This window comes from Aptenodytes patagonicus, chromosome 1 (genome assembly GCF_965638725.1).
Source record: "Aptenodytes patagonicus chromosome 1, bAptPat1.pri.cur, whole genome shotgun sequence".
In the NCBI taxonomy this organism is placed as follows: Eukaryota; Metazoa; Chordata; class Aves; order Sphenisciformes; family Spheniscidae; genus Aptenodytes; species Aptenodytes patagonicus.
The window spans coordinates 203,408,606-203,535,596 of NC_134949.1; the positions used below are offsets into that span (position 1 = coordinate 203,408,606).

General features: G+C 43.1%; 1 protein-coding gene across 1 annotated transcript; it reads left to right on the forward strand.

The window, feature by feature from the left end:
* The first annotated feature begins 45,153 nt into the window (after positions 1-45,153).
* UBL3 (ubiquitin like 3) lies at positions 45,154-103,482 on the forward strand. The gene is made up of 5 exons (XM_076364309.1): positions 45,154-45,909; positions 92,808-92,916; positions 96,552-96,638; positions 101,224-101,301; positions 101,710-103,482. The coding sequence occupies exons 1-5, from the start codon at positions 45,883-45,885 to the stop codon at positions 101,760-101,762; spliced, it is 354 nt and encodes a 117-aa protein (XP_076220424.1). The 5' UTR covers positions 45,154-45,882; the 3' UTR covers positions 101,763-103,482.
* Positions 103,483-126,991: the final 23,509 nt, after the last annotated feature.

The following is a 126,991-nucleotide window of genomic DNA, read 5'->3' on the forward strand; positions in this document are numbered from 1 at the left end:
AGCAGTGAATGAGTGATAGAGCAAAAACATCTGTCCCTTGGAAGAAGGTCAGAAAAGGCTGATAGTCCTCTTCCAAATGGAGAAAAACCTCTCCAGACTGGGAAATAAAACTGCTCCTGTTGGACCTATGCCCCCCAGCCCTCGACAAGCCGGCCAGCAGATGCTCCGTCTGCTGCTGCTGCGGTTCAGGCATATGGCTGCATGTGGGCTACGGTGGTCGGGGGTTAGCACGAAGCTGGGGGGATGCTGTGCTGCTGCGAGAGTGGTCAGACTGCCCAGGACCCAGCCTTCTTGTGGTGTTACTGGTTTATTAAATCATCGGCTGGGCTGACAGCTCCCCAGAATCCTCGTGGCTTTGCCTGCAAAGCTGGCTTAATTCCTGGCCTTGAAACAGGCTGGGAGCATGGCATGTGAGGATGTGCAGTTCTCAGCACATTTACTGGGGAAAACCAGGCCTTTTCCATGAAAGTTTGGGCCATCACACAGCCTCCCCCATCATATTACGCCTGCGCTAGGGTTCATGCTCATCTGGGTTTCCTGATGTTCCATTAACACCAGCCTTTCGTGAAGCTTTCCCCAGTGCAGAGGCATCCCGCCTTACTCGGGGGCCTGTTTTTACTGAATTTGTACAAACCTGGTTAGCTGGGTCACCTTTGCCTTGCTGCCACATTTGGCTGAAATTAGTCTGTAAGGTCAAAAATTACTCCGGAGAGGAGCAGAGAGGGAGGGACAGATGCTCACGTGTGTGCACGCCCACAGGAAAGCAGGCTGGAAGCGCAGAGTGTGGTGCCAGGGTGCATCTGCCGGAGCAGGGGGGCACCAGGCCAGGGGGATCCAGCAGCAGCAGCCACCGAGGGCACGGGCAGAGAGCTCATCCCACCTGGTTTTGCACCCAGGACTGGGCAGCCAAATCAGGCGGGAAAAAATTGCCTCAGCAGATGCATTTGACAGCAAAATCTTTTTTTTTTTTCTCTGACAGGTTCCTCAGGCAAATCTGGAACAACCCAGAAAGGATGAGCTGGCCACAGTTTATGTTTAAAGTGGGCAGTCATCTCTCCGGTGATAGTGTCTTATTTCTCTCTGCGGGTACAGCTGCCAGGCAGAGCAATAAATCTTTCAGACGGAAGTACTTGGCGTGGACCTAAATTTACCTTCCTTTCTGCAACCCGCTCAGCTGCACAGCAGCAACTCCTAATGCTGCTCCCAGCCCAGTTATCCAAGTGCAGAGCCTTTTCAGGATGCTAAAACCCGGCTGCCTTGGGTCATTTTTACTCCTGCTAGTTTGGGATGAGGCAGAGATAAAGTGACTCTCCCTGTGGGAGGCTGCACAGGTTTATTTATTAGAGGAGGCCATTCTGCATGCCGTGGCGGCTGGGCCATGCTTGTCTCCACGAGGGATTTGTAGCGTGCGTTTGACCCACGGATACACGTGGAGCAGCCCCGGCACAGCCCCACTGCCATGGAGGACCGGAGCCATGCCCAGCGCTGCTCTGGAAAGGGTGTTGGAAAGCAATTCAGTGCTGGGAGCAGCACGTGCATGTTTATTCCAAAATAATCCACAGAGTGCCAGTTGTGGTGCTTTGAGCCCTTGGAGCTGGGGTTTGCTCAGCCGCCTCTTCTCCTGACCTCTGGGCTGCCAGGATAACGGCTTCTCCCCTCTTATCTCAGCTGATGCTATCACTTGTTCCTCCCATGCCCACAGACACATGTCATATGGTAAAAACTCCCTCCAGCGGAAGCCGCCTTCCCAGCCCCGGCGTGATCCTTCATCTCAGAGTGGGGAGGGAAGCGGTCAGAAATAGATGATTCTCTCTCTTTTAAAGCAACTTTGATCCAAAAAAAGCAAAGCCTGCACGGTATCCTGCCTTTTGATCTGTATATGAGAGCTGGCGAAGGAAGATTTCAGCTTAAACCCCTCCTAGTGCAAAGCACAATGCCGGACTCTGTAAGTCTGAATTGTTCCTGCCACTGGCTCCCGTGTGAGCCTGGGCAAGCCCCTCGCCCCAGCATCGCTTCGGGGTACGGGTACAAGAGCAGGTGTGGCCCTGCAAATAAGGGTTTGCCTTCTTCCCAGTGTCTGCCTTTTGCTGAGTGGGGAGAGACTGATTCTGTGAAAGCCACGTGCTCGGGAAACTGGTCTCTGGACCGGAGCTGGATACCCAGGTCATAGCCTGTTTTGCCGCAAAAACAAGTCCCTGATCGTTGTACACATGTGCCTGCGTGCACACAAACACACCCTCTCGTGTGCACTCCTCCTCTGGTGGCACTTAGGATTTTTCCTTACAGGCTGGTATTTTGCTGAGGTCAAATGGCCCTGGCAGAGGGAGCCTCAGCGGCATCGTACCCGAAGGGACCCAGAGCTGGCAGCTGGAGCTGAGGAGGGAGGAGCGGCGGCACAGCTTTCCGCCAGCCGATGGGATGAGTCATTTGGGCTTTTCCACTCTCTTTACCTTTTAAAATAAGGTGGTGAGTAAGCCTTGTAATACCCAGCTTAAAAGACAACTCCGCAGTTAAAAAAAATAGATGGCAGTTTTGCTCTATATACTTCTTATTGCTGTTTTCCTGTGTGCCATAGTCGCTTGGTGTATGTGTCTGAGATAAGCAGGTAAAAAATGGAAATATAACATTGGTTCCCTGAGCATACTATGTGCAAGGCAGGCGCGGGGGAGGGAAAAGGTGGGCAGATTCACTCCTCATTACCCGCCTAATGATCAATAAAGTCTCCTAAGATGCTGAGGCAATGCTCAAACATCCGAAGCAGATGGGCTGAGTGGCTTTTCTGTGAAGGATTTTGGAGAGCAGCCGGCCATCTGGGCTCAGTAGCCCTCCTGTAACACACAGGCGAGACCCAGGGCCGAGGGCTTGCTCCGACCTCTTGATTATAAAGGATGCAGCATCCCAGACGATTTGGGTGAAGGCCTGATGATGGCAGGGCTGAGCCTGGAGTGAAGGAACATCCCGTGCCTTGTGAAACCAACTCTCCTGGCCCTGCCCCAGCAGCCCGGCCAGGGGCTGTGCCAGCAGCCCAGGCTGTGGCTAGCGGGAGCAGGACCACCAGAGGTGGTTACCTTGTCCCAGGGGCTGCCAGCCACCTGTAGAGAAACCTCCTGGGGCTGGGTCTCTCTCTATATATATCTCATCTCCCATGCAATGCGTGGATCCCTCTTGGGTTTCTCCCCAGCACACCACTTTGGAGAGATGTGGGTTGCATTCCCTTGGTGCTGGCTTTGTTCTGGATTTTACAGGGGTAAAAACAGTAAAAAAGAAAGAAAGGGAACGTGTGGGAATGGTCTTCTTTTCCCAGCACATCCCCCTCAGCACAGAGGCTGGAGGCAAACCCCCGCTGGTCTGAAGAGCCCAGGACCAGGGGTCACCTCTGAGGTGACCCCTTTGCAATGAGATGCCAGCACAGAGGAGCTGCCAGGGCCTCGGAGCTGGAAGTGGCAGCGCCCTGCATGCCTCCCGCCCACCCGTGCCCAGCCAGGGCTGTTGGGTGAGGAGCAGAAACCCTTTGCTCCCCGCCCCACCATGACTCACCGGGTGCCCACTCTGCCCGAGCTGCTGCAACCATTTCAACACACGCTGTCATCTGACCCATTCCTCAGGCAGGTGTCCTCTTGGCAGGTCCCTGGTGCTCCAGCATCCCTTGCAGATTGCCCTGCTTGGCATGGGACACTGTCTCGCGGACCATGGCGATGCTCTTCATAACGCCCTGTGCCAGCCCCTGTCCCTGAGCTCCATGGGGACGGTCCATGACCAGCTATGGGAGCAGGCACCACCTGTATGGCACAGGAACAGGGCACAGGCATTGCAGAGATACCTCTCTAATTGCCCTTAAAACTACCCCTCCAAATTCATGATCATCCTCTGACCTGTCCAGACAATCACGATGCTATTTTTGCCTTATCTAGATCTGTGCTGCAGTACATCATATGAACATGGCTTGTCACTGTGATAGCTCTCTTCCTTCCTAATCTCTTGTCACTGTTGACGGTCACGCGCAAGAGAGTGACTCCTTTCCTGTGACGGAGAAGTGCCATACCTAAAGAATTAGTTTCAGGCAACTCACAGGAGATTCATCCTGGCAGCTCTGAGTTACCCTCTTTTACACTCTGGTCCTTAAACCCACTGTTTTGGCTCTCTGGTGTCACACAGAAGAGACTTCCAGGCTCCCTCTTAGCTTTCTCTGCTACCTTTCAGGAGGTTCAGTGCCCGAAATCACATGGGAGTCTGCAGGAGCTGAGCACTGCTTTGGAGAAGCAAGGGAAAGCTCCTGGCAGTGGAGACCAGCCAAAGGGAACCACCACGAGAGCTGTTCAGGCTTTTGCAGGAGCTGTAGGAGCCAAGAGGAGTGTATCTGAGTGTCCATGGCTTCAGCTGCTACCTCAGGCGGTCTCTGGGCTGTTTGGCCATGATCGCCATCCCAGAGACTCTGTGCAAAGCACCCGTGGCATGGGGCAGCCGAGCTCGCCACGCCATCTGCAATATTTGTAGAGATCCACGTTGTGGGATCTATTGGAAGGTGGCGCTGCGGTTCAGTCACCCCAGGCTCCTCACCACCTTAAACAGCTGATTACTCCCAGGCCTGCCTCGTTCACAAGGCAGTAACGAGCTGCAGGCATTCGCGCCATGCCTATGCCTACACCTTCGGTGTGGCTGCTGGGGCGCGTGGTGTTAGGAAAACCACCCATCAGTGGGACAGAAAGGACTCCCTGGTTTTGTGCTTGGCAGGAGGCTGAGTAGAGCTCTGGGACTTCTTTCAACACACCAGAAATGCCATAGCCCCCGATACAAAAAGCTTATCTAGAATGAACAAGCTCTGCTGGTGGAAACCTGCTTTTTGAAAGCTCGCGGGTTAACTCTTGTGTAACGTCAGGGACCGTTTGTCTCCCTGCAGCTGGTGCAACCCTGTGCCACCTCCTTGGCTAGTTTGACAGAAACACACCCACATATGTGTCCATGTCTAACCTGGGTCAGACGTGCCCAAATGGGTGATTTTGCTGAATTTAATGATGATGGAGCGGCAGGCTGGTATTGAGATGGCATATGCTCTGCTTGAGGAAACCCTTGGGTTTCCAAAGAGACGAGAGCAGCCATAAACACTACCTCCTGGAGAAATTAGGGGTCAATAACCTTTTGGGAGAGAGGGACACTTGATTCTGAGAGATTTCAAGAAAGAAAAGGAGTATAAAGGCTGCTGTGAGCGGAGTTTCCACCCTGCAAAGGCAGCTCGAGGACCTGGGGCATACAAAAGCACCAGGGGAGTTTGTAGCAAAGCAGCGGGAATAAAACAGCTTCTTTGCAGGGGGCAGCGCCCTCGGCTCGCTCGGCAAAAAGACCTCAGGGAGGGTGGGTGCCGGGCCTTTTATCTGCACGTACGTTTGTAGTGATAAGGATACGGTTTTTGAGAATACCCAAAATCAAGTGTGAAAATCAAAAGAAGGCCTTATTTCAATTCCAGGGCAGAAGCAAGTAAAATGACCACCCTGCCATAATGAGCAAGAATTATCAGCCTTAAACCAGGTAGCTCCAGCTCTCCGCTGCCACACAGCAAAGCAAAACCCGTGTTTGGTATGTGTGCAGCTAGGGGGGCAGAAGCGTCCTGTGTGAATTTGAAAATTCATAAGGGAAAAAAAAGGGAAAATCTTGTGTTAGGTTTAGAATAAACAATGTTTAGCTATATTTTGCAGTTTGAGTTATTCTCAGGCACAACCAGCAGCAGACTCATCAGACTGAATCATTTCAGAGCTGTGCTCAAGGCTGCTGCTTTATTTTTTATTGCCATCAGAATTTAAACAGAAACAACACATTTACTCTTCTTTTTACTTTTCTCATGACTTTTTATGTGAATAATGGAACTGCAGAGCCATAGAATAATTTCAGTGGGAAGGAACCCAAGGGCCAGCTCCTAAGCTAGCCCAGGTCCTCAGGCCTTCGGTTCTGAGTTTCTCCAGGGATGGAGATCCCACTTCCTCGCTGGGCAACCTGTGCCAGTGTTTGACCACTCTCATGGTGAAATACTTTCCTTATATTGAACCAGAATTTCCCTTGTTGCACCTTGTGACCATCTCCCTGGTCATTTCAATGTGCATCTCTGGGAAGAGCCTGCCTCTGTCTTCTCTATAATCCCCTCTAGGCAATGGACGACAGCACTAGGTCCCCCCCTGTAGACAGCATTAAGACCCCCCCTCAGACCTCCCCTCCCAGTATGTCCACGTCTCTGTCATACTGGGGAGCCCAAGACTGGACACAACACCCCAGATGCAGCTTCATGGGTACCGAGTAGAGGGGAATTATCATTTCCCTCAACGTGCTGGGTATGCTCTTGCTGATGTGGCCCCACGGGTGGCCAGCCCTCACCCCCCCCACTTAGCAGAGCTCTAACAAGCAATGATGTGTTAGTCACAGAGTTTGGAGGGAAAATGCCATCACTGATAGAGTTGATAAATATTTGACTTCTCAAGAAGCCTAAAATCTGTATTTGCTTAGAATAAGACTAAGAGGAGGACTTGAGAAATGAGAAAGAAGGAAGGGGACATAATCTAGTAAAGGTATTCAGCCTCAGTGAAAAGTATGGACAAATATTAATTGGAGGTATTAAACAAGTTTAGTTCCCATTCGAGTCAAGGATTTCCTAAGGCTTAAGTGGAAAAAACTAGTCCAGCCATCAGGACAGGCAGTGTTAGACCTGTATGTTTTGCTCCAAAGTCCAGGCTGCTGCCCTCCAGAGCACCAGAGGAGCCAGCCTGGAAGGTGGTGAAGCTCACGTGCCTACTGTTTCCCTCCTGCCCCTCAAAGCATTACCAACCCACAGAAAGCAGGGTCAGGCTCCCTTTCTGCAGGCTCTCCAAACCCCCAAACATCTCAGCACATGGAGGAAGCCTCCATCTGACTCCCGGGCTCTTGCATTCCCATCGCTGCCTACCAGCCCTTGTGGCACAAAGTCTTGGGCTGCATCGGTCTTCCCAACAACTCCTCCCTGCAAAAACATCTCTATTCCTTGTGCTGTCTCTTAGTTTTAATCTGTGCCCCAAACATATTTTACCAGCTAGACTTTCAGCCCACATGTGACACTGCGGCCAGCCGGTGGTGGTAGGTAAGGCTGCCACATAGACAGCGTTCATGGCACGCAGTGGAGTTGTCCTGGGACCCCCAGCATCCTGAGAGGGACAGCCATGGGAGGAGACGGGAGGAGATGTCTCCCCTGCCCAGGGAGACATGGTGCTGCTGGGAACAGTAGTCTCTTGGAGAGCTTCCCCCATACTTAACCCCTCATTTTGGGAGCTAAAAGCCCTGTCATGCAGAGCACCTTTGAAGCACTCCCTCCTCTTGCTTCAAATTATTCCATTGCCATCACCTGCTCTGACATTGCTAGAAACCTGGCTGGGCTAGAGTAGCCATGGCTTGTGCTGGCTGGCGGGGCACAGCCTTTGCAGGCAGGTGGTGGATATCCCCACCAGCCAGTTCACAAACGCACGCCCTTTTTGTCCTTTGCTTCTTCCTCAAGCTACAACAAACCCATGCCCGCTGACGTGGCTTCTTGCTGATGGCTGACCTCCCATGCACCCTCCTCTCCCATCACAGCTTGGATCAAAACTGCGGAGAGGGAGGGAAGGGAAGGTCAGGCACATTTTGATACCTGCTTGGTTACCTTAAAGCATGAGTACAGCAAAGCGTGCACTTCATATCACCACCTTCCCTTCCTCGCTGGATCCCTCACATCACCCCAAATCTGGTGCATGCTCCCCGGCACTGCTCCCTAAGTCACTTGAAAGCCTTCTGACAACATGTGCTCATTCACCTAATGTGGGGATGTGGCTGCCTTGCTGTCATGTGCTGTGCGCTGCACATCGTGACTCATGCCTGACTGCCCTCTAGTAAAGGCATCAAAATGCCCCTGGGGGGTTCTGTGCTGGCCCTCTAATTCCCGTGCCTCGCTCTCGAGGTGGCCGGACAGATTTCCAGCACTGTTTGCAGGCTGCTGGTTTGAGGTGGGTGCTATTAAGAGAGTGCCTGGATGTACCGGTGTCATTGCTGAACTGCGTACAGTTGCCATAGAAATCTAGGACACGTAAATCTGACTCATAATCGTCTTTTTCTCACCCTTTCTTTCTTTTTGCATTGAGTAAAGGAAACTGCACAGCTAGACCTGCTTTTCTGAGGAGCTGGACTAAGAAATCTTGGCTGTAAAGAGGTGGTTTCAGATGTTGATGTTGCGAGTAGCCATGTGTGTGCTGACAGATGAGGCTGTCAGGGAACAGACCTGCTCCAGAATGGGTGACGGACAGAAGCTGGAGAAGGCTTCTGCTCAGCTGGGACCTTATACTGCTGTTGGCGACACAAGGTGGAAGTGAGATTAGACCCCGGTTTTGCTGTGCGCCATCTCTCCACCCCCAAAATACGTGATCTCGTAACAGCAGAAATATTCTTTCCTAATTAATGATCCATCTTTGTGTCCACAAAGCTCTGCCAGATATTTCACAACAAATACTGTTCGCACTTTACAGCATGCTATGATATAATCTTTAAGTGCATAAATTTTATTTCCTTCTGTAGATCCTGGATAAAAGCAATATAAGGCTTCATTCACCTTCAGAAATACCAACTGCTTGGTTCATGGCACATGCCCCAGTGCCACTGATTTTTAAGCAATCATGCTAGTATTACTCTCGCTGCAGTTGTGTTTATAACATGCCCGCTCCTTTTGCTTGAAAGAGCAAGATCAGGGCACAAATAATTATACAGCAAAGAAATAACTGTTCAAACAGTTTACCAAAGACCATAACAGAAGCGTTTAAGAAAGTGTTGAAGTGTTTAAAGAAACAGGGCTTCCTGCCACAGCCAGAATTATCACCCCTTTGGTTGCATGATGTCCTCCCAAAATGGAGCCCTGACCAAACCTGGCGGTTGTTGCAATGTGAGCCGCAGCCAAAACATCCAAGACGAGGAAGCCCTTTGCCTTTCTGAAAACTTTGCTTTTTCTCACACAAGCCCAGAAGCCACCCTCTGCTCACTGACCCTAGCGAGTCCTCCCTCATGTGAGTGCTGCCATTAATGTCAGAAGAAACGAGTACATGCCCAGCAGCATGGGAAAGCCTTGCACAACCAGGCCTAAATATAAACTGGACATGAAAGATAAAGTCTCCAGTAAATATAACTGCAATAGCTGGGGGGCCCAGCCAGCTCGTGCTAATGTCAGGGGGCGTTGGTTCCCTGGCCATCTCCTGGCTTCCCCTCGAATCAAACAGCATCATCAAATTCAGCCCATGGCTGAAAACTAGTCTTTTTCTGAATTAAAAGCATTCTTAAGATAGCCCCCATTAATTGGTGTTTCAAAAGTGCCGTGGCGTAAGATGATGAGAAGCGTAGCTCCTCCTTGTACTCTGCAGCCAGGGCTGTCTTTCTCCCTGCATAGCGGTCAGGACTTTTATCGTGGCAGCCCGCTGCGCCGGCCAGCCTGATATCTGCCAGCTGGTGGGATGCTCGTGGGCACCAAAGCTTGTACCCGTCTCACGTACGCCCAGTGTGCTGGGCCCCATCAGAGGGCAGAAATTAGGGTAATTACCTCCCTGAGAGCCAGACTTCCAGAGCGTATAATTGAGCTCAAATTAAATTGCTCATCAAAAGGTAATCAGCTGGTCCACTTGATTTGCTAAGAGTCATAGCTGACGCTTTCCTGCGCCTGTGTTTTGTTCTTTGACATGTTCCAGAATTTAAGGTCAAGGTGGGGAGCAATGATCAGTCTGTCCTGCATGCCAAAGCCTGGCTTCAAACTGCAGCCTCATAATATCTTTAAATGGCTTTGGGTTGGAGGGTTCAAGTACACCCCATGGGTAAGATTGCTCTGGCATATCCTTTTTCTGACACTCCTCCAGTAGGAGACATTGCTTCCCAGACAGCTTTCTGGGCAACCCAGCTTCTGATCTGGCACAGTATGGTCATTTTTGCAATACACCAAAATGTCTGCAGTGATGATTCTTGAGCTTTCTTGCATGGCACTTGGAGGGTATAAAGCTACAGCAGCAACAAATGGATCTAATCCTGTGAGATGCTGTGGGCCCCTGAGGACATGCTGATGCTCTCACCAGCTGCTGTTGACTTGTGCTGGTTTTGGCTGGGATAGAGTTAACTTTCTTCACAGCAGCTAGTATGGGGCCATGTTTTGGATTTGTGATGAAAACAGTGCTGATAACACAGGGATGTTTTTGTTACTGCTGAGCAGTGCTTACACAGAGTCAAAGCCTTCTCTGCTCCTCACACCACCCCACCAGTGAGTAGGCTGGGGGTGCACAAGAAGTTGGGAGGGGACACAGCTGGGACAGCTGGCCCCAACTGACCAAAGGGATATCCCACACCATATGATGTCATGTTCAGCATATAAAGCTGGGGGAAGAAGAAGGAAGGGGGGGACATTCGGAGTGATGGCGTTTGTCTTCCCAAGTACCCATTACGCATGATGGAGCCCTGCTTTCCTGGAGATGGCTGAACACCTGCCTGCCGATGGGAAGCAGTGAATTAATTCCTTGGTTTGCTTTGCTTGCACGTGCAGCTTTTGTTTTACCTATTGAACTGTCTTTATCTCAACCCACGAGTTTTCTCACTTTTACCCTTCTGATTCTCTCCCCCATCCCACCAGGGGGGAGTGAGCGAGCGGCTGTGTGGTGCTTCGTTGCCGGCTGGAGTTAAATCACGACATGACTTCAGGAAATGCTTCACACCTTGTGAGATACAGGCAGCTGGCCAGGCTCTCTAAACAAAACCTGAACACTAAAACAACACATCAGTTTGTGGCCTGAGTTTCAGAGGGTTTATAGGACCTTTTGCACTGGTTTCAGCAAGAGAAATATCATCCCGCAGGGTGGTGGTTTGCAGGAAAAGCAGCGTGGCTTGCCTGCGCATCCAGGCAGAGTTTCAAAGGCAATGGAGATCAAAAGAAAAGGCTTCAGACAAAGCCACAGCACTGGGTGCTAGGCATGTTAATAATTCAGAAACAATCAAATGTAAGAACGGTCAAATGCAGGCACTGAAGGAGTCACAGGGCTTTCGAGGTGAGTACAGCCCAAGGCAGGAGATGGGCACTGGTGCAGGGCGAAGGCCTCTCGCTGCCTAGCTTTCCCTGCCTGCTCACCAAGGGAGCTGGCGGATGGTCCTCCCTCTCTGGAGGGCCCAGAAGCATGACGCGTATGGGTGAGCACATCTTTGGGAATAAAAACCTCTGATTTTTGCTGGGTGTGTATGCAGAGCCTTTGGAAAGTCGTGAGTGCATAGACTATGGCCCACTGCCATTCATTTTGTGCGCGTGTGTGACCCGACCCTGAGTATGCTGAGCATGTCCAGCTGATAAAAAGCATTTTTTGGGTGATGGTTAAAGATTGTTAATAAATATGATTAGGGGGATGAAATATTTCTTGGGAAATAAAGGATTTTTAATCAAGCTTTAATTATCATGTGTCACAGATCTTCCTTGAACTTAAAATAATGAATTTCAGTGTGAATTGTATTCTTAGGTGACTAATGAGATATTGGAAAACTCACGTGGTGATTTTTAGGGATGAGTGAGAGAGGGTGTAAACAAAGAGCCTGTCAGAAAAGCGCTTGTAATCATTCAGTGCTGGCTGCATGAAGAGATGAAAATGGGAATCTGAAATGGAGCTCCTTTATGAACCCATCTCACAATATTAAGGTATAAATTTTAGAGGCAGCCCACATAATGGCTTTAAGTTTCAAGTCACATGTATGATCCATTTTTAATGGTACTATTTTTGCTGTGGCACTTCTGAGAAACGTCAGTCTTGACAGTTCATAAAATTAGCAAAATTCCCCTAATAAAGCTAAAAGCAGGAGCCACTTTCCGAACCTGTAGGGGCCAGAGCAGCCCTGGGTGTGCGGCACTGCTCAGGCTCCCCAGTGCTGCAGGGACGGCTCTCCATGGCACAGGAGAGCCTCTCCAGGTCCTTGTGCCACAGCCCTTGCTCTTACAGGGTGTGTGCATCCACAGCTTCTCTGGGCAAACTGTCCCAGTGTTTCACCACCCTCATTATAAAGAATTTCTTCTTTATGTCCAATCTAAACCTACCCTCTTTCAGTTTAAAACCATTAACCCTCGTCCTGTCCCTGGCAAAAAGTCTCTCTCTGTCTTTCTTACAAGCCCCCTTTAAGTATTGAAAGGCCACAATAAGATCTCCCCAGAGCCTTCTCTTCTCTAGGCTGAACAACCCCAACTCTCTCAGCCTTCCTTCATAGGAGAGGGGTTCCATCCCCCTGATCATTTTTGTGGCCCTCTTCTGGACCCGCTCCAACAGGTCCGTGTCTTTCCTGTGCTGAGGGCTCCAGAGCTGGACGCAGTACTCCAGGTGGGGTCTCACCAGAGCAGAGGAGAGGGGCAGAATCCCCTCCCTCAACCTGCTGGCCACGCTTCTTTTGATGCAGCCCAGGATACGATTGGCTTTCTGGGCTGCGAGTGCACATTGCTGGGTCATGTCCAGCTTTTCATCCCCCAGTACCCCCAAGTCCTTCTCGGCAGGGCTGCTCTCAATCCCTTCATCCCCCAGCCTGTATTGATACCGGGGGTTGCCCCGACCCAGGTGCAGGACCTTGCACTTGGCCTTGTTGAACCTCATGAGGTTCACACAGGCTCACTCCTCAAGCCTGTCCAGGTCCCTCTGGATGGCATCCTGTCCCTCAGGTGTGTGAACTACACCACTCAGCTTGGTGTCGTCGGCAAACTTGCTGAGGGTGCACTTGATCCCACTGTCTATGTCACTGACGAAGATACTAAATAGTATTGGTCCCAGTACAGACCCTTGAGGGCCACCACTTGTTACTGGTTTCCATTTGGACATTCAACCATTGACTATAACTCGTTGGACACAGCCATCTAGCCAATTCCTCATCCACTGAACAGTCCATCCATCAAACCCATATCTCTCCAATTTAGCGGCAAGAATGTTGTGGGGGACCATATCAAAGGCTTTACAGAAGTTCCGGTAGACGACATCTGTAGCTCTTCCCTTGACCACTGGTGCAGTCACTCAATTGTAGAAGGCCACTGGATTAGTCAGGCACGATTTGCCCTTGGTGAAGCCACAGAGGGTGTCTGTGCCTACGGTGTACGGCTGGCACTTTTGAGGTGAGGGTTTCCCTTAGACTAGCTGCAGCAGGGCAGGATACACGATGCCTGGGGGTGAGGTGTTGAAGAGTCTTAGAGCTGGTGGATCGATGAGGTGGTGGACGTTGCAGCTTCCTGCTGCAACTGACTGCTCCAGGCCACACAGAGGTTCCTCGTGGCCTCCTTGGACCTGAACTGGGACTTGCTTTGCCCGTGCAGTCTTGTAACCACATAGTTGCTATTTTTTCCCTCAAGCACCAAGAGGACACTAGCGTCTCTGAAACAACCTGGTGGAGACCCTGCCCTAGCTGCAAGGCGTGCACAGTGGAAATGTACCATCAGTCCTGGGCTGAGCCCAGGGTGCCAGCAGCCTGCACAAGGCGCTGTGCATCGCCATGCCGGGCGCAGGATCAGCCCCCGGGGAGGAGGACCAGGCTGGGGGTGATGGATGGAAATGCTTACTCAGCACGGAATCTTGACGGGCCTTTTAGTTTAGGAGTTCCTTAAGGTACATGCCTACACCTACACATACTTATATATATACATACTTACATAGATCTCAAATCCAAAGTTGAAATGCAAAGGCTTTTAAAATCTTTAAAGGATTTAAAGATGCCTACTAGGAGCGATGCTGATGTGGGAAAAGAGAGAAAATAAAGGTTTGCCCTGACTGGAGTAGCAAGAATGCAAAAGGGTCATCATGGGGAAGCCCGGTATCAGCTTCTTGTCCTTTCCCAGACGTTTTGTCTGCGCACACCAATCGCTGTCAGTGTCTGTGAAATGGGGGCACTCAGCCTCTTCGCCACTATGGTCCCTAATGTCCTCTGCTCATGGGCTGCCCCTCGGTGCACAGCACAGCGGCAATCCTGCTGCCTCACGCTATTGCAATAAAAATAACATGAAATAACAGAAAATGAAGCTTGGGTCAATAGCTACTGATTGGAAGCGAATGGAAGGGGAGCAAGTTCAGAGATGGCTGGTATCAGATAATACAGCCAAGATCTGATGCTTCAGGAAGTATTCACCAGGGAATGTGGGTTTTTTCCTCTCTTCTTTTCTTTTTCTCTGCATCTTTTTTATTGATCTGTGAGAGGAGAGAGTTCTGTGGCTGCAATATCTAAGAGCTGATGATATCTTGCGCCTTTATCTGCAGCCCCTGTCTCCGTAATTGTTTCTGGCTTCCTCTGTACTGCATCTCGGGCTTTCTCTGGGAGGCCTTTCAGCTATCTGAAATTAAAGGTTCTTCATCAGCCCCTCGCCTGAGCTCCTTGCTTCCACTACTAACCAGCATTTTTCTCAGCATCCTGAATCGATTCATTATTTCCACTGGAGGTCACGCGTTTTATGTGTTTCAGCTGGAAAAAGCCATTCGTGGTGAGGCCGTCCACCTCTCCCTTCGGCCTCAGCCCTCCTCCTCCTCACCCAGCACATGGGAGACTGGTTCAATTCTCCCATGCCCTCCTCCAGCATGAGGAGCTGGAGCAATGCTGCAGCCCTGCATTTCCCTCATTTCAATGGTGGTTTAGAGCCAGGAAAACAGCTCAGACCCCCTTATATTTTCATTTTTCTGGGGAAGTGGGTGGGTGTTTCTGTCTCAATATCTGTGTGCTCAGAGCCAAAGGAGGGGAAAGTGTTACCCTGCTCCTTGCACCTTCTCCCCTCCTCTCTGACCCTCCGTGTCCAGCTGGTGTGGGCCCACGACAGATGGCTGCTCAGTTTGCATCAGCGTTCAAGCCCAGAGACACCGGCATTTCCCAGGCAGAGTGGTAACTGGACGCAGAGATTAGCTCTGGCATATCTCCATGTTTAAATGAACTTCCGCTAATTAGGGAAATTGCCTGCAATGACACTTCAGACAGATCCTCCCTGGAATTATATTCATAAACTTCTTGTGCACCGCATTACGAATTGAGCCAGAAGCTCAGTGTGAGGCGATGCTCGTCCCCGAGCCCCTGCCCGCTCCCACCTCTGCTGCAGTGGCCACGTCAGTGCCTGGGGTTTAGACCCTTTCGCCCCCTCTTTGCCCACCGGATGATGCTCACCTTTTTGGCTGGAGATGTGCAGGTTCCTCTTCCCCCACCTCTCAATGGTTACCCTAACACCACCAAAACCATGACCCCACACCTAAACTTTTATTATCCACCACCCCCTGCTCAAATCTCACTGAAATCTCTACCAGGCCAACTCATGATGAAACTTTCCCTACCTCTCTTTGCTAAACATGAATGATTTCTAGGAGGCCTTATGGAAGAACGACTTAAGGGTGTTGTGTGTTCACATATTGAATTGCCACATTTTTGCTGAAGAAAACAGACTCTTTTGGGATATGGTGAAATCTGTGTGCTCTGAGACAAATTAAGTCTGGGGAAAAAAGAAAGAAAACCAACCAAATTAAGCTTGTTAATTATTACAGTAGACTGCTGCAAGTCTGAGGCATGACATAAAAGCTGGGGTTTTCAAAGGACCCTGAGGGAAGCAGACCTAGGGCTGACACTGAATTTAATTTGCTCTGTGCTGAAGGAGGCAGCTTTGGAGAAATGCCCATATGTATACTGATCCTTCAAATAATAGATGTTTTACCAGGTTTAGGAAAAATGATGTGCTCCAGAGCAGCCATGAGTCTTCATGCTGGATGGAGAGCAGCATCCAGAGAAGGGGTTCCTCTACCCTGGTGCATGGTGGGGGCTCCATAAGCACCATGGCTTATCTTTTAATAGAGAGATTACTTTTTCTCGAGAGATATAATGGGAATTTTCTCAGTGTACACAGACAAGGGAAAACATTTTCAGAACAGAAAAAAAAAACCCAACCCTCAACAAATTGCAGATGAAATCTATGTAAGAACAGGAAACAAATTTTCTGTTAATAATCCTTAAGGTTAACAAACTCCTAAGAGCCAGAGGATGAGAACGCTGCCCAGCTCTGACATCTGCCCTCCAGAACGCTTTTTATTTTATGTCATTTTTTAATTGAATGGATTTCTCTTTTTCTGTTCTTTGAATTGCGGGTGATGCTTTGGATGGCATAAAGAGGCAGTGAGCCAAAACAAGCTGGAATTGAAAGAGACCTGAGGGAAAAGTGGAGCTTTCTTGGTTTGAGAATACTTCTTTTTAATGTGGGAAGAGGCAAAATGAACAGGCGGAGTTACCTCCAAAGGAAAAACCACCAAAACCTAATTCAAGTCCTGGCTTCAAAGCCTGGTTCCTTACCTAAGCGGCAGGATTTGTCATCACAAGTACAGTCACACAGAGGGTAATGGAATAATAAGAGTGAGAATGTATTTAGTGCTTTTAATACAATGTTGTCAATCTGAATTATTTCATCTTGAATTCCAGCATCTAGAGCTTTTGTTAAGGACCGAGACACTGTAGTCATGTAGCTTTAGCAGCATCACAACTTTTCATTCAAGCCTTTCCTTTCTCTCCTAGATGTGGGGGAAAAAAGCTTGAAACCCCAAGTTCTGAAGATCAGGCTCCAAAAAGCTTGTGAAAGAGGTCTAACTGCTGTGGTTTAAAAGCCTTAGTGTTTACAAGCAAGGTGAAGATTTTGGGGGCAACCAGGCGAGCATCTGGGACTGGCCAGCATGAGACATGAAGCAACATCCAGGGGAGGTGAAGCATCTTCATTCTCCCTTAGCATGGAGGAGGCGCAGAGTGGCCACGTGGCCATGCTGCAGGAGCTCGGACACCACAGTGCCATCCTCAGGGTGTGTGCTCTCCCTTACGGCCTTGCTGGCTCCGTCTGCATCTACTGCCCATTTTCTCTGCCTTTGAGAAGCAAAGCCACCACCATCCCTTCTCCAGGCTTCTCGCCCCAGGCTCCTGCCCAAATGTTGGGGCAGCATGGGGAGGACATGCACGCCACCTTGGAGGGATGCAGGGCTGGGGAGGGCTCTCAGACCACCTGCATCTAAAGAAATTTGGAGTTTTACATTGGCTCATTAGAAAAGCAGGTTGTCACAACATGTTGGAGCTCAGAAGGTCCCTGTGCCTCTCGGTGAGCCTGGGCTGGCTCTGAGTTTTGCTGTGCCTCCACACAGATCCCTTGCCCAGAGGCCAGCTGAGCATCTCAGTTTCACTCCAACTTTTGGCTTCATGGTTTCAGGAAAAGAGTGAGATCATGCACTGTAACCAAAAAGCAAAATAAAGAGAGTGCCAAGTACATGATTTTTTTCAAATAGCAGGATTTTGTGTCAACTTCATGATGGGAGGGAAATGGCCGGATATTGGTGGTTGGCAATCCTGCTTTTACCTAGATTTTTCCCCAAAGCAGGATGACATGAATGTGCTGGAGGGGATCCTTAGGCTGCAGGTAAGGTTTTGCCTCCATGCAGGAAGGGAGGGAGTAGGGTGTCTGTCCTGCCTCAGGCAGACCTTTGCGTCTCCACTGACATCCAAATGCTGTTTTGGGGTCTGCGTATCAATGATAGTGTCTCTCCTGGGTAGTGACGTCTCTCCACACACTGGCAGCAGGGGTTGCGAGCTGTCACACAAGGTCCTTGTCTCCCCCCCGAGTACTTTTGCCTGGGTTTGCTTTGTGATTGGATCTTTGATTGGTGGCAGAACTTAGTTTCATTCTAAATTTGCTTGGAAATTAATCCAGTTCCTCCGCGCACCTGCTATTTGCAAAGAAATAACGACATCGTGGGTTAGAGTAACTCTGGGGCCAGCGATTAGATCACCAACCCTCCCTCTTGCTTCACACGACACACAATGAACACAGCATTATAATGTCAATATACTCGGTATACTTTTCAAACCCACTGAATAAACACGCGCCGAGAGTGAGCTGCAGATAGGCTTGCTTGCCAAGGGCTGTTGCCTCTTTCCTTTGCTGTGTTTAGCGAGTACATCATTTTGTTTAAACAGGAAAACACATTAAGAGGCACTTCATCTTCGAGTGTTCCTTCCTACGCTGCCTGCATTCCTGGCTGGGGTGTTTAATATACATTAAGTGCAACGTGCTCGTGGGACCCTCTGATTAAAACACCGGCAGACCAACAGCACCATGCTGGACTAATTGGGGTGACTATTTAACTAAGAAAAGGCCAGTTATGTTCAGTTTTTCATCACGTTTCTTTTTCCTTAGGTTTCATGTCCATTGTCCCATAGTCCGTGTGCTTCCCATAGAGCCTCCGGTGGTCACAGCGATGGCATCTGAGCTAAAATCCACAGTCATGATTTTCAAGCGTGACTTCTGGGGTTGGGTTCCTTTAGCTTGCACCATGTGAAAGCTGACTTCAGCCTCAGCCGAACATCTGGGTTTCTCGTGCAGCCAGGATCAGTGTCTGGTCGGTGAGCCAACACTCTCTCCATGCCCACTTTTCTGTGCTGACCATGGACAGACAGGGGATGGCTTACAGAGGAGGGATGATGCTGCATGAGGTGAATCCCAGCTGAGGTTGCTCTATTTTCAGATGCTTAAGTTAAGAGGGGTCAAGGTGCCTGGCCTTTGCGGGATAGCTCAGCACCAAATCTGGTGCCCTTTAAGTGTGTTGAACTGAGCAAAGACACCCATCATCAGGCCAGGCCCTCATCCTGATTAAATTTATAGTGGAAATCTAGTTTTATTCTCTTCTGCTCAATGGGGTAATACAGATTTACAGCAGTGCAAGGCTTGCCCAAATGTGAAAATTTACAGATACAGCTATTCCAGAAGAATTACACCAAAACCAGTTCTTGACTATTACTCCAAAACCAAAAACACGTTCCTCCATGATGTCCTGAAACAGATACTTTGGCTGAATGTAAGAAGCTGTCTCCCCAAACATCAGATCCACAGCTCCACAAACATCTTGGTCTGCAAAGATGACAGCAGAGCTGCTTCCTCTGGCCTGCCGAGCATGTCCCGGGAAGGGTTTCTGCCTGCTCCACCTTCACCCCCAGAAGACCCCCTGCCCTGGGCCCAGTGATCACTGATGGCCCTGGACTCCCTTGGAACTAAGTGTAACCCTTCCAAGAGCTCCCACCGTGAAAGGTATGGAGAGGGTCTCGCACAATTCCCTCTGAGTTTATCTGCTGGGGATGAGACACAGATCTTATCTGTAAAAAAAAAAAAAGAAAACAGAAAGAAGAAAAGAAAACACAGCCACTGATTCTTTCTAACTTCCCTTTCCTCTGTTCTCATGAGCCTATTCTGGGATAATTCTCTCAAACAATCAGGTTTTCCCATCTCCATACGATGCACTTCCACTCAGCCCGAGACACTTCTCACCTGCAATCATGTTTTTTTCTAGTAATCAGAAAAATATCCTTGTAGTACAAAAGGGAGGTTATTTTGCCTCCTTCTCAGTAGACGAGATGTCGAAGTGGGTTTCCATTAGATGCGCCATACCCAGAGCTAAAGTTAACTGCTTTTGTTGGTCCTGTAGCTTCTTCCCAGCAGGCTGGGTTGCAGGTACCAGAGACCTCCTCCCTCAGTCCAAGGCTGCTCCGGTTCCTCATGGGACATCAGGGACACAGAGATTTCAGAGACTTGCCAGAACCTAAGTCGTGCCTCCACACTTTTTCCAAATGATCACAACATACAAGGCAGATTGAACTAAACTAGGGGGAGAAAAGGGCACCAGACCTGGAGATAAGCATGCCTGTATTTATAGCAAAATAAATACTTGGAATAACTTAACAGAGCTTATCCTGGAGAAGGTGTAGAACAATTTGCTGGGTACATTTCCAAGAGGAGACAGATCAGGCCAACAAAATCCATTTTCACATATTTTTAGAAGTGTAGGGAAAGACTTTGGAAATGAGGAAGGATCTATTTGTTTGTCCTGGAAAGATAAATATTTTAGGGTTAGTGGCTCTGGTTGTCAGCACCTCACCTGGAAGACTGCACAGAGGCCCATTTGCCAATAATAATTATCAGGTTACGGGATTACGAGTCCCTGCCCGTGAGAAAACCAAGCAAGGAAGGCGACACTGTACGGCAGCTCTCTGTATGCCTGCACAGATCCAGGCAGTGCTCTAGTACTACAGAAACACTGTTGTTAGTTACAAAAAAAAAGTGCCCCACAAAGAACCAGTACTGGGCGAACCAGTTGACCAAGGAAATGGAGACTGTTGTAAGGAGAAACTTGAAGTTTGTGGTGTACCCAAAGGAAAGCCAAGAGGAGCTGTCACTGCCCTCCGCAAATGCCTGAGAGAGGAGGAAAAGCTATTAAGGTAAACGTTGGCATCAGAAAAAAAATTACAACCTGTCTCCACAACGACTCAGGCTGCAGAGGGAAGATCTCTCACCATCAGAGTGTGATGTCCTGTGAAGTCCCTGAGCTCCCCAGGGCAGTCGTGGCAGCTGGGAACCCTTCGCTGAGCTTCAGCCTGGAGCTGCCAGTACGTGGCGGTCACTGCTGGGCAGGGGCTGGCGCGCTATCGCAGTGCTCCCTCCAATGAGGGAACTGTGGAGCAGAGCAACGTCTGCTTACAGCACCGAACAACCAGCCATTGTCCTGGGGTTGGCAGCCCGCAGGGATCCCCGAGATAAGCTGCTGGCTGAAACCAGATCCTGGACACTGATGATGCCTGCAATGTCCATCAGACAATAAAATCAACTGATCTCCTTATCATGGAGGGGAAAAAACCCAGAAGGATTAGGCCTGGGAATTGCACAGCCAAAACCATCACACGCGACGAGGAGTTACTTGACAGAAAAAGCTGTACAAAATAAAACATTTGGAGGAGAGTGAGGTTATACGGGGCTTGCTTTGCTCAGTCAGGGCTGATGGGCATTGCAAAAGACTTCACCACCAGTTTATTATTAGTGGGACTACAGCAGTCCTAGGCACCATTTCACATGCATGGGAATAGCCTGGGGGTTTTGAAATCTGAGCAGACCAACATGGAGCACAGAGGTGAAGGGACTTGCCCAGGGTCAGAGCACAGGTTAGAGGGGAGCTCGGGCAATGAGCTCAGATCCCCTTGGCACCACATGTTCCTGTTACGTGTACAGTTACGCAGGGCTGCCTTAGGGCGTTTACATACTGTGTACCTTTTTGGCCCGCTTACTGCAGACTTAAGCTTCGACTTTGTCTAGCAACGCCATGCTTCCCCCCGGTACCCAAGTGGGAGGTTCTTCCTTTCACTTCTTCTTTCCCCAGCTGCACACAGCCCTGGGGCAAATGGCCAAGAATGGCAAGTTCTTCTTTGCAGCTTCCTCAGCTGAGTTATGCAAGCGATTAAAAGGTTTATGGTCCCCCCCCCACCCACCCACATTTTCGATCTTGTGACTTTATGCAGGGTATCTTTCCATCAAAATTAACAGCCAGCTATATTGATAGTGGCCTCTGGAGCCAGTGACCTACCCTCCTAGCTCCAATGCTGCATATACTGTGCTGGGGCAGTCTGGCTGTCACCACTCTCCAGTCCCCAACCACAGCTCTTTGCAGAAGTCACAGCCAAGATGCCAGTGGAAGCTGGCTTCACGGGAAGCTGAAGCAGTTGCCTTCACCGAGTACCCAGGCCATGGTCTGGCTGTCCTGGAGGAAGCTGTCTCTGCCGGACACACTCCCTCTCACTCTTTTGAGCAGCTATTCCAGCTGCCGGGCAGGAGCCTGTTGTCATTTATCAAAGCCATACCCAAGAGAAAGGGCCGTAAGAAATAGTTCGAGGATATTTTAAACCAGAAACTATTTTTTATACTTCCTCTTGAGATCAGTCAGTCTCTGCCCAGGCACGAAGCATCTATTTTCTCTTCCCTTTCCCCTGTGCCACCCTGGTCCTAGGAGAGTGCTGGTAAGGGCAGAGCCAGGTGCTCAGCTCCCAGGCCTCAAGGAGTTCAGGATGCTCAGCTCTCCCAGCACCCTTGTGAAAAGTAGAAGGGTGGTGGGCAGGGGCACCCCTGTGAGGGTTCAGGCACCCGTCATGGCATGTGGGAGTCACTCAGTGGGCGCCTGCCCTCTGTCCTGTGCAGCCCTCTGTCCTGTGCAGCCCTCTGTCCTTGTGCTCCAGACCCCTGTCTTTACATGCAGGTGATTTACAGCCCCTTGGGAGAGCATGGTGGCACTGCAGACACTGGCTGCACGGGGCTGTCTCCTCCCCATGGCAGCCTGGCTCTGCCGGCCCTCTCCCTCCCTTCCTCCCACTCAGCTCTGCGGGGTTCAGCCCAAAGCACTTCTTCAAGGTGAAGATCACTTCCAAAAAGGCTGGAAGAATGAGCCAGGGTTTTTCCAGCATCCCCCATAGATGGAGCCCCCTCTGTAACCTGCTCAAGAGTCCCAGTCTTGCCAGAGGGCTGGCAGCTTTGTTACAGGAGATTTTCTGTATGCGTTTTACCATCTAATATTTCTTTCAGAACTGTTTGCTCTAAATAATAAGCTGCAACACATTTACTGTGCCGGAGTGTGCCTGACCCACCAGCTACAGCTCACAGTGCATGGCACAGTCTTTGGGAAGACTGCAGGTGCTAAGGTGCATTGCAAACAGAACAGGGTCAAACTTTCCCTAACTCTGGAATTACTGTATTTGCCTCCCCATGCCCACCTCTTCCACCTCTCCCCCCCATTTTTAGCAACTTCATCTGACCAAAGCATTTGGGAGAGAGGTGCAGCCAAGCCCTCCAAGGGCAAGATGAGGCAACAACCTCATCAAGATGAGGCAGTTGTGCGTTCAGTCCCAGCTCTGACCCTGACTCCATGTGTGGCTTTGGGCAAGTCATGCACAGGTAGATGCAGATGAAGTCCTAGGTGGCACTGACTGCCCCTGGCCAAAATGATCTAGTGGACAGAGGGTATGTCGTGTGGTTCCTGTGGTCTTTGGGAGTCTGAATGAGAAGATGCTCCCATCAAGCCTGTGAGACAGAAGGGGCTCTGGCACAGCTGCGCTTCCCACCTTCCCTTCCCACCACAACTGGTGCAGCTGCACTTGAGTAAGAGGGTTTACAGCTCTTGGGGGCATCTCAAACACGTCCCCCATCTGCTCGGACTTGTCCTGTAAGGTGTAAGTGAGCCTGGAAGGGACTGTGTGGCTGTTGAAGTTGCTCCCCTCTGTTAAGACAGCCAGACACAGGCGGGAGAAGAGGAGCCTGACCGCCCTGCTGAGAGGGCAGCAGACCCGGCAGGGCAGGAGGATCATGATTTCCAGTCCCTGCTTCTGGGCTTGTTTCTGAGTTTCTCTTCATATTATTCCTGGTGCTCTCCTGCATTACCAATGGGGAACTCAGCTGCTACTGACGTAAAGTCGTGTGTTAAGGGCACACAGAGAGCCTGTGGCAGAGGGAGAAACTGGAGGCGGGTCCCCACAGTGCCCGTGGAGCTGTCTGAGCACAGCCAGCCTCCTCCTGCCCAGCATTTCCCCCTTTCCTCCCCAAACCCAGCCATGCAGTATACCCTCTCACACCTTGTGACAGCATGTGTACGGACCTCCGCTTCCCAAGGGGTTAGTCATTCCCAGTGGGATGACCCGCCATGCAGCCGGCTGCGCTTCGGCTCCCACCCACGCTTCCCGTTCGCTCAGCGCGGCACCGGGACACCCACCCAGTGCCACGTCTGCGCACCCCGGTGTTAAAAATCGTAAAGGTGAAAGCAAAGGCTGTGCAGCACAAGGTGCGCTGGCGCGGAGGCAGACGCCGAGCCGGGCGCTGGGAGGGAGGCAGAGAGGGGACCGAGCTTTTTGTCGCCAGCAGGTGGCATCGCCATTCTCACCGCCCTGCCCTGGGAAATCAAGCAAAACCTCTTCTTTTCTATTTTTATTTATTTATTTTATTTTAATTTTTAAGTGCAGGTGAGCCCAGAGCTGCAAAGCGCTTAATGGGTAAATTTTTAAAATAAATTTATAAAATGTGATTTTCTCTGAAAGGTCTGTTCATGCAAAACCTAATGAAGGAATGTTGCCCCGTTTATTCCTGGAAAATAAAGGGCCGGGTGTGCAATATGCCAAGCATCCTTACACCTCCTAACCCGAGGAGCCGAGGGTACTCGGTGCCTTGGGTCAGGCCCCAAGAGGACCCAGCAACGCATCTCTTGTGCAGCATCTCCGAGTGCCTGTGAGGTGATGGAGGACCGCGCTGGATGCTGATCTCAGCCTGCTCGCCTGCCAGCTCCTGCATTTCACCCTGCGTCGCACAAGCCCTGCCCAGGGAAGATGGGCTGTGCCTCCAAAAGCAAAGTCAGTGAGTCAGCAAAATAAGGCTGACTAAGCATTTCCCTGTTAGATGCTGGACATCAAGAACAAAGCATCAATGACTTTGCGTTTATTAGGCAGAATTACTGAAGTGGCTACAAGCTGGCAGCCTTAAAGTACCCAATTACTCTCTTTCAAATGCAACATCCTTACTAAGCTCAGGTGATAAAGATTTCAATTCCTCCCTTCCCACAATGAGGCAGATTTGTCCGGGAGAAGCATAAGCCAATATATCCTGTCATCTCCACTTACATGCTTCTTCCACCACGTCAAAGGGTCAAGTATGTTATGTTTTGCACACACCATTAATAATTAACTGTTGTCTGTAGAGGAACTAGTTTTTCTCTTGGCTTTTAAAAAAAAAAAACCTTGAAGGATGAAATGGAAAACCAGCCTTAGGTTGGCTGCAGCAGGTATTTATGATTATGGCATTGATGGTACAGAAGATTAGAAGGCATTTGGAATCTCAGGCTTTTTTTTTTTTTTTGCTGATCTGTTCCTGGTAGGTTTGAAAATGGTTAGAAAAGCATGAGAGAAAAAAACAGCCTTGTGGTTGGGACACATAATTTCCTGGTCTGGTTGCCAACTCTGTGCGACCTTGAACAGGTCACTCGGAGAGGAAGGCGAGAAGGGAGTATCCATCACTTCTGTTTCTAGGCTTTTACAAGTTTAAGTCCAACTCCCAGCGACAGCAAACCCTGAGTCAGGGTCATCCCCTGAGCTCTGGGTCCAGGACCAACAAATACCACAGGCTTCACTGAAGGTGGTTGTGTAGGTTCTCCTTACAGCTGATGGAGGGTGAATCGTCCCACCTATTTTGGGATGGGATGAAGTGCTCTCTGGAAGAACCTACTAAAAAGAACATTTTAAAAGAGAGGTTCTTGCCTTGGCTTAGCTGCCTAATTTTGAGATGGCTGAAGATGGCTGAAGATGGCTAGGATGAGTCCTAGCCGTAACCTCCTCAGGACCTTGCCTTTGAATTGAGAATAACTATCCCTTCTGCTGTCTTATCCCTTTGTGTGTTAAGATAATCACAGAAAGGACCAAGTCCTACAGTACAGTATCAGAGACCTTGTTTCCAGCTAGATGCCAGATCAGGGAGGGCCAGCCTGACCCAGGGGAGCTGGTGGAGCTCCCGACACCTGTGCTCAGGGATCCCCCAGCACACTTGTGTGCACACACACACGCAGAGCTCTCCAGACATCCCTGGTAGCTCTTGGCTGTGTGAAGGCTTTGGTACGTACCCTGTGGGATTGCAAAGGTTTGGCCAGCCCTGCTCCAGGCACTGCACGAATGTGGGAATAGGTAGGTATATCGCTGGTAGGAGAGCAGCTACACTGGCTTATAGGCACATACCTCAGCTGGATGAGATCAGATAGCTTATCATTGACTCCCATCTTGGTGGCAAGGGTTGGGCAGCACGTACACTGGCAGCCCATGATCTCGCTGTGCCAAGGCTGAGGGTGCCTGTGCACAGCTGCGCACAGCTCTGCCGTGGACGTGGAAGCCCCCTCCCAATGGGCATCAAAAGGACCACAGTAATAACCACCTCCCAAGAGGTTCCACCTCTCCATAACTCAGCTTTCACGTAATAAGTATCCCCTGACGATAAAGGAAAATAAAACTAGTTATGACCAAATTATTCTTTCAAACACAGCCTCTGGTCATTGGGGGAGAGAAGGAAGCACGAATACAGAGTCACAGATCAGTCAGTTGCTGTGCACAGAGACTGTGTTGATGGACACGTTAAAAATATCCAGATGGCTGCAAGCCAGAAACCATTTTGTGTCTAAAACGGGATTTCATTTCCTTTTCCTTTCTTTTGTTTTTGTTCCACTTTTTCTGAAGGATCTTTTCCATGATTCACTACATCAGCGCTTTCCACTTCAGTTGTTGTGAGGCAGGGAGGGGCTTTTCTCTGCTAAGGTGCTTACGACAACGTTTGTAATGGTACGATATGGACAGAGTCGCAGGTACGGTTTCCGTTTGCTGCTGCAGAGAGAGCTGCACTGAGGAGCAGGAAACTCAGTGCATCGCCTCTTCCTCCAGCTCTGCAGGGAGCTGGTATGTCCTGGGGAAGAACAAAGAGTTAAAAATCATATCATTCTAGAAAAGGTCAGGTTGGAAGGAGCTTCTGGAGATTAGCTGGTGTGACTTTCCCTTGAAAGCAGGGCCTTACATTGGATTTTGCAACTCACTAAGCACTGTGGTAGCCATCCACTGCATCCTCTCCCATTTTCCAACGTGTATTTTGACCTGGGGGCACCAAAACTGGACCAGGCCCATGAACTGTGGAGAAGAGTGCAAAAGTCCCATCCTCTGATCTGCCGGCTATGCCCTCGCCAGTCCAGCCCAGGAGAGGGCTTGCTTTTGCTGCTGCAGGGGCACACTGCTAACTCAGATTTAGGAAGCTGCATTTCTGCTGCTCAGAAATGGTTTAGGAGGCTGATTTCAGGGACGGGTACATAGCAATACACATGGATCTATTTGGGAGCGAACATGTGCTGAATAATTGATATAGAATGGGTACTGCACTATGGTATAATCTATACTGGATGCAACAAGAGCGTTGCAAAGGAAGCAGAGGAATACAAGGGCCTTTTGCCCAGGAACTACACGTATTTAAAATCATCATCCCATAAGTTAAACCTTTCCTTCAAAGCAGCCAGTTGTATTTCAGCATATAAATACAGTGCATTCCTCAAAATGAATATAATAATCAGAAAGCTTTTACCAAAGGTCCCCAATTAGCTTTTGGATATAATTTCACATTGCAAAATTTCAAGACATTGTGTGCAGAGAGCAGGTAGATCTTCTCTGGCGTAATGGTGGTCCTTTGTGAGACGTGACAGCTAACTCCCTAATTAATCTTCGAAATGTCAGAGCCTGCTGGAAGTAATTGGGCCTGACAGTTCAAGGGCTAATTAACTTCAAACCCTGCATTTTCTCTTGCTTCCTCCACAATTCTAGGTCACTTATTTACTTTCTTTTTACATGATTTTTAATGTTCTGGAGTGTGTCTGTTCATACCTGCTTTTCTGGACATCAAGGTCAAGACTAAAGGTATTAAGCTGGGTGTGTTGCACCTTATGAATCCTCCTGGAGTATCTTGACTCCACAGGAGAAGAAAGCTGCTGTAAGCAGAGGGCTGGTCCCCAGGGAGCAGCTCGCTGTGGGAGACACTGGCTGCAGCCTCCTGGGGCCTCCTGTTTGCTGGGAGGTATCAGCAGTATCTGGGAGCAGGGAGCAGGCGGTGTTCCTGAGGCCTGGCATCCTGCAGAGTGGAGCCAGTGTCATTCATCATCATGACCATCCCAGCGAGGCAGCAGGGAGCAGTTTTACTGGCCCCATAGTGTTGTGGTTTCACTGCTCAACTTTATGTGAGCAGCATTAGGTGTTCTACGACCCGCTGCCTTGGCAAGCCTCCACTGGCCTCCTGCATCAGGTCTCCTGGGGCTGGTGTCCCATTTGTCTTTCTCTCTCTGCAGTCTTCAGACCCTTGGCTGAAAAAAGATGAAGGACTTTTGCAGCAGAGGCTCCAAATCCCATCCCCTGCTGCCTGTACCCATGTTGAATGACCTTGTGGCTATTACTGGAAATGCATGAAAAGCCTTTTCTCTGGTTGACAGGCTCAGTCTCTGCTCATGCACGGATATAGAGCACGTCTTTGTGAGAGCAGCGTGTGCGTAGACTCCTGAGCTGACCTCTGCATCTCTTTGGTTTCCACATGGCCAATTTACAAGGAGTGAGGCAAAGAGCTATTTGGGAGGCATTCCCTGTAGACGCACCTGCACCGGGAGCCAGGGAGCTGCCTTCAGGCTCTCCAGCAACAGGGGCCCGGTGGTGAGCGCAGGGTCCTGTGCCAGCCCCTGACCTCTGCCGGCACTGAATGGACCTCCGCCGAGGACGGGGCAGCAGCACCCCTCCGCTACCTCCCACTGCTGGCAAGATGCAGCAGGGATGGAAGTCACAAGTGCCAAATTATTTCAGTCTCTTTCTGCCTCAGGCATAGCTGTGCTGATTACATTTGCCTTCAGTGTAAGAAAGTATGAAGAATGGGAAGGAAAACTTATTAAATTGCAAAATATTTGGGGGGAAGAGAGGGTTTCAATCTGCCCAGGTCTGAGCAGAACAACGCTGTGATTCTGGGTAACTGAAGTTAAATCACAGCAGTGGCCATCTCCCATTCAGCCATTAGCTTCAGACACACACAGCTCATACCTGAGCAGAAGATTCATCTGCTCCAGAGAACAGGGGCTGGAAAAGCTGTATCTGATTTCCTCGCTCTTTTTTTTAATCCTCATTTCCTCTCAGCTAAGGCTTTCTTATAGCTGCCGCGTAACCCTCTCCAGACAATATCTAATCTGTCTGTCACAGACATATCAAGATGTCCCTTGAGTGTGGTACCTAGTGATGACTGACAACTGTCATTAAGCGCTACTCCTCAAACAACAAGGCTCATTTCGTTAACAGGATTGCATAGATTCAGCCTGCAATCTTGGAAGGGAAAAAAAATGCCATATGTTCACACAGGATTTATATAATGTCTCCTTTTACAATCCCTGTTATTTAGTAGCCCAACAAAATGAAGAACATATGATGATACTAGCCATATATTTCATATATATTTTTGTTGGTTTGCGTTTAAGTGTTCTGTCAAAGAAAAGCATGTTTGATCTTATTCAGGCTGTTTTCTTGAACTAAATGTTATCTAAGTCACTGCGAATTGTCTAAGCCAATGAAATAGAGGTGAAATGTCAATGGAAAGGAGGTTTCTGAAAAGTTACTATCTTACTGTAAAGGGGGTGTGGTGGTGGAAAGCAAATATAATGAACCAGAGAGCAAATGGCAGCATGAATCCTTTCCATACAGACATTGCAATATTTCCTCTGCAGTTATGGCTTTTTTTATTCACACTCTTCTAGGAAGACCATATGAAAGCACTATTAATTTCAGTTTTTCCTGGTCACCTTCCCATCCCGTGTTGAAGGATGCCGTGATGACAACAGTTCAACACCACTGACTGAAATCATCTCTGCTATGAATTAAACTACTTATTCAAGTTAGAAAAGTCAGGGGTTCATCAGACACAGGAATCCAATGTCAGAAGTAATAAGTCTTTTGTTCAGACTAGAAAGGTTCCAGAAGTGTAAGGAAATCACCTCTGCCAGCTTCTCTTCCTCAGCGTTGCAAGCAAGGCACACGATGACATGGCAGGAGCCAGCAATGCTGAAGGAGGGGGAATGGCTTTGAGCAAAGAGCTTGGAGTTTCTTGTTTGTGCTTGCATGGCTGAAGCTTACGTTTATCCTTGCTTCAGTCTGAACAACCTCCACCTCCTTGCTCTGGCTACCCTGCCCGGCTCTGGCAGCCAGGACAGCCTGGAGCCTCCTTCGTGTGGGTAATGGAGGAACCCCACATTGGGTGCTCTCATGCAGCACCTCAGCACCTTGACGTTTTTCTGCCTTGTGGGTGTATCCTTTGCCTCTGTGCACAAGCTGTACCACATGCAGAGATAAAAGTCAAGTGAGGGCCGTTTCCCTGTGAAGATGTTGGTATCGGGGCAGGATGCTCCTGGAGTAAAAAAGTAATTTGTTTTCCTTAGTGAGGTCCAGCTCTGACAAAGGCAGGGAGCCACTCCAAAACACATAGGTGCTTCCAGCAGCTGAGATTACTGCCCCAGGAATTTTGTAGGCCTTTAGGATCATTTTTTCCTGACTCTGTGCGAAATACTGCCCACATTAAACCAGGATTCTCCTTTGGGTTTAGCCCAATTCTTCTTCTGAAAGTAGTTGTTTCTCCCCTCCCTGTCACTGATGTATTGGGAGGAATTAGGGGAAAGATGAGGGTATCTGGGCTCCTGGCTGCAGGTGTGCAGCCTGGCACACCAATAAGTCCATCCAGATACAGATAACCATGCTTTGAGCTGGCTGTCAACAGATCAAACAAACCAGTGGCGTTTTCACACGAGAGAACTTCACATGCTCTGGAAATAATCAGGGAGGAGAGCAGCTACTTGTGGTCACGTCTCTAGAAAGCATTGTGCCTGCAGGGATCTGTATCTGGGTACTGCTACTTTCTTGTTCTTCACTCTCCATCAAACCCGTGACTTTTGTGGCATCCACCAGCAGGGCCAGACGATTTTCATTGTGCTTTTAAAGCTGGAGCAGAGCAGTAGCATGCAGCAGTGGCTGGGACTGGTAATATTTACTCTGACTGCTGCTGCCTTCTCTGTTTTATAGAGCATCCCTGAAGGAGCATAGGAACAGCAATGGACCTTCTGCTGCTGTCTCCAGAGAGAGGAATGGTTTTGCAGGCACTTACATTTTGGCAAATGGAAACCCCAGCATCACCTGTAGTGCTGTGCACTCACTTTCTAGTGAGGGGCTCAGGCACTGGGCTTTTTCCTGACGCCAACACAGCTTTGTCCTTTCCCTCTGCTCCTGCACTCCAAGGACAAGCCTGAAGGTAACCAGAGAAGGCTTCCTCCTCTCCAAGCCGGAAGGCATTCAGGGATGGTGCTGGGAGCCAAAGCCAACATGTGGCTTCTCTGCATGTGAAATGTGGAGTTCAAGACTGGGGAGAAAATCCTCATGGGTTCCTGTGCCTGGGTCTCATTACAAAATTAAGTGATTACATTTTCTGCTTTGTGTGTGTTTAGATTTTAAAAGGCATAAGCACTTTCTGGTTTCAAAGTGAGAAGCAGTAAATAGACTGGTACCAGAAGTGGCTTTTGAGTGTTTCTTATTGTCTTTATTTTTGAGCAGAGTATTTTAGCTCCCGTATAAGGAGACATTGCCAGCTTTCACTATAGGGCACATGCAAGCTACCCGGGGCTCTGTGCCATCGCCTTTCCCCTGACTTCGCTGTGTATAGATGAGACCATTATTTCCATAATGTACAAGTAAAAGCACACTGGTAGCACGGGCGTTTCCAGTGATTAATGCTGGAAAGGTTAGGCATGGATCCCTTGTTGAGATATCACTGTGCTCTAGCAAGGATCGCTTTGCTACTGTGCGCAAAGTGGTTTGTTGTTCTAAGAGCAGTAAAGTGCTTTGTTGTTCTATATTATGAAGGTTGTTTTATTCTGATGTACTGGCCAAAATCACTTGAGCACTCTTGTTCTCAGCCCGAGGCTCCTCACTGCTCAGCGTGCAGCTGGAGGGGGTATTTTTCTCTTTTTGCATATCAGCAGAGCAGGAATGCTCTGGCAGTGGGAATGCTACGGTACCACATCTCAGCTGAGAGGCAACCACTTTTTAAAATCAATCTGGCATGACATGAAGCACTTGTTTTTTTGGAAAAGGAACAGTAGACTCTGTTGGGGGGCCCAGAGCCACTCAGTTTGTTTTAAGATTAAAAATTTAAGGTTGGGATTCCTATCACCTAAATTTAGCTTTTCAGGAGTCAGGCATCTAATCTAAGGTAGCCATGTTGGCTGCCTGTCTGGTCAGAGGAGAGATGGGATGCCAAAATATGGTTCAACCCTCCGAAGACAGCTGCCAGCATAGATGGGATGACTTGCCCTCTGCTCTTGCCTTTCTTTGTAGTTCATTTGAATCTTAAGGTAAACACCAACCTTTCAGATAGCTTTGAGGGGAATCTACTTCTAAGTGTTCAAAGCTGCTTAGAAGACTTCTCTCTGAATTGGGGGACTGATATTTTCTCCATGAGATTATGTTGTTGGGGTGGGGTTTTTTGACCAGCGTGCTTGCAACAAATGCCAAACCTGTTAAGAAATTAACAGATGGGGGTTTCTTCTGGCTTGGTTTGTTGTTTTTTTTCAAATACATGTTGGTATTTTCCAAGGGAGGTGTTTGATCTGAGACAGGCTCGTATGTCAGAAAAGGTTTGTACTGACCCCTCAGAAAACAGAATTCTGGTCCCTCCTCAGGGAAGAGAGGGTGGTCACAGAGCTGAGAGCAGGAAGGTAAAAGAATAGGGCTCTTGGCATGTCCTCTCCCATTTGCTAATGAGACAAGCCTCCCCAATACTTTATTTGGTAGATTAACAAAAGAAGCTATCCCTGTGGAGTTGGAAACAAGCTTCATTATGCCATGTCTTTAAAATTGCCAACAAGTCTCTACAGGACCTAATTTAACACATTCATTTGCTCACAAAAGTGCTTGAAGAACAACAAACCCGTCCTGTAGAAGGACAAAGAAACTCTCTATTCCCGTACTTTGTCAAGCTGAACCAACCATAAAAGCAACTGTATCCTTCTCTGCTTTATTTTGCACATGTATATCTGATTCTGTACAATGAAGGAGAGTACCCATAAAACTTCCCTGGGGCTCCGGAGTGCTTTGGACTCTTAACTAAAACACCCCAAATGCCCTTCACCAGAAGACCCCACCAAACATGCCAATTACTTCTACAACAACCCAAAATGCCCAGAGGGCCAAGCACCAGGTAATAGCACTCACAGGCAGGGGATTTGGGGAAGAAGAAACAACCGGCTTTACTCATGTACACACATGAGTATATATATTTTATACATATATTTTATAAATATATATTTTGATATATATATTTTTCTATGTTCACCTATCTGATCAGTACTTTTCTTTGGCTTCTCCAAGAGCTGCTGTTCCCCAGTAGGAGGAAGTGGACGCCCGGAATCTTTCAGGAGGAATTAGCTGATCAATACGTGACAAGAGCATCCATCACACATTGCTCCACCTTACACAAATTCCCTGACAGTGAGCCAAGGTCACAACTGGGAAGGGACTGTCCCTATGGGACTTCTGACAGATCTGGTCACCTACTGTGTGAGAAAAGGTCAAGGAGTGGTTCAGAGTGCCTGTTCTTCACAGCTGCAAAGCCAGGACTCGGTCTGGAAATAGAGAGAAAAAACAGGGCTGCACCCACACCTGCCACACTACGGACCTTACAAGCAGAAACCATGCTGAAACATCTAAGATGGACTTAGGCCAACCACTTAGGCTTGGCATTTAGACCAGACCACCTGAATAGCTCACTGAGCACCTGAATTTAGTTGCCACAGCAGGTGCTTCAAGCCTGATCTTCAAGGTCATGGTGTGCATGACCTGAGGGCTGCCTCATGCCCACAGGGAGAGGATGTTTTCTCCCCACCCTTGGCCAGTGGAAGTCAGCCCCGTGCCACAGCGCACATGGTATAGGCTTTCCCAGGAGACAACAGATCCCCTCATAGTCTCAGCACAGGCCAATAAAGTACTGCAGGCTGTGCTTAGTTTCCACACATAAACAGCCCAGGATTAGTGATGTTCTTGGGATTAAGCATGTGCAAAAATACTTTGCCAGAAGAAGAAAAGAAAGAGTATGAGAATGGAGGCTGGTGACGAGAAGACAGATGCACACTCTGCTAACTGCTTAATGCACACAAAATATTCAGGACAAGATTAAATGCATGCTGCCCAAACTATTCAGCTACTTGTTCATAAACTTGTAAAACATCACATCAAATCCTGTTAAACTAACGTGAAAATATTTTTCAAATGGGAAAACCACTCTCACCTTTTTCATTTTTTCTAATAACTTCTAAGTCTATAGAGATCTTGTCTCTACCAACATTTTAAGTTCTTATTTATATTTGCTAGCATGTAAATCCACTTTAAGAAAACACCTGTCTTTGGATTAGAGGGTTGAATGAAAAGCTTAAATGCGGAAGAAACCAGCACATTCATTTATTTGTCAACATTCCCTGATACAGTGACCCTGCGATGCATCACTTGGATGTTCATTACCAAAAGGGAATGGCATTGCAGTCAGTGAAATGAAACTGAATCTAACAATTGCATGCCAGCAGCAGAAAAATTGCTTTGCAAAGGAACATATAAGCAAACTGTTTAAATTATTTGTTTCCTCAAACCAGTACAGTGTTCAGTGTTGCCCACCTTTCCTCCTTGTTACTCTTGATATAAGTTACTACAGGCTGTTGTTTATTTAAGGGTTCAACTGCAGAAAAGGAAAAACAAATGTGGGAAAGAAAAAAGCTTACCACTTCGCATATAAAAAAATCAAATTCTACAAAATATTGCCAATGGCTTAGAAAATACAGAAAATGCAATGGTCGCTCATGGGTTCTAGTGTAATTTCAGGAGGGCACACACTGCTGCCATGGCTCACCAGGCAGGGAAGTGACGGTTCGGTGCTGGTAAGACTACGGCAAACACACGATGCTCAACTCTGCACTAGTCTTTCAACTCCGTACCTGTATTAGCACCTGGGCAGTACATAAGGACTAAGCCAAAATCAGATGTAAGAATGGGCAGGGTAGTGTTGGTAAATGGCTGTGTTTTAATGAGAATGTACTGCCTTAGTCCCTGAGTTTATGAATTGCTTAGCTATGTGTTCCTCTTTATTGCTCTTCTCCATCCTACAGGCTGCGAGCTACTCTAACTTAATACTCTTGCATTTCCACACTCAGACTGTTTTTCTCATGTCTTTTTTAACGTGACTCATATTTGCAACATTCTAGGCTCGGATCTGATTAAGAGTCACCAGATGGTATTACTGGAGATGGTTTTGCTGATCTTATTTAAACTGACTTATTTAAGACCAATTCCTTCCTGAAGAAGCGTTTATGGCCAAGCATGATACATTGCCAGTCTCAGTTGTGGAGAGGCTGATGGGTAAAATCTATTTTGTCTAAATGAGTTTTTTTTCAAGACTGATGTGTGGATTCTTCCTGTTGGTTACATCTATGGAAGCAAGCAGCCAGGAGCCTTGTAAATCCAAATCAGTCTATGGAGAAGTTTGCCTATACTATTACATTTGCTGAGATCCTAGAAAGAATTGTAAAAGTCTGATACTCTTGGGAGCTGGAAAAGTCAAAGCAGCGTGAGAGCTCTGCTGGATCACTGACAGCCTACAGAAATGTGCTGCTTTGAAAGTCAGTTCTTTGTCAAAAGATTTGCGGGCATATATTGCCTGCGAAAGCTAAAATGGAAATGCATTTTTTGTTTCATCATGCTACACACAGTAATCAGGAATAGAACAATTCAGTCTGATGACAGTTTTCATTCCTTTTCTTTTAGGGGAAAAAAATACTGAATAGCTTTTTGTTTTTCAGTGCTCGCCTTGTTCCTCTACTCTAATGTACAGTTTTCGCCCGCCTTTTCAACTGCCACTTATACACTTTCTAAAGCACAGGCAAATTAGTTTTTCATACAAAAGGGAAGAGGTGTTTCATAAATAAGAAAAAGCGGGAGTTCACTTTTACTGCAGTCATTTGTCACAGAAAGGGCAGGGAAAGTGAACAAGATCTTTGTTTGGTGGCATTTTAATACTCTTGAAAATACTCTGTAATATTCCATGTAACCAGTCTCTGTTTAAGAACTACCTCTTGCTGCATCTACAAAGAAATCTGCAACAGTGAACTAGAAAGGATACATGTTACATGCCATATTAAAGCTATGAAGAGAAAGAGATCTAGACATGTTTTCTCCAAGCTTTAACGTCGTCTTCTTGTTCTCTTTCAACAAGCCTTTAATGATCAGCTCCCTCACTCTGTCCTCAGTGTCCTGTATAAGGATCCTTCCGGAAAAATGAAAGGTTTTCAGACCTGATGCAACTCTCACCTCGGCAGTGGGACTCTGCCCATATAGTTTAATAGCAGCCAGGCTGTGCCCCGAGGACTTGACGTCATAGACTCCAAAGCACACGCTGTGATCACTGAGCAGCCTCATTTAGCAGAACAGCCAGCCTATAACCTTCTCACCTCTCTCAGGAGAGCACTGAGATGTTTTAAGTGATGCCATGATTGTAACGCTTCCAAAGTTACTTCATCATTCGTGTTTGAAAACCGAGTTAATTAAGTGACAATAGCAAGTTTTGTGCTGCAAAGGAAACAAAAGGACATTTTCTTGCCTCGAGGAGATTATTATTTAAGCCTTGATCCTGCCAAAGTTTATGCACCTGCTTAAGTACGTAACTAGTTCTGCTTGCTGTTAAGTAAGCCTGTGCCCACTGACTCCAGCCACGGCGGTACCACTTTCATGCTGAAGATCCTGCATAAGTGTTTGCAGCATCCCTGGCGTCAGATCTCAGCACTCTGGAGCATGAACAATGCCAAGGTCTGGGTGGGTTGGTGCAGAACAGCCCTGAGCAACAAATCATGGTTAACTTTCCAGCTAAGCAGTGTGTGGAGCTGAAAACACCGTGTTGGCGGGGAGAAGTGGAAGAGAACGGAAAGAGATTCACCATGGTTATCTTCAGCTGTATAAAAATTAAGCATCTAGTCTAAACTAATTGCGCAGGCTTTTTGAGTAGTCAATAGAGTGAAGTTAAGCGTCTGATCTGAGAGGTCAAGGTGGTGGACGTACCTTGCTCCACTGATGACAGATGGAGGCTGGACAAGTAGCTTAGATAAGATATCTAATATTTTTAGAGGACTAAATTTAGGTGAGTTGCATCCCACCCTTAGCATCTGATAAAGGAAATCTGAAAATGTGGTGTAAGTTTTTGCACATGGACAAACATTGACACTATTGCTTCTCATTCGTTGTGCCCGCAGCTGACACCCGAGACACCAGCCCATCGCCAATGACAGACGCAACATAAGTGAGTAGTGAGACTGATGTCTGACAAATTCTCCTTTCATTTAACTTTTAACTAAAATTGTTTTAATAAATTAATAAAACTAAAATTAATAAAAACTAATAAAGCTCTTTAACAGCAACTACACATACATAGAACAAACTCAAAGGTGGTAAAACCTGTCCACTCAGTCTTTCAGACTCTGTTGCTGTCTTGCTGACAGTAAACCGATTAGATGATTTTTAGTGCTGGCTATTTTGGGAGCAGTCACCTATACTACACAAACACCTATTACGGTCCACATAGGCCTTGGGACTGGAATGAGAAAGGGAGGCTAGATTAAATCAGGCCCTCTTGGGTTTTATGGTCATGATGAGCGACAGTGAAAATAATAGAGAAAAAATCAATCCCAACACTGGCAGCATTCAGGGCCCAGGTGACTGTGAGCTTGGAAGTAACATGGAATTCAGGCTCCTATTAATTTGCCCAGTCCCTCTCTTGCCTTATTGTAAACCAGGAATCATTCAGATTACGTCAATGGAATCAAACTCATATAAAATTAATGTAAGATCTCAATGCAGCCCAAAGTCTCTTTTTTAAAAAAAAAATCCTATATGCAAGGCTCCATTCCCCAGAGCTATTTTTTCTGTATTTTCCCCTTTAAATCTGAAAGAAAGGGGACCATTCAGCAAAACAAAAAGCAGTTATTCAGTGTTTCATATACTGACAACATTCATCCTCAGGAAGTCTTTGTCGATTGTGTCTCACATGTATAGTAATAAAGTAAAAGAAACACAAAACTGTGGTGTCTCCATATCCTATAGATGACATGAGACTATTGTCCCGTTATGTTTAAACAATGCACCACTGCTCACGGAGAGTCTCCCCAACAACAGTAACCAGTTACCAGAGGTCAACCAATCTCTTTAGCCAATTAAAAATAGCATTTCTAGACACTGCTTCATTCAGATATTGTTTCTGGTTTGGAGACTAATGAATGATAGAAAATAAGGCAGATGAAATGTTATATTACATTGACATAATGTATGTAAACAACAATTATCTCCTCAGCACAAATTCTGAGATGGGTTTTTGTTTCAGTTCAAGTAGCATACAATCAGAATTGAGTGTAATGAGTGCTACAGTTAATTTTAAAAATGTTCAGAGAATATGCATATGTGCGTATAGATTTAGAGCCTATATAAACATGTTTATGTATATATACACATGCATATGCATATAAGTAACAGCCTTAAATTACATACATATGAAGATCCTTAAATTAAAAAACCTGAAGAGTTCTAACGTAGTGTAGATAACAGACACAAAAATCAAATGAGCAAGAATGATTTCTTACTTCGATTTAGTATTTTTAGTACTAATTTTATGAATAGTAAATATGAGCTATAATGGGAGCTCACTAATGTTTAGCTTCCCACTGGAGACCCTTACAGTAAAAAAAAATATATAAATGAACCTAGCTGCCTGATAATGTAAAAAATAACCTGCTGTAGTCAGCAGGACAGAGGGATGATGATAAAACGCAGTCAGTACTCCAGGGTCCTCACTGAGTTTGGCTCTGCGCAGCTAATATAGGCTACACTCAGCCTTGGGCTGCAGTGGCTCCTGCAAGGCATAAATAAAGGCTGGGATCCTGGTAGCACCAGCAAGCAATCTGAGCTTCAGCTCTCGCGTTTAACAGTTTTACAAAGCCATTTTCCTTCTACATCCTTGGTCAGACTGAGAGTGATTTCTGGTGCTCTTTTACTGTCCTCTCTTGAACATTAACTATGTATTTTTCTTTAATTATTTTCTAGACAATTTCTTTTGCAACATTGAGTTTTGCAACAGCCATTCCCCAAAGTCACAGATTCTTGTTCCTTTTTCTGCAGAGCTGTCATTTAATTTGATATGGCACTTTCGGGGATCTTCAACCTCCTCCCTCTCTGGCAAATTTTAATAATTTTTGCCACCGCAACCCTTATGACCAGTTGTATAGGACTTTTTAACTTCCACATATTTGATTTCCTGATATTAAAGAGCATTTTACTGCTATGTTTTGTAAATCCTTTGCTAAATTCAAGTTTCAAGTTCAGAGCTTCAGCATCATTTCAGTGTTCCCCTTAGTTCCTCCTTGTTGTCAGAAAGCTAATCCAGAATGGATGCTTCTCTGCTAAAACTTCTCCTTCCTGTTTCTTATCTATTATAAAATAAGGAGCTTCTTCCAATTGTTTTCAGGGTTATTTTTCTGTACAGACTGGACAGATGTATCTGTTAATTCCTAGATGTATGGATAGTTAAACCACCTCAAGAATGCTGGTGATTTGAGCACTCTCTAAAATAGGCCCAGGGATTTCTTCTTCTCATTCGTGTTAGTCTTTCCTTCTCCTTATTCCACCTTTGTACCCTCCTCTATTAATCTTCACCCTCGCTCTTAGGAGTTCTCTGACATAATTTATGACATCAGTAACTGTAACACCACTATGTCACATCTCTGCTACACCCATTAGATTGGCAGAGCATGGTTCCTGTCCGGTTCAGCTGCATCAGGAAGGTCAGGAATAACCTCTGGCACTCGGTATCACTTAGTTGTTTCCTATCGTCTTGTATTTGTACACAGGTACTGCAAACATGAGCGGGGGCGGGGGGGGGGGGGGAATAAATCCTTAAAGCATATTGGGGCATTCAGGGGCATGATGTGAGTTGTTTTAAATAGCTGTGCATTTTTGTTTTCCAGTAAGATCGGTCTGACGAGTAACTTAAAAAGTAAATATAAAACCCATGATTCTGGCTGGCGCTGTGTATTATAAACTCTCAGAGGTCCTTTTGTTGCATCCCTGCTGGCTCTCAGGCAGGTGAGGACGGCTAAACGCTATTCCCAGAACTCTGCTGGCATCGATGGAGGGGCTGGTAGGACCCACATGCTTGACACAGAAGCCGCAAACAGGCAAAAATCAACGTTCTTCCAAAGGGAAAGGAATCAGTTTAGTACAAAAAAAATCTGAAAACACAAAATCTGAGTTTACAGAGGCCAGCACTAGAAACTGACAGTGCACAGGAGCCGACAGTGGGCGGCAAGCATGCTGCAAGATCTGGCCCTCATTTCCAGCACAGCTTTTTGCCTGAACGCTCCCTTGTAAGGGGCCTGAATACAACAGGACCAAGTCACACGGAGCTCAGTGCAAACTTGGCTCTGTAAGAGCTAAAAAAAATGGCCACATGTTTCTACAAAGGTATTAAAAGTATCCTGTTGACTAGCCTGGTGTGTTCCTTGCTCAGTATCTTGCCTCTGTGGCTGCCAGAAAGGAAAAGAATCCTGATCTGTCCCACGGCCAAACCCCGGAGAATTAAACCCTTTGTCTCAGGAGCCTTTCACCTTCTCAGGCTGCTCTGAAAATCTGGAGAGAAATCAGAAGCAATGGATGTTCTTGCCTTAAAAAGAAATTTCATGGTGGTGTGTTCCTTCTCCTGAAGATGCTCCTGTTTGCAGCCTGCCTCAAAGGGAAAATGCTGGAGCACAGTACGGGGCTGAAAGCTTTTAATGTCCGTCTTGGAGCATAGGTTTGATGTGGTCTCCAACCCCAGCAATAACAACTGTCGGGAGAGAGAGCTGCTCTCTTGAAAAATGGCAGTTGGTCTTACATGTTATCGATGGGTTATTCTGCTATTAAGGCTATAACGGACATGAAGTTTTGTGCCTCAGGGCATAAACTAGCCTCTCTGGCAGCCTTGGCGGCAGTGGAAACTCAGCAAATAAGAAGATTATAACGTGATTGTCCATTGTGGGGGTTTGTGTGTCTTTCTCAGAAGCATTTGATGCTGGCCACTGCTGGAGACAGGATATCGCATTGGCTGGACTACTAATCTGATTTAGAATAACAGACCTTTTATTCCTATTAAGCACGTCTCAGTACAGAGTCAGGTTTCAACTAGTACTGATGGCCATGAAACACTAAAACTGCAGCCCAACCTACCCGTAGATACCTGGCACAATTCTTCTCAAAGAGAATACAGCATGGCAAAATTCTACTTATTTACTCATGCCATGTCATATTTTTCAAATGAGGAGCAAAATATTAGTTGTATACTTCATCATTTTCCCCCACAAACTGCCAAAGTAATGATGATGAATGAGTTTGTACCTGGACGGCTAAATTCACATGACAGTTCTGCAAGGGAGACTTAATGGAAATAAGATTTGTGTATCTGAGTACAGGATTAGGTCCCAAAAGCAGAATAGCCTTTTTAGCTCTCCATGTTGCTAGCACTTCTCTCAAACAGCACTTCCCTTTTTGCTTGATCCTTGGATGTGGGAAAGATTTGTTTTCAGATGTGTATGCCTGTAGCACTTGCTTGGGGTTTAGCTGCAAGCTGATCCCAGACGCAGCCTGCAGTTACGCTTTTGCAGAGTCCCCTGTTCCAGACGACTACTGCTGACCACAACTCCCGTTTCCTCTCTGTGCGAATGTGAAATGAATACTATCATAACAGCCTTCCTTAATACAAGCCAAAGATAAAAGATCTTTTTCTGTTTTATATTTGACCACGCAGCATTTCAAATACATAATCTCATCTCCATGAAACCGGTGGGATTTATCTCTTTTGTCATACGTAGTTCAACTTCTACAAGGATCATTGTGCAGCACCTCTTTTTATTCATTTGCCCAGCACACAATCATCCTAAAATGATCTGCAGCATGTGCCAGCTGTCCTGGATCCTGCATTTGTTTGTGTTGTGTCATCATAGCTGAGAGCCAGGGGAAAAAAATCACGCAAATGTGATATAAATGTCAACCATAGAGTAAACCTGGTACTATGAACCTTTCAGGACAGAAACTCTTGATATGTGCTGGTATGTGCTGTGCCTAAGACAGTGGATTTTGGCCTGCAGTCATAATTGTAGATTCAAATATATAATAAGAAGAATAAAAACCCTAATTCTTCATGCCATCTCTTGGACAGCACAGCTGCGTGTCAGAGACAAGCTGATCCTCATTTATACAACACTCTGCAGAAAAGCTGACCAACCCGAGTGTGTGCATGAAGTAGCAAGGACAGTCCCCTGACTCCTCCTGTACCTCACTGCTTCATCAACCCAAAATGCATGATCCTTCCTTTTAACAGACTGTTAAACCAGAGGCAAGAAAACAAAACCCATAGAATCATGCTGATTTAGGCTCTGTGTCTTCTGCATTCTGTCCTATGGTTATGGCCTATGGATGTGCTTATCTTTATGCACCACAGATGAGATCATCCATCTAAATAATTTAAAAGAGCCACCTCCAATACAGCAGATGTGCCCTGCTGCTACGTGCTTGCCTTGCTGACCCCTCATCCAGTTTGCCTCTGCTTGTTGGTGTCCTTACTTGCCTGACGTGCTTGAGTACATGGACTTCTTGATGCTCAATCGAAGGGTATTTCCATATATAACCTTTGGCAATTCACCACCACAATTATGAAGCCCTGCTGTCTGCCCTGCCTCCTCATAGCAGAGGAGGTGAGCATCTTCCCTTCAGCTGTCACAGCATGGCCAAGGACATCATTTTGAGTTGCCACCAATTTCAGTTTACATAAGCAGACAGCTGTGAGTTGCAGTGCCTGAAAAGCAGATGCTGTGCCTATTCTCCCACCCCTACTGTGACAGTGCTAGCGGGGAGGGCATGGGCAGGGCACCTCCTCAATTACCCTGAGATCACCTCGACGCACCTGTACAGGGCTGCTGTCTGCCTGGAGTGAAGGGCTGGTCTGCAGGATGGCCTTGGAGCAGATCTCAACAGCCTGTTTAAACTTAAGCTGTTGTATGTAAGGGTTTTTTAAATTTTTTTCAGGGAAAAGCCCACATTAATAATGTTCTAAGTATAAACTCTATTCAGCAAGATCTATTTATAATTCTTCAGTCTGTCACTGATTTAACCAGAAAGTCATATGTGCCCAGGAACGCGCATTATTTGGGATGGAGAGACATCCTTCAGGGCTCATCCCTTGGACCCTCATCCATGAGTATTATTATTTAGATGCTTTATAAAAAAAGAAAAAAGAATGAGGAACCCTTGTACTTTTTCTGTCTCTCAAAGTTACCTGATTGGGAAAAAAGCAAGCAATGCTTCAACAATATGCTAATACTCCCACAAACACAAGCCTTTTTATCCTGTTGGTGACTAGAAGACCTGCCTGAGATTGGGGATGACTGTACAAGGTACTATAAAACCATTTATCAGGGCAGAGTCACAGTCACAGCATCGTTCGTGTTGGAAAGGACCTCTGGAGGTCATCTACTCCAACCCCTGCTCAAGCAGGGTCAGCCGGAGCAGGTTGTCCATGACCATGTCCAGTTGGGTTTTGAGTATCTCCGCAGATGGAGGCTCCACAACCTCTTTGGGCAACCTGTGCTAGTGTTTGGTCACCCTCACAGTAAAAAGAAGTCTTTTCTTATGTTCAGATTGAATTTACTGTTTTTTATTGTCCCCATTGCTTCTTGTCCTATCAGTGGGAGCCATCCTGGATCCCTCTTCTTCATTCCCTCCCACCGGGCACTTACACTGATGAGATCCCCCCGAGCCCTCTCTTCCCTGGGCTGAACAGTCCCAGCTCTCAGCCTCTTCTCCTGTGAGAGATGTGCCAATCGCTGCCTCCTAAAAATGCACTCTCTAAGCAAACTAGGCTAGTAAGGGAGTGACGTGCCCAAAGTCACACAACGTGTGACAGCACAGGATCCTCACACAGGCCACGTGAGTGGGGCCACTACTGCTGGCCCCCAACCCTTCTCCTAGGCATCAGACGGGGCTGCTTGCCGTCAAATCTGTCTTCTGAAGTTGGTAGCTTCATGCTGTTTTGGAGCAGAGTATAAAGAAAAGAATTATAAACCCTGTAAGGGACGGTGTCTTGCCAGGGGTTGTCTTTGCTGCACAGAGTCATAGAGAAGGCAGGCAGCCTCAAACTTTTAGTATTAAAGGGAACAACTCTTGCCTTAATTTCCTGCAGTTTTATATGAGATCTGTCCCCAAAGGAACCAGGCTGCATCTGTCACAAGCTCCATCTACTTGATTTTCTTGATTTTTTTTTCCCCTTGGACAGTTTTACAGTACCGACATATGAATGTGTCTCTCCACACCCCTCTCAAAAGGCCTACTTATTTCTTCAATAGATCTGCACCTTGTGCATCATTTTTTTGTGTCTTCGAGATGGGATGCATTTTTTATCAGGCATGGCCTTTCTTTGTTGAATGCTGGTATCTGGGAGCAGCCTGGAATAAGGAGTAAAATACCGGTTACAGACACCATTTCAGATAATGTGGTGCCATAACAAACCAGGATGGCTTCTGAAGGGGACATTTTACATGCTAAGTGGCCTTTCTCCAGGTATTTTCAAGTTGGAAGTCATCATTTCCACTGTGAATCTTACAGGAGCTTTTTTTCAGTAATAGAATGACAGTTTGGAAAAGGGGAAAAAAAAAAAAAAGAACGAACCTGGATATTTCGGAATCTAAAAAATAATGTAAGAAATGAGAAATACAAAGAAATGCTGTGCAGGCTCAGACTTGCGGATCTGGGGTGCAAAAAAACCCCACCCCAAACCAATAAAATTTTTCTTTTTTTTTTTGGAAGCCGTCCAGGAGTACAGCGCACAGCCCGCACTTTGGGAGCGGGATGCATGGAGAAAGGTCTGCAAGGGGAGCCCCACACGCCCTGAGGAAGCTGCAGCCGCCCTTGGGAAAACAACGATTTATGTGGTATTTGCCCGGGTGGCGGGGGGTTGGGGTGTCTGCTGCCAGGGCGGGGAAGCGGCGCCGAGGCCCCGGCGGCGCCCCGGGGACCCCACGGTGCGCCTCCGCCCTCTGCCCGCCGCCACCGCAAGGCGAGAGCGGGGCGGGGGCGAGGGGCACCCCCGGCGGGGCGGGACGGGACGAGGGGCCCCGGGGCCCCGCGGAGGGAGGCCCCGCACCGCCGCTGGGCCGCTTCCCCGCCCTAGCAACGGTTGCTGAGGAGCGGGGGCGGGGCTGCGGCGCGGCGGGGCGGGGCCAGGCTGGCACCGCCCCGCTCCCCCCGGCAGCCTACAAGCCCCATGGTGCCGCGCGAGGCGGCGGCGCGTGACGCGACGGGAGTGGGGGAGGAGGAGGAGGAGAAGAAGGAGTGGGGGGGTCCGTCTCTACCCTGCCGTGTCCCCTTTCTCGGCTCGCAGACGCCATGTTGGTTTGAGCCGAAGATGACAGGGGGCGGCTGCGGGCGAGGATCGCTCTGAGGACCGGCACCTCCGGCTCGCAGCGGGGCGAGGCAGCGCGGCCAGCGCGGCTCGCGGGGGAGGGGGGGCGCCCCTGCCGCGCCGCCGACGGCGCCCGGAGCCGCCGGAGGACGAGGCGGGGGAGGGAGGACGAGGCGGGGAGGGAGGGCGGGCTGAGGAGGAGGCGGCGGCGATGCGAGCGGAGACCTGAGGCTGCGGGAGGCGGCCGCCGTTGAACGCCCCCCCGGCCCCCGCCGAGTGCTGTCGCCGCCGGAGCGCCGCGGGGGAGGGCTTTCCCCTCCGGCCGCCTCTCAGGCAGCCGTCCCCGGCCCGTCTGCCCGCCAGACCCTGTTGAATGTCGCACACCGCCTAGGGGGGACCGAAGCCCGGCGTCCTCCCCAGCGGTCCCGGGCCCACCCCGGCCCTCCCGCCTTCCTGCCCCGTCGCCGAGGGCAGGAGCGAGGTCCTGCCTGCGCGCCCGGGTCGCCTGCGCTGACTGAGGAGGTGACTTGGAGGCACCATTATCCTGTGAATCATCCCGTCGTCATTTGTCAAGGCTGGGAGAGAAGGAAGAGGGAGAGAGGGGGGAAAAAGCCCGCACGCAGCTGATGTGGCGGTGTAGTCCTGCCTGGTCTACCTGGCACCGCTGGTGCTGCTGCCGCCGCCGCCGCTGACAGGGATCTGCTGCCATCTCTGGTCTCCCGCTGGCTCCTCCGGTACAGCCCCGGCACTGTTTGCCCCTGGATATTTCTCCTCCTCAGCCGGCCGCCTTCCCCGCTGCGCATCGGGCACCTCTTTTTCGTAGGGGACGTGGAAGTTGCTGCCTCCGAAATTGACACCGGTTTTGCTTCTTGAAGATCTCCAGCGGGCTGTTCTTGGTGCTTTTTTTTTTAAGTTGATTTTAAGCCATTTAGGGTAACATCAAGATGTCCAGCAGCGTTCCAGCTGATATGGTAAGTCTTACACTCCTTATTTAATAGTAGTATTGTGGAATAACGTTTATTTCGGCCTGTTTTGGCAGAGAAGATGGAAGGAAGAGGGGCGTGGGAAGAAAAAAAAAAATCTCGGTTACATATTTAAGGAACAAAAAGTTCCCAGTTAATAACCCCCCCCGGCCCAGATGCTGGTTCTGCTTTGCCTTTTGGTAGCGGAGTGGGAAATCTGCAGCGTCGCCTTCTGTGTAGCAAGGCAAGGGAGGGATGTCTGCTTTCTCTTACCTATGGCAGTTAGTATCTGACTGCCCTTGCTTATTCCGTGTAGCGCTGCTGTTCAGCTCTGTCGAGCATTTTTTTGGGGGAAGATAAATATGAAGTAAAGCATTCGGAATTATTTACTCCAGACATTTCTCTTTTTTTCTTTCTAAACCAGCTGAAATTTAGTCTCAGCCTTCTTCCTTTTCTTCTCTCAAACTTCGCTTGTTTCTTACCGACGCTTTGTCTTCCGATGGTGATGGGAAGTTAATCTCTTCACTTGCCGCCGGGTCAAGAGCGAGAGAGAAATTCTCATGCACTTATTTACATGGCGAGGTTCTTTGTGCACTAGCTGCAATCTGGACGTTTTTCAAGGGCACTCCTAGTACTTCTTATGGCGGACTGTACTTCAGCCTGTGTTGGATACTCGGCTCGGTACATTTGAAATAGGAAGGTATAGCAGGGCAAGAGGAGGGAGGGCGAATCAGGTCTGCTAGGTAATCTTTCGTTTAGCAACACCTTCCCCATTTGTATATATTGCTATAAATCGCTTAATTGAAAAAAAGTTGTGGCTGCAATTTGATATGTTAGTTCTTTATTCTTACGGCAGAATATTTTCCACGTATCCCCCACGACTGTTCACATTTAACGGTACTTTTTTTCTAAAAGCAGCAGACTTGTCCATGCTTTTTTTTTCTTTCAGGATGAAGTTCTGTTTTGCGAGTAAAACCTGCCCCGGTAGTGATAACAGTAAAATCGAGTAGCCCTTGTTTCAGCCATTGATATACAATTAATGGTGCTTATGTATGACAAATGAGCTATTGAAATAATGGTATCCTTTAGTTGCTTACTTTCAGTGTTCCCTTCACAGCTTTTGTACTGCAGTCAAAATGAGTGAATTCTGCCAAAAAGGCAGAAACAGTAAGATACAGAGCATGATCAAACACGGGTTTAAGCTCACCTTTTTTTTTTTTTCTTCCCCCGCCTTTCTCAAATGCTATAAATAAATTTTGCCCCCTGGAAGAAAAGGGTGATGAGACTATTGCCTCTGACTTTAAATCCTTTCAACTATTAATTTTCATATATTTCTTTTTAGGGTCTCTCTGGCTGTTAGAGTGCTTTGAACCCCCTTCTCACTTGCACGTGTCTGCCTTGCATTATATCACAGAAATCCTCTCCTTAGCTGTGGAGAGTTAGATGCAAATCTCTTAGTGCTGCTTTTTAAGTTGCCTGGAGGAGTCCCTTGACGGTGACATGAAGCACTCCTCTTCCCTCTCACCCCGGGCTGAGCACACTGCCACCTCCACACTACTTCTAGGTCCTGCTTGCCTTGGAATCGTGATGCTGCCACTAGGCTTGTAATGTTTGACGTTTCACATCTTATACAAAATATACAAATTTTAAGATAGGTAAAATACTATTTTGTTTCTGTGAAAACCATTTCCTTCTGTTGTTATGATGTAATGAGAATACCACTGACAGGGATAGCTAGGCCTAGCAATGCTCTGTTTCTTCAAATCAGGAAGAAGCTTGTTACACATAGTGATGTTTAAATACTGAGTCATTACAAAAACATTTGAATGAAGATGTTACCAATGTCGGTAGAATTTAACTGAATAAATAGATGTATTCTGGTCTGTCTTAGGATTGTTTTGTTGAGTTTCAGCGTTATTAGCTGCAGCTTCTCTCTGAAAGTTTGAAGTGTGTTGTAGAAATTCAAGTTATTAAATACAGTTAATAAATATTACTTTCTAAAAAGAGCAGTTGAAAACTCATTTTGGGTCTCCTTTTGTCACCATCCTCCTTATTTCAAAGGAGCTTGTTCAGGAAAGAAAATGGGATTGTTATTTGATTGCTCTTTAAAGAGGAGCACTTACCAGGCTGTCACCTTGTTTATATATGTTTTTATTTAGTGTAGGATTTTGCAGTTTGCATTTCTCTTATCCACCCATTGTGTAATTTGCATTTACAAAAAAAATGATTTCTATAGGAGTTGGCATCAGTGTGATGGAGTGTCATATTATGAAGACTCCATCACACTTAGTAAATCTGCTATGAATTACTTAAGTATTATAATAATTATGTTTCAAACTGTTTATGTCAGATTCATGAACTAACCTTCTCATAATAATAATAAAACTATTATAATTGCTGCTTCTTAAAAATCTGTTAATTTGTCTTCCTGTCCCACCTTTGAGAAGGATCTGCTATACATAAATTTATAGTAGATTATCAAATCTTCAGTAAGCTTTGTACTTGTGTGTAGGCATAATTTGATGCAGCCTCCTTTTCTCTAACATTTGGTTGACTTCTTTCCAGAACTACTACAGATTTTACCACTAACAATTTCAACATCACTTCTTAATGGTAAAAGTTCTGTCTTAATTATTTTACATTCCACTAATAAATTGGATAGTGACACACCACATTCCGGGTATTGTAAGTTTGTGGTGCATTATTCCTTAGCGATGTGTGTTACTTATAGGTTAAAACTCCACTCCTGGAATGAAACCTGCTAATATGGACCTTTTTACTTGAGTAGTTTCATTAACTTAATTAGGACTAGACGTGTATGGGGCAGTGCTTGAAGACTATATTGCATATCTAGAGCCTAATTTTGTTTAATTTTTCACATAAGTACTGGTGATTGTGATAGCAACAGGGCGTCTCTGAATATGTTCAATAATTTCATCAGGTAATTTATCAGTTTTACCACTTGGTAGCAGCTAGAGTTTGACTGTGAATAACAATAGGGCTGTTTGCAAGTTGTATTTCTTCTGTAATAATAAAGAGACATGAGGTGGTTTATGGACTTGTGAAGTTAATCACACTGGTTTTTTTTTTTTTTTTTTTTTAGTTGACCACATGAAAATGGTTTGGTATTTGTTTAAACACTGTAGCTGATTATTGTAAAAACGAGCTACGAAAAACCTACACTTAGTCTAGAAGCTATTACTCAATTGAATAATCCCCTTTATTTCAGTGGAGTTATCACAAGAATCTGGGAAGCTGCGTCTCTATTCTGTGTGCCTATGATACTGCTCCTTACAGATATAATTCTTCAGGGATCTTAGAAGTTCACAGTAAGGGGCCTGTATGACTGAAAAGTATTACGGTGTCCGCCGCTTCCTATATCGGTGCATTTTATGTAGGTACGAAAAGGCTCTGCCAGCACTTTCTTCCTGGGCAGTTCTTTGCATGCCCTCTAGGATATCAAATTCTTTTTCTGTCTGAGTAGTAGCTGAGAGTGATGCTTTTGGCTCATGGTGGGTTTTTTGGATTTTTTTTTTTTGCATTTCATAAACAGCAGAAGACTGAAATCTATCACACAGTTAAAGGTTTTCAATTTTATGAAAAGTGGGTTTTCAATTTTATGTACAGCTATTGAATCCATATGCTGTACTTAAGAGATGTAGGCGGTATGGGAGAGATTATTTTTAATAAAACAATGTTTGGTGCGAGACACTTGCAGACATGCAAGAGGGTGGAATCTATGGTCTAAACCACTTATGTACGTGGATAATGTTAGAAGGGGGCAATAGGTGGAAGAAGAATAACAAATAGAAACCCTGCTCAGTTCAAGCCTTGTTATTGTTAGCGTCTTTAGTGGAAATGTGTATGTGCGTGTTCTTTTTTTAAGAAACTTGGTATAGAATGGTGATGAATAGCTTAACATATATAAGGACTTCCTTTTTAATACATATTAATGGAGGCTAACAGGGGAAAAGGATGGATGTGTAACTGATGCTACATCAGTAGGGGAATCTTGGCATCCAGGAACAAGGTTCAGACAGGAGGGACTCGAAGGAGTAGCTGGTTGTATGGCAGCTGAGTTTTGTTGTCTATCATTCAGTCTAAACAATTCTTTCATTTAAGAATAATAAGTGCAGTAACATTATAATATGCTTGGAACATAGAAAGAAAATACTTTGTTCACTCATAGCATTTTAATGTATTGGAACAAAATGCAAGAAGTCATGCATCTCTGGTCTTCTATTTTAACTGCTTTTCCTTTTGCCTTCAGTAGATCCTTTTTCCTGGTTTTGAAAATTACTGTATTCCTATTAGCCTTTGTGCATATAGTCATAAGTTAGTCCCTTAAGTTTTTTTTATAATAAAGGTCTAATTCTTTCTCTGTATTTTTGTACCCCCCATGTTGAAAGTTCTTATCCATTACATGCTAAGATAAAAATATCAGGTTTTTCTGTATGGATATTCTTTTCCTTCCCTTTTTTGATTTTTCACTATTGTTTGCTGATTGTAGCAGATAGGATACTCCTATCCTTTGTCATTCTCAGTATTTTGTTTTGGGTTTTTTGTCTCCTTTTGGAGAAGGAATTGGTGGGATCTGTGTTATAAAGAAGAGCTTGAAAAATCTCCTTCCTGATTCCTTATGTATTGAGCCAGCCTCAATATTGCAGCATTTCTTGTAACAAGATGAAGAACCTCCTTCTCTGTTATCTGCAGCAGTGGCCAGGGATAAATTTGTCAAAGCTGATGTTGAATGTATATATTTGGGTATACTTCAAAATTATTTGTATTCACCATTTCCCCCACCCACCCACCTTTTTTCTTCCACAGATTAAATAATGTCTTACCTATTTATCTAACAACCAAAAAGAAATATCTTAGTAATGACTGGCATTTTTATGTATGACACTGTAGTGGGAATTCCACAGCATCCTAACACATTAAACATACTCCAAAACAATGTTTGCATGTCCTTCATCTCATTTTCTTCAGGGATGAACAGCTTTAACCTGTGCATGAGATAATGATCGATATTTACACTGGGCCTTGGTGCAGCACTATACTGCAGATGGAAGTGTAGGCTGGCAGCGTAAACTATTTCTTCCTTCCTGCCACCCACCCATGTTGTTGTTGTTACCTGAATTGGTTTCTCTCTACTTTTGTTGTCTAACTCCATGAAATACTTGGAGGGGATGTATACTGAAGGACATTTAACTCCTCCCTTGTTGGGAATGCTGGGAAGCCAGCAGTAGCTGCTGGCAGGTTCCAGCAGGGCTGAGAGATAAAAACCAAATGCTGAGTACCTGAGTATAGCAAAATGATCACCTCTACAGCAGGAACACTGAATTCTGCATGTTAAAAAATTGTCAGATGTCATCTGTGGGAACTGGACAGCTTAGTCAGGACCTGAATGGGGACAAGTTGCACCTCTCAGGTGTGGAATTAGGGACAACTTCAGGTACTGGTAATCTGTATTTCACCTTGGAGCTTGTGACTGCTGTTCGTGCGTATCTAAACCTAAATTTTAGATCATTCAAGGCCCGTAACTCTCTTCCTTGGCTTGGCTTAAGGCTGTTGTAGGAAATCAGCTTGTCTGAATGTGGTCCCTGCAGCAGACTTGGTAAGCAGTACTTTTATGATACTGTAAACAAAATGACTAAGGGCATGCTTTTCTGTTTTTTAACTAAGAGTTCTTCCTAAGTACAGCTTCTGTGAATGTTGAAAGCCATGGTCATGGTATATGCAGTAAGTGGGATTTACTTGTTTTATATTTCTGGTCAGTCAGCTTTGTTTCTTAGTAAAAGTCAGAATGTAAACTTTTGGTGATGTCTCTATATATGCTTATGCAATACCGAGCAGAATGGAGAGCTCAGTTCTGACTCAGCCTGTGAGTGCTACTCTAGTTTGTAGGAATCCAGAAATATCTGGAATGTGACTAATCATTCTTGTGGTTCTATGTAAAAGAGATAGTACAGCTTATTTTCAATCTTTTCTTTGTACAGTATTGGATCCACTAACTTGGTTATTTTTCATTCTAACTATGGTGAAAGGCAGAGCTGCTGATCAATACTCTTTTCCACGTTAAGTCTGTCTTTGCAGCAATTAATTGAGCCTACTGAAGTAGCAAGCCTTCCCTGCCACAATTTTGCATGCATAAACTTCAGCTCACCATAATTATTAAAGGAATATGACTGAGTGCAGTGCTTTCATTTTAGAAGCTATTGAAAATGAGCAGAATGTCAATGAGAAATTTTAATGTCACTGTTCTCATGCCAAATCTAAACTCTGAGACCCCAGCTCTTCATCAGTTTTGACATAATTTAGAGGTCTGACTTTTGAAATTCAGCTATTGTTAAAAATTACCCTGTAAATTCTGCTAGAAGGACAGCCTTTATTTTTTTTGACAGCTTCTGTTATACGTATGTTGCAGAACGTCTTAAAGCAATGACTGGAACATTTTTCACTTGGTATACCTCCAGACAGATGTAAATTCACAGATGTGCCACTAAGTGTTGCAAGCAATGATAGTGAGGAAATACTGAGGGGAAAAAAAGAACGAAGAATCAACACCCTGCAAGAATTGTTTAAAAAAAAAAAAAAAGTTGCTGAGACATCAGTTGAGGTTCTGCAAATAGCAGTATACACTTCAATACTATGGTTTTTTGTATCTGAAAAGAAATTTGAGGGGGGAGAAGAGTTGCTAACAGGCTTTCTAAGAATGTAGAGAAAACTATTTAGGAGGTCTGTTTATTTTTGAGAGTAACACTTAAAGAAAGAGTTAAGACCTTCTCACTTGTAGGTCTGCTGGGCCTCAAAAGTATAGCTCTGCGGAAATACTTAAATGTTGTTGCAGCCGAGTACTCTTACGTATTTGTGGAAATTTGGTGTATTTTGCAGTCTCTAACTGGGATTGTATTTAGCTCCTTGACAGCGGATAAATTTGTTGCTGCTCGTAAACCATCCACAGTGAAGGCAATCTCTTGATTTGTATTAAGACTCTGCAAGTATGTTGAAATCTGATTTTAAAAAAAAAAGTAGTGTATATTTTCCACAAATAGAAACTTCCTGTAGAATGAAGATTTGGCAGATTACACAGTTGTGACACTGCCATCAGCATCTTGTAGTTTTTTTTCTACTTTCTGTAAAGAAATTTGAAAATAGCTTGCTAGTGACAGGATTACATTTGTGGGTTTGTTTTGTTTTGGTTTTTTTTACTTAAAATTATTTGGGAGACTCAGTTTAGAGTTAAATGGAAAGTTTGTGGCAGAGTTTAGCTGAGTCTTTATTCCATGATACTGTTGTTATGGAGATAGAACAAGAAACTCCTTGAGTTTTATGTATGCCATATAAATTAACCAAGTGAAAACAGAGATTCTGCCTGGGAGTTTGGTAGGTTTGTTCTACTACCAAAAAATGAATCTATGCCTTAGTGGGACGTAGGTACCAAAATGGTACTTCATGTTCAACAGCATGGAGATGCAATCTGGAAATGTTTGTGTTGGTGTCTACCTACTGTGACAGTTTCAGTTTCTCTTGAGAGCTGGCACAGATTACTGCTCAGGCTAATCTAATTTATGTCAATGGCTTGGACCACTTGCTGAGGAACAAAGGTGGTCTTATCCTGGAGTGCTCTTTAGCTGCAGCTGAGGATCTGGATTTTAATCGGCAAATATATTGGCAGTTTGGATGGGAATGAAAGTTTAGCTCCTTTTTTTTTTTTTTTTTTTAAGGGTGGTCCTGAGGTCTTCTGGATGCTTTTCTGTCATCTTCATTATGCAATATTCACTGTTTCATGTTGCATAAGAAATTCTCTCAAGCACTTGATAGAAATGTAGTACCAATTTCAAAATAAACACAAGGAAACTAAATGTGTTTTTCTTTCAGAGATTGAAAAGAACAATGTGTTTCTTCTAAAAAAGAATAGCACTTCAAAGTCATACTGTAGCATTGGTTGGTATCTCCTCAGTGGAGTTATGATATGGTAATGCTTTGTGGTCTGGCAGAGATCCACATCACCATAATCTGTTTCTGATACTTAACATACATTCTAGATGGTACTACTTAATCTGTCTCCGGAATCTGACGTATGTTTTCAATATAGAGAAATAATGGAAAAGTGGTAAAATAGTGAAGTGCAGTGTTAGTCAAAAGTCTTTTGTAGCTGGAGCTGTAAACCTAGGATTCCTTTCTTAAAGGTAGATTAGTGCCAGTCTACATGTGAATATATGTGGCATATGCTAGTAAGCCTCAGGAAAGTTATTTTATAGTAATATAATTTATAACAATTCTTCTACAATAGCAGTTGTCTTCAGTATTTCTTTTAAGATTAAATACTAACATTTTTCAGACCTGCTTATCTTTTATATGCTATAAGGGACTGACTAGAAGCCTTTGTAAGCTTTTAAAGCCTGAAATACCTAGTTGCAGTATTTTTTTTTTTTAATTACAGAATTCGTATTTGTATGGGCAGTAACATGAACATAAAAATAAACTTAATTCTTGGGATAGTATTCTGTGGTTGTATTTGATGCACAACACATTACTTAAGGCATATTAAATTTGAATATTTATGTCATTTTGCCCATGCATTAATACATTTTTAATCTGTGCAAACAAGTTACACATCATAACAGCTGTGGGGTATGACAGTGAAAGCTAACTCTCACTTCTGAAGCTGGGTTATTGATCTGTGATGGAAACAAACTTCATTGGACTTGCATGTTTTAGCGATTTAGAATCATAGAATAGTTTGGGTTGGAAGGGACCTCTGAAGGTCATCTAGTCCAACCCCCCTGCCGTGGGCAGGGACATCTTCAACTAGATCAGGTTGCTCAGAGCCCCGTCCAACCTGACCTTCAAGGTTCCCAGGGATGGGGCATCCACCACCTCTCTGGGCAACCTGTGCCAGCGTTTCACCCCCCTCATCGTAAAGAACTTCTTCCTTGTATCTAGTCTCAATCTACCCCCCTTTAGTTTACAGCCATTCCCCCTTGTCCTGTCGCAGCAGGCCCTGCTAAAAAGTTTGCCGCCATCTTTTTTATAAGCCCCCTTTAAGTACTGATAGGCTGCAATAAGGTCACCCCAAAGCCTTTTCTTCTCTAGGCTGAACAACCCCAACTCTCTCAGCCTTTCTTCATAGGAGAGGTCTTCCATCCTCCTGATCTTTTTTTTTTTATGCTTTGTATACTTGTACAGCTATTTTTGGCAATAAACCTCAAACTTTCAGAAAGCTTTATTAAAAGATTTTAAGTGAGAGGAATAAATCCCCATTCACTAACTCCATATGATTCAGTAATAATGAAATTAACATGAAATCACACACAAAATTAATAACTTCCAATACTCATATTACAGCACATAAGTGGTGATGAGGATGTATTACTGTATGTTTATAAGAATAATTAAAAAGCTGTTCTCTCAATAGAGTTGTGTGTTCTCTTTTATGAGGACTTCCTAAGTTTTCACTTGCGTTAAGTTTCTGGATTTTAACTGTTGGACTGCGATGTTCTATATTAAGCAGGACTAATTGTGGCATGGCATCATGTGCATGCTGTAGCTGCCCCCTGATAGTTGCTCGGCGTGGGTTGTACTGCAGGTAAATCCCTGCCTGAGGTTGGCCTTGCACTGGTTAGTGTGGTTGGGACACTGGGATCGGTGGTTTAGCTGTTCTTGTGAACGCCTAAGGAAGTGCATTTCTTTCCCTGTTACACAAAGGTCACGGTAATATTTCTTGGAGTCATTCTAGTTTGACTGTATCTCCAGTCAGGAACTCCATGTTTGTAAGGTGGGGTTTATCTGGCATGTTACCTTTGGCCATAAAAATGTATAGGGGTTGTTTGACTTGAATATTCAAAGACTTTGTACCAAAATGTGCTATAATGTGTATTCTTCATGCTATGAATTTCCAAGAAAAGCTATTTTAAAGACCACCTTTATAATTTAAAGATGTGGTAAGTATTTTATGTGAGTGTCAGCTCTATGCTAGTTTACTTCAAGCTCAAGCACAAAGGAAGGGAAGCTTTTATCTCAAAAAAAAAAAAAAAAAAAATGCTAGTGAGTATTTCTAGTCGTCTAGGCCGGGGTTTTAAGGTACAGTATGTCAGATCTGGCACCAAGAAAACAGCTTGTTACTGAAAAATTTGACTTTGTCTTGAGGATCTCGTTTTCATAACTAATGGTAAGATGACTAGGAGCTCTTATTAAAGAGAAACTGCAACTGTGTTTGATTTCTGTCTGCTTATTCCCTCTGGCCAGTATAGTTTCATATGAATCAGGATTTCATGTAAATCTGGAAATTGGTAACTTTTTTCCCAAATTACATATGTTTAAAATTATTTGGAAGTTTAAAATATTCTCTGTAGTGGGTGGAATGCTAGGTAAACTGTAAGCGGGACTGTGATGAGGGCTCCAGTGAAGGTGGCAGTGGGTATTTGCAAAATTATTTTAGCTTGGAGATAGTGACCTTTGAATTGTGTTTCCTCTCACTAAGAAGGGAGTCCTGTAAGAAGGTGGTTCCTACATGCTGCTTTTTATGGGAATGAAAATGGGCCCTGTGTGCCCATTTCTTCCGCTTTGGGGATAGCCAGGGAAATCCCTATGGAGGGTTACAGTGCAGGTGCAGAATGCTTCTTGTTCCAGCACTCTGATGCTGGCACTTGATGATGCTAGCGTATGTGCTCCTTGCGCTTACTGCAGGTGGTAAGTAGGACTCGGAAAGATTTTAATGGGGAATCTATAAAGTTTTGGTGGGGATGGACTTCAGAGCCACAGCTATATCTTTCCCTGAATTGACTATGAAGAGTATAAAATCTCTCTATAAAGAGCCTGGCACTTCTAAGCTGACGTTGTCTTTTTCAGTAGAGATTTGTGGCTTTTAAGCAAATACAGTTTATCTTGTATTTTTTGCCACTGTGAGTATGGTGCAATATTTATGTCATACATGGAAAATTCACATTAAGAGGGAACTCTTCCACTTGTAAAATGAAATACAAGACCAGTCATAAATACCAGGATAAAGACTGTTTAACAATATTTATCCATCCTGTGGTGTAAATGCATAATTGTCTCTTCTTCCAGAACCATGTGCTTTTCTCCCGCTCCTTATTCAGCATCTCCTCATTGTTCAGAGACTGGATCAGTGCCTTACCTTCCTGTACTGCTCAAACTTTTCTTGGAAGATAAGTCTTAATTAATCTTGAGCCTTCCTGTGATACTAGTCTCCTTAACAAGTACTTAATAAAAATCCCATTTATTTTTGGAAGGTCTGTGAGAGAAGAGGTTATTATTTATCAAAAATTGTGGATATTGTGGAATGTAATTTCTCTGGCCAGTTCTGCTCTGGTGCATCTTCAGTGCCTGTGAGTCTTGGTTGTTCAGAGTAGTCATATTGCATGACTGTACCAACATTTCAGTTAAGCTTGTGTGCTCTTTGCTGATGTGAAGGTTTTATTACAGGAGACTTGTGGTGGACAGCGAGTTAATTAAAATGATGCAAAAGTCAATAAAATATTTATACATTGATAGATGCTCCCAAGAACATTTGGAGAAAGGTTGTAACCATATTTGTTAACAAGTTGTAAAAAGCAAGTTTTGAGGCTAATGCTTTAGGGGAAGCTGGTTTTCATACCAATTTTGTCATAGGGCTATGTTAGTATTTCTTTCAAGTCTTATTATTGATTGAGAATCACATGATTTTGCTGAAGTGTTTTTGTTGATCTTTCAAAGAAACTGAAATTCTGAGCACTTTATTATCAAATATTGCCTTAATATAGCTGTCAATTTTCATGTTCCTACTTTTCAAATAGCATGCTAGCACTTTAAATACAAAGCAATCTCAGGAGAAGAAAACAAATCCACAGCAGTTTCTGATGTTCAAGGACATGGGGATTTAGTGTTATTCTTAAATTATCTCCCTCAAATTCTGTATTTCTTCTTTTTTTTAGGAAATGAAATGTAGGAAAGACAGCTTGCCCTATCCATAGAGCACAGAATGATTATCAGTCAGTGCCTTTATCTGCAATGGGCTGCTTGGTAAATTTCAAACTCAGCTTAAAAAAAAAAAAAAAAGGCAAGCACCAAAGTGAATAATTCAGAGTGCTGACTAATGCCAGATAAGGCAGAGTGAAGGTAAATAGTTTCCTGCCTTTTATAGTTGATTCTGCTGCTGCGTATCAGTCCTGACTTTGATGCTTAAATAAGTGTCCTAGGTTATGGATTTTATTTATAATGAACATGTGGTTAGGAGGTGATTTTGTTCCCCTTTGTTGTTCTCTTCTGCCAAAAAAAAAAAGAAACTTTTTTTGTTTTGTGTCATAGTTCTTAGCATATAGAAATGAAGACCAGAGGGAAAGAAAATTGGTGTAGTTAGTGCCTCTATTAGTAAAGTTTCAAAGTTTTTTTCTTTTACTAGACGTTGTTTTGCAAGTGGAAGATAGAGAATTATACTTGAATAAACACAGCATTTGCTGCAGTCTTTTTGTATCACATAAGTTTTTCTTGTAAAATCAGATTGCAATATGTTCCAAAAAATGGGATACAGTTTTTAGGAAGAACCATAGCTCTTTGTTGTGGGAGTTTGGAATTTCCTACACAAAAATCACTTATTCAGAATCTTAACATATAGTAGTCTTGTATTTTTGTTCTGCCTTAGCTTTGGGGTAAAGCCAACAGTTGTTTTGTGGTGCTCTATTGGCTAACCCTAGAGTGTCTGTGGAGCTGTTGGGATAGGGAAGAGAAATCTTTTGAACTGTTTCAAAGTAGTTCTTGCTGGATTGCTGGAAAAGATGGCATTCACTTTGTTGTAGGCATTTTGGACTGCTGTAGCAGTTTGTAGGATGGGTGGTGGTAGCAGCTGAAAGGAGTACAGAGAGACGCCAAATCATGATTACACAACCATCTAGTGACAAAGGTACAGGCACTGAACACAGCAGTGTCAAAGCCTTCAGGCTTATTTATGGGCAGTAACTTGCCGTACAGGCACGATGGGCAGCAAGAAACAGTCGAGGAGTCGTCATAACTTTCTCTTACCACGCATAGGTTTTGTACTCTCAGTGGTTAAATTCCATTTAATGAAGTTTTAATGTGTTAGATAGTAACAGGTTTCTGATGGACATCCTCACTCTTCCTCTGCCTGCCAGTCACAAACATGTCCAAATCCATCCTTTAGTATTTGTATTTTCAGTATTGGTGCTGAATAGAGGTAGAAAAGCAGCATGTGTTACTTTGCTGGGTGGAAAAATTATTGACATGCGTCCATGTAAACATTATCTCACCTTCTGGCAAAAGTAAATCTTACATTACCAAATATAGGCTCTAAAGCAATAAGGCTTCAAAGACTTGATTTGGTTGCCTAAACATGGCGTTTAGTGCCAGTTCACACGTGCCAATGTGTCCAGGATGGCCAGAGAGAGCAGGCAACAATGACACATGAGTTATGGGAGACCCATGCCCTTCAGGAGGAGCAGCTGCACTGTATGGGGGGAGTACTTCACAACGCCTAAAAATAGCACTAGATGTATATGTTTAGGTAGTTTTTTTTGAGCTGTCGGGGCTTTGTAAAACCTCATTTGCAACACTTTCATATTGGTTTTGGTGAGTTGTATTTTCCTAGCTTAAATTCATTAAGTAGTGCTTCAAAATCATTAGATGTTTTAATTTACAGAAAATCACAGTTCTACCAGCTTTCTACAGAAAACTTTGTCATCTACATTTGTGAATACTGCAGTAGAAAGAAAATTTTCCAGCCTTCAAAATACATTTCTTTCCTTTTAGCATAGCAGATCTTCCCCTAATTACAACTATATGGAAATTTGAATAGTTGTAGGTGTACTACTGCTTATTGTGGTGAAGTAGGTACAGTGTGATTGCAGATCTTTGCCAAGCCTGATCCAGTCTAAGCTGTTGCACGCAACCCGTTAAGAAGAAAACGGACATTTATACACGTTATCACAGTAAATTTAAAAGTAATTTAACTTACCAAACAAATGAAAATTTCTACACAACTGGGTTAATCTTGAAAATTATCTGAAGCCTTGAAAGTGTGTTATCCATCCTTTTTGTAATTCATTGTATAAAATTGGACTTGAATGGTCTATTCTAAACATCACAGCAGAAATGTGGTGTGTTTTTTGCCTAAGTGTGTAATTACACTTGTGGAGCAGGACAGAAAGAATACTGTCTATACAAATGTTATGTTGTTTTAATGATACTGAATTTTTTATAGTGGAGTCTTGCAAAGACAGATATGTTGGGGTTTTTTATATTCGCTTAAAAGAAAGAGGCTTACTACTTGCAGCTTGACAGGTCTCTCTTGACATTTGGCCTGAAATGTTTACAAGATATTTCATATCCTCAGAGCAGAAATGAATATGAGTGGGTTGAAAATTTATGCTTACATAATTAAATAATGAAGATTCTTTGGCATTATATAAGATATGAACGCAGGGAAACCTGTTATCATTGCCCTAGCAAGGTTTCTGTTGTATAGTGGAGTAAATTTCATATCTGTAATTTGATAAGTACACTTTACATTTATATTTTGGAGGGCAGCTTTTGATACTTGTGTATTGCTAAAAGTTGACTTATGGATTGAATGAAGCCTTTATGCTGTGTTTCGTATTAGCACTTTTGTTTTGGCTCAATTTAAGTTTTGAAACGTTAGTTTAGTTTGTGTGTGTGTGTGGTGGAGGATTTTTTTTGTTTTTTTTTTTTTAAATTAAGTTAGAAATCTAATGATCATAAATAAAACATTTCTAGCATAAATTGTAGTATTTGTAAAGGAGGAAACAATATCCAAGCTACTTCATTATTATCTTGAAACTAAACATATTTTGTCTCTGCATACTTAAAAGCTACATCTTACTTTGCTTAAACACTTCATATTTTGAGGAATTTCATGTAGAGGAATCTTTATATGGTAACTGTGTAAATAGATATGTATCTAAATATAGTCTTCATTGCTTTGACAAGACTAATCTTTGCATTTGTGCTTCTAGCAGACCTTTTGGATGGCTAGATTTCATTACTGAGGGATCAATCAAAAATTTACAAAGTAGAATTGATAAATCGGGAACCCTGGAAATAACGCTTGACCTGAAGAGTCACTTTTTTTTTTTTTTTAAAATCATTTTTAAGTATAAAGAAGCAAAGAACTAGCAGTCCATAAGTATATTCGTTCAACTCCATCCATTTTCTGTTGTGGATACATGGGCTGTTATACTTTATAATACAGCTTCTATTTGTGTTTGAGTGTATCATGATTGTTGAATGCAGGCAGTTTATTCAAAAGACTTTTATTGTTCAAACTAAGCTGAAAAGGATCTGTAGGGTAAAGCTGTGACCTAGTTCTGGATTTCCATGCTTTGGAAAGCATTATATTGCCAAATCTGTGCACGTGTGTCTTTGTTTAATTCTCTTTCCTTCTCTTTGAAGATTGATGATTAATAAATTATTTTTAGGTTAATAGTTACATATCTATGAATAGAATGTGCAAAATATTCTATTAAATGTTAAATTTTAGGGTTTAATTTTTGTGGGAAGAGAGTTTTTCACCCAATGTAATGTATTAGAGAGAAGGTCAGCCTACCTAACTCATGCTGGCTCTGAAGTAAGTATCATGCACATTTGTAGCACCAGCGTGCTACGTATGTAGGGAGAATTGACTGCCTAATCTGTACTGATAGGTATTTGAATTTTGTAAGTTTAATTATGTTCACATTTCATTTTCAGGAATGGTCAAGTCTCTGTAAATGAGCAAATTTAGTATTAAGACGTACAAATATTACAGATTTTTAAAATTAGAATGAAGAATTGCAGTTAAGCAGTTATGTTCTGTGTTTTGCTTTGCTTTTAAGTTGGTGAAATATGGGGCTGTGCTACTTTTAATAGTAGCTTGACCCCATGTTGAGCTTGATTTTTGTGGCATTGAACTTCCTGGTTAAGAGTTCACAGGACTGACAGATGTTTATTTGCAAGTTTAAGAAAAATCACTAATATAAAACAATGTTTTCTGAGAAGATACCTTCACTTTTCCCTATACCATGTGAAAAGGTTAAGACTTTGATTTATAAAGTAATAGAAGGGAATTATATTTGTTATTTAAAACAAACAAATCTCCTTTCCCCCCAAACCCTGTGATGTAAAACAAAGATAATGGAATGATGTAAAACAAAGATAATGGAATTACTCTTTTCTTCGTGAAAATTAGGTGTGGTGACATGGCATTACATGCCAAAGGAGTATATATAGAAGGCAGCTTGGATATATGAAAGAGGGGAAATTTTTTATTTTTTGGGTTTTTTTTTTTTCCTAACAAGCAATATAATATTCAGGCATGCCCCTAGCTTTTTGCTTGAGGTACAAGAAAGTAACCCTAAAACTCCTCACTTTTCTGAGCATGGAATTTTTTTTCGCAGACAGAAGTGTGGAATAGGATATAATCTATAGAAACATGGTTTTTGTTCTAAACATAAGTGTATGTACTACAATAAATGCTTAGTTTTGTTTCATTTGAGAAATATTCTAAGGCTATTGAAATACTGTATCTCAGTTACGTTAAAAAATTATATTCGGAGACTGAAGCAAAGACCAATTTCATAACCTGTGCCACCATCTGTTAAATGCACCAGAAGCTTTTTTTTTTTTCTTTCCCCTGGATGGGTTTAGCCAGCTGTCCATTTTGCACTGTTGCCTGGATGGAGGCGTGCATTTAAGAATAACACAGTAGGCTTTCTGTCAGTTGACAAAAAAGCTTTTTTTATTTTGATCTGAGACTCCTTTAGCTTGTCTGACACTTCCTTATATTTAGTCTCTGGCCGAGGAATGTATTTGAAACCTTTCCCCTGTTGCACTCCTTTAGTCTGTGCTTTCATCTTCTCCCACTTAGGTCTGGAGCTGCTCCACAGGACAGGACATGTGCCTTCTCACCGAACCTTCTGTGAGGCATGTGGATGTATTTGCTAGTGGCAACCCAAAGTCTATTCTAATCCTATTGACATCTAACACAAGTGGCATTTCGTTAATCTGTCTGGCACTTTCTTTATCTGGCCCTGTGAGATGATACAGCTTTTTGTAACTTTATTTTCTTTTAGATGAGTGTTTCAGGATGGTAATACAAACCAGTAGAGTTTACTGAAATAATTTTCCCTTTTTAAATGTTGCCTTCGTGATAAATAAGACCTATTCAATAATGGTGTCAGGGTGACCTGGCAGATTTTAGTGTTATGTTGTTATTATGCTTAATTATAATTTATATAAGGGCTGATGAGACAAGGAAAAATTGGTATTTACAAAAGCATGGAAAGAAAATTGTTGCAGGTCAGTTAATCATTCTATTCTGCTGTTCGGTTTGCAGCAAAACAACCTGTATTCGGAAAAAAAAAATAATAAGTTGCAGAAAATGGTTTAGAATTAGAAACCAGCTGTTTGCTGACTGCAATTTAGAGCTGGCTTTAACTCTAAAATGTAGTTTTAGAAATTCATTTTCTGACTTCCCCAGGAGTTTTGCTTTTCTTTAAATTGTAAAATAATGCCCGAGTAAAATCTAGCAGAAGTCAGTTGAAGAAGCTACGTGAGGCAATGCACTGTATTTTCTGATTTGGATTTCCATGAAATATATTGTGTGCTGCGTCTGATCACTCACATTTAGAATGGCAAAGCTCCTTTCGTTGGCTCGCTCTGTTCTGTCAGGTTGAGGCTATTGGGTTGGGAAAGGATTTGGCTTCACTTCATGTGGAAATCCATGTTTGTTTATTCTTCATCATAGAGTTAGAGGTGTCTGCACCACTTAAAAGCATGAAACCACTGAATTCAATGTTGTGTATGAATACCCCAGTATATTCTCATCCTGTCCAGCTTCGTTTTCTGATCTTCCCAGAACAGCAGCGCTCTGTTTTGGTGCAGCTTGATGGAGTAGCATTTTGCTTTGTCTCCAGAGTGTAGATAAGCATATGAAATGGGAACAAGAATTTGTCGCTATTGTAGGGAGGACATCTGTGCTACTAATCAAGCTATGGTATCAAAATATTTGAAAAGCTTGCTTTTCTTATATGCATGTGTCAGTTGGATAAACTGAACTTGAGAATTAATGGCATCCAGTGTCTGCTGTTTGTACATGGTTTGCTTTGCTTAACTTTATTGGCCCAGCTCATCAGAGGCTTATTCTAGGAAGATCAAGGACTGCAAATCTATGCTTTTAAAATCTCCTTTGCCCCAGCCCTTGTCTTCAAGTCTCACTGGAAGCTTTGTAGATAAAACCAGGGTATATAATGTGATTGCAAGACAGTCCATTTATCTGTGTTCCTGGCAAGTGGACAGCCAAACCAAGCACTTAGTGCCTTCATTCAAATGTTTTGATGAACCAGTGGACAAAATTGTGCTATAAGCTCTGTTTTGGCAATTCAGTTTCTCCCTCTACTTTTCCGTCTAGTCATTATGTCTATACATGACTAGCCATATAACACTTGCCCTCCACTGGCCATGTTTCCACCATGTCCTTACAGTAGGATTTAGTTAGTGGTCATGCAGCTGAAAGAGGAATTGGCCACTGAGTGATTTGATGGAGTAGTAATCTACCAGAAATTCCCCCAAAGCTTTTCCATAGGTCCAGCTTAAAACCACTCATCTGATGATATTAGGTTCACTAGATCTGACCCCAGCAAAGGGGAGAAAGTGGGAGCATCCCTTTCATCGATAGCCTGCATTCACACAGGTTCAGATGTAACAGAAAATGCACTCTCTTTATGAAGAGACAAGCTAGCTGAATGTTAGAGATCCAAGCGTGCTTACATTTATGTAACCACCAATGTACTGAGACAATGCCAATCTCCAAGTAGGATCGTAACAATGAACATAGCTTACAGGATTAGTTGCTTGTCAGGCAAAACAGAAGCACTCTTAATTTTTTTTATTTTGTGAATTGAATATTAATAGTAAAAGGCACATGAATACCTGAATAGTCTTCACTTTAAATAGTTATTGCTGTTGTAAACTTCAGATGAAATTGAATAACCAAGAGGAGAATTAAGGAAATAAATTTCTTTCATTTTAATACCTTTTTGATGCAGTATTTACTCACTCCTTTCTCACATTCCTGGTGCCATATTTATCAGACATTAATTTCCCTACTGGTGCTGCTTTGTGTGTGTGTGGGGAAATAAATCAGAGGAGCAGTGAGAAATCTCTAGCAATAAAAATCCTTTGGCCTGACGGAGGACATGAGTTTTAATAAAGATATCATGCGCATGTGTGTGGGAGGCATTGGAGGTGTTCACCTATTCCTGTAAAATGTTTTTTCTTGTTTTGTTTAGCCCTTCAGCTATCAGTTGTAGATAGAGATAATAGTATAAATTGTTAAGGTAGAATAAAAGATTTTTTCCTTTTTAACTCTTGGAGTCTCCTAGAAAATTTGTGAGTCAGAGGCTGTTATACAGAGATAAAGTTCTATACCCATAATAAACTATTTTTCCCGAACTTATTAGTTGGGCTTAAATCTGTTGGTGGGGCTGCCAAACGTGGTCTTTGAGGCTCTACTCAGTTTAGTGGTGCCTTGATATATGGAATGTGTTTAATACAAATGATATTCAAAAGTAAGAAAATCCATAGTTATAGATCATGGAGTCATAAGGTTAGAAGAGACCTCTGAAGGTTGTGTAGCCCAAAGCAGAGCTAGCTGTGATGGTGGCTCAAAGCAGGGCTAACCTCAAATGTAGATCGCGTTGCTCAAGCCTTGTCCACTTGAGTTCTGACTGTGTCCAAAGATGGCGATTACACTGCCTCTCAGGACCAGAGCTTGCACAGAGCTCTCTGTGCCAGAGCTTAAAGTCCCTTCACTGGGAGGGTTTATCTGCATGTGCAGTGGGAATTTCCCTTGCTGCAGCTTGTGACCATCAAGATGGTATAAAATGCTGTTAGATACTTTAGCTCCTTGAATAAGAACTTGCAACCAAACTATATCAGAATTCCTTGTATTTTAAAATCTGAGTGATTGATTTGAAATTTATAGCAGATAGGGAGTTTGCCTCGGCATAGGAGTTTTAAGAGATACCTGTGATGGTTTTTTTCAAAATAACCTATTGTTCTGCATTCCTGATTTCTCTTCATTGGGGTATTTACACTCATCCATAGATGGAATGGTTGTGATTGTGTAGATTTTTATTGAAAAATGGGCTTAAATGAAATACCAGAAAAAATTGTCCCTCTCAGTTATTTAGGTGGGAGTAGGAAAGAGAAAGTAAATTTTTTTGGGGGGGTTAAAGAGGAACTTGAAAATAGCAAGGCACTTCAATTAAAAATAGATAGCTAAATAGGAACAAAGAAAAGAAAAGAATTGTCCCCAAATGCAAAACAGGCTCTTGTATGTGTGAAGTTTTGGAGAGGAGCAGTTGATAAGATTTTTGTAAGGCAAAAACAATAAACAAGGAAAAGTTTATTCTCTTTTTGTTGTTGGTTGTAACAGCAAAAAGTACTTTAAATATGTATGCACAATGTTATGTTCTCTCTTCCATCTTTTTGGGTCAGAAGTTAACCTTTTGTTCCTTGCATGTATAGTAACCTGCGTTTTGTTCACTCGTATACTCTGTTTAATGTGTTGCGGTTTTTTTGGTTTTAACTTTATTTTAAGCATTCAGGCTACTGAAAGAAACAAACAGAATAAGGGGAAAAAGACACCATCAGAATGTCTTATTTAATCTGAATGGTGTCAGTGATACTGAAGGAGGTTGGAAGAAAGTGCAAATTGTGTTTAAGTTGTTCTCTAAAACACTACATTGCACGTGTTTCATAAATTTTTGAAAACAGATACTGCAAGAGAGGTTCTCATCTCTGAAATATGCATCCTGGTGGAATTTGATACTAATTGCTGGAAAGGAGGAAGATCATCTGGAACAGAATATTGCTGTTTGCTTCTGTTATGGGAGAGGAAAGGGGCATCAGTCAGTGATCTTGTCCCTGGCTGGGCAAACGCTTGATGTGTGCTTCACTGTCCTGTGCTTCACTGTGGATGCTCCACTTGGAAGTCCGTGCTGTTGCTATACCTTGCTATTTGTATAAAACGAAGACTCTTTTATTTAGATATCTGTTGCCCTGGCTTTATTTACAAAAAATTTGTCAGTTTTCTGAAGTGTGATAAAACACAATTAACATTCTTAGTTTAATCCCGCAAGGCCATTGGGACCTGTGCTCCTCCCATATGGATAATGTCACATCAAATGTACAATACCTCCATCTGCATATTATCAAGCAGTGTCATCCTCACAGCACGTTGTGAAACTGTCAGGTAGTATTTTATCTAAAATACTGTCGCATCATGTAAAGTTCTTCACTTTATGACTGCTTGTGTGTGCCCATTTTGCTATCTCATTCTAATACCAAGTGTAAACAGGCAATGAGTCAATGAAGAAAAGCATGTTTATAGTATTTACATATCAACGGATTGTGAATGACTGTTTATACCTGGTGAGCTTTTTGATCCTTGCAGATTTTTCAGGAAAAAAATATCCATACCTATGGCTCAAAGAAAGAATTTCAGTACTGGAAACAAAATTATGACGTAAGAAAACACCCAAACCACCTATAAAGCTTTGTAGACTCAGTAAAGGGTTTGGGTAATATTCTAGGGAAGTGAAGCTTCAGAAGATCTTAATTTTAATGAAAATGACACTGTGTTGGGTGGTTTTTTTTCCTCCCTTCAAATATAAACCATGAAGAGAAAAGTTCATGCTGTTTTAATGAATTTTAAAAATGACCTTTTCGTAATCTTAGTAGTTACAGGAAGAAATAATAAAAAAGCACAAAAAATACCTTCAAATCCCAAATGACTTTCTGAACAGATATTTATTCCCTGCAATATGTTTGTCTTTCTAAACAGATCCAAGGGTTGGTTTATTAAATTTATATTTAATTCTCGGTGGCAAGAGAGGATTATGAGTAAAATGAGAATAATTTTTAAGTAGGTTTATATACCAACAATTCTGATAAGACATGCCTTTCTTCCCTGGACTTTTGCCTGGCCTAAAAGTCCTAAAATCCCTGGTCTGGTTGTGGGAAAAACTGTGTTAATTCAGGTATAATGTAGACAGCCATATGGTAGGAGAAGAAACAGAGGGAATTTTTTTTTTTTAATTAGATAATGGTGGAGATACTGTAGACTACAGCATCCTACAGTGCCAGCTGGAAACTGTGCTGTGCCCCTTGCCAAACTGCTGAAGCTTCCCTTTTCTGAGCTTTCTTCATCAGTGCTTTTTACAAGTTCCAGTTCCTCTAAGCACAAGGATAGTCCATCCCAGTAATTGGGAAAATGAGTAGATGAGCCGGTAGACTGGCTTGGTTAAACAGGGAACTCACAGCTGGATCATTAAGCTTAAGAGGCAGTGCTTAATGGTTGGTTTCCTACCTGCAGGTTGGTTACAAGCAGACCCGCAGGGGTCTGTTGTAGGACCTAGATTGTTTAATAGCTTTATCAGTGACCTGGAAGAGGAGACAGACTCATTACGTTTTGTGAACACCAAACTGCAAGTGCAGCTGAGCTGCTTGAGGGCAGGGCTGCCGTTCAGAGGGACCTAGGCAGGCTAGGGAATGGACCAGCAGGAACTTCATAATATTCAGCAAGAACCAATGTCTTGTACCTGGGGTGGACTAACCTCCAGAAGTGACGCGTACTGGGGACTGACTGACTGGCTGAGGAGCGCAGTGGGCCAGAGGTGAGCTGGCAGTGTGTCTTGGCAGGAGTGAAGGCTAACAGCATCCGGCTGATATCAGGAGGAGTGTAAACCAGGGAATTAAGGGAAGTGATTGTTCCCCTTTACTTGGCACTCAGTAGACTGCATCAGGAATACAGCGTCCAGCTTTGGACGGGTTTTCCTGTACCACACTGGAAGAGGAAATGTATTAATCAGCTGTAGCATGTTCAGCAGAGGTTGCTGAGATGGTCTGGGCTGGAGCACTCCTCCTGTGAGGAGAGGCTGAGGGAATGGGATTTCTTCAGCCTGGAGAAGAGCTGGCTTTGAGGAGATTTAACACCAGCCTCCTAGTACTTACAAGGAGGTTATCCAAAAGATGGAGCCAGGCTTTTTACTGAAGTAAAAAGGTGGGAGAACAAAGGACAGTGGTCATAAATGGGAATGGGAGAAGTTTTCAATTAAGGGGGTAAAAAAAATACTGTAAGAATAACTGATGGCATTATGGTTTTTTGCTTTTGCATTCATCTATATGAAAGTTTTGACTCATTCATAAACTTGCTGCACGTTTTTTAGTGTTCAGGTTTACTTTCCTCTATCTTGTTGCTTGCTAGAGAAGTCTTCTGGTCATAACAGTTAGTAGAAGAGCTTCCTTCTTTTCCTGATCCATGGTGAACCAAACCACCCTGTGCAGCTTCTGAGGATATATATTTTATCTTTATTGGGTAGCTGGCAGAATATGCTGGGAAGTAAAGATGCTTCATAAATTGGCCAAATCCTTAGGTTGAATGACTGCTTTGTTGTTAATAAATTTCCTTGAAATAATTTGTAATTAGATGTAGGTTAAGGTAAAATTAAAAAACACACTCTATAATATTTCAAGTAGAAAACATAAATGATACAAAGAACACAAATACAGAAATGGAAGAGAGGGTTATAGTTAATTGATTTACATTAAGATTGAATCTGGAAGACCTCCCTCTTGTATCCAGATGGTTTGCCATATTTTATTTCTGGAAACCCACCTTGACAGGGATGCTATCTTTTTGTGTTGTGTTCCATATGTAGTTGCTTCTCCTGGAACCTCTTTAATTTTTTTTTTTTTAAATCCCTGGCTTTTTAAAAGTCCTGAAAGGCTGTGAACATATTTAATCTCTCCCTTGAAACATCTTAATTTATACTTCAGAGAATGTCTTCTGCTGTGCTAACTCTTGCTTTCTTGAAGATGAAATTGCAATTTTGTTTTTTCAGGTATCGCTTTCAGTTGACTTTGTCCTGCTAATAACAACTAAAGAAGACTTAAAACTTCTTGTTCTTCCTTCTGTGCCCTCTCTAATGCCTATAAATCTTTGAGAGAAATGTCATCTTCAACTACATCACCTATCTGTGTCCAACATTCATTAAATAACACACTTGTTACTATCTAACAAGTTAGATAGTAACATTATCTCATTATCTAAATGAGATAAATGTAGATATCTCATTATTGGTTGTAGATTTGGGACCAGGCATGGCAATAAATTACAGCTTTGGGGTGATAATGGTTTTGAGGTAGTCTGTCCTTCAGGGGTGCTATAACATTATTTTCTCTTGGTTTTTCTGCAGCGTCTTTATTGCATCCTCTTTAGATGACTCTCTAACTCTCTTTTACTCCAAGCTTTCTTGTAGAGATTTCAGAACACTCTGTCCTTGGTACTTTGTGCGGTCGTGTTTGTGCACCCATCTCTGCTCTGTGTCTCCCTGCTACAACTTTACCAAACATTTCCTTGTTCACGGACAGAACCATCTGCTGCCAGGTTTGTATGAAAACCTCTAGTCCAGGCTTGTCTCCTGGTCCAGCTAAAATCTGTCTGTCCCTCTAACACGTCTTTGATTAGCTCAAGCAGAACTGGGCCTAAAGCCATCTGCTTCATCTCTGTTTTGGTTATGTGGGCAGTATCGGCTTTCTGATCATCACTTGGGCCTATAATTTGGGTGCCATTTTTGAATGGGTGTGATTGAAAGGCCTGAATGAGATCTTTATCTGAATCTTTCAGATTCTTGTTTCATAGTAACTTACGTTCTCTTTACTTGTCCTTAGAGCTAGAACTCTCCAGGTTCTCCTCATCTCTTTTTTTCAGTTACTGCAGCATTCTTTTCTCTGACCCTTTTATATGCTTCCAGAATGATTTGCAAAGATATAAATGTAATGTTTGCATTCTTAATATATCCATTCACTATCTCTTTCTTCCCTAGTTCATGAAAAATAGGTTGTTTATCGTTATATCATACACTTCTGGTTTTTGCTGGGTTGTTTGGCTCTCAATGGCAACTGCTCCTGCACATGCACTTAATGATCCAGTGAGTACATCTTGACCTTTATCCCATGCTGCGCAATCTGTTCAGAAAGAATATTGTATATGTCTATTGCAAAATTAACATTTTCCATTTTTTTTTTCCTCCTGAATTTCTTGTGCAAATTTTTGCAAGAATTTTGACAACACATAGGTGATATTATGGTCAGTGGTCTGACAGCAGTGCTGTCTTTGTGGTTTGTCTGTAGGGTTTTCGTATTTCCTTGGCAGCTTTGAGTTATAAGGGACAGTTTCTTTATTCTGGTCACAGTCAAGTGTGTTAGACTGATTTCTAGGCAATATTGCGATACAGATAAGTAAGGAAAAGGTGGATGGTGTTTGTCTATGTTTATAAGGGGAGGGGGAAATAATATTCAAGGCAATCTGAAAATTGTAAGGTGTGCCTGAGTGATGAAAGTCCAGGTCAGCAACTACTCACAGCAGTCAGAAAAATGGGACAATAGTAGTAGGTACAAGTAGGACAAGAGTTTGAAGGCAAAATATAAGCATACTTTGGGTTGTGCTGAGACTGAGCTACCTGCAGATGAAATGAATTGTCAGATACGTAAGATTCTAAATTGAGGGAAAGTGGTTCGATATATAATGTCAGATAAATGTGTGAGCACAAATGAGTCACCTTGGACTGGGTGCTGGTAAGTAGAAAACACTGCTAAAAGGGGGAAAAGTTAGGAAAATAGATAAGAAAATTGATAGGAAGCTGAAGTGTTGTAAGAGGCAGGGAGGGCAAAGGCCATGCGGGATCACAGCAGTTCAGAGGAGACTAGGGATTAAACAGAGTCATCAGATTGTTTTATTGGAGTTCTTGTTCACCTTCTGGAAATAAATTGATTTTTGGCTTCCTGACAAGTCACAGTCAAACAGGAAGGGTGATGTAATATGTGTTTTCTAGTGATTTGTGCTGTTTTTTTCCCAAGGAACAAGAACTTACCCACCTAGAAAAAGCAAAGTTAATTGTATAGGAAGATTCATGAGGGAAGCTGGATATGATACGTAATGCTCATATAAAGATTTCCTCAGTGTTGTATACTTACCTGTATTGCTATGGATGGTTGGTTTCTTCAGCTGCATTTACTTCTTTATGTAGTTGCATCTAATTCATTGTGAATTGAAGTAGGAAATAAATCTACAGACAGTAGTGTTGGCCAATGAATTAATTACCAGAAAGCTATCAGCTAAAATGACCTCTGCAAAGGGTGACTTGTTGCGAAGCTTCCCTTTAAGATGTAATTCTTTCAGGAAGGAGTAAATGGTGTGTTCTGATATAGTTTCCAAGATAACTGTAAATAGATGAATTTTATTCTCTTGAGTTAGAAGGTAGCTATGTATAGATCATCAGTTAATGTTGAACATATGGTATATCACTCAAGCCTTACCACTGGACCTTTAAATTTATTTCCATTTGTCTTGATACAATTGCTTTGAACTTTTAATTTAAAATGTTGCTTTTTTAAAAATACGTGGAAGTGCTTCTTTTTCCTTGTCCCTTCACTCCTCTCAGAAGTGGTCATTTCATTCTGGTCCTCCTTTTGAACAAACAGAGCAAACCCTATCTTAAGTGAGAACCAGTGTAGAAGACCTCCACCTCACAGGTGGAAGTCTCAGAATATTAAGTGTGATCAGTGGCAGAGGGCTTCAACAGAAAACCTTGGTCAGTGTTAACCATCTCTTTCCTTCTAACACTGTATATATTACTAATGTGGTGCATGTGGGTCTGTCTTTCTCCAAAAATGTTTTTCTGGACAAGTTTGAGGTGGATGTACAACCTGCAGTTCTATACATCAAAAATGTAATCTTATTGTTTCAAGAACAATTAAAATTATTGTGACTGTTTAAAAACCAAACCAACTCTATTAACCCTTTATTGTACATAAAAAGATCTAATCTATTAAAAGATATTATTTATTTATAGTTCACAAACACTTAATGCTTGCCTTTATGGAAAGGGAAACAATCTGTTACTTCAAGAAATTAAATATTTGTTCTGTTTTGTACTGCTTTCATACTTGAACGTGTGCAAAGGGAAAAACATTTTGATTTAGTAATACAATTTCTATGCTAGAGCACACTTTAAGTGTTAAAAAAATAAAAGAAGCTAGCATAAAAATACATTAAAACTGTTGGAATAACTGGAAGTTGTTCTCCTCACTAAGCACTCTCGATCAAAAGTTGTAAGGTCTTTGGCGGTGCCTGAACGCAGAGTGCTTATTACGGTTCTGGTTTGGTTAGTGCATAACATCTGTTAAAGGAAAATCTGTTAATTTTGGAAGCTGATGGTTCAGTAGTTTTATTTTCTGCACAGTGAACCACTGCCTGTGGAAGACACTAGTGAAAAATGTTGATTTTTTTTTTAAGCTCAAACTAAGAGCATGTCCTTAGAGTAGTACTTTTACACCCGTTTCCAGGGACAATATGTCTAACTAAAACTATTCAAAGTGTGCACAGGTACAGCACAGCTTTCAAAATGGAAATGGAAGACTTTCTTAGGTTGAGGCTTATGCCTTTGGCCTGTTGTCATGAATTTATGCTTCCAACTGTTAATCTTGCTGCTTTGCTTATAGGATAGTTTTTTCCCCTGTATGTATTTCTTAGTGTTTCTATCTGCACTGATTTCTGTGCAGGAGAAAAATCATATGACAGCATGTGTGTGTTTTTTGGAGAGACAGAAGGGGATGGAAGGGGGTCCACTTAGCAGCTTGTCATCATTAATATTTCTCTTTGGTTTTCTTTTTAATGCTTTTCTATGAAGCAGTAACAACTCTTCAGGAGAATCTGTTTGGCTTCAGCCTGTTGTTACGAGGCAGCAGAAGCAGCAGCCTGGGGAGCTGCAGGTCAAACTTCCAGGTCCCCCCCGCCCCAAGCACACAGAAATGATGCAGAGGCCTCTCTTGTAATCTTCTCCTATTGAATCAGTGTTAGTTGGACATTCAGCATCTGTTCAGAGGACAGCTTAGTTGATTTGGGGGAGGGATAAATTAAGAATCACTATGACTTTCTCTCTTGTGGTTTGCAATGCCAGTTATACTTCCTTCCTTGATGAAACAAACAGTGTAATAACAAGGGAGTATTAATTATCCTTGTGCTTTCCTTTGGAAAGTTTGGCAGTCTTTAACTGAGGAGTGTCTGTCAATGTAGCTTGTGAAGCAGAGAAGTAGGGTGAAATACTCTTGATTTATGTCCCTCACCTCATTTAGCTTACGACAAGTACCATCCCTCTGTGCAAGTGCTGTTACCAAACCACAAAAGAAATAATTAGTAGGCAAGAAACATTTGGTTTTGTGTTGCAATTTGCAGAGTTCTGAAGAAATGTGTTTGTGCGTATGTGCATGTATTTTGTGGTAATGATTATCAGTATTTAAAAAAAGATCAATGTTAATGTTCTTTCAAACCTCCCCATGCAATTTAGACTTAGTGCAGTTGTATTTGACTTCAGCTTTATCTATACATGGAAATATCACATTGAATTATGTTTACTATTAAACATTAACTTAGAAAATAATGTGTTCTGAGTAGCTATGAATTGCTATTAGCCCTTAAATTCAAGGAGAAACATGAAATTCACGTATATGCAAGGGTAAAAATGCTGTTTTGGGGTTAAAAGGACACTTTTTCTTGATTAAATATGATCTTTCAAAATAGACCAAACTTGAGTGGGCCACATGTGGAATTACTACCTTTTTGGACATGAAAAATATGCTTAATCCTTTGTTTGAGGTAAGAAAAAGGATGGGAAAGGGCTGTAGGAGTTTATATCTATATAAATTGTCTTTGGACAGCGAGGCAGATGAATTGTAAGATTTAAAGAGCTTAGAGGTTGTGTGAGGTAAGTATTTAGTAGAATTTACTAGTTTGTTTTAATGAGGCAAAAGATGTAATTTAATAAGAATCATTGTGAAAATTATTGTCATGACTTATGTCAAACAGAGCTGTTAATTTTCAAGAGCCAAAACCAGTCATTGAAGGCAGGAAGACATCCTTCAGTTATGGCACTGTGGAACTGAGACTCCCCATAAAGACTTTACTCCTTTCTCTGAGATATCCAGAATAGGATTGTGTCAAAATAAGAGCCCAGCTATGTAAGATGCTTGGGTTGATCTTTGATGGTATTTCTTACTTCTTTGCTTTAATCACAAGAGGCAAGGAAAGTTCTAAACAACTTTTTATGTTCCCCACCCCCAGTTTTGTTGCTTTATAACTTCACCCCTATGTTGCAAAATGACAGAGTACTCTTTATATCTTGTTTTACCTTAATTTTAAATTCTGCATTACAAATTAGACGTAGCAAAATTGATAATTTTGGAAACTTCTCAAATTGGGGTAGATTTAGTTGGGTTGACTTTGAGATTCTTACACTGTAGTGTAATAAGTGATTACATAGGGCAGTTTTGCCATGCATTGAAGTACACTGTGCGGAGATCCATCTGCAAGTTAGTATTCTCCATAGGTAGTTTTTATACTGAGAAGTAATACTGTAGTTAATAATTATGGAAGTGTTTGCTGGTATATGGACTTTACTCGTTAGTTTATTTAGCAGAGGCTTTAATGGGTAAAGGTGGAGGTGTCATTTGCAAAACGCCAATAATATTTGAATTGCAAAGGAAGTATCTCAGAAGTTTAAGAGACGTTTAGACTTATGAGCTGACAAGCATTCTAGAATGTAAGATTGAAATACTGTCTCGATTTTCTTTTATCTTTGTGAAAGTGTGAATTATTAATATTGTACGTAGACTCACTATTAATAAAACTGAATTCTACAGGTAGTGTATCTTAATTTTTCATAGCGGCATTGAATGTGAGTTATTTTTCACTATAATGCAACCAGATTGACTCAATATATGTATTCTAGATGATACTTAACACACCAGTGTTTTTTAACAACACTAGTCACTTTTTCACTACTTAATCTATTTTCTTACATGTGCTTGTGTTTGATCTCTGTTTTGAAGTTTCAGATTGTTTGCCCTTCTCTTGCACTGATTTTTGAGATGTCTTTATGGAGTCTTATTTTTGTTTTGATATTTAGTGTGTCAAAGATTGTTCTATTATGTTAATCTGTTATATATCCCAATATAGTGTATGTAAGTGTTCGTAATGTAAGTAATATTACATATCTTAATGTAATTATTTTAGTTTAATATGGATGAAGTCCATTCTCTTCATGTCTAAAGAAAGGAAGATGGATTATGGAGAACGGATATGTTCTCTGTTCCAGAGTTTGGATGGGTGCAAGACTGTGAGGTCTATGCTGCTTAATATATGAGCATACATGCAATCTTTCCTACATTGTTTTAAGAACATGACACCGAGGCTTTTGAGATTTGACTGTTAGCAGGTAATCACAATAATGGTCTCTTCAGAGAGAGCAAATAGTACCCTGATGGTTTTACTGATGCACTTGGGGAGGAAGGTGAGTATGATCAGCTGGTTCAGCACTTACATGAAAAGCTAATTAAACTTTTTAATCCTACCTTTGAGGCATGTATTAGAAAGGTCCAAAATGTCATGGGTTTTGAAGAGAGAAGTTTTGCTTACTGTCTGTTACAGTTCTCTGTGCCGCATTTTTTTAAAATACGAAACTAGGTTTTGCCAGGATAGAGTATAATCTTTGATATTTGATTAAAAGTTTCAAAACCTTTGGCTCAGAGATACTTTGGGCAAGCTTTTATTTGGGGCATGGCATGTTAGGTATATTTAACTGATACTTCTGTGAAAGGTTTGCAACTTGGGAGGCTCGGACGATTAGTACCTTGGTTTTACTTACTTTTAACCACTTGGCCATGAATATTTGTGGCCAGTTACTTTTCATGACTTAGAGCCTCATAGGCTTCATGTAGCTTTACAAAGATGTAGCTGATGGCCATCAGTCTCATTCCATGCCACGTTCATCACCATTGTACTTGATTTTCTTCCTTTTGCTGCTGCTCTGTTTCCCTTGCTGATTTTATTCCTGTGTTCTTTGCAATCTGGAACTGGATTGGGTTTGGTTGGGGATTTTTTTGTTTGTTTGTTTTTTCCTGTTGTTTTGTTTTGGGTTTTTTGTTTGGTTTGTTGTTTGTTTGTTTTTTCCAGGGAGTCAGTTTCCAGGTTTTACAAGTTTTTGTAGTGTGTCATCTTGTTCTGCTTCTACCAGTTTCCTTTGTCATTCTTCTCTGGGCTGCCTTGTTTAATTGCTTCGTAATGGTTTCAAACTTTTTAATAAAGTCTTAAATTTAAAAAAAATAATTTTTGAGCATCACACTTATTTAGACTAAATCAGAACTGAATTGTCACAGGTGGTACTCGCCTGTCAATTAGCTGACACACTGACAAATATATTTCCAAGATGACAAGATTGAACTTTCCTGTAACATGGTGATGTTTAGATCCTAGACAGTATCTGGCACAGGGTACAGTTATCCAGCTACTCAGATCCTTGATTTGTAGTGTAAACACTACACAGTGTTCATGCAACACTTACTTTGTATAATTTGATAGGCTATTTATTATAAGTAAACAGTCTTGCCTGTTGAAGTAATCAATGAAATAGTTATATGCACATGAGAATTCATTATGTTCTTTGAAAACTAATTTCTGAATGAGAATGTTAATATGAAAAGCAGATGATGCCATAGTTGTGTCTGGCACCACTAAGTGACAGTATCACTAGTCGCAGGTTGATGCTGATTGACTCTCAGCTGAATAGTCGCCCAAGCCATGGGTAGCTTAAGACAATAGTTTTCTTGATGGCTGTTTTGTATGACAAATGCACTTTTCTTTCTAAATGCCAGATCCTCCTTTCAGCTTTGTATAATGATTTGTCTCCCAAACTATTGGGAAGAATGAAATAGTTCTGACTATGTGGACTTCCATTCTCTTCCTATAGAGCAGCTGTATTTTCTATACTGTCTTGTGAGTGTTATGCTAGACCCTTTGTAAGAAATAGTTATATCTACAATTCTACTGCTGTGCTGTAATTGTGACAGTAATTAGCTAGAAAATCAGTTGGCTGATAACTAGAAGCTTTTGAACTATATCACTGTTAACATCAGGTTGTATGCACAGAACTGTCATTCAGATGATACATACATACATACATATTTCCCCCAAAAAAGATTTATACTAAAGGATGTGGTGTCTCCTGACAGAGAGCTTGCTAAATTCTATTCTTACACTCTTCTCTCCAAAAGCAGAGTTGCTTTAACTTTTATCATGTCATGATGGCAAACGCAAAGATACGGCATCTCTTTCCTGTAATGAAAATAATTTTTTTAAAAATAATTATTTTTGTTAAAGATTGGTCATCATAGCTGACATGGACATCTATCCACAACTCTGAATTGAACATGTGGAGTCCCAATAAGAAAGAAGACCTTCTGGCTTGTTCATTTTTGGGAGAGTTTGCTGTTTCTTGTAACATCAAAGTAATGCTTCAATTGAGATAATTACAAAAGCTTAGTAATTGCCTGGGAAATAATTCTTCATTAACTATAGTTAGTCATAACCAGTGGTACTGGTGAGATTTTTCATAACATGGTCAGTCATTGATGCTATCTCTCTAGACTGTCATGCCTTTTGCCTTAATGAAAAGGGGGGGTGAGAGGGTCTTTAAAACCTACTCTAGAATTTGTGGAACTATTAATAAAACACTCTTAGTTTTAAAACATCTGTTCTGTAAATGAGGTATAGCCTGGAAGTTTTATATATAAAGCAAAACAAGCAGCTATCCTAAAAAGCTAACAATCTGAGTACATGAGAAACAAAAGGGGAAGAGAGAGACAGGTCGTCTGCACGTCTCGGAGAACTCTGACATGCGGAGGTGGTGAGTAGTATGTGCTAGCTGTATGGACCGCATGTGCTAAAAGCATGAGGACAGGAAAGTTTAGGATTTGGAATATGACTTAAGTCTAAAATGATTTTATTCTAGTAAAAGTCACAATGTATGAGGAGAAAAGCCTGTTAAATGGTTTATTCTCCTGTTGCCTGTGTATATAGATTCAAACAAATTAGTTCAGGGAAGTAATACTACTTCTTTTTTGGTTTAAGGGTAAGAATCATAGATACTTTGGGGAGCTTTCAATAACATACCTCTGTAGTTGTCCATACACAGTGTTTTGTAAACCATAATTAAGATGCAAGCTAGAACACATGTTGCCCCAGATTCACAGAAGCCAACCTTACTCACTGCTTTGACACAGAGCAGATGGCTTGTTATAATGTAGTTGTTGATGCAGTAAGAACTGAGAGCCATGACTGGTGTTGCTTATAATCGCTACCTATTAAAAGACTGAAATGCCTTCAAGGAGGCATCACTATTCTCCCCTCCTGCTAAGGGTTTAGTGAGATCCTAGACCAAGATGATATTTATGCTTAGAAGATGCCTGAATATCAGTTGGAACTTAAATTTGTGCTTTTTATATTTGTGTGTAGATAAATTTTTCTGGAGGGCTGGAATGAAGCATTTTTATGTAATTTGATGCTTTTTGTGTAGACTCTGGGCATACAAGACAAATGAAGAAAGGAAAAATATTCAATGTGTGCTCTCTAAAAAAACCCTTTTCTTATTCTTTTTTTTTTTTTTCTCCTCACTAAAATCTAATTTTCTTTGAGAAAAACTCTTTTCGTGGATGAAAAAGGTTAAGGTACCTTGCAAGGCAGATGCAGACCGCTTTGGAAGCGCTTGACTACTCTGGTGGCAAGTACTTCACAAAACCGTGTGGTAGACATACAGGGATACTGCATGAGGAACTAGATCATCCAAGGAAGTTGAGCAGTAAGCTAACAACTGTAAATTGTGTGTTTCTGACTCTGTAGAAGGCTTAACAATACCGGAGAAGAAGGAGGCCAAAATGAAAGGGCAGCTTTAACTGTTTTAGTCATTAGTAGACAGTCTGGACGCGCTAGTGCTCTTCATGATGGAAATAGGATAAGAATTGCTATTAGACTGCCAGCTGGTTGGGAGAACACAAGCACTTGACTAGCATGCAGTAACAGAAAGGTGGATAAGCTGTGCCTTTTAGTATTCAACAGTGAAGGCAGAGCACAATAAATAACTGGATCAGACCTTATTTGTGATACCACTCCATTAACTTCAGTCAGTTGACTTCAGCAGGCTTAGCTTGGGGATGAATTAGTGCCATAATGTTTAAATAGAACAAAAACATGTACGCTTTCTATAAACATGTCTTACATTTTTGTTGAACATTAAGGGTAAGTCATTGAGGAAGGAAAAAATAGAAGGTAAAGAGTGTTCATTATTCTGTTGTGAGAAGTACAAGCATAGGTCAAGGTCAAGCTGTTTGCTCTTGAAGAGTTGTATACTGAATAAATTGGCATCAGCATCACAACCCTTGATCTCTTATCACATAATTCAGTGTTTTCTTTGGGCTATTTTAGGAGGAAAACAATTAGGAAAGGTTGTGTTCTCATTCATATCCGAGTTGCTTGCTTTTGCTAGGGTAAATGAGATCTATGGCCGTTGAAACATCTATTTTGATTAAAATTTGGACTATCTTTTGCATCAGAGACAAAAATATATAATGCCCTGTCTCTTGCCTTTAATTATCACAGCTCAGTGATTTAGATAGTGCTTTGGAATGGCAAAACTTTGGCTGACTGCCATGATACACAGTAAGCCCAGAGAAGCTAGGAATCAGTAGCTAATAATAAAAAATTAATTTTATGATATTTCCACCCAAATGAACTGATATACATCTCTAAGTCAAGGTGCAACTCTTTGCCTCTTTCATGTTTTAAAAGATAGTTAAGACTCTTTCCATTTTGTTTTTGACACTGTCTGTTAAGGCTTGAAAAATTTAATACTTCAGTGCTGACCAAGGTACAGAATCATACGAAGTGAAGGACCTGTCAGCAGTCCCAAAATGACTCTAGAGTGAGAAGCTGCAAACTTAGCTCCTATTGCTGGCACTTCCATTGGGATTTAGGTCCTGAAAAATCTTAGGGAAGGTTTTTTATTCATACAGTGTTCTTATTAATAGTGTAGAGCTGATATGAGGGGACTTCCAGGGGACCACGTCACTCTTTATTTGTCTTTAGGGAGTTACTTTTTTTCCCCTAGAATTTTTCAAGCTGTGTCTCGTTTAAATGGCAAATAGTATTTATATTAGCTATAATCCTCTACTTAGTCGCAGTTAGTGTGGTTTTTGTACTGCACAGTAAACTGCATTAAAACCCTGCACAGTAAACTGCATTAAAACCATATAATGCAACAGTTATTGCAAGAGAACAGAAGACAAAATTGGATTCAGAAGGTTGATTCCTTGCTCTTCCGTTACTTCTCTTCTGCTCCAAATCAGGCTATTTTTGTACTTGGTTGTCACTGTCCCTTTTTTGGGGCCTGAGGAATAGCACATTTTAAAAATAGGCTTTGCATTGGAGACTAGTTTGTTTCTGAGGAAAAGTATCATCTTGTGATCTTTATGCTCTCATAAGGAACTAAGAGGTGGACCTTTCATTTCCAAGAAAGTGGGGTGGGTTTTTTGTTTCCTTTTTAAATAAATGCATTTTTTCCTTATTTAAATATTTTACAAGGAATTTTCTAGATTGGTTAGTTACTTGTGTCTTTTTGGTGAGAATTGAAAAATTAATATATACACTAACTTTGAAGTGATCCTTAATTGCTGTTCCTGTCTTGCATGGTGGAAAGCGGGAGCAGAGGTAAGAGCAATTTGACTTCTGCAGTAAAGATTAACTCAGGAATGCAGAGAGCCCAATGCATGTTTATTATGTTTAAATAACTTAAAATGAGAAGTCACTTTTCAAAACTCCATTTAAAAAAAAAACAAACAACAAAAAAACCCCAAACAAAAAAACCCCTACTTGTCTCTCCTGAAAATTAGCATGTGGAACTACATGATATCCATGACCATGTGCTGCTTGCAATTATCACTGTTTTGATTGCCTCCAGTTAGTAGCAGCTCCCTTGAAATGTCCACTTTTTCCTGTATTTTTAATGTTTTCTGTGTGTTCGCTTTTTTTTTCTCGCTGAACTTCGTTTCTGGTCAAATTGAAGCTGATGTTTGTTTTCATCCAGGCTATAACTGAAAGATTACTTTCAGCTTTGTCTATGGTCTCACTGACCTGTTCTGGTTATAAAATTGTAATACCTCCCAGTCTAGGTATATGGTACGTGGTTTTCAAAATTTCCATTACGCAGCAGGAAATTCAGTTTTCTGCCTCTGTTTTCTCATAGTGCACAAACAGAGCGTTCAATGTACTTTTCCCTGCCCATCACTAGTTTTTCTTTATTCTTTGTAACCGTGGAACAGCTGCCTCTAAAATGTCTAGGAACGTGGGTTAAATCAAATTGAGCCCCACAAAATTGGTTAAAGATAAGAAAAAAATAATTGATTGGGGATTAAGAAGGGGTGGAGGGTATCTGTCTGCCCCTTGGACGTGGAAAAAGCAGCTATGTATGGAACTAGTTCCTTGAAATTGTGTTTTCTCCTTTGTTAGCAGCAGCAGTAGTATTCACTTTCAGATCTGAGATGTTAGGCATTTCACAAAATAAGCATTCACAAACTTGATGATCTTGCATCTCTCTTTTTAAAGATGACATTGAACTGTCCTAAATAATATTTTAAAGTATTACGTAAATACTCTCTATAGAATACATTAGAACAAATGTTGAATTATATCAGAATTAAATCCAAATTTAAGTAAGTGCCTAGCATTATCGTTATTCATACGTGTAGTGAACTTCTAAGCTTTAAATACCAACTGATGCGAGAGGGTGAAAACAAGGTGAGGGGCTTATCCAGGGGCAGCTCTTGAGAAGAGATGGCAGAATGGTTACACAGATGGTACACACTGATTTAACTTTTAAATTCTGGAGTCAAATGTTGGGATGCATGTCATTAGAAGGTATTTTTAGGGAGATAGAGATTGAAAATATAGAAACAGACACCTTTTTCTGTCTCCTACTCACGCTCTTTCCCACTTCAGAAAGAAAACCTGGAATGCTCTTCTCTGCTATTTATTGTATGTATGTTCTGAAGAAGTCACACAAAAGCCTGTATTTGTTCCTGCTTCACCACTGACTCCATGTGCTACAGGCCAGGGACCCCCAGGATATGTTGCTCCAGGATGGGCCAGTTCTAGTTTCACTGGGAGTCCCTTCTGAGAGCAGAAGCTCTAAAACACCAGAGTTTATCAAACTACCTCGCTGTGACCGTGCTCACCAGAGCTAACCGGTTCAGTCCGCAAACACGAGCTTCTCGTGTGCATTGTCATTTGATGCAGTTTTATTATTATTTCCTGCTTTGTGTTTTGCAATGACAGGTTCAGTGTGGTATACTGATTGCTAAAATGATCTCACCAAAATTTCATGTTAGTCTGAGTATATCAGTTTCTCTGATTTGTGTTTTAATCATTTTATTTCAAAGTGAAAATACACTTACTCCAACACTGGGTTGAATGGATGAACTTGGAAAATAGCAAGCTTGAATGCTACGTGGTTAACTCTTTCTGCTGTTTTTGCTACCTATTTTTATTAAAGCTCAATTCCAAAACAGTCTTCTGTATGTTGTAATTTATGCTTTACGATTATGATGGACTTAGACAATTCTATCATAACATAAGAGAAATTTATTTTGCATGTGCAGGGTGAAACTGCCCTGTCTCTGGTTGATGAGTAGTCGGAGTAGTTCTTAATCTTTCCTGTCAGAGTGGATTCGCTTGGGGGTCCAACAGGAGACAGGTTAATTCTGTACCCTATGATTAAAGCATGCACCTGGGATACAGTAGACAAAATGCCATTTGAGCTGAGAAGACCAGATACTTGATTACTTGCATTATTTCAGGCAATGGAGTGCCTTGTTATCTTGTACTGCTGGGAGAGAAATTATTCCTGGATGGGCATTTGTGACTCTTATTTCATCAAATTATTGAAAAATCTTTTACTGATAGAATCGATGTGTTTCAGGAAAAGGTTATTCTTCTGTTTCTACTTTCTTATTAACATTGTTTTTCAGTGAAAATTCTTAACTAGTAGTTCCAGCTGATGCTTTGGTGAGTTGTGTTCACCTCACCCTGCTCCAAAAAAGGCAAAATGAGCCTTGTCCCGAGAATGCTAATAGTCAGGATAGTAAACAGTATGTAAACCCACTGAAATCCATTGTATTCTACTGGTTATTTATGATAGTATCTGTATTAATTTATTTTGAAGAACAATGTTTTCTAGATATTTCTTCTTTAAAGATAACCCTGGAACTCATAGGAGGATATTAAAGAATATATTGCCATTGTTCCTCTGTTATTTGAACTGAAGTGAGGGAATGGATGAAGTGTGACCAAGCACTATGATTTTAAGTTCAAGAATGTTGTGGTTTCCATAGAAACAGCTAGCTCTATCATAGCTACCGAGTTAAATGCTTATAGGATTTTGCTTTTTCCTCCTCTAAATAAAATTTGATTATGCTTCATTTAGTTTTCTTTCCCTTCACTTCAAACTTCTCTGAAATTTGCTAACTTAATTTTTATCAGTGCAAAGTTACCTTAGCCATCCCTTGTTTGAGAAAGCAGTTGCACATAAAAACATATTTGTTTCTCTTTGTAGTAATCTGAAGATGAGTATGTCATTGGAGCTGGTTATGAAGTTCACCTTAGTCTTGAATAGAGTGATGTGGGATGCTGTCACACTTTCATGGTGTCATGTTGCGATTGTCCTACTTCCACAAGTGGTGTGGCTTTGAATGAGTGACGCAGGTCTGTCAGCCAGCTGGCAATGAAACTTCAGAGCTTTGTTCAGTCACACTGACAATTTATGTGACTTCTCATGTTCCATGTCCCATTTCTTTTTCCTGATATGAAGTAAATTTATTATAGGTGCAAGGTATTGTAAGGGTAGAACAAAGTCTCTTTGTGAATCTAAAGCTAAATGCAGGAGTTCTGAGTGTTGCCAAATGCAAATTTTAGGTGTTCTGAGAAAGCTGAGCTGAGGAAGTGCAGTTAAGTTACTTTATAGGGAATACAGGTATCTGGTGAAAATAGGTGTCTGGAAGTGTGATTCATAAGAGCTATAGTTTTATTTATTTTACCAAGTGACTCTTTAACAAGAGTCCAGAATCAAGGATCTCTTCTCTCTCATGAGAAGGCTTGCATCATTGGGCTACAAATTCATACTTCTTGCTCATTTGCTTTCTTACCTTATGCACCTGCATCTCAGTTCCTCTACCAGCTAGTTTCTTGGCCAAGAAGGAGCTAATATTATTATCCTAGATGTGTCTGTTAAATTCCCAGAAAGCTCTGGAAATCTTCAGAAGGCTGCTTGGGAAAATGACATTGGATCCAATGATCACGAGCTGATACAGTTAAAATCAAATGGAAGAATAAACAAAGCAGGAGTGTACAGAAAGGCTTTGGATTTCAAGGGGGCAGATGCTGATTAAACTAAGTGTACTGGGTTAGTATAAGGAGCATATCTGAAGAATTTGCATGCTTGGTGTTTCTTCAGGTCGAAGACATTAAAGGTATAAAATATCTGCATGCTAGATGAGTGAAAGGATGTAGAGAGAGACTTTGAATTTGACAGATGAACAACCACGTCAAGAAGGATTTTGAGAAGGAGCAGAGAAGAAATAATGGAATAAAATTCGCAATACATACTTACCCAAGTTAGATTATGACGGATTCATTAGCCAGTTTTGTTTGGAAGGAGAGTGTTTCTCAGATGAGGGAAATACAGAAAAGGCGTAATCTGTCTGGACTTCAGTGAGTAGTTGATGTTGTGTAGGAAAGGATTGGTTTGGGAAGGCAAGGTTTGCCAGAGTGTGTGACTTCAGTGGAGAAGATGGTAAGATATAGTGGTCAATGTGGAAGTGTCAGGCTGGCAGTTATGCTTAGTGGAATTCTTTAAAGATTAGTTTTGGGACCAGCTATCTTTCTGATGTTTTCATTTATGCCACTGACACAAGGAAAATCAGTATGCTGATGAAATTTGTTGATGATGAAAATTTGGAGGCACCAATAGTACAGATGATGATCATGATATTGTATGGAAAAGATTGGATTATCTCAAAGACTGAATTAATAGGAACAAAATTAATTGCATTAATATAAAAATATCCTGTACATCATGGGTGGTTAAAAGCAATATTTTTTTAATGCAAGCTTGAAGGCTTATGTCATGAAAATAACTGGACTACAGAAGAGCATTGCAGGATTACTGTGTTGCAAATGTGAGACAGTCGTGATGTTCGTATGGAAAATGGAGAGGCATTTGCAGTCAATTTAAGGAGGTTCTAGTATCATTTTATAAATTCCTGAAATATTATGTATAATTCTAAATATGCATACTTAAGAAAATGTAATCAAAACTAAAGCAGATGCAGATTAAAGTGAATTGTAGAATCATTCACTTTAGAAAGGACCTTGAGAAATTTTCTAGCCCAACCTCCTGCTGGAAGCAGGGTCACCACTGAATTCAGACTAGGTTGCTCGGGGCTTTGTCGGTTGGGTCTTGAAAACCCCCAAGGACAGAGCTTCCAAAGCATCTCTGGGTGACCTATTCCACTGCTTTGATGTCCTCAGGGCAAAAACTTTTTTCCTTATCAGAGTTCAAAGCCTCTTGTTTCCATTTATGACTGTTGTCTCTTGTTCTCCTGTCTTGGACCTCAGTAAAGAGGTCATTGTCTTGGTAATTTAGGCATAGGAAGGCTGCTAATAGGTGCCCACCAGGCCTCCAGGCTAACCAAGCCCAGTTTCCTTAACCTCTGTCGATGTGCTTTAGAGCTTTGAAGACAGTGATCACACCAAGGGCAAGCCTATTAATGAGGAAAACCTTTGCTTGCTTGTTTAGCAAAGTGTGTCCTTGTCTGCAGATGTAGAAGAAAGCCCAAGGAGGGAAAAAGCCTGTTATAACTAAAGCGCAAAGTAGGTCTGGCATCAGTGAATGTAACCTATCCAAGAATAAACTTACGCTGGGAATTAGAAGAAAGCTCCACTCAATGGGACAGTCAGGTTCTAGAGCAGCCTTCCAGGGAGTATAAAAACTGAAGTTCTTCATTATATTCAGGTGGATACATTTCCAGAAGGGATTACCTGAGATGGTATATCTACCTTAGGAGTGAACTGGAGTCTAGAACCTGCAGGTCACTGCTGACTTGGCCTGTGTAATGCTGCTGTTTCACTTAGCCTGTTATTCAGGCTTGGTTCTACCCCTTATGTGAATCTGTTGGAATTCAGTCAGTAAAGTGTACTGCATGGTGCTGTGAGGTTTCTCTTTGGACTAGAGTCATTAGGAAACTTTGATGTATCCTTGGAGAACAAACTTATTTCTTACAATTATGAACTTGAACTGTGAAGTAAACCTACTGGATTTTGAGAAGTGAACCTTCAGTCTGTATTTCTGAATGCTCTTACCTCATCGCTTTCCCTTCTGGTCCATCGTTAGTTTTTAATTCAATTTCGCATCTATTAAGAAAAGGAAAAAAAAAAAAGTCTTGTGTATGTATTTTAATCCTAACAGCTGAAGAAAAGCAGTTAGTTTTAACTTGGGGTTATATAGCATGTGGTGATATAACACTTTTCCTCCTCTGCATTTTAATTTTAAGATAGGAAGAATCTTAAGCTGCTGCTGGAGCATAAAATTGATAAAATAACTTGTTTAACTGAATAGATGGAAAGTCACTTAAACATCAAGAAACATCATGTAGGTTGTAAATCTCTCATGTCTTGATGTTTAAGTGACTTCCCATTTATTTAACTTTAGCTGTGAAATTGGAAGCACTGTGGCACTAAGACGGTTTGTAGTTACACTTTAAGAACGGACAAATTCTGTTGCGGATGCCTATAACAAACAAAACACAACTTATTCTACATCTGCATATACGTGACCCAAATTTCTGTTCCAAAAGTTGTGGTCATAGTTGTTACTACAATCTTTGCATAGATATATTTTTTTTTTTAATTTATGGGGTTTTTTTTATTTACAGTATATAATCTACACCGAAATTCTTTATTGTGTATGCAATGCAACTGATGGGGTAGTTACTGGAGCTGTAATTATGAGATTGGTGCTGGCTGTGGTGTGGGGGGAAGAGAGGGCGAGGTTTGCATGCTTGAGATCACAAACAGAATGTGCTATTATATAACCGTGCAGAGGGGATGTAGTCCACAAATTGTATTTAATCCTACTTCTGATGCTGTGGCTCTTCTTAACTGCTTTCATCAGTAATGTTGCAGTTGGTGCTATAATGCAGAAGTGTGAGGATATGATCCTTATCAGTTTGCTGTAGCAAAAGGTTGGAATTCCCTTTGGTACCCTGAGGGGGGGGAAAAAAAATTTAAAAAATCAGGATGGTCATTGTTATGTCCCCTGTGGAAGATCAGACTTGTCACTTCTGCGATTCTTGTGGCCCTGTCTTGGGACCAAGACTGTTTTGACAAGAATAGATGGAGAGGCTTTAAGCATACAAGGGATATAGATACAACTTCCTTGCTAACTTTTAACATAGGAAATAGGATACAGGGTAGCTAAGACCACTTAAAATCCTTTCATAACTTGAAAAATTAGAATTTGCTGCTTTTGTGTCAAAACTTCTCTACCTAAGATTTTTTTCTGCACTGCACTTTCCTTCGAGTAAATGTGTATACACATACGCTTTTTTTTCTTTTTTCTTTTAGATATGGACTTTCATTAGTGGCATTTTGCCAGAAGGGTTTGTTTCAGATCCCCTATGGTTTGTTTGAAGTGGGGTTCTCAGGCTTGCAGAATAAATAGTACGGCGGTTGCAAGCCATTAAATTTCCTAATGCTCTTGAGGGGAATGAGATTAGACTCTAAATTTAAAGGCAAATTTTAGGATTCTTTGCTTCAAACCCTTTGAGGTAGTGTGATGTGCAACTCAAGACTAAGATTCCTTCAAGCCAAGATTAAGAAATATAAATATAAAGATATATATGTCTTTATATAATATGTGCATATATATATAAACATGCAAACTAAATGTGTCAGTGGCATGCTGTACTATAAATAAGAAAATACTTTAACCTTTCATTAGAGCAGCTGTTTCCTTGCACTTGATGCAACATCTGCTTGACTGATTTAAGGATTTATTTTGGGCTTCTGCTGATATTTGGTGATTTTTTTTTTTAATTAAAATATTTCTCCTGCATTTTGCACATTCTTTATAGTATATCCTGTAAAATTATTAGTTTATTTTGATGTGCTTTTTATATTTCATAGTAAGACTATAAGAAATGCTCTTCAGCAACAGAAAACTTCACCACTATTAAGTTACCCATCTTGGGGAGATGGGGGGGGAAGAAGAAACTAACACTTTTTTTTTCCTTTTTTTTGATGTTGCTTATATTGATTTTACATTGTATATTAACTGCAGAAGTATGACTTAATCAAATTTTCCAGGAAGCCAAGTTAGTTTTGGTTATTTCTCTGTGATACTCTTCTCCTTTCTATATTCACTTTAGTATGCCTTGTAATCTCAAAACTCAGTAGTGAGAATAAAAAGAAATGCGTCTCCTTAGTATTATGCTAGCTGAAGGATAGCTTTAGTTCTATATTAATGCTATGCCCTAATCATATTTTAAGTGCTGAGCAGGACTAATCTTCTGGGGTTTTTTTAATCATCTCCTCGTAGGATCCAAATCAGACAGTTCTAGGGAGCTGATGGTTTGGTGTTATGCCTACTGCCTAGGAAAGTGTTATGATCTTCAAAACAGGTAATCCCCAGCACAGATAAACTACACACAGATGAAGGAAAAGAAATCCTTAGATAACCTGCATAAAATCAGAGTTGGGGGACTGCTTGGCCAGAGGGGGCAAGCTAAGGGAGGGGTCTCAGGAGCCAGTTACAGTAGAGGAAACGGCTGCAGGGGGATGCGAGTGAGAGGCAGGAGGGCTGCTGGTGAAGAAGCTCCTCACCACTAGTGCCCACGGCAGGCACTGCTGCCAATTATTTGGGGTGGGTTGGTTGGTTTGTTTTCAAACAGGCAACCCGTTCCCAAGTACAATAACAGTTTGTGATGCAGTCTAAACCTCCTAAATTTTTGGCAGTATCTTGGTGTTGTAATGAGATGCATTAATGCTTAAAGGGTAATTAAAGATAATGAGGTATAGAGAAAGTGGAATGGAGCACAGTACACCACGCCTCTGAAAGCTGGAGCGTGGCGAGCTGACTTTTGGTGAAAATAACTTATTTTCTACATAGACATTTTTATAGTTTCATCCAAATATGTACATAGTAACTGATACGGTGCCATATTGCAAACTGTTGGTTAAATAGGAGAGATTAGGATTTAATAGAGAAATTGTGAGTGCGTGTAAGGACCTAGCTGAGAGAAGGGGGAAGCCAGCTCAGAGAGAGCTGGTTACTGGAATCGTTATGGAACAATTGTCAGATCAGTCTTACTTTTCCTGATTCATTTAATGACAAAGGTACATGTAAAGGAGTCTTGATGATAGAATTTGTTGATGACATGAAGTTTGAAAAATGCTCTTAACATAGAGAGAAAGAAGTGTTACACAGAATTTTGGGGGGGATTTCATAGGTCATGGGCCCAGACTTGGGGGAGATCTGAAACATCTTTGTGGTGCAGAATACTTATTTCCACCTAGCCTCCTTTCCCTGGGAGGGGTAGAGTAATAGGAGTGGGATGAAATTTGGAGCCTTGTGCTTTAGGGCGTTACAGCCAAAATGTCAGTTATAAGCTTGGAGGCTGGATAATTGAAAGGATCAAAGCAGAAAAGGGTATGAAGTAACTGAGCAAACAGCGTGGTGCAGTTATGAAGAATGTATATGTGCTCTTGGGACACAATCACAAAGATATTTCCAGTAGACAGAGGAAATCACTGGTGATGTTATACAAGCATCTGGTGAGACATCATTTAGTATGCTTCAGAAATAGTCATCTATTTTGAGGAGAAAAGAGAAGAAATTGAAATGTGCAGAGGCAGGCTCCTAGGATGAATGGGGAAATGGTTATCTCGCTACAGAAAGCTTGAAGAGCTTGTCGTGGGTAGTCCAGCTAAAGAAACTGTATACGTAAGTGTTGTCTATACATACACAGGTGGAGACGGCTAAGGGGGGAAACTATTTAAACTGAAAGACAATATAAGCAAAACAACAAGTGGACATAGACTGGCCATTGCTAAATTTAGGCATAACATTTTGAAGTTGTAATTCATTATGGTAGTCAGGTTTTTGGAGTAAAACCATAGGAATAGTGGAACTTGGCTGCTTTTTCTGCTAAATCTTGGTGAGATTTGAAAATAATTCCTTAATCGTTCTGGAAGTATCAAAGAAAATGGAACTTTAATGTTTATAGCCAGATGTGTCTGAATTCTATGAATAATTGCCTTTAAACAGCATTCCTGCAGCTTCTGTCCTTTAATTTTTTTCGTGATTTCCTGGTATGCAGCAATACTCTTACAGTGACTTGGTGCTTTCTCAGAGACAGCTACCACTTGGCTTCTTTCCTGGGCTAATGGCAGAACTTGTATTTTCTGAAGGGTGTTAGCAGGGGGACAGGGAGGGGAACCTAGCCCTTTTATGCTAACTCTTTTTATCCTTGTTACACTTTGCAATAGAGACTGAATTGCTTTTTGGAGGGGTCATTTTCTTCATCGACCTTGAAGTGTGCAGGATGATAGAGATTGTAATTTGGATACCTCAATTAGGTGCTTAAAGATAGGTGGGATGAATCTGTCTGGAGAACTTCTGAAGTAAGTGGTGAGTAGGTAACTGAGGCAGGGCTGTCATGTTCAGTGGATATGTTGTGCTGAGATTTTTGACCCTGAAGAAGTCTTGAAAACTTGGGCATCGCTGTAAATTTTTTCTTTGGTATTTGATCTAGAAAATAGTTTACTGAATTCAAACAAGGAAAGCTTTGTTGCAACTTAACTTAAAATGAGAACCACAGTTTAAGAGTGTGATTTGGAAAAAGGTATCCAAGCAGTTAGTGTGCTAAAGTCTTGCTAAAAGTTGATGCAATTTAGGCTTGTAGGCCAAAACACAAAAGCAGCTAGAGTCCTACTTGCCATGGGCATTGGTAAGTGCTAGCTACGCAAACACATTTTGTGACCTTGCTAGCAGTTGCTTGAGGAGCCAAAATTTAATCTCTTTTGCATTGTAAGTAATGTCATAGTGAGCTCTGTATGCAGGTTATTTTAATGCTATATGGAAAAGGAATTGTATTCAGTAACTTGCAAATAGAAGAAAGGAAGATTATAGCTGAAGATGCTGATGGTTAGATAAAGGAAATCGATGATAGAAAAACTATGATGTGGTGTTATTACTGTATTGCATGTGGATCTCAACCGCTTTGCTTGTAGTGAAAGGCAGTGGTGGAACAAAGTTTGGGGTTCGGAAGACTGGCAGAGGGATTCAAGTTCTGTGGTAGCTGGGACTGAGGAAGGATGCTGTCTGACTCCCTGGTGTGTTGTAGGAGATGCAGTGGGTGAGATCAGGGCTGACAAATACCATACTGGAGGGAGTGTGCTAGGGCTTTTACTGAGGCTCACAAGCTATTCAGGTGCAGATTTTGATACTTTTAGTGCTCTCTGTTCAGGTTAATTTTTCAGGTTTATATTTTTCCTCTTCATTCAAGAAGATATGTTGCCAGTGTGTCTTGGCTGGAATTTTTTTATACTCTGCTGAGAGCTTTTTTTAATGGCACAGTTGATTCAATCACTACCTATCTGGTGTTTATTATCAAAAATGCCAGTTAGAATTTAATCTTCCTAGGTTATGTGTAAACAAACAAAACTTTATTGACGTCTTTGACCCTATTTTTAACACTAACTTAAACGCTTTTCTCAAATCACTTTGGATCAATCTTCTTAAACCAATGGCAACTTTTCTGTAACTTTAAAAAAATTAATACTAATTTAAGTCTTCTCTGGATACTTTCCTAATACTGCATTTTTTTTTTAACAGATAAATTTGCGCCTCATCTTGGTAAGTGGGAAAACGAAAGAGTTCCTATTTTCACCGAATGACTCTGCTGCAGATATCGCAAAACATGTGTATGACAACTGGCCGATGGGTGAGTTAGCTGTGTGGCTTTGGCTTTTTAACTGGCGAGCTGGAAGCTTCCCTGTATTCTCAGTCTAAGGTGTCAATAAACTGATTTCTGTTCTCAACGTTCAAATTAAGTATGTTTATTGTGTATCTGGACATAGATTTATATAGAAATACAATTGTCATCTTGCCTTCTTTTTCCTGTTTCTTCAGTTGGGCAGATTTTTAGATGTCTGGACTATTTCCCACTTTATTTGTAAAATTTGCTTCCCCAAACTGAAGTACTTCTTTCCCCCTATCTTTAGACACTTTTCTTGATCAGTCTTGTTAGAGGATCTAGTAAGTGTGAGGAAACGTTGGAGATATAAAACCTCTTGCGTGAGGACAGTTAATGTAAAACACTGCATGTCACAGGAACACATTAGTGAAACTGAGTCTGAAGTACTTCTTCCTTACTGCCTTATCTTGGAAAGGATCTGTAATAATGATATTTTTCCAGGAAAAAATAAAATATAAGAGACATTAAAAGACCAAGGGAAACTGAGGTTGTTCGTATGAATGTATTTAGTGTTATGCAGGAATACCAGCTTCAGAAAATGGAATTGAAAACTTAAGATGTGTATTCACATATGTGAATAGCTCCACAAAAACAAAGTGCTTCTGTTCTCCCTGACTATGATTTAATGGGAAAATAGCCAAAACACAGACATAGCATTACATATGATGAAAGAAAATGCTTCTTTTGGTACAGGACTTCATTTGGGTTACTGTTCTGATGTTAAAAAAACCCTACTATTTACACAAACTAAAACATTGCAATATCTGTTTCTGTGGTGCCTTTGTCAAAGAGGTATGGTGGATGATAATTCATGCCAAAAAGTTAGTGTTGATAATCCATATTTTAGGCCTTAAACTGGTCTTTGAGGTCAGAAAGAACAGGGTTTCAGGGGACTTGTTTGCTGTTTGTTTTGCTGGGATACAGCATTATCTATTTAGTAAAATATGTAAAGAAGGAGGAGGTTTTTAGTCCTCTGAAATATTATAGATGTAAAACACTTTTACACTAAGAAATCTGGTTGATGTAGCATCTGTGTAGCTACTGTACATATTTTAATGTGTGCCTACAACATAGTTGTCATGACCAAATGTTCTTTGTGTACTTTTATCTGAATTAGTAAAGGCAGAACTGTGGTTTTTTTCTTACTCTAGTTTATTCCTGAACATGTGGCGTCATGTTCCAAGTCTTGTGAAGAAGTCTCTGGGAAGAAACCCAGACTTTAAAGTCTCTTTTTTAAAGAAAAAGAAAAGCAGAACTGGACATGGAAGCCTCAGTTCAAATACCTGCTGTCCTGAGGGAGTGCTCTAAATCTTGATGAATACTTAATTGCCTGTGCAAAGAATAGTGTCAAATGTAAAAGATGGAGGAAAAATCTACTTCAGAATAGTGTATAGGTTTTCACAAACATTAGCCCACTAGCTGTTTTCAGACTGAGATTGCTGCTCTTTGCCATAGGAGTGAGAAATCTTGATGAGGACTAAAATTTCCTTGAAATGGAGGTGATACTAAATGATTGTTTTTACCACCATTTTCACTTGTCGTGATCTTGTGGGGGGAAAAACATCATGAAATATCCTCAGTCACATGCTGGCAGGATTAAGGCAAACCTCTCCTCCCTCTTTTGGCAATACAGTTGTTAATTAAGGATCTCTTGACTTGTAGTGGAAAATGCCAAATTTATGTTAATGTATATAATCTAGGTAGGTTACCTGTTCTCCCTCCCCCCCATTTTCTTCTAAATAATATTAACTTTTTACTCGTACAGCAATTATCTGCTGAACTTTAAAACAAAAAAAAATAGTCGTAGGTAAATATTTTCTCCTTGGCTCGTTTAGTCATCAGTGCAAATTAAAATTTGAAATCATGTCAGAAAGAAATGTTTCAGACTGCCAGCCAAGAAGCAAAAATTAAAAGGATGGGTGGATTGGCAGCTTAACAATGAGCAAATACCTGTGCCAAAATATAGTCTGTCTTCTTTTGGTTGCTGTTTTACATCATTATGGCACTGTAAACTGGCTGAACTTCTCCTCTTTACAGCCATAGTATGGTGGAGTTCAGACTGTATGGAGTTAAAAAAAAATATTTGGTATCTTCCAAAAGATCATTTACCCTAGCAGTGTGATAATTCAGATCCTTAACGTAGCCCACTTCACAGCATAGCAAAAAGGGCACGTGCTTGAATTGCAAGACAGTTGAATCAGACCCTGAGTGGAAATGCTTGAAATTCAAATAGCTTTGGTTGCCTAATTTGATCTAATCTTATAAACCAGGCACATGGCAGCACCCGGGGGTATTGCAGCCTCTGCTGTTGATACCAGCCCTGCCTCCGCAGCATTCTGCGCAGCGCTGGGGCTGCGGTGGCTCCTGCTGCCCGCCTCTCTGCCTGCTTGCTTTTTCGCACCAGATGCCTCTCTCTATGCTCTCTGCAGCCGTGGCTTTTGTTTTAAATGCTTCCCCTTCTCCGCTTTTCAGTTGTTCTCCTTTTGTGGTGCCAGTTGCCACTGCCTGTATGTTAATTGTGCGTTCGCAGTGAACAGGTTGGTTTCTGTTGCCTGTCGCGATCCCTTGCTGAATATTCATTTTGGTGTATAAACACTATAAAAGCAGAAAGAGAGAACAGTTGTGAAGAGCTGTTCCCAGATATCTGGTCAGCTAAGAAACAGAAGACACGGTGTTCCCAGAGAGCCCATTTAAATTCAACATTTCAATGTTTTATGATATTTGTTCTGAAAGCAAAGTGTGGATTTATTTGTTGTTCACGTTGTCACAGGGAACAGTAAAAGAGTAGGAAAAGATCATTTAAGCTTATAAATGATTTATGACAGCTTAAGCATTATAGGAAATGCATTATAGGAAAATGCGTGCTTGCTTTTCCCAAATCACTGTTTGCCACATAAGAACATCCACAGATTGTCCTTTCAGAAGTTCCTTAAAATGTATCAGTCTGTCTGCTCTGTGAGAGCCCTCTGTTCAGGCTCTCCGCAGTGACCGTTGGGGGCTGCTCAGGTCACTGGCCCCTCTGGACATTTAACTGGTTGGATCTGGCCATCACCAAACACCGCTGAGCAGCCTGCAGAGTGTTCTCAGTGCTGTGATCTGAGAATCCTATTTCAAATGACCCATCACATGCGCTTTTGCTGTGTGTGTGGCTGCTTCCCATTGCTGGAGAACAACTCCAGTTAGACAGTTAGCTGGTGAGGAGGAGTATGGCTTGAGAATCTTCTGAATGGGAAGAAATTAAGGCAATTCTAGCCAAGTGGGTATTAAGCCTCAGGAAGCAACTTGCATTTATGAACTATTTTGTGTAGGACTTGTATATGTGCTAAATATCTCATGCAATCTGTGAAGTTAGTTAGTAATATTTATACTTGCAGGCATAAAATTATGTGTTTCGATGCCCAATGTCAAATACTAAGTTTAAGAATAGATTTCAAGAGTGCTAGCCTTGAATTATCTTTCTGTATCTTCAGCCTATGCTCTCTCTTTAGTGCTTCATGCAATAGAGTCCTGTTCTTAGTTTTCTTCCTGGGTAAAGGTGAGAGACATAACAAAAGATGTTTTTATTACAATGTAACTGTGAAAATTCTCTCGCTTCTTTTCAGATTGGGAAGAAGAACAAGTCAGCAGTCCAAATATCTTGCGGCTTATTTATCAAGGGAGGTTTCTTCATGGCAATGTGACATTAGGAGGTATGAAAATAATTTTCATCATGCATGTTACAGCCAGGCAAAGGCGATATTTATTTACAGTGCAGTAAATACTACTTTACTGTTCAAGATCACAGTATAGCTTGCTATATACTATTTTTCCTCTGCATAGAGTGACATTGTATCTTATGTGTATTTGTCTGTCCTGTTACCACTAGTTGTTAAACTTTGGGAGGTACTACCTGCTAAGTCAAGTCTCCTCTTGCATAAGGAAACACTAATGCTGCTTTTATTTGTTATCTTTCTAAATGGAATATTTTGTTCCACCTCTCTTACACTGCACTTGCAGGGTAAGCTACTTCATACATGTCTGAAGTATTTTAAAATGTTTGATAAACTTTATGATAATTGGTTAAACAATACTTTAAATCTTAGTGCAATGAATGAAAACACCCTATGAATGAGAATGAGGGGAAGCATTCTTGCTGTCCAGTGCTCTCCCAGGGATACAATTGCATAGTTATGCGAAAACAAAAGTAAATGGCTTCACGTCATATGCGAAGGAAATGCAATTCAACTATGCCCCCTTGTGGCAAGTTTTTCCCCCAATTATATATTTTGATGCGAATCTTTGATAGAGAAATGACACAAATTTGTAACAATAATCTTTCCTTTTGTAGATAAAAGTTGCCAGTGTGAATAGCAACTATATCAATGACTAAATAAAATGAGACTTTTCTCTGTGCCAGTTCAAAAATAAATTAATACTTCTGTTTTCTCTGTATGTTCAGATTGTTCATGCATTTGGTATGTGAGTGCAGTACAGAGAGGAGAATATAATACAAAATCACCAATGAAATGTTTTTGAAGTTGAGATGAACCTGAAAAGAAAATTTCTGGAACACTTACAGTGATCTTTCCATGAAGAAGTGACTGGGATGATATAGCCATTGATTCGCTTTCTGCCATTACCAATGTTGGCTAGTGATGTACTTCTAGAATAGATATACTCTCCATACAAATCAATTTTTAACGCTGCTATATATACGAACAAGATCATTGTCAATTCAGCTGGGAGAACTCTGAAACTTTTATTCACTCTTTAATTTGTATGTTTACCAGGTGCCAATGAGTGCAGCTAGTAGCCGTTAGAGTAGGGTTGAAAGACAAATGTTAAGTCTTGGATCATCTCTGCAATTAGAGATGCTAGTCTTACCCTATATTTTCCAGGCAAGGATAGCTAAATGCGATTTTTCTTTGCCATTCATCTCTAGGTGTTGCTCTTGACTGCCAGTGCTTGTTCCCTTTAGCGACATTTGTCTAAATCTGAAACAACTTTCAATATTTGTTTAATATATTTAATATATTGTTTAACAAGTTAAGCTGAAAAATAATAGCTGCATGCTTGTTGACTCTTGCATTAACTCAGGCCTATAGATTTTGAACACTCACTTGGGTTCAGGGCATTTTAGTTCATTCTTAATCATTCATGTGTTGCTATTTAATCATCGTGATTTTACCCTAAGGATCTTACGTGTATATTAGTGTTTTTCAAAGATTTTTTTTTTTGTTGCTGTATTGTTTTAAGAAAAAGAACCCCTAAAACATTGGCTTACTTCAGTACTAATGAAGTTATCTGGAGTAAGATTATGCAGCTGAAAGGGGAACAGCAATTCACGAAGCAGCCCGAAAAGACTGTTACTTCAGTTTGTGGTGTTCATTAGATGTAACCCTAAGTGAACTAGTTATCTTTAAAAGGGGGAAGGGGGTGGGGGTGGGGTGGGGGGAATTTCTTGCTGAATATGATATTTAGTTTCTTATGCTGTTATAATACAGTTCCATTAAGCTTTTCTATCTGCAGCTCTCTAACTGAGTTATAGCACTTAGTGTTTTATTTGCTTTAGGTGATTAGGAAATATTGGCTGGAATTTGGACCTACTGTGTACTGAAAGTGACCTTATCAACTAGTGAAACACAAGTTTCCAAGGAAACAATTTGGTGTGTTCTTTTTTCACAGGAGTCCATTTTTGTTCACACTTAAAAATGACATTGTAACGTTCTAGTTGTAACCTCACATGTCTACGTAGCGTCTTACATATTTGAGACTCCTTTAAACTAAGAAGCATCAAAAAATGACAAATTGATAGAAAAAACTGGCTTTTGAGTGGAAAATTTTACTTTAAAGAAACCATCTCTTTTGCCAGCTTCTCTGAATGGACTGTCACTACAAGAACAGTAGAGCTAATGGCATTGGAAGTGGTAAAGAAAAATAGACCCCTCTGTAAAGCTTGCTGTGCCATTCTTGCCTGCGGTGCTTGAGCCACACTGTTTTGTTGTGTCCTGCCTGTGTGAAGGGTTGGGGAGTTAGCTAGCAAGGCAGAGTCTGTCGTTCAGCTTCCAACAGGAAATTTCATCCTTTAGCTAAATATTTGGTCTGCAGTTTGAATTTAAATAATACTAATTAGGGAGGTAATACATAGTTGACAGTTCTCCGTTTCTTGTTAGGTAATCGTAATCAGCAACATTTAACTTCCTTATTTACTGGGGAGTGGGGAAGGGAAGCCAACCCACCCTGTGCCATACACATATCAAAAGAGGGGGTGAAAAGTAGATTCTGACAATAGAAAATTTGGAATAAAAGTGGAATTAAACGGATGGGAAAGGAATTAAATACAAGTTTAGTTTAAGTGAGAGAAACGGGTGAGAGAACGAAGACAAGAGCAAGAAAGGATTACTGAGCATAGGTGAGGGTGCTCAGATTCTGTCATGGTGCTCCGAGCAAGAAGCTGGAAATTGCTAATAAGAACTTATGTGAACCACGCAAACTACTAGCTGAAATTATTTAATTGAAATATTAGCATACTTTTACTTGATTAGTGAGCTGTGGAGATTAATTATTTACAGTAATCAAGTCTACTTAAGTGTCTTGATATTATGAAAGATGTCCCTAATGTGATTAGTTTGTAATATTTTGCTCTTTCTGTAATGGCTTCTTAAGAGTTTATGTCACGAAGACAATCCTTTTCCATTGAGTTTAACAGACTGTTAAGATGCTCAGAACAGAGTTTTCAGTTGCATCACAGAATCAAGTACCCAAAATACTTCATCCTTGTCAGATGGATCGATCATAGCTATCAACAGCTTCTAGTTGCAGGCACAGGTAGTGCTTCAAGTCAACTAAGCAACTTTCAGATCTGACTTTCAGATCTGACTTTCTGTAGAGATGGCTTTTCCCAAAGTACAGCTACTTCAAAGAAGCTTGTGGAGCTGTGTATCCCTCCGCATGCGTACACCTGTGTTTTAATCATAACTTGCATTTTTTTCAAACAAATACATAGGCAATGAACATGATTTAATGGCAATGTTGTAGCTAGGCTTGTATTGAACACATGTAGTAACCAAATACTAGGTTTGATTATTTTTTTTATTACTGAATTTGGAATCTGTGCTGTAGTGATTAAAATAGAGAGGGGCTTTTTTCTCTTCAGTTACCTTCAGGTTTATTGGACATTCGTTATTCATTTATTCACTTAAAATGCCTCGGTGCACTGTATGTGAAAATAGAAGATGTAAATTGAATTTGAGAGGACAAATTCTACTCAAGTCAGAATGATTTGTGTATTTAGAGTTAAATTCTTGTTACATTTATCATTAACTTTTTTCCCCTCTGTAAGGGAGGGAGGACAAAACTTAGAGCATCTTTACCTTACATTTCTCAGAAAAATAATCAAGAAAGATGCTTAATCTTAGGAGTTGGAGAGAGAAAACAAAACTAAAGTTATGTAAAGAACTTGTAAAAATACACCCACACCACACACACCCCAATAACTGGAAGAAGTCAAAGTTCAGAATATTGAATCTGGCAATGAGAATCTGCTAAATCAAATGAGCAACAGAGAATCCTTTCATTTCGAGGAGACTAGAAGTTTTGATAAATATTATACTACAGTGCTAAAACCATAAATATAGCACTATGTTGGTATGCTTAAATCAGAATTTGAAAATGATCATTTTAGTTTCAGAAACAAGCAGAACAAATTGTGGAAAGATCCAATTTTGTTTTTTTGTGTTACTAACGCTCACAAAGGCAGCACTGTGAGAACTACCTTATCTGATTTAAAATGTTTTAAATCTGGTACTTTTCACATGCAGCTGATGTTACAGATTAATATTAAAAGGCAAGATGCAGACATTTTGTATTTCAGAAAATCTGTATCATGGATCAAAGTACATTTTAGGAAAATCTGTTTTGCAGTAGTGGCTCAGTGTTTTGATTTGTCAGGAGTAACAATTTAGTGGCTGAATTAGCCACTTTTTTGCATCCTTATCAATAAGGAGTGCTTAGCACCTGAGTCTTGGCATGAATGCTCACTTCTACTTTTCCTCAGAAGAGGAATATCATGTCCCTAAGAACACAATGTTTTAAGTGATTGTCAGGTCCCAAGACCCTGATCTGCAAACCTGTAGCCAGAAATGCCTTTATAAAATCTATTTAGTAAGCAGTTCAAACCTAACAGTATGAACTTTTGAACAGATGCTAATCCAATTGTAGTAAGTTTCAGTTGGGTGTTTTGAAGAAAGACGACTGCTGTAATGTATTAATAAATCTCCCTTTCTCCTTTTGCAGCATTAAAACTTCCTTTTGGCAAAACAACAGTGATGCATTTGGTGGCTAGAGAGACATTGCCAGAGCCAAACTCTCAAGGTACGCTGTGCACTAGAGGTATTTCTTATTTGGGTACATAGCAAAGCGGTCAGATCTCTTGCAGGCTTTTTGGGTATTTCATAGTAGAGAAAAGTCAAGTCCTTGTGGTCTTCTGTGAAACAAGTTTTGGAATGCTTTTGTACATGTTGTTTATAGAAAACTAAGAAATTAACTTTCTGGTTTAGCATTTTTGTAGAACGCAGAAATTTATTCAAACCTTAAAAGCTTCCATTTTTATTGTCAAAAAATACTCCTGATTTATTTTTCAGTTATGTATGCATGTGTATAGCAATAAATTTTTTTACTAAAAATAATAAAAAACATACTTGTGTCAAGCATACTCACACACAAAACAACCTAATTGCTTTAGAAATGGCACGTAAGCAAAACTTTCTTCTTGCTCCACAGGTCAAAGGAACCGTGAAAAAACTGGAGAAAGCAATTGCTGTGTAATCCTGTAAACCCTGTTAGCTTTACCTGCTAAGTGTGATGTAATATAGTCTTTGTCTTTCATGCTGCTGGAATAGAAGAGGCCCTACCTTGCTTCAAACACCTGTAGGAAGAGCCTGTCTGTAAATCCATGGAACTGAAATATTACACGAACACTGTCTCATTAGTCTTTTTTTTTTTTTTTAAAGAGAAAGATCTATGAACACTTTCATTGTTTGTTTTTCTTAAAATTCCTGCTTTTTGTTTGTTGAATAATCTTACAGTACATCAGTTCTTGAAAGAATTCAATCTCCAGAAACGTTAACGTGTTCTTTTCCATAGCAGGAATCCTATACCTATACCACAAAAATCTCCATTAACCAGATCTAACCAGTCAAGCTTTCTAGATGCAATTTGCACTAAATATGGTTGACAGTATATTTCTCATCAACGATCTCTAACAATATTTGAGACATCTAGTAATAACCTACAATGTAGAATGCAACACTGGAAAATAGTATATCTATAATTAAAACAGATCTTACTTATGGCCAAATCAAAGGAAAAACTGTTAAGTCAATTCTACCTAAGTCAACCTTGGTGGCCGAACTGGCACAGAATACTAACTAAACCAAGTCTAACTATATATATTTTCACTGCAACAAACAAAAAAAACTATGTGCCTGTAATTTAAAAGCACTCTGTAGAGGGCTGATGAAACTGATTTTTTCGTTACTGTGTGCACTCTGATCTCATACGTTAGCTGAGTGCTTATTCAGACAGCACAAACAAGTGCAGAGAGTGCATTTCCTAGCCTTAATATGGGAGGGGTAATTTCCTGTAGTTCATAGGCTTTTATTATTGTGCATAAATGTTAGAAAACATCATTTACTAACCAATTTTATGTATTTGAATATTGGCAATTGGTGTTTTTCAGTCATTTTCTCATCTGTACCTTAGTGTCCAGTGTCATGCTTACTCATTAGAGACTTCAAAACGATTATTAACGTTTAAAAAGCAAAAAGAAAGACCTCTGCCATAGTACTAGTTTTGTTTCTTTACGTAATCTGCATTTGGTATTAGTGCTTGCAATTGTATTAAAATCAGAAGCTGATTTTTGAAGGCATACATAATTAAAAAGGATGCCATTCTTTTATTTCATATCAATAATTTAAACGTTGATATGCTAAAGAAATTTGCACAGCACTAAAGCATGAGCTAGTTTCATCTAAACCTGTAAAAAATAAAAATAAATAAAAATAAAAAAATATAAAAGATTTTATATTTTTTCACTGGGGAGGAATTCTTCCTGGGTGAAACTACAAATATGTGTAGAATATATTTAATAAAAATCTTATAAAATACATAACTATAGAAGTTAAATATAGATTGGCGTGTAGTATAATAGAACAATATTCCATATAAATAGCTTTAGCCTTTAAAAAAATGAGTCACAGGTTGACATTGTGTTCTGTACTTAAGTGTCCACAACTCTTACAGATGTTCTGTGTAATCGTTTTTTCGAATGATTGGCATCATTCAAATGTAATCAGGTTATTTTATTCATTGTTACTGCTTTGATGAAATGCTTTATATGCAGTAGATTTACAAAAATATTGTTCATACTGATCAGAATTAAATTTGTATAGAGCAGAGTTTTAAAACAAATTGTAAATAGCACTAAACATTTTCTTTCTGCAACCTGTACTGATAGACTCTTCTGTAAACTAAATAAAAGAATATTGTAGTGCATTTTGGTGGTGTTTTAAGGGTTGTAATTGGGTCTGTAACTACTTTTAATAATACTTCTTAATCCAGAAACTAAGGAAGGACTCAATTTTATTTATTAAAAAAAAAAAAGGGGGGACAGGGCAAAACCTTCTGAAAACTGCTAATGGGATTTATGACTTCAGTTTTGTTTTCCTTTCATGTCAAAAGACGTGGCCTAGAGGGTTTTTTTCTGTACAGCCGTGTCACAGCCTGGTGTACGTCACAGAAGTTATGTGCCCATACTGTAAGTTTTTTGTGGTCTTCGCTTACCTATAGCGAAGGTATATACCTTCTCCCAAGTAACGAGCGATAGGATGAGAGGAAATGGCCTCAAGTTGCGCCAGGGGAGGTTTAGATGGGACATGAGGAAAAATTTCTTCACTGAAAGAGTGGTGAAACATTGGAACAGGCTGCCCAGGGAAGTGGTGGAGTCCCCATCCCTGGAAGTATTTAAAAGGTGTGTAGATGAGGCGCTTAGGGACATGGTTTAGTGGGCATGGTGGTGTTGGGTTGATGGTTGGACTCGATGATCTTAGAGGTCTTTTCCAACCTCAATGATTCTATGATTCTATGAAGAGCATACACATACCTCTTAGGGTGTTGGGAACTCGTATGACAGCATTACGATGTGCTCATTGCCTAAATGAATCTTGCAAGGGGGGGATTTCCTTGTACTCTGCAGAGCAGTTGCTAAATAAGTAACTATAGGGACACAAACCTTCTTATTTTTTAAAAAAAAGTTTGATAAACATCAGCTGGAGAAAGCTACTAGGAGCATGTTACCATCTTTAACTGTAAAATGAAACTTCCCTTTTCCAAAATGCTGACCGCCTAAGTTACACCGGCTCAGATGGGAAATGGTTATGGCAATACAAGAAAAAGAAACGGGCTGAGGCAGGACATGTTTTGTTAGTTAAACAAGTCTTTCAGATGCATTGATTTTGAAAAATGAATGTTTAAAAAAGTAGCTAGGTACTTAATACAGTATAAATACATGAAAATCCAGTAGCTTCCAGTTAAAATACTTGGCGAGCTTGAATAGCAAAGTATATGGAGTTCCCTTTTGTTGAGATGAGTAAGGCGTAGATATGCACATGTCTAAGCAAATCCTTAAATGCTGCTTGGCATTTAAAGCGTGAGCTTGCCAGAATAACTCCTGCAGAAAGCAGGTAGAACCGTTGCCTTAATGTTCCTGCAAATTGTCAGACTTTTGCCCATTGCAGAGCGTTTCTGTTGTGGTGTGAGGCTGGTGGAAAACTGTGGGGGAGAATTGCTGAAAGATTAGTGCTTCTTTCCTTGGATGTTTTGTATTGTGGATTGTATATTTGCCAAAACAAAAAGCAGTAGCTCTTAATCCCAGATTCCTCAGCCTGCTAAAGTTCATGCATATGCTTCTCTTCTATGTTGATTGGAGTCAAGAGGATACTTGCAGCCCATAAAGATTAAAGCTAAGTCTTTGCAGGGTCAGGCTGCTGGACAGTCTGGTAATACGTTGAAGAGTTTGACATTTGATTTTCACTGTTAGATAGGAATGATATTTTCCCTGTGGATGAGTTAATAGATGTCATGAAGGGAGGGAAGGAGAGGATGAATTGGAGCCCTTCATATTCTGAAATATCATCAAGGGACCACATCTGTCTCCTGTACCATTGTGTGTGTTATCAATCATAAATTAATATTCACACGTGTGAGGAATAATGTCTGGTAGCAATGAAAGTACTCTAATGTCTGTTTTCTTAAATGATAGCAAAAATATGACTGTTGAAACAGTCTTAGGGATTAGCTCAGCTGCTGGAGGAAGAAAGTATGGCCACTGTGATGTTGAAGGATTTGCTGAGGTGCTGCATCGATATTAATGCAGTGGTGATCTCTGCAGTCTGCTTTCCGTAGTACACTGCATTTTACAACAGGAGGAACAGTGGTTTAATTTAGAAGAGAAATACATGGTGCTCTAAAAAAGCTTCCATCCTCCCTTACAGGTAAGAAGGAAGGCAGCCATTTCTGGGCTGGCCAAAAGTCGGGATTTTCTGCTGCTGCTCTTTGGGGAAGTAACGCTTGTGTATTTTGTGGTTCTGTGTGTGCTCTGATAAGATTCATTATACAAATCTTACTGCAAAAAGCAAATAGGAAGATGGATATACCTCTCCATCTAAAACTCTCTCACTAACCTTATGCTAATTAAATGGGTAAGCTTAAGCAGATTTTTGGGTTAGATGTGCTGTCTGAATTGACCATTAACAGCAGCTGCAACATGGAAACCGATGGGACTTCTGTGCTTAAATCAGAGGAAACGCCAAGATCTGTTAAGATTCTTAAAGGAGAGTTCCTACCCTCTTTATTTCTTCTGAAGTACTTGGGTTCTTCCTAGATACTTTATCTTGGCCATAACTTGTCAGTATCAAGCTTATTTTCGGAGCACAGTAAAAGGCCTTTGTTGTTATTCAAGAGGCTGACAGTAATATATGGTTCATGATAATAAGTTGTTAAAAATCCTCATAAGGTAGTAGCATACTTGTCCTTCTGAGCCACGTGCGCATACCTGTGAAGAGGTTTACAATGTAATAGCTAATTTGCTTACCAATTTATTACACTAGACTGTAAAACTACAAAAACCTCTCTATGCTCTGTGTTTTTGCAGTAGTTATGATTGACTTTGCTTTTGTTTCTTTTTATATTGATAAGGGGTTTGTTTTTTTGTTTTGTTTTTTTTTTTTTTTTAAATAATCTGGAAAAGGAATGACCAGTGAAATAGAAAATGGTGAAGGTTATTAAAGTCAAGCTCAAAAAGAGTAAGGAAAATTTAGTGGTACCTTATCAAGCTCATGGAATGGATCACACTGACAAATGAAGTTCAATTCTGAATGTAAAGGACGGCACAGTTAGAGAAAGCAAAGTACTCGCACAACTCTGAGTTTTAAAATTACCTGGATCAGTCCGAGACTGAGTTCTGGGCATCGTGGGCAAACACTTTGTATTACGAGTTCCTTAGGGTTTGGAAAACGATAACAAAAATAATGAGACAGCAGAAATATTATAGAGAGATTGAAGAGAACGAGAGATTAAAATAGCTACAGTTATGACTAACACAGAGAAAATGGATGGAGAACTTCTATTTTTTTTGTCTTGTGACTTTATTGGCCCAGTTTTTACATTTGTCTTTAAAGCAGAGGTGAGAAATTCAAATCTGATAGAAACGTTTTTCATGAAATCAGTGGCACTCACTTCCACCAGAAGTGATTCGAGGAGAAAAGCTGAGCAAGATTTAAAAGGAAAATGGATCACTGTATCGATGAAAATTGATAGGATTGTCATAATTAGTGATGCCAATCTTTTTCTCAACAGGGTAGTGAATTTTGTCCTTCAGACATTGCGTTAACTTTCAATGAAGAGCCCAACTCCTAGGGGAAAAGTCCTGGCACATTGCCACCTCCATTATGTACAGGTAACCGCATAACATGAGCCCCAGCCTGTGCAGGACAAGCGTACCGTGTACCCTGGTAAGAGCTTATCTGTACAAACCTGCTGCTTCCCGAGGAGGACTTTTGGTCGCAGTCAAGGTGACGTTTGTGCTTTCCGGAGCAGGCTTGAGGGAAGAAGTTACTGTGTTTAGCTGGTGGAGAATGTGAACTGCAGTTCCTTAGGGCAGAAGTTAATGCCTCTTGAACGGTGCCAGATGAAAGCACCCTGCTTTTATCAGTTCAGAGGACGCTGAATTTATAGGTAGTGAATGTTTTGACTCTTCTACCAGAAAATACTCTTCAGCTACTATTTTTTTTTTTATAGAGGCAGGGTAATGGGATGAAACAGAAAACAATTTTCTTTTTGTGCTGTCTTTTATCTATTCTTTGAACTAAAGAGCAGGAAGAAATAATGGGAGAAGTTTTAGGCGCCTACCGTAGGATCAACCATTAAACGGCTGGTCAAAATTCACCTACCAGCAGCTATCCATGCCACAAAGAGCAGCTGTGGGAAAGGGGCGACCACTGCCCACAGTGTGGCAACTCTAATTGCCAGGGTGATAAAGCTAAGGTTGTGAATGAGGGGCAGAAGCGGGTGATATTTGGTCGCTTCACGAGGCTTTCAGTTGTTGCCTGGCAAAAAAGGGAGTTGGGATCTCGTACCAGTCATTGGGGGGCAGAATAACAGAGTGGAACTACTTGTAGAGGTTAGACTTTTTTTAAAAAATAATGATATAAAAATAAATCCACGATTTGGATTTATACTGGAAGTCAGCTATGCTGGATGGATGATACTGCACTTCCAAACCAAGACCAGGAAATACGTATTGGTGTCTGTGTTACGTGCATCTGTCTGTTAACTGTGCTGGCTAAATTAAAGAAAGATTGAGTTTTGGTTCTTTAATTTCTGCAACTCACACGTGTCCCTAAATAAGGACTGTTAATCCCCAGTGCTGCCAAGGTCACAGCTCTGCTGTAGCAGGCAGCGGAGCTGGCAGGGAGCTTGCACCCCCCAGCCTCGCCGAGTGAAGTCAGTGCCACAACTGTGCACATCGGTGCGAGACGAAAAGCGCATAGGTTTTAAGCGGGAGGAAATGTCAGTGTGGCAAGTCAGCAAGTGCCCAGGCAAGGGAACCCTACTAAATCCACGTGACTGTACCAGCAGCTGAGCGTTCTGCCTTTCAGTGAAGTAAATTCAGTGGGTATTCTTCTGGAAAGCAAATATGCAGGAGTCTTCTCTTGCACTCTTGCGTTAACTAAGCGATGGCAGCCAAATCGTCTGGCTCCTGATCACCCTGATTGCCAGCATCCCAGGGAAAGGTATTCTCTCAACAAACGGATCTGAAGGCTGCCTCAGACTCTGTTTTTCTTGTCCTCTGAGCAATGACCATCTCTGGCTTCGTTTGCAAAGTCTTCAAGCTTCCCATTATTCTGATTTTCTCCCAGCCTGGTGCTTCTGGCTGCAGACGGCAGCAGTCACCACCGGACACCTGCTCTACTGAGCTGAGTCCACGGCAAGGACTGGAAAAAGACGTCGCCAATGTGGATGCAGCGTGCCTCTGCAGCAGTCTCTGCTGAGCTGTGGACAGGACTCCTCCATGGCTCTGGCCGTTGATGGGTAGTCTGAACTGCCTAGAGAAGAGGAACACGCTTTGAGCTTCCAAGCCAAGGGCAGACCCACTATTCACGACACTGTGGCCAGGCCCCAGCTCCAGCTGCGTCTGCTTCTTTCAAGTTGGGCAAGACTGAGTGTTGCAGCAAAGAACCTTGCTGGTGATCAAACTGGTAAGAACTACTGCCCCTCCTGCAGCAAGGAGGCCGTAACCCCTGGGGTGCTTTTCCAGGTCTAATCATGAGAGCAGATGTGGGTGAGGAGTACCCTTAGCTCTGCCCCCGCTGCTGAGGTGAGCACCGTGCTGGCACCGGGCTGCCCCTGAAAGCATGGGGAATGGGCAGGGGGAGAGAGCGTGGGGAGGTGGTTTGGGACCTGGCCATGCTTCTCCTCTCGGCTGCTGTTGCTCCTTGTCACAGCAGGGCAGGGCTGGGACCACCAGCCCTGGCTCCAGCACCCCAAGCTGCCCTGGGAGGGACTTGCCTGGGGGCTGCTCAGCTGCCAATGCAACTTTACCATCTCGAGGATTGTGGTGATGAAAATAATATTCAGCTCGCTGTTGGGGGGCTGGGATGTGACTGTGGGGCTGTAACTGTGGCGTTGGGACGCCCTGAGCCAGACCTGTCCTAGGAGAGCCGCTGGGGAAGTGCAGTTAGTGCAGATCACTTCTGCCAGCTTCCCGTGGCTGCACAACCGCTCGTCTTTGCTTCCAGCCCCGATTTCAGAAGCTGACCTTGATTACTGCGGTGCTACATGGCTTAGCCTGTCTACCAAGGAGCAGCCTCGCTGCCTCCCCCTTATCCCCAAGACCAGCACTCACGTCTGAACTGGCACCTCCTGCGGGGCAAAATGCTCCCGTGAGCTCCCCGGAGGCGTGCTGCCACCAGTGAAGGCATCAGCCTCCCCCAGGCTTTGTCTGGGTGGGGACTGGAGGGGTGGCGGGGGTCACATGGGTTGTTTCACTCTTCAAAGATGTAGTTTCTTCTGTCTAGGGGTTAAAAGCTATGAGGAAGCTTTTGTTCATGTTAAATACCGTGTGTGTGCTTCTGTGCCTGGCTGTTTTAATCAACTGAAAAATTAATGGTTAAGCCCCAGAAACTGCAGCCAGGCACTGAGAAGCCTCTCGTTACCTCTGGAAATTAAGGCAGCTGGAAGGTGTGGTGACTTGCTGCCTGTGTACGTGCCAAACACCCACCCTGCCTTTGAGGAGGGCTGTCTTGTCAGTGGTGTACGGTTGTGCTCCCTGCGTGTAGGGGAGGATCTGGCTGTGGCAAGGCTTGCATGCACAAGTTCATGGGCTGCTTAAGGAAATGTGGTCTTAAAGACGTTGGGTCGGTGCAGTGGTATCTGAATCTTTAACTCCCCTTTGATTTAGCAAAGAACTTTCCTCCGGTTTCCTGGAAAGGGGAACCAGTGTGCAGAAGTTCTTCAACTCCATTTTTTTTCAGATAACAGTTCTGCTGGAAATAGTTGCCTGGAGGGCAGGTGTAGGTATTCACCTGTGCTCCAAGAGGAACAAGTTGGCCAACAGAAAGCCAACGTGGAGCTTCCTCACATCCTCCCTAGGGTGAAATGTAGCTGCGGCCAGGGAAAACCTGAAGGGTTCCTCTGATCCCAAAACCTGGAGAGACACCTCTCCTTCCTTGGGTGGAAAAATGAAGGCAAAAATAATTTGCATGTTAGTGGGTCATTGCAAACAGAAGAGTGTGGAGATAATGAAGCTTCTGAGAGCACAACATAATTGGCATCTAATCACAACTCACCTTTTCAGCTGCTGATAGGTATTTAAATGTGAGTCATTCAGTTCCTGCACCTCCGCACCTCTGGGACGTTGCAGTTGTTAATGCCTGGGACATGTGAGAGGTGGGGAGAGAAGGTGACCTTCTGTATAAAACGTTAAGGGCACACAAACGTAGTGGACTCTCGTAGCTATGAACACTCCCCGTCTCACCAGACCTTTCCTCGAGGAAAACCAGTGGGATTTGCAGAACCACGGACTTAGCTTATTATCTGCTGAGTGAGAAGGTGATGAGATTTGATAGCCCTCCAGCGCCCCTGGCCCCGCGTCGGGCAGCAAGCCTTGGGCAGCCCTAGCCGCGCTGGCACCAGAGTGGGCAGGAGGGAGCAGGGGGCTCGGCAGCTGCACGGTGGAGCTGTCTGTGGCTGCGCTCGCCTGTGTAAGGAGGTTTAAATAAGAGCTGTATGGATCTCTAATTGCTCAGTTTGGCTAGATATGTCAAAAGGGTTTTCAGCCAAAACTAAACAAAGTATTAGCAGAACAATAAAAAGATGATACATTCAGCTCCCCTGAAGCAGAATTGCAGTCAGAGATGCCGGTTTCCAAGGTAAAAGGTAGCACGGTTAATGGAGGGGGAGGAAAAAAGGCTGAGTGTGATTCGGCTGGGGCAGAAACCAGGGTACCGCAGTGTCTGGGCATCAGCATCAGCAACGAAAGGCTAGTCGTAAATAATACTGCTCCCGGCACTTTGGGATTTTGCAGACTGTCATATTGAGGCTATATTGATTCCTGGATACAGGTGCTGAATTTTGACATCTGATAGTCCTTCACAACTCCAGTTCTTGAGCTTATTTCTTCAGAGAAGTACAATTTCTATGTGTGAGAAGAGCTTTGTGTTAAGAAATGCTCCAAGGGAGAATAGCTGGTTTTATTAGGAAATGCAGAAGTGACTGGTGAGGGGAGCAGAGGCCGTGGCTTTTCATCTGACATTCTTGCCAGGTCATGGCTAGGTGCTTGCAGCACCTGCAGATCAGGACTTTTCCTCCTGTACCTGCTGCCATTCCTGTGTTGGGATATTTGTGCTTACTGTCGTCTTCTTAAATGTGAAAATCTCAACCAAAGTAGACACTTTTAGTCAGCTTACAGTCCTGTAAAAGTAGCTTGACTGTCTTAGTTTTATCATGAAAACGGTAGTTTTAACTGAAAATGAAGGGGGGAAAAAAAAAATCTGTATGATACACTAAAGATGCAGAAGCATGTAATAGATGCTATTAGTAATTTCTAGACTGAGAATCCAGCCACAATGTTTGAACCTGATTCAACAAAACTTTACTTTTTCCTGTGTGATGTCCCTGCTTTGCGCCTCTTTGAAGTACTAAATTCACTTCGTCAACAAAAGACACCTTTCTGTGTAGCATAAACTCTTGGCAACGCTGCACCATCAATCCTGCCGTGCCTGTAAGAGGAGCTGTATCTCCTTCTCTGTGGCTACTCCATCACTGCTCCCTTTTGGGACTGCCAGCCCAAGCACGGACACAGGCAGGGGTCCCCACCCCCTGGATCAGACCCCGGGTGAGGCTGCCAGGTTTTCAGGTGCTATCAAGAAACTATGAATGGGCAGGTCTCTGAACTTCTTTAGGAAGACCCTACAATAATTTCCCCATTTTGTATCTCTGCATGGATCCTGTACCAGTGGTCTATGTATTTATATACTCTTTTTTTTATATAGGAAATACTGAATTTGGTTAGCCATGCTGCAGCAGCAGGAATCAATCTTCTTTCCTCATACTCCACGGAGTAATGGCTGCTAGCTCTAATGCAGTCATTACTAAGCAATAATAGGAAAGGTTCAGAGAAAATACCAGAGAACCACATCCCGCAAGTCACGCGGGGAGGGAGGAAATGAGACCGCTGTACTCCAAGCTGGTATATAAAATGCTTTAGATTATAGATGGGAGGGTGGGCTGATGTGCAGGTACATGGTGTGATGACGGAGTTTGGGCTGTTGTAAATGGACATCTTGGAAAGCCAGGGACCAAACTGGAGGGCTGTTGTCTGCTCTCGCTAGCAGCCATCTCACAGCCTCACTCTTAGTTTCCTCTTCCAGTGCAGCTTCTCCTTTGGGCCTTTTGCATTTGGGTTATGCCAAGCTGCAGGACAATAATCACATGCGATGAGAAGGGGGGAAGAGAGATTTTCCTACCAGCATGTGAATACAAGTCTAAGCTGATCTAATATCCCTGTTAGGAAAAGGGCAGATGGGAAAGGAGGTTGCACTGATTTTTGCCCTATTTAGCTTCACTCCTGTGTTGGTGTCTCCAGATGCAAAAAAAGCGCTTCTTAAAAGCTGAGGATCCGCCTTACATAAATACACAAAGCTGATGTGTTACGTAGTGCTGTTGTGCAAACTGGTCTGTTAATTCTGTCAAACCTAACTGGCCTGATGAACTGTTTGAGAGCTACGGCTGCCTGGTAGATTTTGCTCAGTCCTCCTCAGCCCAGACTACCCTGGGATTTATCAGCAAACTGGCAATTGCTGTACAATTTCCTTTCTTTCCTTTCAAAGGCCACAAGTTGCAACTGGGCTGCCTTAGTCAACCGTTGGGAACCATTCAGCAATTGCGTGTTGTGACTGAGCAGGCATATGCTCTGCTGCAAATGTTTTGGAAGTCAGAAAGGCTGATTCTCATTTGTGTGAAGGACCACATGTGCCATGAGGGAGGCTTCAGCGTTAGCAGATGTGAAATTTGCATGTGGATGGAGCCTTCCAGCGCCTTCGTGTTGACAGCGATGCAAGGGGCTCCCAGCCCATTGAATGTAGATGACACTCACGTCATTCAAATAGAAGTGATTCCTATTAGTGGATGGGGGACAGAGTGTCCTGACTGAGGACCACACAAGGGTAGCAACTGCAAAAGGACTGATCAAGGGCCCAAGAGCTTTTGGACTCTCCTCCAGAAGAAATTGTGTGAAATGGCCTACAGAGTGCTGGAGACCCAGTGTCAATGCAACTGTTTTACAAACTTTAATTAGCTGAAACTTCATTTTGTCAAGCTATCCTTGTTGCAGGAAATGATACTGCACTAACAGAAGTAGCCAGCGCAAGGCTATTGATTTTTTTAGGAGTATGCTGATAAATGAGGAGCACAGGAAGGAGGCTTGGCTGGTCTCCAAGGATTGCCAATAGATAGGAGTAGCAAAAAGGAAAAGGTACTGAGAAATGTGGCCCCATCTGAGTCCCACAGTAGCTCATGGAAAGTTTTCTGTTTACTCCAGTCATTTTTTTTACATTTGGCCCATACTAAACACAGTGAGAGCTGTGATGGAAGTTTCCCACAGAAAGACTTTGTCCCTCTTTTGAATTCAGATCTCAGTCCTTTTTGAGACCAGAGTCAAGTCCCTCTGGGATGGGGATCCCTCTGGATGTCTGAGTCAGTCAACACCCAGGCTGGGTCAGTCTTCCCCTCCCGTAGTTTTCCTTTGAGGACCTCCTGCAAGGGGCTAGAAGGGGAGAGTGGTCTTTCTCTTGGTGGCTTGTTCTTTCACTCTGCCCATGGTGCAAATGGAGCCACGGAGGGATCTGAGGACACGTTTATCTTTCTAGGTGGTTATGGTACCACTTCACCGGTGGTGCTGTGTTTTATGCCTCCTAAAGCTTTGTCATGTCTGCTGTCTTCGAAAGCAAGCTACTGATCTCAGGAAGACTGTTGTTAGTACCCTTCTAAATAATTATTGAAGAGAAAAGAAAATTTGTGAAGAGGAGAGGAGGAGTTTGTAGTGCTAGCCATTCAAATCTACACCCTGATTTCCTTCACCAGATGCAAAGTCATGCACATGGTCCTTCTTGGAAAGTTCATTAATATTTGCTTTGAAACATATTCCCTTTAACAGAGACCAGCTTTGCAAATATACCATCAACTTCTTACTCTCTGTTATGGTTAGGACTGAAGAGCACAAGGTAAGAGGTTTGGAAGATTTGCCACCATGCTCACCTGAGTTAACCTCATGAGTCCATAAGTACAGTTTGGAGATGACAACTGTGCTGATCTTTGAAAGGTCATGGAGATTGTGTGAAATTCCTAACATTGGGAGAAAAGCAAGTGTTGCACCCATCTTGGTGGGGGGAAAAAAAACCCAAACAAACAGCCAAAAGTATGATCTGGAAACTACAGGCTGGTCACCCCTTTCTTTGGTTCCTGGGAAAATCACGGAGTGACCTCTCCTACATATTCTTGTATCCAAGTTAGGACGTTATCTTCTGGATGGGTGGGCAACTGGACAGGTAAAAGTAAAAACCTGGTTGGATGATCAGGCTCACGGGGTAGACGTTAATGGGTTGTGCTCTAGCCAGAGCCCAATAACAAGTGGGGTACCACAGGTCTATCATGGGACCTGTCCTGTTCAACATCTTTATCAATGACCTGGAGGAGGCAACAGAATGCACTTTTCAAGTCTGTAGGTGACACCGAACTAAGGTGACCGGTCAATATGCTGCCATTCAGAGACATCTAGGCAGCCTGGAGGAATTGGTCAGCAGGAACCTCATGAAATTCAATAGGGACAAATGCAAAGCCCTGTCCCTCTGCAACGATGCAGACCAGAGGAGTGCCTGGCTGGGGGCAGCCAGGCTAAAAATGCCATTTTACCACATAACTGAACGTCCACTGTGAGGGTGGCCAGGCCTCAGAATGGGTTGTGCAGGGAGGGTGTCCTGTTTCTTTGTCCTCAGAAGTTTTCAAGACCCATCTGGACACTGAGTAACCTGGCCAGATCTCACAGCTGACCTTGCTCTGAGCAGCAGGTTGGACTAGAGACCTCCTGAGGTCCCTTCCAGCCTGAAGCATCCTATGGTCCTAAGATCAATGAAATGCTGAAACATTGTCAGAGATACAAACTACAGCTTGGTGCATTACTTACCCTCTCACGCATGCCTTGCTTGATACGTGTCTATTTCCAAATGGTTTCCTGACAATGGCAAAAAACCAGAGATATTTCGGTTAAAAATTGCCCCGCTGTGAGCAGTGATATCAAATGATGCTGCGAATTGCTAGGTCCAAAGCTATTTATTCCTAATTCTGCCAGAAACCTTCTTACTTAAAACCAGGGAGAGTATAAAAACTGGATGGCACAGCACTAGGAAAAAGCCAGTCCTGCTCTTTGAAGCAGCCCTGGGGAGGATGGGAGGAGCAGGAATGGCTGCAGCATCCTCCGACGGGGCTCTGCTGAGGCAGAGGAGGAAAACTGTGATGATGGGGAAGAGGAGAAAAAAGCCTCTTTCCAGCCCTGCCTTGAATGACGGTGACTTTGCGTGGCGGGTGGTAAAGACCCTGCATACTTTAAAAGCTTTCGCCTTTTAGCTTGGAGCGAGGCAGGCAATCCATATTAAGATAAATGTAAGAAAGACCACTCTGAAAAGGATAATTTATTTTCTCCATTGTGCTTAGCAGTGTCTCCAATTCAGATGATTCTGCCAAAAAAATACGTGGGTAATGAGACAAAAGTAAGTGGCGGTTCGTTTCCTATCCGGGCCATCTTTTTCCTCTGGCAGATATCTCACAGCTTCAAAAAAATTGTATGGCTTCAGCTAAAGAGCCCTGGCTTTCCTGTGCATCCTCTGCATGAAAGTGGTCTCCGAGACCCTAAATCAATATATTCCTTCCTGTCCCTCTCAGATCACTTATCTGCAGTTGCTTCGCCGCTCTTCCTGCAGACTGCTGAGCTCGTTGGTTTGCCTATCGAGCTGGGCACATTGCGAGAAAGCTTCACATTCCTGTGCCCCAGCTCAGTTTGCTGGTTTGAAGGCATCTCCCTCTTCTGTCCCAGCAAAGCCCCGTCCCTGGAAGCTGCAATTCATTCTGCTGCTTCATCCCCTGGCCCCGAGGCCATTTGCCATCGGTGACATAACAAGAAGGCAATTCCTGATGAATAAATAAAACCTTCTCTACAAATGACCCGAAGTGCTGTTAGGCTTCACTGCAAGCCCGTGCAGTGGAAATCCAGTGTTTATTTTGGAGTGTTCAGGCAGGGGCAGTGCTAGATCCCCCTCCTGCCCCTTGCTCTGGGGCAGGATGCCCCTGGCTCTGCCCCACAGCCCTGCTGCCCCCCCACTTAGAGCTACACATCCTACAGCGGGGAGCAGAGGTAACTGAAGAGGCCTTTACTCCCTCCAGCAAGTTTTGGCTACTGCTTAGCTGGTTTTTGAGCTGTCAGATGACTTTAGGTTACACCTTGATATAATATTCATGGGGCCCCTGCGGAAAACCCTCCTGAGCTCCGTGCATTTCCCTCTGGGTGTGTGCCCTGTGCCAGGGGATGCTGCTGACCCCTCTGCTCTCTCCCCACAGCCCCGGACCCTTGCAGGGCTGCACTTGCTGCATCGCTGCTCCCAGGCTCTGCAGCAGGGACGTGGAATGAGACCTGGATTGCTCACGGGCACATGGCACACACCACGGCTTTCACAGGGTCAAACAGTTCACTTGCCTGCTTGTAAGGAGAGGGAGAAAAAGAAATGCATCAGTTTCACAGCAGTTTATGCAACAGAGCCACATGTCATGGTGTTCCAGGGATGGGAGGCAGCAGCTTCCCACCACCACAGCCCTGAGCATCAGTGGGCATGGACAGATGTCCGCTCCCAAAATCAGGGAGCAGGAGGCGAGCGGGTGACTGCAGAGCCATAGCTCAGCCCTGGCCCTTCCCTGAGCACAGACAGGTTTGTCTTGGCACATCCCTCCTAGGGGTGAATTTCATCCTCAACGCAGAAGGTTTCCTGAGCCATAGGCGCTGGCTGTGTGGTGAGAGGTTGGCTCCAGGAGGCCGTGCTGGCACCTACAAGCTTGAAAATTTTCCCTCTCCCTCGTAATTGGGTAATTATGTCAATTATAGGAGTGAGATGTTGACCAAGATTCATGTCAAAGGGGGAGCCAGGAGGATGGCTGCAGCCAGGTGAAATTCTGGCTGAAAAGCAAAATCCCTCAGCTGTGGCTTCTACTTGAACACCAGGAATTTTCCCCTCTTGTCCCTGCCATTCATCTGAGCCACTTCCATTTTTTTGGTGTTCCTGGTTTTCACCAGGAACCGACTGGGGGTCTTGGCAGAGGCCATGCGTTATTTTGTGATTTCGCAAACATGGAAAGCCTGTTAACATGCCCTCAGTTGGCCCTGGGAGCTAGGCACGTTGCTGCCACAGAGAGCATCTCGAAGACGGCACGTGGGTGTTGGGGTGCAGCATGTGCTTCATCTCCTATAAACCATGAAGAAGAGGGAGAAGATGGGGAGGAAATCTGTCACAGTGGTGTATCTTACATGCAAAATTTTCTTTTATTGGCTATTTAATACTGGCAGATACAGCTCCAAATCAGAGCGCGTCTTGGATGCTCATGATCTGCCTGCAGATGGGCACAGTCACTGCGCCGCTGGGTGCGATGACTGCAGGTAGTTCCCTGCCTCTCGGCACAAAGTGGTCACATCTCCTTGGTACCAGCAAACTGTGATGAGAAACAAAAATGGGCAGCTGCAAACGCCACTGGCAGCGCTGTGTGTGTCAGCTGCAGTAAAGTGGAGGAGTGCTGAACAGTGGCCATCTCCCTGCCTGAGGAGTGGCCCCTGGGTTTTGCTCATCTATTTTTAAAGTACATTTTATTGAGACTTATACATGTGCAGTGGCATGGAGCTGCAGCTGAGCTCTGAAGAGAAGAAAGCGTTTGAGCTCCTGGACAAGCTTTGCCGAAGATAAGTTGCCCGAAGCGAGGTTCAGAGAGGCTTCCGATCCCTTCCCTGCATGCTGCTGCCGGCGTGGCCTCCAGCATCCCTCTGCCCACACTGGCCTATTGACCCTGGGGCTGCACATGGGAGATGCTGATCTCAGCTCATGTCTCTTAATGGCATTTTTCAATTTTCTTTTTGATCTCTTGTACTGCCATAGATCCAAAAGGCTATCATCACCTGCGCAAAGCCTCCTGTGCCTTCCTCCAAGGAGAACTGGCAGGGTCGGGTTGGGATGAGCTATCCTCAGGGTAGAGGGGAAGGGCTGCTCTGGCGGACCCTGGCTCATGTTCACTGTGTGGCGTTGTAGGCGCGCTGTTTGGGAAGCACCCTCGGGTGTCACCCTCTGGTCTGGCAAGCAGGGTGGGAAGGAAGAAAGCAGAAAGCTACAGCTGCAGACAGCTCATGGGGGCTCTGGGCTGGGGACCACCTGCATGTTGTTAGTGTCATTTTGCTGTATCCGCTGCCAGATGGAGCAGAAACGGAAGCAGCAAGAGAATGGTCGCTCTGCTCTTCCCCTGAAGTCGAACACATCCCACAGATACACCGAGGGCCGGCACGAGCCTGGCAGGCAGCGGTGCTGTCCCTTTGGAAGGGATGCAGTTGTGCAGTGGGGGCAAGTCCTGCACCCCAGCCTTACTGCTCCAGGCCACTTGCATCCTCCTCTCCTCAGTAAGATGGATAAAAAGGGCAGAACAGGCTTTGTCTGCAACTCAAGTGATGCACAGCTTTTTCTGCAGGGGAGGATGAGCTAAATAAGGCTTAACTGACTGTTTTTTCAAGGAAGCTGAGCACAGGTGGGCAGTAGGTGGGCTGAGACCCAGCGCTGCATGAGCGAAGGTCCTGCTGGCCATAAGGATGTCTCTGGGAGGCTCCCCAAAACACCAGAAGCATGGAGGGTGGGCGGACGCCTAGCCAGCATCCCTCCTCCCCCGAGCCTGCAGGTGGCAGACAGACACACACACACACACACCCCCAGGGCCAGGTGGGGGCAGGGGGTGCCAGCTGAGGAGCACAAGACTGGATTTATATTTAAAGGCTTTTCCAGCCTTATTTTCTGTGGCTCTACTTCTGCGCTTGGGGTGGATTTCTTTGTCAGCCATAGAAATAAGAAAGCCTGTGTTATCAGGAGATTTTTATTGCCAGATATATGTACCGTTTGACCTTTTGTTCTCGATTGTCCAAGATGTGCAGCGAGCCCTAGAGCAACCTTTTCACACCATCATAGAAACCGTTGCTGTCATAGCACAGAAACTTAATTTTAGCCTAGATTTCTGAGGAAACGAGGTGTGTAAACTCAGCTAGCTGTCTGTCCCTGTCTCGCCAGCCAGGCAGCCAGCTGGGTCTGCCTGCTCTCAACAGCTTCTGATGCCGTTGATCAATTCTACCTCAATCTAGCAGGCAGGTGATGGTCCCAGCGGTGAGAAGCTCCTACAGGTGATGCAAGGAGTGACAGCTGGGTGGGTGAGAGGGATGGAGACCCGAAGTGGGAAGGCAGGGGAGTGTGAGCTGGGTTATTCGTTGCTGGTTTAATCCACCAATGGCCAACACAGCGAGCTGGGGGGCATGGCACAGCACATGGAGATGGCTCATCTCCCACCGCAGTTACTGGGTAGGTGGGTGCTAGCTGGGGGTAGGGGTGGGAAGTAGGACATGAGTTATGATGTGATAAGGAGATGAACAACTGAGGGGAGAAGATTTTGGCCCCAGCTCGGTAGGAAATCAGGCTTTGTTCCCTCTGCTATCTCCAGGAAAACCGGCTACTGCAAAGCGGAGCTCAGGCTGGGCAGCTGGGAAAGGTGGAGGTGGGGGAGAAGCTGCCCGGGGCTGGCCCGGAGGGCACCGTTATTTCCCATTATCTCCCCATAGCCAAATCAGGGCAATGCATTTGCATTTCGTGTGAGGTCCGAGGGACCAGGCACTTCATCTCTCTCCCTGCCCGCCCCTGCCTCCTGGATCTGCCTGCCTTTAGGAGGCCACATGCTCATTAATTTAACTCCTATTGTGCAGGCTACAACCGCAGCTTGGAAAACCCTGATTTATATTGCCAGTGAGTGCCAAACACGGCAGACAGAGGCCAGGGCACCACTTGGCACAGACCAGGGAGGCAAATGGTCCTTTTTTCCCTCGTGGATGTGCTTTCCGAACTTGGGGCACCCCAGGGTTCATGGGCTCCGTGTGGCAGGAGGAGGGTGGAATGCAGTGAGGAAGGGCTTTCCCATTTTGAAAATAATATTTTGAATAACCAATAGTAGCTCCTGTCTCATTTGTCCTCTTTTCTGTCTTTCTGGCCCTTTAAACATGTAGGCTTGCTCTAAAAAAAAATCTTTGTGAGATTTTACCCCCAAATAATTCCAAATCTCATAAATTCAAACACACTGCATATTTCTTTTCCAAGCATCATAAGCCCCATGGTGAGGCTGCAGGGGGAAGCACATCTAGATGTTACCACAGGCTTGCTTTGCCACATCACTGGTTTTATGGGGATAAAACTATGCTGCAGACTGGGCTCCAAGAGTCCATGGCGTAATACCCCTAACTTTCTCTAAAATGTTATAATAACATTTTTAACAGATCCCAGGTGAAAAGTAACCTTCTCTGACTTATAGATACCATTTTGCTGTATCCAAACATCTAGCCAATATTTAGAGTCTTGCAAGCTATTTTCATCTGGAGGGAAAATAGCCCCAGGATGGTCTTCAGCGTATTTCAAGGGTTTCATCTGCTGTTGCTTAGCATTTTTGTCTGTTGCCCGTTGGTCTTTTTACCTCCATTTTTAGAGTCATGCCTGTTCCCACTTGTGAATATCCAGGAAAACCCACTCCTATGGTTTGTTGTCTGCCTGGGCCTTGCAATGATATTGCAAGAGAGGAGCTGCATACATCTTACATTTGTCTGGAGGGGTGGCTTTCATGCCAGCTGACACCAATGGGACCTCCAGGCTCCAATGTGATAATATAAAGGGGAAGCTTTTCAAGGGCATAAGGATGACCGCATTGTAGGTTGGTCACCTGTGAACCAGAGGAGGATATGCCAAAAAATGCAGATTTGCAACTCTGAAAGACCTTTTAACTCCCAACAGACAGAGTCAACTCTGCATGCATATGGTTGCGTGATGTGACCGGGCATCAGGGGCCTTCAGACCCCTCAGAGGAGCAGCCTTCCTTTGCCAGGATTTGTTCTTTCAGGAGCCTTTTTTCCTTCCTGAGCCTTTCTAAGTCACTGAGCTGTGAAGGAGACCCCGAGAGTGAACCCTACCACATCCAGGGGGTTTATGTACCCAGCTGCACCCCTCTCCCAGGGCCTGCACGGCCTCTTACACTGGTGTTCATCACTATGATGATTTTTGAAAGTAATTTGGGGCAACTGTATGTACCCTTAGTTTCATAGGAAGCAATGTCACGATATGCTAGAGCCAAAGCCTGTTGCACAAGGACTGGTGTAGGCGGAGACGGGGACACAGAGGTGGGGTGATTTGAGCGTGCCATGGTCTTATAGGAGGGGTCTCCCAGAGATACCCTCCTCTTCCCACTTTCCCAAACCAAGTAATTTCCAAGCGGCAGCAGTGCTGCAGACCAGCCGTAGGGACATCGGCTCTCACCAGGCTGTGGGAGGAAGGACGCAGTGAAATCAATGGGCAGTGTCCATTTACTGTAATGGGCTTTGGTTTGGGTCAATGGGTTTCTTCCTCCTATCAATCATTGTTGCAGTCCACCGTGCAAAGACAGTGCTGGAAGCTAAAAGGGAAATAATCCCATCCCTGCAGAGAACGAAGACAACCCATTAGCAATGCACACGATGCTCTCTTGCTTGCATTTGCTCTGTCTGTCTGTCTTTTGATTGTGAGCGGGTTTACAAGTGGAGGAAGGGCTGGGCTCAGTTTATATATCCATTTTTCATTAAAAGGATTACTTAGAAAGAGGTGTCCTGTGCACAGGCTTCCCTGATTAAACTTTGACATTTCTGAGAGTCAGAGGTCTCCCCATGCTATTCAGCTTCCTGACAACCTTTTCTTCTGGCTTAACTGGTGCTGAAATTAGATTTTTAAAATTACCTGGTAGTCCATGTGACTCCTTATGGAAAAGCCTATATCAGGAGTTTGCTCTGTGATGGGAGCCAGGTGAAGGCTCCCAGCCATGCACCATGAACAGCCCCTGGTGCCCTCAAAATCCCCGTGGGAGCCAGCCGCCATGTGTGCTCACCCAGCCCAGCCTCACTGGTGTTCGTGTTCAGTGATGGGGAATGGCTGAGCCGCCTCCACAAGTGTGTGCGAACTAGATTTTCAGCCCCCAGGGAAATCTCTCACCTGCTTCTTCCAGCAGAGGGTACCAGCAGCAAGGCACCGGTATGGGGAAAATCACTCATCTGCCAGTGCTGGCCCCGGGTGCAAGTCGCAGGCGCTGGTGGGGCTGGGGCTCGGTGAGACCCAGGCTGGACATCTACAGGGCTTGGCTTCCCCCAGGCTGATGAGCCTGTAAGTGAATAATGAAACTGTTGGTGATTAATAGACTTTTTAAATAGGGCTAGGCTTGGAGGCTGTCCAGGGAAACACAAGCTGCTCACAGCTATGCCACGACACACAAAGGAGCTACGCTCGTCAGATAAATTATTCATTGCCATTTTCCCAGCTCAGCTCTCTTATTGACCTGGTATCACTGATGAAGAAAGGTCTGCAGAGAATAACTGACGAGGTGGGACTGAAAGAGCAGAAAGTTTGGACAGAGGCTCAGCATGCAGGTAAACATCATGTCAAATGGAAAACAACAGGAAGAGGCAAAGATTGAATCGGGAGGTGAAAAATGAGGACAAGCTGAAAAACCTGGTGGAGAACTAATGGCAGCGATAAGGGCTGTGAAACTGGCACCAGGAGAAGCGTGAGGCTAGAAACTCTGCAAGGACTGGAGTGCGCTCGCAATGTTTTGCTGAAGCCAGGAATGAGCACGTCCAAGACGGCTCCGCTGAATGGGTCACGGTGCTGGAGCATGAGAAACGGCAGTGACCCAGGGATGGGGACTGTGGAAACAAGCCGGCTGGAAAGAAGGCTGCCAGGGCTGGAGCTGCAGAAAATAAAAGATGATGTGATGAGGGAAACAGCTAACATGAGAAACTGCCCTGCTACTGAAGGGTCAAAAAAGACAGCTGTGATGCCTTGGATGTGTGTCAGGAATGGCCCCTAAAAGATACCCTACATGGCAACGCACATGGGAGTGTGAGGCACTAGAAATAGAAGAATACTGAGCATGGGGCAGGCAGAGTGAAGAGCAAAACTGAGCTAAATGGTTTGAAGAAAAGGGAAGCTACTCGAAGACCAACAGGGTAGAAAGAAACCTCTTTATTGAGCTGATGGACTAGGAAAAAAAAATAGAAATCCATTGTAATTTTCTTGGTTCAACTAATTCATAGAAGGGTTTAAACCTTGACTTGACTTGTCCAAAGAGCACCTCTCACCCAGGCGTCCGAGCTGCTGGGGGTCAGGCAGTGCCCCCAGGAGGGCTGAGAGGGAGCTGGAAGGAGCCATCCCACCCTGGGGAGGGGGTTAGGATCCAGCGCTCTCCTCCAGCTTCTACTCACAGACAAGTCACCAGCGTGCACTCGTGGTCCCTTGTGTGTTTGGGGGACACAATTCATTGACAGGCCTGGATATTTTACTGAAACCTGTGAAATAACAGTCTTCAGACCGCCTCGGCACCTACACCCCACTGTAATCCTTGGAGCAGGGGTTGGTGCTGGAAGAGTACCATCCTTCATTCTTTTATTTTTTCTACCAGGGAGGAACCATGGTGCATCACGTCTGCCTGCTGGGAGTGGGGATGGTTCAGGAAGCTTTTCTGTGCAGCTCTTTGATGGCTTTCCGAAATTCCTCTTTGCTTTGATTTACATTGAAATTTATATGTGCCTAGCTCATGTTTTGGAGCTTTGAAGTGTACTTCAGGTAGCAGCAAAGGGGTGGTGGGTATTAAATGAATAATTAAATGAAGAGAAGCAGTTAGTACAGACACAAACCAGAAAGCTATACAAAGAAATGATCCCATCGCTCTTCTCATAGAGATAAAACACGTTCCTTATGCAGATCAGGGTATTTGGCTTTCAGGAATTCAGATGGGATTGACTTAGTTGAAATAACAAATATGGCCAAGAAAGAAGGCAAGAGCTTTGATTTACATTGTTGAAGGAGTGCTCTTCCTCCGGCAGGATGCCTTTCACTGCAGTGGCTCTCGTGCCCACCAAAACTGGAGAGGGACCGTGCCTCTGGGCACAGTTAACAGGGAAAACCGGGGCAGGAATCAGTGCATGAAGTGAGAACGTGGTTGCTTAAAACTCATTGAAGAAAAACAGCACTTTGCAAGCAGTCGTGCAGACTGTGCATCTCACGCTACCAATCGCCTTCGGGGAGACACCCCAAAACTGTGAACCTCCTCCCTTCCTACCACTAGTGAGGTGCACCCTGTGGCGTGAGCGCCTGGGTTTGCAGGACCTCCTCACCACAGGAAGATCATGATTTATGGAAAACTGAGGACATGGATAAAGTGTTTGTATTTTTTTCTTACTGTTGAAAGCCGGTAGTAGCCTGGCTTGTAGCAGGCTACTACTGCTACAAATACATATGCAGAGCTGGCCTGACTGATAGATCCATCAGGGCTTACTCTTCTCCAGGATTTAGCAGTCAGCCCATCAAAGGCATCTGCTCAGAGGCTGAATTTTGTTTCTGCTCCCACAGTCATTACATTTTCAGTCAATCCCAGCCTGGATGGCTGCTGTAATCCTTCACCACATTGGCTGTGCCACCCTCTTTCCCCTTGGCGGGGGCCTTGGGATAGGAGGGGAGCTCAGGCAGGTGCCACCAGGGCGTACCTCCAGCACCTCCTGGGACGGGTGGCACTCAAGGAAACCTGGGAGAAAGAAAAAAGTGTCTTTTTTATTTCCATAGGGCTGCTTTTCAGCGTTCAAGAAGTGCTGGAAGTGGACTTGTGGCTGCAGAAGCAATAAATTGCTTAGCTTTGTTAACAGTAGTAATACAGGAGAAAGTATCTTTTTTTTTCCCGGAGAAAGTATCATTTTCAGGGAAAATTTTTAAGGGAACATCTAAAGAAAAAGATTGAATAAAATCCTGGAAGCAAGGAAGGAAGCATTGCACTAAAGTAATAAAATTACTTTGCTTCAACCCTTCCATGGTGAAATACTTGGCTTATTTTTTTGTGAGGCAATATGTTGTTCTGAAATACATTTAATGTAAAAAAAAGCCCTGTCAGTTGTTGAAATGACAACAAACGCTTTGACAGGCATCAAAGGATCTGCTCGTCTTTCTCAAGTTTAGTTTCATAGGAAATTCCAAAACTTGTTGGTTTTGATCCAGCAGAGAATAAAAGCCCATTGCAAAACCGGGGAATTCCCTGCAAAATGGAAATTCCAGCTCCCACGCAGCGCTAGTTACTCTCATTAGCTGTAGTTTCTTGCTTGCACGCACCCTGGTTTCCCTCTGCTTCCCAGGACTCCCTGATGTAAATGCACAAAGGCAGCACAGCGCTGCCCAGCCACGTCTGCCCCCTCCCCGCCCTGCTGCAGCCTCGGCCCCCCAGGAAAAGCACCAGCTCAGAAGAGCGAGGAGGGACTGGGAGCTCGCCCAGCACAGGAGAAGGTGCCCACGTTTCTTTGTGTTTTGCCACCAAAAGCAGTCCAGGAGGAAAGCAGAACGGGGCTGGCAGTTTGGCCGAACGTGGTCACGAAGGCTGGGAGTGTGCTTGTACCACTGGGAGGGGACACCTTACTGAGGAGGGAAAAGACCTCCAAACTTGCAGGCACACTGAACTAAGGTTTGGGCAAATTGTCTGCAAAAGGGGAAAATCAAAGCCCTGCTGGAGCTGCAGCAGGAACCAAGCCTGGTTCCTCCTGGGTTTGTCCCTGACAGGCTTGTGCCCACGTGGATCCTCTGCCTAGGCAGGAGTGAATTATTCTTCTCTACCTGGACATCCGTATCTACCAAATGGATAGGATTACTCCTATTGCAGCTTATCTCCGCTCTGTAGTTAGGTTATTTGTTGAGGGATGGACAGAGGGATGTTGAAGCACCTGTGGAAAACTGCTTTTCTCCCTCCCCAGCGTGACCATGCCAGCTCATCCCCTTGAAAACTTGGCCAGAAGGGGGTTGAATATAAAATGATTTATATAAAATTCATGGGAAACTTTTTCCCACCCCTAGTGGTTTTTTTCTCTATCTGGTTTCCACACTACAGCATCACACAGAGAAGTGCTTTCCATGGAAAAACCATACTCACCACAAGGAAAATCAGCTTGCTGCTCTTACAAGCAACAGAGCTGCTTGCACAGGCCAGGAGGTTGCCGTCCCAGACGTGCGTTTGTGTGGGCTCACCCTGGCTGCACCTGGGCACACAGCCACAGGGAGACATGTCCTTCATGGCTGACAGATTCCCAGCACATGCAGGTCCTGTGTGCACCTCAGTGTGCCCGTGCATTCATACTTGGCACGTTTTGGGCCCTTTGCAGCAAAATATTCCAGCATGAAGCTTCCCTTTAGCATGAGAAAGAGGTTGCACAAGAGTCGCAGCTGGGGCTCCACATTGCAGTTCTTCAAAACACGCTTGCATCATGTACGTAATTTTTACACAGTCCTGGTAAACACTTCTGGGCACTGCTGCAGCATGCACAAGGGCAAAGAGTATCACGACCTTCGGGACCATCCCCGCTGGTCCCACATGCAGGTTGCACCACTGAGTCCCATCACCCAGTGACGAGGGGAACGCACCACCATGCAGACCTGGGGCAGGACATGCCTCCAGTCAAGGACAAATAAGCAACTGTTACAAAGAAAAAAAGAAAAGAATTGGGAGAGGGAAGAGGAAAAGTAATGAACTGAAAGAATAAATTCATTTGATATGACAGAAAAATAGTTCTTTATTGTTAGAG

Bases quoted from the DNA above. Each gene is read 5' to 3' on its own strand.
- UBL3 (XM_076364309.1), top strand. From the start codon at position 45,883: ATGTCCAGCAGCGTTCCAGCTGATATG. The intron at 45,910-92,807 runs GTAAGTCTTACA...TTTTTTTAACAG, and splicing joins GCAGCGTTCCAGCTGATATG to ATAAATTTGCGCCTCATCTT. The intron at 92,917-96,551 runs GTGAGTTAGCTG...GCTTCTTTTCAG, and splicing joins GTATGACAACTGGCCGATGG to ATTGGGAAGAAGAACAAGTC.